Below are 138,881 nucleotides of genomic sequence, written 5' to 3'. Positions count from 1 at the left end.
CTGCCCCACAAGTGCCACCTCCTGCCCCACAAGTGCCACCTCCCGACCCACAAGTGCCAACTCCTGCCGTGCAAGTGCCAGCTCCTGCCCCGAAAGTGCCAGCTCCTGCTCCACATGTGCCACCTCCTGCCCCACAAGTTCCAGCTCCCGCCCCACAAGTGCAACCTCCCACCCCACAAGTACCAAATCCTGCCCCACAACGTCCACCTCCTGCCCCAGAAGTGCCATCTCCTGCCCCACATGTGTCACCTCCTGCCCCACATCATCCACCTCTAAACCCATAAGTGCCACCTCCTGCACAACAAGTGCCATTTCCTGCCCCACAAGTGCCATTTCCCCCCCCACATGTGCCAACTCCTGCCTTACAAGTTTCATCTCCCACCCCACAAGTTCCACCTCGTGCCCCACAAGTGCCAATTCCTGCTTCACAAGTTCCAGCTCATTCTTCACAAATGCCAGCTCATGCCCCACATCATCAACTTCCTGCCCCACAAGTGCCAGCTCATGCCCCACAAGTGCCACCTCTTGCCCCACAGGTGCCACCTCCTACCCCACAAAGACCACCTCCTGCCCCACATCATCCACCTCCTCCCCCAAAAGTGACAATACCTGTTCCACAAGTGCAACCTCCCGCCCCACAACTTCAACATCCCGCCACACAAGTGCCGACTCCTGGCAACGTGTGCCACATCCTGCCCCACAAGTGCCAGCTCCGGCCCCACATGTTCCACCTACCATCCCACAAACTCCACCTCATGCCCCACAAGTGCCAACTCCCAACCCACAAATGCCAAATCCTGCAATGCAACTTCCACCTCCTGCTCCACAAGTGCCACCTCCTGCCCACATCGTCCACCTCCCATCCAACAAGTGCCACCTCCTGCCCCACAAGTGCCAATTCCTGCCCCACAAGTGCCAGCTCATGCTTCACAAGTGCCAGCTCCTGCACTACATCATCCACTTCCTGCTCACAAGTGCCACCTCCTGACCGACAAAGACATCCTCCTGCTCCACAAGTGCCAATTCCTGCCCCACAAGTGCCAGTTCATGCCCCACAAGTGCCACATTTGTCCACACCACTGCCTCCTCCCCCCCAAATAATCCACCTCCTGCCCCACAAGTGTCACTGACTGACCAACTTCCTCCTCCTGACCCACAAGTGCCACCTCCTGACACACAAGTGCCAGCTCCTGCCCGACAAGAGCCACTTCCTGCCCCACAAGTACCTCTTCCCTCCCAACAATTTCCAATTTCCACCAAACAAGTACCACCTCTTTCTGCACAAGTTCCACCTCCTGCCCTAAAAGCTCCATTTCCTGCCCCAGAAGTGCCACCTCCCGCCCCACAAGTGCCACCTCCCGCCCTACAACTGCCAAACCCTGCCCCAAAACTTCCACCTCCTGCCCAACAATTTCCAACTCGTGCCCCACAATTGCCACCTCCTGCCACACAAATGCCACCTTCTGCCTCAAAATGCCACCTCCTGCCCAACAACTCCAACATCCCGCCCCACAAGTGCCACCTCCTGCTCCACAAGTTCCACCTCCTGCCCCAGAAGTTCCACCTTACGCCCCACAAGTGCCATCTCCTGCCCCAAAAGCTCAATTTCCTGCCCCATCAGTGCCACCTCCCGCACCACAAGTGCCACCTCCTGCCCCATAAGTGCAAATTTCTGCCCCACAAGTGCCACTTCCCGCCTTACAAATTCCACCTCCCACCCCACAACTTTCACCTCCTGCCCCAAAAGTGCCAATTCCTGCTTCACAAGTGCCAGCTCATGCTTCACAAATGCCAGCTCATGCCCCACATCATCAACTTCCTGCCCCACAAGTGCCACCTCTAACCCCACAAAGACAGCCTCCTGCCCCACATCATCCACCTCCTGCCCCACAAGTGCCAATTCCTGCCCCACAAGTGCCAGCTCATGCCTCACAAGTGCCACCTCCTACCCCACAAAGACCACCTCCTGCCCCACATCATCCACCTCCTCCCCCACAAGTGACAATACCTGTTAGACAAGTGCAACCTCCAGCCCCACAACTTCAACATCCCGCCACACAAGTGCCGACTCCTGGCAACGTGTGCCACATCCTGCCCCACAAGTGTCAACTCCTGCCCCACATCGTCCACCTCCCATCCAACAAGTGCCACCTCCTGCCCCACAAGTGCCAATTCCTGCCCCACAAGTGCCAGCTCATGCTCCACAAGTGCCAGCTCCTGCCCCTCTTCATCCACCTCCTGCCCCACAAGTGCCACCTCCTGACCCACAACATCAATCTCCAGCCCCACAAGAGCCGCCTCCTGCCCGACAAGTTACACCTGCTACAAGTTCCACAAGTGCCACCTCCCTGCTCACGAGTGCCACATCCCGCCCCACATGTACCACCTCCTGCATCACAACTTCCACCTCCCGCCCCACATGTACCACCTCCTGCATCACAACTTACACCTCCCGCCCCACATGTACCACCTCCTGCATCACAACTTCCACCACCCGCCCCACATGTACCACCTCCTGCATCACAACTTCCATCTCCCGCCCCACATGTACCACCTCCTGCATCACAACTTCCACCTCCCGCCCCACAAATGCCACCTCCTGCCCTACAAGTGCCACCTCAGGCCCCACAAGTGCCCCCTCCCGCTCCACAAGTGCCACGTCCTGCCCCACAAGTGCCATCTCCCGCCCCACAAGGGCCAAATCCTGCCACGCAACATCCACCTCCTGCCCCACATCATCCACCTCCCACCCCACAAGTGCCACCTCCTGTGGCACAAGTGCCAATTCCAGCCCTAAAAGTGCCAGCTCATGCTTCACAATTGCCAGCTCCTGCCCCACATCATCCACCTCCTGCCCCACAAGTGCCACCTCCTATCCCACATGTGCCAACTCCTGCCCCACAAGTGCCATTTCCTGCACCACATTTGCCACCTCCTGCCCCACAAGTGCCACCTCCCAACCCACAAGTTTAACCTCCGGACACACAAGTGCCATCTCCCGCCCCACAAGTACCATCTCCCGCCCCACAAGTGCCAAATCCTGACGTGCAACTTCCACCTCCTGCTCCACAAGTGCCATCTCCTGCCCCACAAGTGCCACCTCCCGCCACACAAGTGCCACCTCCCGCCCCTCTATGGCCACCTCCTGCCCCACAAGTTACACCTCTTGCCCCACAACGTCGACCCCCGCCCCACATGTGCCACCACCTGACCCACAAGTGCCAACTCCTGCCCCACAAGTGCCGGCTCCTGCACCACATTTGTCGCGTCCTGCCCCACAAGTGCCGGCTCCTGCCCCACAAGTGCTACCTCTCGCCCCACAACCTCAACCTCCAGCCACACAAGTGCCACCTCCCGCCCCACTACTTCCACGTCACACCCCAAATCTTCTTACCTTCCACCCCACAAGTGCCACCTCCTGCCCCAAACCTTCAACCTACTGCCCCACAACTGCCACTTCCCACCCAGCAATTGCCACCCCCCGCCCCACAAGTGCCTCCTCCCACCCCACAAGTGCCAACCCTTACCCCACAAGTGCCAACTCCTGCCCCACATCATCCACCAACCGCCCCACAAGTGTCACCTCCTGCCCCACAACTTCCATCTCCCACTCCACAAGTGCCACCTACTGCACAACAAATACCATCTCCTGCCCCATAAGTGCCACCTCCCGCCCCACAACTGCCACCTCCCGCCTTAAAAGTGCCACCTCCCGACCCACAAGTGCCTCCTCCTGTCCCACAGTTGTCACCTCCTGCTCCACAAGTTACACCTCACCCCCCACAAGTTCTACCACCCACCCCACAAGTGCCACCTGCAGCCCCAGAAGTGTCAAATCCTGCTACACAACTTCCACATCCAGCCCCACAAGTGCCACCTCCCGCCCCACAACTTCCACTTCCCACCCAACAACGGCCTCCTCCTGCCCCACAAGTGCCACTTCCTGCCCCACAAGTGCCACCTCCTGCCCCACAAGTGCCACCTCCTGCCCCACAAGTGCCACTTCCTGACCCACAAGTGCCTCCTCCTGCCCCACAAGTGCTACCTACTTCCCCACAAGTGCCACCTCCTGCCGCACAAGTGCCACCTCCTGCTCCACATCATCCACCTCCTGCCTCACAAATGCCTCCTCCTGACCCACAATTGCCACCTGCCGCCCAACAACATCCACCTCACACCCCACAAGTGCCACCTCCCGCCCCAGAAGTGCCACAACCCGCCCCACAAATCCAACTCCTGACAAGTGCCACCTCCCGCCCCACAAGTTCCACCTTCCGCACCACAAGTGCCACCTCCTGCCCCACAAGTGCCTCCTCCTGCCCCACAAGTGCCTCCTCCTGCCCCACAAGTGCCTCCTCCTGCCCCACAAGTGCCTCCTCCTGCCCCACAATTGCCTCCTCCTGCCCCACAAGTGCCACCTTCTGCCACACAAGTTTCACCTCCTGCCCCACAAGTGCCTCCTCCTGCCCCACAAGTGCCTCCTCCTGCCCCACAAGTGCCTCCTCCTGCCCCACAAGTGCTACCTACTTCCCCACAAGTGCCTCCTCCTGCCCCACAAGTGCCTCCTCCTGCCACACAAGTGCCACCTCCTGCCACACAAGTGCCACTTCCTGCCCCACAAGTGCTACCTACTTCCCCACAAGTGCCACCTCCTGCCCCACATCATCCACCTCCTGCCTCACAAATGCCTCCTCCTGACCCACAATTGCCACCTGCCGCCCCACAACTTCCACCTCACGCCCAAAAAGTGCCACCTCCCGCCCCAGAAGTGCCACAACCCGCCCCACAAATCCAACTCCTGACCCACAAGTGCCACCTCCCGCCCCACAAGTTCCACCTCCCGCACCACAAGTGCCACCTCCTGCCCCACAAGTGCCACCTCCCGACCCACATGTACCAACTTCTGCCCCACAAGTGCCAGCTCCTGCCCCACAACAGCCTCCTCCTGCCCCACAAGTGCCACCTCGCATCCCACAAGTGCCACATCCCTCCCCACAAGTTCCACCTCCTGCCTTACAAGTGCCAATTCCTGACCTACAAGTGCCAGCTCATTCCCCTGAAGTGCCAGCTCCTGCCCCACAAGTGCCACATTTGTCCACACCACTGCAACCTTCCCCCCAAATAATCCACCTCCTGCCCCACAAGTGTCACTGACCGCCCAACTTCATCCTCCTGACACACAAGTGCAACCTCCCGCTCCACAACTTCCACCTCCCACTCCACAACTTCCACCTCCTGCCCCAGTAGTGTCACCTCCCGACCCACAAGTGCCACCTCCCGCCCCACAAGAGCCACCTTCCGCCCTACAACTTCCATCACCTGGCTCACAAGTTCCACCTCCTGCCTCAAAAGAGCCACCTCCCGCCCCACAACTTCCACGTAACGCCCCATAAGTTCCACCTCCTGCCCAACAAGTGCCACTTCTCGTCCCACAAGGACCACCTCCTGCCCCACAAGTGCCACCTCCTGCCCCACAAGTGCCACCTCCTGCCCCACAAGTGCCACCTCCTGCCTTACAAGTGCCACCTCCTGCCCAACAAGTGCCACCTCCTGCCCCACAAGTGCCACCACCCTCCTCAAAATGCCAACTCCCGCCCCACAAGTGCCACGTCCAGCCCCACAATTTCCACCTCCTGCCCCAAAAGTGTCAACTCCTGCACCATAAGTTCCATATCCCGCCCCACAAGTGCCACTACCTGCCCCACTAGTGCCATCTCCATTTCCACAGGTGCCACCTCCCGCCCCACAACTTCCACGTAACGCCCCATAAGTTCCACCTCCTGCCCAACAAGTGCCACCTCTCGTCCCACAAGGACCACCTCCTGCCCCACAAGTTCCACCTCTTGCCCCACAAGTGCCAAATACTTCCCCACAACTTCCACCTTCTGCCGCACTAGTGCCAATTCCAATTTCACAAGTGCCACCTCCCACACCACAAGTGCCACCACCTGACCCACAAGTGCCAACTCCTGCCCCACAAGTGCCATTTCTTGCCCCACAAGTGCCACCTCCTGCCCCACAAGAGCCAGTTCCAGCCCCACAAATGCCACCTCCCGCCCCACAACTTCAACATCCCGCCATACAAGTGCCAACTCCTGCCCAACGTGTGCCACATCCTGCCCCACAAGTGCCAAATCCTGCCCCGCAACTTTTACCTCCTGCTCCACAAGTGCCAACTCCTGCCCCACATCATCCACCTCCTGCCCCACAAGTGCCACCTCCAGCGCCACAAGTGCCAACTCCTGCCCCACAAGTGCCACATCCATCCCCACAAGTGCCAGCTCCTGCCCCACAAGTGCCACCTACCACGCCACAAATTCGACCTCCTGCCCCACAACTTCCACCTCCTGCCCCAGAAGTGTCATCTCCTGCCCCACATGTGTCACCTCCTGCCGCACATCATCCACCTCCAAACCCATAAGTGCCACCTCCTGCACAACAAGTGCCAATTCCTGCCCCACAAGTGCCAGCACATGCTTCACAAGCGCCAGCTCCAGCCTAACATCATCCACCTCCTGCCCCACAAGTGCCACCCCCCGCCCCACAAGAGCCACTTCCTTCCCCACAAGTACCCCATCCCACACCACAAGTTCCAATTCCTGCCATACAAGTGCCTCCTCCTTCCCCACAAGTGCCACCTCCTGCTTCACAACTTCCACCTCCCGACCCACAAGTGCCACCTCCTGCCCCACAACTTCCACCTTGCGACCCACAAGTGCGAACTCCCGCCAAACAACTGACACCTCCTGCCTCACAAGTGCCAACTCCTGCCCCACATGTGCCACCTCTCGCCCCACTAGTGCCACCTCCCGACCCACAAGTGCCACCTCCTGCCCCGCCAGTTCCACCTCCTGCCCCACATGTGCCACCTCTCGCCCCACTAGTGCCACCTCCCGCCCCATAAGTGCCAACTCCCTCTCCACAAATTCAGCCTCCCGCCCACAAGTGCCACATCGCTCCCCACAAGTGCCACCTCCCGCCCCACAAGTGCCAACTCCCGCCCCACAAGTGCCAACTCTAGCCCCACAAGTGCCAACTCTAGCCCCACAAGTGCCAACTCCTGCCGCACAACTGCCAATTCCAGCCCCACAAGTGCCAGCTCATGCTTCACAAGTGTCAGCTCCTGCCCCTCATCATCCACCTCCTGCCCCACAAGTGCCACCTCCTGCCCAAAACCTGCCACCTCCCTCCCCACAATGCCACCTCCTGCCATATTAGTGCAGCCTCCTGCCCCACAAGTGCCAACTCCCGCCCCAAAAGTCCCACCTCCTTCCAAACAAGTGCCAACTCCCGCCCCAAAAGTGCCACTTCCGACCCCTCTATCGCCACCTCCTGCCCCAGAAGTTCCACTTCCTGCACCACAAGTTACACCTACAGCCCCACAATTTCCACCTCCTGTTTTACAAGTTCCACTTCCGCCCCACAATTGCCACCTCCTGCCCAAAAAGTGCCAGTTCATGCCCCACAAGTGCAAGGTCCTGTCCTTCAACTTCCACCTCCTGCCCCACAAGTGCCACCTCCTGCCCCACAACGACCACCTCCTGCCCCACATCATCCACCTCCTTCCCCACAAGTTCCAATTCCTGCCCTACAAGTGCCAGCTCATTCCCCTGAATTGCCAGCTCACGCCCCACAAGTGCCACATTTTGCCACACCACTGCCACCTCCCTTCCCAAATAATCCACCTCCTGCCCCACAAGTGTCACTGACCGCCCAACTTCATCCTCCTGACCCACAAGTGCAACCTCCTGCCCCACAAGTGCCAGCTCCTGCCCGACAAGAGCCACTTCCTGCCCCACAAGTACCTCTTCCCTCCCAACAAGTTCCAATTTCCGCCTCACAAGTGCCACCTCCTGCCCCACAAGTGCAACCTCCTGCCCCACAAGTGCCACCTCCTGCCCCACAAGTGCCACCTCCTGCCCCACAAGTGCCACCTCCCGCCCAACAATTGTGGCCACATGACAAACAAGTTCCACTTCCGCCCCACAAGTGCCACCTTTTGCCCAACAAGTGCCATTTCTTACCCCACAGGTTCCAAATCCTACCCCACTGGTGCCATTTCCTGCCCCACAAGTGCCATTTCCCCCCCCACAAGTGCCAACTCCTGCCTTACAAGTTTCACCTCCCACCCCACAAATTCCACCTCCCACCCCACAAGTTCCACCTCCTGCCCCAAAAGTGCCAATTCCTGCTTCACAAGTGCCAGCTCATGCTTCACAAATGCCAGCTCATGCCCCACATCATCAACTTCCTGCCCCACAAGTGCCAGCTCATGCCCCACAAAGACAGCCTCCTGCCCCACATCATCCACCTCCTCCACCAAAAGTGACAATACCTGTTCCACAAGTGCCACCTCCCGCCCCACAACTTCAACATCCCACCACACAAGTGCCAACTCCTGGCAACGTGTGCCACATCCTGCCCCACAAGTGCCAGCTCCTGCCGCACAACTGACAATTCCTGCCCCAAAAGTGCCAGCTCATGCTTCACAATTGCCAGCTCCTGCCCCACATCATCCACCTTCTGCCCCACAAGTGCCACCTCCTGACCGACAAAGACATCCTCCTGCCCCATAAGTGCCAATTTCTGCCCCACAAGTGCCAGCTCATTCCCCTGAAGTGCCACATTTGTCCACACCACTGCCTCCTCCCCCCCAAATAATCCACCTCCTGCCCCACAAGTGTCACTGACTGACCAACTTCCTCCTCCTGACCCACAAGTGCCAGCTCCTGCCCTACAAGAGCCACTTCCTGCCCCACAAGTACCTCTTCCTTCCCAACAAGTTCCAATTTCCACCCCAGAAGTGCCACCTCCTGCCCCAAAAGTGCAACCTCCTGCCCCACATCGTCCACCTCCCACCCAAAAGTGCCACCACCTGCCCCACAAGTGCCAGTTCATGCCCCACAAGTGCCACATTTGTCCACACCACTGCCACCTCCCCCCCCAAATAATCCACCTCCTGCCCCACAAGTGTCACTGACTGACCAACTTCCTCCTCCTGACCCACAAGTGCCAGCTCCTGCCCCACAAGTGCCAGCTCCTGCCCCACAAGAGCCACTTCCTGCCCCACAAGTACCTCTTCCCTCCCAACAAGTTCCAATTTCCGCCCAACAAGTACCACCTCCTTCTGCACAAGTTCCACCTCCTGCCCTAAAAGCTCCATTTCCTGCCCCACAAGTGCCACCTCCCGCCCCACAAGTGCCACCTCCTGCCCTACAACTTCCACCTCCTGGCCCACAAGTGCCTCCTCCCGCCCTACAACTGCCAAACCCTGCCCCAAAACTTCCACCTCCTGCCCAACAATTTCCAACTCGTGCCCCACAATTGCCACCTCCTGCCACACAAATGCCACCTTCTGCCTCAAAATGCCGCCACCTGCCCAACAACTCCAACCTCCCGCCCCACAAGTGCCACCTCCTGCTCCACAAGTTCCACCTCCTGCCCCATAAGTTCCACCGTACGCCCCACAAGTGCCATCTCCTGCCCCAAAAGCTCAATTTCCTGCCCCATCATTGCCACCTCCCGCACCACAAGTGCCACCTCCTGCCCCAGAAGTGCCAATTTCTGCCCCACAAGTGCCACTTCCCGCCTTACAAATGCCACCTCCTGCCCCACAACTTTCACCTCCTGCCCCACAATTGCAACCTCCTGTCTCACAAGTGCAACCTCCCGCCCCACAACTTCCACAACCTGCCCCACAAGTGCCACCTCCCGTCACTCAACTTCCAACTCCCGCCCCACAAGTGCCACCTCCCGCCCTACAACTTCCACATCCCGCCCCACAACTTCCAACTCCTGGCCCACAAGTGCGACCTCCTGCCCCACCATTACCACCTCCTGCCCCACAATTTCCACCTCCTGCCCCACAAGTGCCACAACCTGCTCCACAATTTCAACGTCCTGCCTTACAAGTGCCACATTCTGCCCCACAAGTGTAGGCTCCTGCTCCACAAGTGCCACCTCCCGAACCACAACCTCAACCTCTGGCCCCACAAGTGACACATCCCACCCCACAAGTGCCACCACCCGCTCCACAAGTGCCACCTTCTGTTCCACAACTTCCACCTCCTGCCCCACAAGTTATAACTCCTGCCCCACAAGTGTTGCATTTTGCCCCACAAGTGCCACCTCCCACCTCACAAGTGCCACCTCCCGACCCACAAGTGCCAACTCCTGCCCCGCAACTTCCATCTCCTGCTCCACAAGTGCCACCTCGAACCGCACAATTGCCACCTCCTTCCCCATATCAACCACCTCCCATCCAACAAGTGCCACCTCCTGCCCCACAAGTGCCACCTCCTGCCCTACAACTTCCACCTCCTGGCCCACAAGTGCCACCTCCCGCCCTACAACTGCCAAACCCTGCCCCAAAATTTCCACCTCCTGCCCAACAATTTCCAACTCGTGCTCCACAATTGCCACCTCCTGCCACACAAATGCCACCTTCTGCCTCAAAATGCCACCTCCTGCCCAACAACTCCAACCTTCCGCCCCACAAGTACCACCTCCTGCTCCAAAAGTTCCACCTCCTGCGCCATAAGTTCCACCTTACGCCCCACAAGTGCCATCTCCTACCCAAAAGCTCAAATTCCTGCCCCATCAGTGCCACCTCCCGCACCACAAGTGCCACCTCCTGCCCCAGAAGTGCCAATTTCTGCCCCACAAGTGCCATCTCCCGCCTTACAAATGCCACCTCCTGCTCCACAACTTTCACCTCCTGCCCCACAAGTGCAACCTCCCTGCCCACGAGTGACACAATCTGCCCAAGTGCCACCTCCTGCCTCACAACTTGCACCTCCCGCCCCACAAGTACCACCTCCTGCTCCACAAGTGCCATCTCCTGCCCCAAAAGCTCAATTTCCTGCCCCATCAGTGCCACCTCCCGCACCACAAGTGCCACCTCCTGCCCCACAAGTGACAATACCTGTTAGACAAGTGCAACCTCCAGCCCCACAACTTCAACATTCCGCCACACAAGTGCCGACTCCTGGCATCGTGTGGCACATCCTGCCCCACAAGTGCCACCTCCTGACCCACAACATCAATCTCCAGCCCCACAAGAGCCGCCTCCTGCCCGACAAGTTACACCTGCTACAAGTTCCACAAGTGCCACCTCCCTGCTCACGAGTGCCACATCCCGCCCCACATGTACCACCTCCTGCATCACAACTTCCACCTCCCGCCCCACATGTACCACCTCCTGCATCACAACTTCCACCTCCCGCCCCACATGTACCACCTCCTGCATCACAACTTACACCTCCCGCCCCAAGAATGCCACATCCTGCCCCACAAGTGCCACCTCCCGCCCCACAAGTGCCACCTCCCGCCCCACAAATTCCACCTCCCACGCACAAGTGCCACATCCTGCCTCACAAGTGTCACCTCCCGCCCCACAAGTTCCACCTCCTCCCCACAAGTGCCACCTCCCTGCCCACAATTGCAACCTCCCGCCCCACAAGTTCCACCTCCTCCCCAGAAGTGCCACCTCCCGCCCCACAAGCGCCACCTCCCTCTCCACAAACTCCACCTCCCACGCACAAGTGCCACATCCTGCCCCACAAGTGCCACCTCATGCCTCACAAGTGCCACCCCCCCCCACAAGTGCCACGACCTGACCCACAAGTGCCACCTCCTGCCCCACAAGTTCCACCTCCTGCCCCACAAGCGCCACCTCCCTCTCCACCAACTCCACCTCCCACGCACAAGTGCCACCTCCTGCCTCACAACTGTGAATGTCTGCCACAAGTGCCACCTCCCGCCCCTCTATAGCCATCTCCTGCCCCACAAGTTACACCTCTTGCCCCACAAGATACACCTCTTGCCCCACAACGTCGACCCTTGCCCCACATGTGTCACCACCTGACCAACAAGTGCCAACTCCTGCCCCACAAGTGCCATTTCCTGCACCACATTCGCCGCGTCCTGCCCCACAAGTGCCGGCTCCTGCCCCACAAGTGCTACCTCTCGCCCCACAACCTCAACCTCCAGCCACACAAGTGCCACCTCCCGCCCCACAAGTGCCACCTCCCGCCCCACTACTTCCACGTCACACCCCAAATCTTCTTACCTTCCACCCCACAAGTGCCACCTCCAGCCCCAAACCTTTAACCTACTGCCCCACAACTGCCACTTCCCACCCAGCAATTGCCACCCCCCGCCCCACAAGTGCCTCCTCCCACCCCACAGGTGCCAACCCTTACCCCACAAGTGCTAACTCCTGCCCCACATCATCCACCAACCGCCCCACAAGTGTCACCTCCTGCCCCACAACTTCCATCTCCCACTCCACAAGTGCCACCTACTGCACAACAAATACCATCTCCTGCCCCACAAGTGCCACCTCCCACCCCACAACTTCCACTTCCCGCCCAACAACGGCCTCCTCCAGCCCCACAAGTGCCTCCTCCTGCCCCACAAGTGCCTCCTCCTGCCCCACAAGTGCCTCCTCCTGCCCCACAAGTGCCACTTCCTGCCCCACAACTGCTACCTACTTCCCCACAAGTGCCACCTCCTGCCCCACATCATCCACCTCCTGCCTCACAAATGCCTCCTCCTGACCCACAATTGCCACCTGCCGCCCCACAACTTCCACCTCACGCCCCACAAGTGCCAGCTCCCGACCCACATGTGCCACAACCCGCCCCACAAATCCAACTCCTGACCCACAAGTGCCACCTCCCGACCCACATGTGCCAACTTCTGCCCCACAAGTGCCAGCTCCTGCCCCTCAAGTGTCACCTCTTCCCCACAAGTGCCACCTTCTGCTCCACAAGTGCCACTTCCTGCCGCACAAGTGATACCTCCAGCCCCACAACTGCCACCACCCGCCCCACAACTTCTACCTCCCGCCTCACAAGTGCAACCTCCAGGCCCACAAGTGCCACCTCCAGATCCACAAGAATTAACTCCTGCCCCACAAGTGCCACCTCCTGCCCTTCAAGAGCCACTTCTTGCCCCACAAGTAACATTTCCTGCCCCACAAGTGCCAACCCCTGCCCAACAAGTGCTATGACCCAGCCCAAAAGTGCCAACTCCTGCTCCACAAGTGCCACCTCCCGCCCCTCAAGTGCCACACACTGCCCCACAAGTGCTACTTCCTGCCTTACAAGTGCCACTTCCCGCTGCACAAGTGACACCTCCAGCCCCACAGCTGCCACAACCCGCCCCACAACTTCCACATCCCGCCTCACAACTGCAAGCTCCTGCCCCACAATTGCCACCTCCTACCACACAAGTGCCAACTCCTGCCCCACAAGTGCCACCTCATGTCCCTCAATTTTCACCTTATGCCCCAAAAGTGCCACCTCCCGCCCAACAAGTGCAACATCTCGCCCCACTAGTGCCACGTCCCGGCCCAAAATTGCTACCTCCTGCCCCACATCATCCACCTCCTGTTCCACAAATGTCACCTCCTGACCCACAACTTCCACCTCCTGCCCCACAAGTGCCACCTTCTGCCTCACAAGTGCCACCCCTTGCCCCACAAGTGCCACATCCCACCGCACAATTTCCACCTCTTGTTACACAAGTCCCACCTCCTGCCCAACAACAGCCTCCTCCTGCCCCACAAGTGCCACCTCCTGCCCCACAAGTGCCACCTCCCACCCCACAAGTGCCACGTCCTTCCCAATTGCCACGTCCTGTCCCACAAGTGCCACCTCCTGCCGTACAAGTGCCACCTCCTGCCCCACAATTGCCACTTCTTGCCCCACAATTGCCAATTCTTGCCCCACAACTTCCACCTCCCACCCCATAACTTCCACCTCCCGTCCCACAGCTTCCACATCCTGCCCCACAAGTGCCTGCTCCTGCCCCACAACAGCCTCCTCCTGCCCCACAAGTGCCACCTCGCATCCCACAAGTGCCACATCCCGCCCCACAAGTTCCACCTCCTGCCTTACAAGTGCCAATTCCTGCCCTACAAGTGCCAGCTCATTCCCCTGAAGTGCCAGCTCCTGCCCCACAAGTTCCACATTTTGCCACACCACTGCAACCTCCCCCCCAAATAATCCACCTCCTGCCCCACAAGTGTCACTGACCGCCCAACTTCCTCCTCCTGCCCCACAAGTGCAACCTCCTGCCCCACAAATGCCACATTTCGCCCCACAAGTGCCACCTCCCGCTCCACAACTTCCACCTCCCACTCCCCAACTTCCACCTCCTGCCCTACAAGTGCCACCTCCCGCCCCACAAGAGCCACCTCCCGCATTACAACTTCCATCACCTGGCTCACAAGTTCCACCTCCTGCCTCAAAAGAGCCACCTCCCGCCCCACAACTTCCACGTAACGCCCCATAAGTTCCACCTCCTGCCCAACAAGTGCCACCTCTCGTCCCACAAGGACCACCTCCTGCCCCACAAGTGCCACCTCCTGCCCAACAAGTGCCACCACCCTCCTCAAAATGCCAACTCCTGCCCCACAAGTGCCACGTCCAGCCCCACAACTTCCACCTCCTGCCCCAAAAGTGTCAACTCCTGCCCCATTAGTTCCATATCCCACCCCACAAGTGCCACTACCTGCCCCACTAGTGCCATCTCCATTTCCACAGGTGCCACCTCCCGCCCCACAACTTCTACGTAACGCCCAATAAGTTCCACCTCCTGCCCAACAAGTGCCACCTCTCGTCCCACAAGGACCACCTCCTGCCCCACAAGTTCCACCTCTTGCCCCACAAGTGCCAAATACTTCCCCACAACTTCCACCTTCTGCCGCACTAGTGCCAACTCCAATTCCACAAGTGCCACCTCCCACACCACAAGTGCCACCACCTGACCCACAAGTGCCAACTCCTGCCCCACAGGTGCCATTTCTTGCCCCACAAGTGCCACCTCCTGCCCCACAAGTGCCATTTCCTGCCCTACAACTTCCACCTCCTGCCCCACAAGAGCCAGTTCCAGCCCCACAAATGCCACCTCCCGCCCCACAACTTCAACATCCCGCCACACAAGTGCCAACTCCTGCCCAGCGTGTGCCACATCCTGCCCCACAAGTGCCAAATCCTGCCCCGCAACTTTTACCTCCTGCTCCACAAGTGCCAACTCCTGCCCCACATCATCCACCTCCTGCCCCACAAGTGCCACCTCCAGCCCCACAAGAGCCAACTCCTGCCCCACAAGTGCCAACTCCTGCCCCACAAGTGCCACATCCCTCCCCACAAGTGCCAGCTCCTGCCCCACAAGTGCCACCTACCACGCCACAAATTCGACCTCCTGCCCCACAAGTTCCACCTCCCACCCCACAAGTGCCAAATCCTGCCACGCAACGTTCACATCCTGCTCCACAAGTGCCACCTCCTGCCCCACATCATCCACCTCCCATCCAACAAGTGCCACCACCTGCCCCACAAGTGCCAATTCCTGCCCCACAAGTGCCAGCTCATGCTTCACAAGTGCCAGCTCCTGCCCCTCATCATCCACCTCCTGCCCCACAAGTGCCACCTCCCGCCCAACAATTGTGGCCACATGACAAACAAGTTAAAAATCCCACCCCACAAGTGCCACTACATGCCCAACAGGTGCCACCTCCCACCCCACAACTTCAGCCTCCCGCCACAGAAGTGCCAACTCCTGCCCAACGTGTGATATCTCCTGCACCACAAGTTCCAAGTCTTGCCCCACTAGTGCCACCTACCATCCCACAAGTGCCACCTCCAGCCCCACAAGTGCCATCTCCCACCCCACAAGTACCAAATCCTGCCCCACAACTTCCACCTCCTGCCCCAGAAGTGTCATCTCCTGCCCCACATGTGTCACCTCCTGCCCCACATCATCCACCTCCAAACCCATAAGTGTCACCTCCTGCACAACAAGTGCCAATTCCTGCCCCACAAGTGCCAGCACATGCTTCACAAGCGCCAGCTCCAGCCTAACATCATCCACCTCCTGCCCCACAAGTACCACATCCCGCCCCATAAGAGCCACTTCCTTCCCCACAAGTACCCCATCCCACACCACAAGTTCCAATTCCTGCCATACAAGTGCCTCCTCCTTCCCCACAAGTGCCACCTCCTGCTTCACAACTTCCACCTCCCGACCCACAAGTGCCACCTCCTGCCCCACAACTTCCACCTTGAGACCCACAAGTGCGAACTCCCGCCAAACAACTGACACCTCCTGCCTCACAAGTGCCAACTCCTGCCCAACAAGTGCCACCTCCTGCCCCACAAGTGCCACCTCCTGCCCCACAAGTGCCACCTCCTGCCCCGCCAGTTCCACCTCCTGCCGTGCAAGTGCCAGCTCCTGCCCCACAAGTGCCAGCTCCTGCCCCACAAGTGCCAACTCCCGCCCCACAAGTGCCAACTCCCGCCCCACAAGTGCCAACTCCCGCCCCACAAGTGCCAACTCCCGCCCCACAAGTGCCAACTCATGCTTCACAAGTGCCAGCTCCTGCCCCTCATCATCCACCTCCTGCCCCACATGTGCCACCTCCTGCCCAAAACCTGCCACCTCCCTCCCCACAATGCCACCTCCTGCCATATTAGTGCAGCCTCCTGCCCCACAAGTGCCAACTCCCGCCCCAAAAGTGCCACTTCCGACCCCTCTATCGCCACCTCCTGCACCAGAAGTTCCACTTCCTGCACCACAAGTCACACCTACAGCCCCACAATTTCCACCTCCTGTTTTACAAGTTCCACTTCCGCCCCACAAGTGCCACCTCCTGCCCAACAAGTGCCAGTTCATGCCCCACAAGTGCAAGGTCCTGTCCTTCAACTTCCACCTTCTGCCCCACAAGTGCCACCTCCTGCCCCACAAGTGCCACATCCTGCCCCACATCATCCACCTCCCGCCCCACAATTGCCACCTCCTGCCCCACAAGTGCCACCTCCCGCCCAACAATTGTGGCCACATGACAAACAAGTTCCACTTCCGCCCCACAAGTGCCACCTCCTGCCCAACAAGTGCCATTTCTTACCCCACAGGTTCCAAATCCTACCCCACTGGTGCCATTTCCTGCCCCACAAGTGCCATTTCCCCCCCCACATGTGCCAACTCCTGCCTTACAAGTTTCACCTCCCACCCCACAAATTCCACCTCCCACCCCACAAGTTCCATTTCCTGCCCCAAAAGTGCCAATTCCTGCTTCACAAGTGCCAGCTCATGCTTCACAAATGCCAGCTCATGTCCCACATCATCAACTTCCTGCCCCACAAGTGCCAGCTCATGCCCCGCAGGTGCCACCTCTTGCCCCACAGGTGCCACCTCCTGCCCCACATCATCCACCTCCTCCCCCAAAAGTGACAATACCTTTTCCACAAGTGCCACCTCCCGCCCCACAACTTCAACATCCCGCCACACAAGTGCCGACTCCTGGCAACGTGTGCCACATCCTGCCCCACAAGTGCCAGCTCCTGCCCCACATGTTCCACCTACCACCCCACAAATTCCACCTCATGCCCCACAAGTGCCAACTCCCAACCCACAAATGCCAAATCCTGCAATGCAACTTCCACCTCCTGCTCCACAAGTGCCACCTCCTGCCCCACATCGTCCACCTCCCACCCAACAATTGCCACCACCTGCCCCACAAGTGCCAATTCCTGCCCCACAAGTGCCAGTTCATGCCCCACAAGTGCCACATTTGTCCACACCACTGCCACCTCCCCCCCCAAATAATCCACCTCCTGCCCCACAAGTGTCACTGACTGACCAACTTCCTCCTCCTGACCCACAAGTGCCAGCTCCTGCCCCACAAGTGCCAGCTCCTGCCCCACAAGAGCCACTTCCTGCCCCACAAGTACCTCTTCCCTCCCAACAAGTTCCAATTTCCGCCCAACAAGTACCACCTCCTTCTGCACAAGTTCCACCTCCTGCCCTAAAAGCTCCATTTCCTGCCCCACAAGTGCCACCTCCCGCCCCACAAGTGCCACCTCCTGCCCTACAACTTCCACCTCCTGGCCCACAAGTGCCACCTCCCGCCCTACAACTGCCAAACCCTGCCCCAAAACTTCCACCTCCTGCCCAACAATTTCCAACTCGTGCCCCACAATTGCCACCTCCTGCCACACAAATGCCACCTTCTGCCTCAAAATGCCGCCACCTGCCCAACAACTCCAACCTCCCGCCCCACAAGTGCCACCTCCTGCTCCACAAGTTCCACCTCCTGCCCCATAAGTTCCACCGTACGCCCCACAAGTGCCATCTCCTGCCCCAAAAGCTCAATTTCCTGCCCCATCAGTGCCACCTCCTGCACCACAAGTGCCACCTCCTGCCCCATAAGTGCCATTTTCTGCCCCACAAGTGCCACTTCCCGCCTCACAAATGCCACCTCCTGCCCCACAACTTTCACCTCCTGCCCCACAAGTGCAACCTCCCTGCCCACGAGTGACACAATCTGCCCAAGTGCCACCTCCTGCCTCACAACTTCAACCTCCCGCCCCACAAGTGCCACATCCTGTCTCACAAGTGCAACCTCCCGCCCCACAACTTCCACAACCTGCCCCACAAGTGCCACCTCCCGTCACTCAACTTCCAACTCCCGCCCAACAAGTGCCACCTCCCGCCCTACAACTTCCACCTCCCGCACCACAACTTCCACCTCCTGCCTCACAAGTTCCACATCCCGCCCCACAAGTGCTACATCCCGCCCCACAAGTGCCACCACCCGCCCCACAAGTGCCACCTTCTGTTCCACAACTTCCACCTCCTGCCCCACAAGTTATAACTCCTGCCCCACAAGTGTTGCATTTTGCCCCACAAGTGCCACCTCCCGCCTCACAAGTGCCACCTCCCGACCCACAAGTGCCAACTCCTGCCCCGCAACTTCCATCTCCTGCTCCACAAGTGCCACCTCGAACCGCACAATTGCCACCTCCTTCCCCATATCAACCACCTCCCATCCAACAAGTGCCACCTCCTGCCCCACAAGTGCCAATTCCTGCCCCACAAGTGCCAGCTCATGCTTCACAAGTGCCAGCTCCTGCCCCTCATCATCCACCTCCTGCCCCACAAGTGCCACCTCCTGACCCACAACATCAATCTCCAGCCCCACAAGAGCCGCCTCCTGCCCGACAAGTTACACCTGCTACAAGTTCCACAAGTGCCACCTCCCTGCTCACGAGTGCCTCATCCCGCCCCACATGTACCACCTCCTGCATCACAACTTCCACCTCCCGCCCCACATGTACCACCTCCTGCATCACAACTTCCACCTCCCGCCCCACATGTACCACCTCCTGCATCACAACTTCCACCTCCCGCCCCACATGTACCACCTCCTGCATCACAACTTACACCTCCCGCCCCACATGTACCACCTCCTGCATCACAACTTACACCTCCCGCCCCACATGTACCACCTCCTGCATCACAACTTACACCTCCCGCCCCAGTATTTCCACCTCCTCCCCACAAGTGCCACCTCCTTCCCCACAAGTGCCATCTCCTGCCCCACAAGTGCCAAATCCTGACGCGCAACTTCCACCTCCTGCTCCACAAGTGCCATCTCCTGCCCTACAAGTGCCACCTCCCGCCACACAAGAGCCACCTCCCGCCCCTCTATAGCCACCACCTGCCCCACTAGTTACATTTCTTGCCCCACAAGTTACACCTCTTGCCCCACAATATCGACCCCCGCCCCACATGTGCCACCACCTGACCCACAAGTGCCAACTCCTGCCCCACAAGTGTCATTTCCTGCACCACATTTGCCGCGTCCTGCCCCACAATTGCCGGCTCCTGCCCCACAAGTGCTACCTCTCGCCCCACAACCTCAACCTCCAGCCACACAAGTGCCACCTCCTGCCCCAAACCTTCAACCTACTGCCCCACAACTGCCACTTCCCACCCAGCAATTGCCACCCCCCGCCACACAAGTGCCTCCTCCCACCCCACAAGTGCCAACCCTTACCCCACAAGTGCCAACTCCTGCCCCACATCATCCACCAACCGCCCCACAAGTGCCACCTCCTGCACCACAAGTGCCACCTCCCGACCCACAACTTCCAGCTCCCGCCCCAATAGTGCCAGCTCCCGGCCCACAATTGCCACCTCCTGCCCCACAACTTCCATCTCCCACTCCACAATTGCCACCTACTGCACAACAAATACCATCTTCCGCCCCATAAGTGCCATCTCCTGCCCCACAGGTGCCACCTACTGTTCCACATCATCCACCTCCTTCCCCACATCATCCACCTCCTGTTCCACAAATGTCACCTCCTGACCCACAACTTCCACCTCCTGCCCCACAAGTGCCACCTTCTGCCTCACAACTGCCACCCCTTGCCCCACAAGTGCCACATCCCACCGCACAATTTCCACCTCTTGTTACACAAGTCCCACCTCCCGCCCAACAACAGCCTCCTCCTGCCCCACAACTGCCACCTCCCGCCTTAAAAGTGCCACCTCCCGACCCACAAGTGCCTCCTCCTGTCCCACAGTTGTCACCTCCCGCTCCACAACTTCCACCTCACCCCCCACAAGTTCTACCACCCACCCCACAAGTGCCACCTGCAGCCCCAGAAGTGTCAAATCCTGCCACACAACTTCCACATCCAGCCCCACAAGTGCCACCTCCCACCCCACAACTTCCACTTCCCGCCCAACAACGGCCTCCTCCTGCCCCACATGTGCCTCCTCCTGCCCCACAAGTGCCTCCTCCTGCCCCACAAGTGCCACCTCCTGCCCCACAAGTGCCACCGCCCGCCCCACAAGTGCCACCTCCTGACCCAGAAGTGCCACTACGTGACCCACAATTGCCACCACCCCCCCAACAAGTGCCACCTCCCACCCTACAACTTCCATTTCCTGGCCCACAAGTGCCACCTCCTGCCTCAAAAGAGCCACCTCCCGCCCCACAAGTGCCACAACCCGCCCCACAAATCCAACTCCTGACCCACAAGTTCCACCTCCCGCCCCACAAGTTCCACCTCCCGCACCACAAGTGCCACCTCCCGCACCACAAGTGCCACCTCCCGACCCACATGTGCCAACTTCTGCCCCACAAGTGCCAGCTCCTGCCCCTCAAGTGTCACCTCTTCCCCACAAGTGCCACCTTCTGCTCCACAAGTGCCACTTCCTGCCGCACAAGTGATACCTCCAGCCCCACAACTGCCACCTCCCGCCTCACAAGTGCAACCTCCAGGCCCACAAGTGCCACCTCCAGATCCACAAGAATTAACTCCTGCCCCACAAGTGCCACCTCCTGCCCTTCAAGAGCCACTTCTTGCCCCACAAGTAACATTTCCTGCCCCACAAGTGCCAACCTCTGCCCAACAAGTGCTATGACCCAGCCCAAAAGTGCCAACTCCTGCCCCACTAGTGCCACCTCCCGCCCCACAAGTGCCACCTCCCGCCCCACTACTTCAACCTCCTTCCCCAAAACATCCACCTCCCGCCCCACAGGTGTCATCATCTGCCCCACAACTGCCACATCCCGCCCCACAAGTGCCACCTCCTGCACCACAAGTACCACCTCCCGCCCCTCAAGTGCCACACACTGCCCCACAAGTGCCGCCCCCAGCCCCGCAACTGCCACCCCTTGCCCCACAATTTCCACCTCCCGCCCCACAAGTGCCATCTCCTGCCCCACAGGTGCCACCTACTGTTCCACATCATCCACCTCCTTCCCCACATCATCCACCTCCTGTTCCACAAATGTCACCTCCTGACCCACAACTTCCACATCCTGCCCCACAAGTGCCACCTCCTGCCCCACATAATCCACGTCCTGCTCCAAAATTGCCACCTCCTGCCCCACAAGTGCCACCTCCCACCCCACAAGTGCCACCTCCAGCCCCACCAGTTCCACCGCCCGCCCCACAAGTACCACCTCCTGACCCAGAAGTGCCACTACGTGACCCACAATTGCCACCTCCCGTCTCACAATTGCAACTCTCGCCCAACAAGTGCCACCTCCTGCCCCACAATTGCCACCACCCCCCCAACAAGTGCCACCTCCCGCCCCACAAGTACCACATCCCACCCCACAAGTGCAACCTCCTGCCCCACAAGAGCCAACTCTCGCCCCACAAGTGCCAATTCCTGCCCCACAACATCCACCTCACGCTCCAAAAGTGCCACCTCCTGCCACACAAGTGCTACTTCCTGCCTTACAAGTGCCACTTCCCGCTGCACAAGTGACACCTCCAGCCCCACAGCTGCCACAACCCGCCCCACAACTTCCACATCCCGCCTCACAACTGCAAGCTCCTGCCCCACAATTGCCACCTCCTACCACACAAGTGCCAACTCCTGCCCCACAAGTGCCACCTCATGTCCCTCAATTTTCACCTTATGCCCCAAAAGTGCCACCTCCCGCCCAACAAGTGCAACATCTCGCCCCACTAGTGCCACGTCCCGGCCCAAAATTGCTACCTCCTGCCCCACATCATCCACCTCCTGTTCCACAAATGTCACCTCCTGACCCACAACTTCCACCTCCTGCCCCACAAGTGCCACCTTCTGCCTCACAAGTGCCACCCCTTGCCCCACAAGTGCCACATCCCACCGCACAATTTCCACCTCCACAAGTCCCACCTCCCGCCCAACAACAGCCTCCTCCTGCCCCACAAGTGCCACCTCCTGCCCCACAAGTGCCACCTCGCATCCCACAAGTGCCACCTCCCGACCCACAAGAGCCACCTCCTGGCTCACAAGTTCCACCTCCTGCCTCAAAAGAGCCACCTCCCACCCCAGAACTTCCACGTAACGCCCCATAAGTTCCACCTCCTGCCCAACAAGTGCCACCTCTCGTCCCACAAGGACCACCTCCTGCCCCACAAGTGCCACCTCCTGCCCAACAAGTGCCACCACCCTCCCCAAAATGCCAACTCCCGCCCCACAAGTGCCACGTCCAGCCCCAAAACTTCCACCTCCTGCCCCAAAAGTGTCAACTCCTGCCCCATAAGTTCCATATCCCGCCCCACAAGTGCCACTACCTGCCCCACTAGTGCCATCTCCATTTCCACAGGTGCCACCTCCCGCCCCACAACTTCCACGTAACGCCCCATAAGTTCCACCTCCTGCCCAACAAGTGCCAAATCCTTCCCCACAACTTCCACCATCTGCCGCACTAGTGCCAACTCCAATTCCACAAGTGCCACCTCCTGCCCAACAAGTGCCATTTCCTGCCCTACAACTTCCACCTCCTGCCCCACAAGAGCCAGTTCCAGCCCCACAAACGCCACCTCCCGCCCCACAACTTCAACATCCCGCCACACAAGTGCCAACTCCTGCCCAACGTGTGCCACATCCTGCCCCACAAGTGCCAAATCCTGCCCCGCAACTTTTACCTCCTGCTCCACAAGTGCCAACTCCTGCCCCACATCATCCACCTCCTGCCCCACAAGTGCCACCTCCAGCCCCACAAGTGCTAACTCCTGCCCCACAAGTGCCACATCCCTCCCCACAAGTGCCAGCTCCTGCCCCACAAGTGCCACCTACCACGCCACAAATTCGACCTCCTGCCCCACAAGTTCCACCTCCCACCCCACAAGTGCCAAATCCTGCCACGCAACGTCCACATCCTGCTCCACAAGTGCCACCTCCTGCCCCACATCATCCACCTCCCATCCAACAAGTGCCACCACCTGCCCCACAAGTGCCAATTCCTGCCCCACAAGTGCCAGCTCATGCTTCACAAGTGCCAGCTCCTGCCCCTCATCATCCACCTCCTGCCCCACAAGTGCCACCTCCCGCCCAACAATTGTGGCCACATGACAAACAAGTTAAAAATCCCACCCCACAAGTGCCACTACATGCCCAACAGGTGCCACCTCCCACCCCACAACTTCAGCCTCCCGCCACAGAAGTGCCAACTCCTGCCCAACGTGTGATATCTCCTGCACCACAAGTTCCAAGTCTTGCCCCACAAGTTCCACCTACCATCCCACAAGTGCCACCTCCAGCCCCACAAGTGCCATCTCCCACCCCACAAGTACCAAATCCTGCCCCACAACTTCCACCTCCTGCCCCAGAAGTGCCATCTCCTGTCACACAAGTTCCACCTTCTGCCCCACAAGTGTAACCTCCAGCCCCATAAGTGCCAAATCCTGCCCCACAACATCCACCTGTGCCCTACAAATACCATTTCCGGCTCCACATCATCCAACTCCTGCCCCACAAGTGCCACCTCCTGCCCAACAAGTGCCAACTCCTGCCCCACAAGTGCCACCTCCTGCCCCACAAGTGCCACCTCCTGCCCAACAAGTGCCACCTCCTGCCCAACAAGTGCCAACTCCTGCCCCACAAGTGCCACCTCCCGACCCACAAGTGCCACCTCCTGCCGTGCAAGTGCCAGCTCCTGCCCTGAAAGTGCCAGCTCCTGCTCCACATGTGCCACCTCTCGTCCCACAAGTGCCACCTCCTGCCCAACAAGTGCCACCACCCTCCCCAAAATGCCAACTCCCGCCCCACAAGTGCCACGTCCAGCCCCACAACTTCCACCTCCTGCCCCAAAAGTGTCAACTCCTGCCCCATAAGTTCCATATCCCGCCCCACAAGTGCCACTACCTGCCCCACTAGTGCCATCTCCATTTCCACAGGTGCCACCTCCCGCCCCACAACTTCCACGTAACGCCCCATAAGTTTCACCTCCTGCCCAACAAGTGCCACCTCTTGCCCCACAAGTGCCAAATACTTCCCCACAACTTCGACCTTCTGTCGCACTAGTGCCAACTCCAATTCCACAAGTGCCACCTCCCACACCACAAGTGCCACCACCTGACCCACAAGTGCCATTTTCTTGCCCCACAAGTGCCACCTCCTGCCCAACAAGTGCCATTTCCTGCCCTACAACTTCCACCTCCTGCCCCACAAGAGCCAGTTCCAGCCCCACAAATGCCACCTCCTGCCCCACAACTTCAACATCCCGCCATACAAGTGCCACCTCCTGCCCAACGTGTGCCACATCCTGCCCCACAAGTGCCAAATCCTGCCCCGCAACTTTTACCTCCTGCTCCACAAGTGCCAACTCCTGCCCCACATCATCCACCTCCTGCCCCACAAGTGCCACTACCTGCCCCACTAGTGCCATCTCCATTTCCACAGGTGCCACCTCCCGCCCCACAACTTCCACGTAACGCCCCATAAGTTTCACCTCCTGCCCAACAAGTGCCACCTCTCGTCCCACAAGGACCACCTCCTGCCCCACAAGTTCCACCTCTTGCCCCACAAGTGCCAAATACTTCCCCACAACTTCGACCTTCTGTCGCACTAGTGCCAACTCCAATTCCACAAGTGCCACCTCCCACACCACAAGTGCCACCACCTGACCCACAAGTGCCAACTCCTGCCCCACAAGTGCCATTTCTTGCCCCACAAGTGCCACCTCCAGCCCCACAAGTGCCATTTCCAGCCCTACAACTTCCACCTCCTGCCCCACAAGAGCCAGTTCCAGCCCCACAAATGCCACCTCCTGCCCCACAACTTCAACATCCCGCCATACAAGTGCCACCTCCTGCCCAACGTGTGCCACATCCTGCCCCACAAGTGCCAAATCCTGCCCCGCAACTTTTACCTCCTGCTCCACAAGTGCCAACTCCTGCCCCACATCATCCACCTCCTGCCCCACAAGTGCCACCTCCTGCCCAACAAGTGCCAACTCCTGCCCCACAAGTGCCACCTCCTGCCCCACAAGTGCCACCTCCCGACCCACAAGTGCCACCTCCCGACCCACAAGTGCCACCTCCTGCCGTGCAAGTTCCAGCTCCTTCCCCGAAAGTGCCAGCTCCTGCTCCACATGTGCCACCTCTCGCCCCACAAGTTCCAGCTCCCGCCCCATAAGTGCCACCTCCCTCTCCACAAATTCCACCTCCCACCCACAAGTGCCACATCGCTCCCCACAAGTGCCACCTCCTGCCCCACTAGTGCCACCTTCCGCCCCACAAGTGCCAACTCCAGCCCCACAAGTGCAACCTCCCACCCCACAAGTACCAAATCCTGCCCCACAACTTCCACCTCCTGCCCCAGAAGTGCCATCTCCTGCCCCACATGTGTCACCTCCTGCCGCACATCATCCACCTCCAAACCCATAAGTGCCACCTCCTGCACAACAAGTGCCAATTCCTGCCCCACAAGCGCCAGCTCCAGCCTAACATCATCCACCTCCTGCCCCACAAGTACCACATCCCGCCCCACAAGAGCCACTTCCTTCCCCACAAGTACCCCATTCCACACCACAAGTTCCAATTCCTGCCATACAAGTGCCTCCTCCTTCCCCACAAGTGCCACCTCCTGCTTCACAACTTCCACCTCCCGACCCACAAGTGCCACCTCCTGCCCCACAACTTCCACCTTGCGACCCACAAGTGCGAACTCCCGCCAAACAACTGACACCTCCTGCCTCACAAGTGCCAACTCCTGCCCCACATGTGCCACCTCTCGCCCCACTAGTGCCACCTCCCGCCCCATAAGTGCCACCTTCCTCTCCACAAATTCAGCCTCCCGCCCACAAGTGCCACATCGCTCCCCACAAGTGCCACCTCCCGCCCCACAAGTGCGACCTCCTGCCATATTAGTGCAGCCTCCTGCCCCACAAGTGCCAACTCTCGCCCCACAAGTGCCACCTCCTTCCAAACAAGTGTTACCTCCCGCCCAAAAAGTGCCACTTCCTGCCTTTCTACCGCCACCTCCTGCCCCAGATGTTCCACTTCCTGCACCACAAGTTACACCTACAGCCCCACAATTTCCACCTCCTGTTTTACAAGTTCCACTTCCGCCCCACAAGTGCCAACTCCTGCCCAAAAAGTGCCAGTTCATGCCCCACAAGTGCAAGGTCCTGTCCTTCAACTTCCACCCCCTGCCCCACAAGTGCCACCTCCTGCCCCACAACGACCACCTCCTGCCCCACATCATCCACCTCCTGCCCCACAAGTTCCAATTCCTGCCCTACAAGTGCCAGCTCATTCCCCTGAAGTGCCAGCTCCTGCCCCACAATTGCCACATTTTGCCACACCACTGCCACCTCCCTTCCCAAATAATCCACCTCCTGCCCCACAAGTGTCACTGACCGCCCAACTTCCTCCTCCTGACCCACAAGTGCAACCTCCTGCCCCACAAGTGCCAGCTCCTGCCCCACAAGAGCCACTTCCTGCCCCACAAGTACCTCTTCCCTCCCAACAAGTTCCAATTTCCGCCCAACAAGTACCACCTCCTTCTGCACAAGTTCCACCTCCTGCCCTAAAAGCTCCATTTCCTGCCCCAGAAGTGCCACCTCCCGCCCCACAAGTGCCACCTCCTGCCCTACAACTTCCACCTCCTGGCCCACAAGTGCCACCTCCCGCCCTACAACTGCCAAACCCTGCCCCAAAACTTCCACCTCCTGCCCAACAATTTCCAACTCGTGCCCCACAATTGCCACCTCCTGCCACACAAATGCCACCTTCTGCCTCAAAATGCCACCTCCTGCCCAACAACTCCAACCTCCCGCCCCACAAGTACCACCTCCTGCTCCACAAGTTCCACCTCCTGCCCCATAAGTTCCACCTTACGCCCCACAAGTGCCATCTCCTGCCCCAAAAGCTCAATTTCCTGCCCCATCAGTGCCACCTCCTGCCCCAGAAGTACCAATTTCTGCCCCACAAGTGCCACTTCCCGCCTTACAAATGCCACCTCCTGCCCCACAACTTTCACCTCCTGCCCCACAAGTGCAACCTCCCTGCCCACGAGTGACACAATCTGCCCAAGTGCCACCTCCTGCCTCACAACTTCCATCTCCCGCCCCACAAGTGCCACCTCCTGTCTCACAAGTGCAACCTCCCGCCCCACAACTTCCACAACCTGCCCCACAAGTGCCACCTCCCGTCACTCAACTTCCAACTCCCACCCCACAAGTGCCACCTCCCGCCCTACAACTTCCACCTCCCGCACCACAACTTCCACCTCCTGCCTCACAAGTTCCACATCCCGCCCCACATGTACCACCTCCTGCATCACAACTTCCACCTCCCGCCCCACATGTACCACCTCCTGCATCACAACTTCCACCTCCCGCCCCACAAATGCCACCTCCTGCCCTACAAGTGCCATCTCAGGCCCCACAAGTGCCCCCTCCCGCTCCACAAGTGCCACGTCCTGCCCCACAAGTGCCATCTCCCGCCCCACAAGGGCCAAATCCTGCCACGCAACATCCACCTCCTGCCCCACATCATCCACCTCCCACCCCACAAGTGCCACCTCCTGTGGCACAAGTGCCAATTCCAGCCCTAAAAGTGCCAGCTCATGCTTCACAATTGCCAGCTCCTGCCCCACATCATCCACCTCCTGCCCCACAAGTGCCACGTCCTATCCCACATGTGCCAACTCCTGCCCCACAAGTGCCATTTCCTGCACCACATTTGCCACCTCCTGCCCCACAAGTGCCACCTCCCAACCCACAAGTTTAACCTCCGGACACACAAGTGCCATCTCCCGCCCCACAAGTGCCATCTCCCGCCCCACAAGTGCCATCTCCCGCCCCACAAGTGCCAAATCCTGACGTGCAACTTCCACCTCCTGCTCCACAAGTGCCATCTCCTGCCCCACAAGTTCCACCTCCCGCCCCTCTATAGCCACCTCCTGCCCCACAAGTTACACCTCTTGCCCCACAACGTCGACCCCCGCCCCACATGTGCCACCACCTGACCCACAAGTGCCAACTCCTGCACCGCAAGTGCCACCTCCCGCCCCACAAGTGCCACCTCCCGCCCCACAAGTGCCACCTCCCGCCCCACTACTTCCACGTCACACCCCAAATCTTCTTACCTTCCACCCCACAAGTGCCACCTCCTGCCCCAAACCTTCAACCTACTGCCCCACAACTGCCACTTCCCACCCAGCAATTGCCACCCCCCGCCCCACAAGTGCCTCCTCCCACCCCACAAGTGCCAACCCTTACCCCACAAGTGCTAACTCCTGCCCCACATCATCCACCAACCGCCCCATAAGTGCCACCTCCTGCCCCACAACCGCTACCTCCTGCCTCATATCATTCACCTCCCGCCCCACAATTTCCACCTCCTGCTCAACTAGTGCCACGTGCTGCCCCACAAGTTCCATTTCCCGCCCCACAAGTGCCACCTCCCGCCCCACAAGTGCCGCCTCCAGCCACACAAGTGCTAAATCGTGCCGCACAACTTCCACCTCCCGCCCCACAACTGCCACCTCCCGCCTTAAAAGTGCCACCTCCCGACCCACAAGTGCCTCCTCCTGTCCCACAGTTGTCACCTCCCGCTCCACAAGTTACACCTCACCCCCAACAAGTTCTACCACCCACCCCACAAGTGCCTCCTGCAGCCCCAGAAGTGTCAAATCCTGCCACACAACTTCCACATCCAGCCCCACAAGTGCCATGTCCCGCCCCACAACTTCCACTTCCCGCCCGACAACAGCCTCCTCCTACCCCACAAGTGCCTCCTCCTGCCCCACAAGTGCCTCCTCCTGCCCCACTAGTGCCACCTCCTGCCACACAAGTGCCACTTCCTGCCCCACAAGTGCTACCTACTTCCCCACAAGTGCCACCTCCTGCCCCACATCATCCACCTCCTGCCTCACAAATGCCTCCTCCTGACCCACAATTGCCACCTGCCGCCCCACAACTTCCACCTCACGCCCCACAAGTGCCACCTCCCGCCCCAGAAGTGCCACAACCCGCCCCACAAATCCAACTCCTGACCCACAAGTGCCACCTCCTGCCCCACAAGTGCCACCTCCCGACCCACATGTACCAACTTCTGCCCCACAAGTGCCAGCTCCTGCCCCTCAAGTGTCACCTCCTCCCCACAAGTGCCACTTCCTGCCGCACAAGTGATACCTCCAGCCCCACAACTGCCACCACCCGCCCCACAACTTCCACCTCCCGCCTCACAAGTGCAACTTCCAGGCCCACAAGTGCCACCTCCAGATCCACAAGAATTAACTCCTGCCCCACAAGTGCCACCTCCTGCCCTTCAAGAGCCACTTCTTGCCCCTCAAGTAACATTTCCTGCCCCACAAGTGCCAACTCCTGCCCCACTAGTGCCACCTCCCGCCCCACAAGAGCCACCACCCTCCCCACAACTTCAACCTCCTTCCCCAAAACATCCACCTCCCGCCCCACAGGTGTCATCATCTGTCCCACAACTGCCACATCCCGCCCCACAAGTGCCACTTCTTGCCCCACAAGTGCCACATCCCACCGCACAATTTCCACCTCTTGTTACACAAGTCCCACCTCCCGCCCAACAACAGCCTCCTCCTGCCCCACAAGTGCCACCTCGCATCCCACAAGTGCCACCTCCCACCCCACAAGTGCCACATCCCCCCCCACAAGTTCCACCTCCTGCCTTACAAGTGCCAATTCCTGCCCTACAAGTGCCAGCTCATTCCCCTGAAGTGCCAGCTCCTGCCCCACAAGTTCCACATTTTGCCACACCGCTGCCACCTCCCCGCCAAAATAATCCACCTCCTGCCCCACAAGTGTCACTGACCGACCAACTTCCTCCTCCTGACCCACAAGTGCAACCTCCTGCCCTACAAGTGCCAGCTCCTGCCCGACAAGAGCCACTTCCTGCCCCACAAGTACCTCTTCCCTCCCAACAAGTTCCAATTTCCGCCCCACAAGTGCCACCTCCTGCCCCACAAGTGCAACCTCCTGCCCCACAAATGCCACCTTTCGCCCCACAAGTGCCACCTCCCGCTCCACAACATCCACCTCCCACTCCACAACTTCCACCTCCTGCCCCAGTAGTGCCACCTCCCGACCCACAAGTGCCACCTCCCGCCCCACAAGAGCCACCTCCTGGCTCAAAAGAGCCACCTCCCGCCCCACAACTTCCACGTAACGCCCCATAAGTTCCACCTCCTGCCCCACAAGTGCCACCTCCTGCCCAACAAGTGCCACCTCCTGCCCAACAAGTGCCACCTCCTGCCCAACAAGTGCCACCACCCTCCCCACAAGAGCCACGTCCAGCCCCACAACTTCCACCTCCTGCCCCAAAAGTGTCAACTCCTGCCCCATAAGTTCCATATCCTGCCCCACAAGTGCCACTACCTGCCCCACTAGTGCCATCTCCATTTCCACAGGTGCCACCTCCCGCCCCACAACTTCCACGTAACGCCCCATAAGTTCCACCTCCTGCCCAACAATTGCCACCTCTCGTCCCACAAGGACCACCTCCTGCCCCACAAGTTCCCCCTCCTGCCCCACAAGTGCCAAATACTTCCCCACAACTTCCACCTTCTGTCGCACTAGTGCCAACTCCAATTCCACAAGTGCCACCTCCCACACCACAAGTGCCACCACCTGACCCACAAGTGCCAACTCCTGCCCCACAAGTGCCATTTCTTGCCCCACAAGTGCCACCTCCTGCCCCACAAGTGCCATTTCCTGCCCTACAACTTCCACCTCCTGCCCCACAAGAGCCAGTTCCAGCCCCACAAAGGCCACCTCCCGCCCCACAACTTCAACAACCCGCCATACAAGTGCCAACTCCTGCCCAACGTGTGCCACATCCTGCCCCACAAGTTCCAAATCCTGCCCGACAAGTGCAACCTCCTGCCCCACAAGTGCCAACTCCCACCACACAAGTGCCAAATCCTGCCACGCAATGTCCACCTCCTGCTCCACAATTGCCACCTCGAACCGCACAATTGCCACCTCCTTCCCCATATCAACCACCTCCCATCCAACAAGTGCCACCTCCTGCCGCACAAGTGCCACATCATAACATTATGTGCAGTGTGGATCATTAGAAGCTTCATACTCCAGTTCCATGGAATAACAACGTTCCAAATACTCATCTCTCAGAAGAAAACTACATATCCCAGAGGACTTCGCGGCCAAAGTTAGTCATGGGAGGAGGACATATGTATAATCTCCTCCCAGGCTGGAGCTCTCTTTTTTGGGCTGGGGACCCTACAGGGCAGCTGCCCCCTGTCATTCACAAAGGTAAATCTAGGTAACCTGTGACAGATTTTGGTGGAGATGGCGGGCATAAGCTGCTGCTTTTTAGCTTTTAGAACAAATCTCTCTTTGCTCTCAGAGAGCTTCGTTAGGGATGTGATATCTTTTCATAGCTGCTCACTGAGAACGTGACCTTGAAAGTCCAGGCAAACTGTCAAAATTCAGGGGTAGCTGTAAACTCTGAGCATTGTTATCTTGCTTTTGTAAAGAAAACAAAGGGATTTCTTTCTCTCCCAGAGCACAGCTAGCTAGCTCTGACTTTTACAGTGCCTGCCAGCTACTGCCAGCTATGAGTCTGCTCTTTATTTTAGGAGCACTGCATAGGGGATTCAAAGCCATCATGTTCTTTGAAACTTACTGGCCCTTCTTAATTTATTGATTTCTTGTTATAGAATATATGCATTATACAACCAAGTAAGGGCCTGGTACTTCTACGCAATGTGGTATGATGTGAATTTTGACACTTGCATCCCAGATGAAATAGTTAATTTTACAATGACTAATTTCACAATTGCTAATTTCACAGCAGCTAGTTTTACAAACACCACGATGTTCAATCCGGTTTCCAGGCTGCCTTATCAGATTGCCGCACAGTTTTTGAAAACCGAGTTAGTGTTCATCCTTGTGTTCATACTCATGTTCATGTTATCAGTATCAATATATATGAATGTACTCCTCTCCATTCGTTCTATGCGGAAGTCCCCTCCAAAACCAGAAAATGCTGACTGGCAGGGAATATGGAAAGGTTTAGGAAAAATCTTAGAAGCGTGGGGACCCGCAGTGTCATGGGATTTCACTCTTGAACACCTGAGGGACCCTGAGAAATTGAGTATTTGAGTCAGAGATCTAAGGAGGTAAACCACACTTGGGGTTTGGCTTATGCTTACCGTGCTCTATATACTACTACCCTGGAGAGGGAGAGTTTCCGATCTGAGGTTCAAGCCTCAAAAAAAAAAAAAATCCCCAAGTCAACTCTGATCAGTCACAGGAGGCACCAGTAACAATATCAGTTGCCCCTGTGGAAGGAAGAAATGGAAACAGGTGTCCTTGTGTCTAGGATGAGAAGAAGGAGAAGCAGAGGAGGAGGCAGCAGAAGATCCAGGTAGGGGGTCTGGATTGGCACTGAGAAATGCAAAAAAAACAAACAAAAAAAAACAAAAAAAAAAAACTAAGAGGCATGAAGAAGAGAGTGATGAGGAGGAAATCTCTATTACCATTCATCAATCTCTGAAGATGGATGAATTCCAAGGCTCAAGAAAGGAGTTTACATGGCATCAAAATGAAGGTCTCTTGCCTGATTGATTTGCTGCTGGGACAACGGGGCCAACAGCCTGTCTCTAGCTGGTAATGAATCTCACCAACTAGGAAGCATTGCCAGAGACCCAGCTATCGACAGAGAGATTAGCAGATGTTTGGATGGAGCTGGCACCCTCTGGACTGTTAACAGCCGTGAGGGAAATGTAACCCTTCAAGGATGCTTTGAAGCCTCAGACTATTAAGTGGGATACCATCGAAAAAGGTATCCAGTACCTGAGGGAAATGACCGTGGTGGAAATGTTGTATGACCCTGATCCACAAGACCGTGATCCTGAGAGAGTGAGGACCAAGCCTAGCATGTGGCAGAAACTCACAAGTACAGCACCAGAAAGATATGCACACACACTGGCAACGACATTTGGAAGATCTGAGGAACAAGAGAGAAGACCCCGAGTTTTTGAACTGATTATGACACTTCAAAACTATGAAGAGCAGCTCCCCCCAGTACGCACCGCAGTTTCTGCCATCTCACGAGTAGAAGACTGATAGATGAAATGCACAAGAAACTATTTCCATCGACTAATTGTGATGGTCGAGTAGTAGTATCAGAAACGACTGATGAAGGTCAGTCTCCATACGGGTCACCAGGTCTAGTGAAGGACCTGATCAAAATATTCCAATCCTACTCTTCACCTGTATCATGAAAAGTTTCAGCTATTAGACACACGTGCTTTCCAGCTCAAGCAAGGAACAACAGTAAGATTGCACAGCGTGTTTCCATGTGGTGCTACCTACGGGACCACAGAGAAGACATGAGGAAGTGGCACGACCAGCCTACTCCTGTACTGCGAGCACGGGTGAGAGAACTACAAAACAGACCAACCACCAGTGGAGTTGATCCATTCATCACAGGTAACCCATAGAGGGGCCCTGCCCTCAGTCTTGGCGGGGAGAGGGATAATAAGAGTTTATTGGACTGTGTGGATTAAATGGTCTGGCCCAACAGAACCACAGAACCACTGCTGGATACCGGTGCAAAGTGCACTCTAATGCCCTCGAATCACAAAGGGACAGAATCAATCAAACAGAATCAATGGAGTGACTGGGGGCTCTCAAGAATTGACTGTGTTGGAGGCCGAAATAAGCCTCACTGGTAAAGACTGGCAAAAACATCCTATTGTGACTGGCCCAGTGGCTCCGTGTGTCCACAAGTGCCACCTCCCGCCCCACAAGTGCCAAATCCTGCCCTTCAACTTCCACCTCCTGCTCCACAAGTGCCACCTCCTGCCCCACAATGACCACCTCCTGCCCCACATCATCCACCCCCTGCGCCACAAGTGCCAATTCCTGCCCTACAAGTGCCAGCTCATTCCCCTGAAGTGCCAGCTCCTACCCCACAAGTGTCACTGACCGCCCAACTTCCTCCTCCTGACACATAAGTGCAACCTCCTGCCCCACAAGTGCCACCTCCCGCCCTACAACTTCCACCTCCCGCTCCACAACTTCCACCTCCTGCCCCACAAGTGCCACCTCCCGCCCTACAACTTCCATCTCCTGCCCCACAAGTGCCACCACCCTCCCCAAAATGCCAACTCCCGCCCCACAAGTGCCACGTCCAGCCCCACAACTTCCACCTCCTGCCCCAAAAGTGTCAACTCCTGCCCCATAAGTTCCATATCCCACCCCACAAGTGCCACTACCTGCCCCACTAGTGCCATCTCCATTTCCACAAGTGCCACCTCCTGCCTAAAAACTTCCAACTCCCACCACAACAATTTCCACCTCCTGTCTTACAAGTTCCACTTCCGCCCCACAAGTGCCACCTCCAGCCCCATAAGTGCCTAATCATGCCCCACAACATCCACCTGTGCCCTACAAATTTCCGGCTCCACATCATCCAACTCCAGCCCCACAAGCGCCACCTCCTGCACAAAAAGATCCACCTCAAGCCCCACAGGTGCCACCTCCCGCCCCACAACTTCCACCTCCCGCCCCACAATTGTCACCTCCTGCCCCATAAGTGCCACCTCCCGCCCAACAATTGTGGCCACATGACAAACAAGTTCCACTTCCGCCCCACAAGTGCCACCTCCTGCCCAACAAGTGCCATTTCTTACCCCACAGGTTCCAAATCCTACCCCACTGGTGCCATTTCCTGTCCCACAAGTGCCATTTCCCCCCCCACATGTGCCAACTCCTGCCTTACAAGTTTCACCTCCCACCCCACAAATTCCACCTCCCACCCCACAAGTTCCACCTCCTGCCCCAAAAGTGCCGATTCCTGCTTCACAAGTGCCAGCTCATGCTTCACAAATGCCAGCTCATGCCCCACATCATCAACTTCCTGCCCCACAAGTGCCACCTCTAACCCCACAAAGACAGCCTCCTGCCCCACATCATCCACCTCCTGCCCCACAAGTGCCAATTCCTGCCCCACAACTGCCAGCTCATGCCCCACAAGTGCCACCTCTTGCCCCACAAGCGCCACCTCCCACCCAACAAGTGCCACCACCTGCCCAACAAGTGCCACCACCTGCCCCACATCTGCCAGCTCATGCTTCACAAGTGCCAGCTCCAGCACTACGTCATCCACTTCCTGCTCACAAGTGCCACCTCCTGACCGACAAAGACATCCTCCTGCCCCATAAGTGCCAATTTCTGCCCCACAAGTGCCAGCTCATTCCCCTGAAGTGCCACATTTGTCCACACCACTGCCTCCTCCCCCCCAAATAATCCACCTCCTGCCCCACAAGTGTCACTGACTGACCAACTTCCTCCTCCTGACCCACAAGTGCAACCTCCTGCCCCCCAAGTGCCAGCTCCTGCCCCACAAGAGCCACTTCCTGCCCCACAAGTACCTCTTCCCTCCCAACAAGTTCCAATTTCCGCCCAACAAGTACCACCTCCTTCTGCACAAGTTCCACCTCCTGCCCTAAAAGCTCCATTTCCTGCCCCAGAAGTGCCACCTCCCGCCCCACAAGTGCCACCTCCTGCCCTACAACTTCCACCTCCTGGCCCACAAGTGCCACCTCCCGCCCTACAACTGCCAAACCCTGCCCCAAAACTTCCACCTCCTGCCCAACAATTTCCAACTCGTGCCCCACAATTGCCACCTCCTGCCACACAAATGCCACCTTCTGCCTCAAAATGCCACCTCCTGCCCAACAACTCCAACCTCCCGCCCCACAAGTACCACCTCCTGCTCCACAAGTTCCACCTCCTGCCCCATAAGTTCCACCTTACGCCCCACAAGTGCCATCTCCTGCCCCAAAAGCTCAATTTCCTGCCCAATGTATTCCTATGGGTACCTATGGGTTTCAATGTGGTCCCTATGTGCCTCTATGGGGTCTCTTATGGGTCTCAGCGAGGTCCCTATGTGTCTCTATGGGTCTCACTGTCCCCCACTGAAATCCATGGGGTCCCTCTGTGTCCCAATGTCCCCCTATTGGTCCCAGTGTCAGCCTATGGGTCACAATGTGTCCCTATGTGTCCCAGTGTCCCTCCTATGTGTTGCTAAGTGTCTCCATGGGGTCTCTTATGAGTATCTCTGGGCCAAAATATCTACCTATTGGTATCCATAGGTTACATTACGTCCCTATGTGCCTCTATGGGGTCTCTTAAGGGTTACAGCGAAGTCCCTATGTGTCTCTATGGGTCTCACTGTCCCCCACTATGTTCCATGGGGTCCCTATGTGTCCCAATATACCCCTATGGGTCCCAGTGTCTCCCTATGGGTCACTATTTGTTCCTAAGTGCCGAATGTCCCCCCTATGTGTCCCAATGGCCCACTTTGGGGTTTCTATGGGGACTCTTATTGGTATCTCTGGGCCCAAATGTCTTCCTATGGGTATCTATGGGTTTCAATGAGGTCCCTATGTGCCTCTATGGGGTCTCTTATGGGTATCAGTGGAGCCCCTATGTGTCTCTACGGGTCTCACTGTTCCCCACTGTAATCCATGGGGTCACTCTGTGTCCCAATGTCCACACTATGGGTTGCTATGTACCTCTATGGGGTCTCTATGTGGTCTCTTATGGGTATTTCTGGGCCCAAATGTCTTCCTATGGGTATCTATGGGTTTCAATGTGGTCCCTATGTGCCTCTATGGGTCTCACTGTCCCCCACCTTAATCCATGGGGTCTCTATGTGTCCCAATGTCCCCCTATGGGTCCCAGTGTCTCCCTATGGGTCACTTTGTGTCCCTATGTGTCCCAATGTCCCCCCTATGGGTTGCTATGTGCCTCTTTGGGTTCTCTATGGGGCTCTATGGGGTGCCTATGGAGCTCTATGGAGTACTATGGGGCGTTCTGAGGTTTCTATGGGGTGTCTATGGAACGCTATGGTGTGTCTATGTGGCAAAATGAGTTTCTATGGGTGGTTATGGGAGATCTATGGGGCACAATGGGTTACCTATGGGGCTCTATGGGATGTCTATGGTGATCTATGGCGCGGCTATATGTCCTTATGTGGTGTCTATGTGGCACTATGTTGTGCTATGGGGTGCTGTGAGGCACTATGGGGTGCTATGGGGCTCTATGGAGCAGTATAGGGTGTCTATGGGTCCCTATGGGGTGCAATGGGGCGCTGTGGGGCACAAGGGAGTGTCTATGAGGCTCCATGGGCTGCTATGGGGCACTGTGGAGTAGCTATGGGATGATTTGGGGTCTCTTTGTGCCCCTATGGGGCGCTATGGGTCACTATGTGGTGTCTATGGGGCACTATGGGGTGGCTATGCGGTGCTGTAGGGTGGCTATGGGTTGCTTTGCGGTATCCTTAGGTTGCTATGGGGCACTATGGGTGACTATGGGGTGCTATGGTTTGCTATGGGGCTCTATGCGGCAGAATGGGGTCTCTATGGGGCGCTATGAGGTCCCTATGGGGCTCTATGCGGAGTCTATGTGGTGTCTTTGGGGATCTATGGGTTGTCTGTGGGGCTCTATGGGGTCTGCATGGGGTCTGTATGTGGTTCAGTGGGTCTCTATGGGTCTCTATGGGGTGTCTACAGGCACTATGGGGCGATATGGGGTGTCTATGTGGTTCAATTGGGCTCTATGTTGTGGCTGTAGGGCCTTATGTGGTGTCTATGGGGCACTGTGGGCTGCTATGGGGTGCTGTGGGGAACTATGGGGTGTCTATGGGGCTCTATGGAGCAGTATGCTGTGTCTATGGGTCCCTATGGGGTGCAATGGGGTGCTGTGGGGCACAATGGAGTGTCTATGAGGCTCCATGGGCTGCTATGGGGCACTATGGAGTAGCTATGGGGTGCTATGGGGTCTCTTTGGGCCCCTATGGGTCACTATGGGGTGCCTATGGGGCTCTATGGGGTATCTTTGTGTTCCTATGGGGCGCTATGGGTGACTATGGGGTCGCTATGGGTTTCTTTGAGGCACTATGGGTCTCAATGGGGTCTCTATGGGTCTCAATTTATCCTTATGGCTCCCAATGACTGTCTATGGGTCTCTATGTGTCCCTATGGGTCCCAGTGTCTCTCTATGTGTCCCTATGGGTCCCAGTGGCTCTCTATGTCCCCCTGTCTAGGTGGTAACTATACAGATGGTAACAAAGATGGTAACAAATGTACAGAGGTTCTAAGCGAGAGAGAAACTCACCAGTGGTGATGCCTTCGCTGAGGAAGCTGGGGCGGTCTTCACTGCAGAGCGATGTCCAAGAGATGCTGCCTCACAGAATCACAGAATTCTCAAGGTTGGAAAAGGGCTGCCAGCTTTTGTAGGAGAATAGCATGGGAGACAGTTGTGAAGGCTTTGCTGAAGTCCAAGTAGAGCACATCAACAGCCTTTCTTTCTTTCCTTCATCCATCAGATGGGTCACAGGATCGTAGAAGGAGATCAGATTGGTCAAGCAGGAGCTGCCCTTCACGAACCCATGCTGGCTAGGTCTGATCTCCTGCTCATCCCACACCTGCCGCATCTGTCATCTCCCTCAAGACAATTCATTCCATTCCCTTCCCTGGCACCGAGGTCAGGCTAACAGGCCTGGAGTTGCCCGGATCCTCCTGACAACCTTGCTTGGAAATGGGAGTCACGTTGGCAAGCCTCCAGTCTTCTGGGACCTCACCCGGTAACAGGGAGCTCGGAAAGATAATGGAAAGCGGCTCGAGTGAGGGTCAGCCCTTAAATGAGGTCTCAGAGGAGGTGGAGTCGAGCTCCAGCCCTCCCGGGAGCACAGCTCCATTACTCTCACCTGTGCTCCCGCAGCTGACCCCACACTTGCCTCAGCTGATTAATCAGAGGTTCAGGCTGTGATTACCAATCTCCCATACAGCCCCTATGGGTCCCAATGTTTCCCTATGGGTCTCTAGCTGTCCCTATAGGTCTCTATGGGGTTATTATGCCTCTAAATGGGTCCCTATGTGTCTCTATGTCTCTCTATGGGGTCCCTATGTGTCCCAATGTCCCCCTATGGATCTCTATGTATCCATATGGGTCCCAGTGACTCCCTTTGGGTCACTAATGAGTCACTATGTGTCCCAACGTCTCCCCTATGGGTTGCTATGTGTCTCTGTGGGGTCTCTTATGGGTATCTCTGGACCCAAATGTATTCCTATGGGTACCAATGGGTTTCAATGTGGTCCCTATGTGCCTCTATGGGGTCTCTTATGGGTCTCAGCAGTGTCCCTATGTGTCTCTATGGGTCTCACTGTCCCCCACTGTAATCCATGGGATCCCTATGTGTCCCAATGTCCCCCTATGGGTCCCAGTGTCTCCCTATGGGTCACTATGTGTCCCTATGTGTCCCAATATCCCCCCTATAGGTAGCTATGTGCCTCTATGGGGTCTCTTATTTGTATCTATGTGCTTAAATGTCCTCCTATGGGTATCTATGGGTTTCAATGTGGTCCCTATGTGCCTCTATGGGGTCTCTTATGGGTCTCAGCAGAGTCTCTATGTGTCTCTACGGGTATCACTGTCCCCCACTGTAATCCATGGTGTCCCTATGTGTCCCAATGTCACCCTATGGGTCCCAGTGTCTCCCTATGGGTCACTATGTGTCCATATGTGTCCCAATGTCCCCCCTATGGGTTGCTATGTGCCTCTATGGGTTCTCTATGGGGCTCTATGGGGTGCCTATGGAGCTCTATGGGGTTCTATGGGGCGTTCTGAGGTTTCTATGGGGTGTCTATGGAACGCTATGGTGTGTCTATGTGGCAAAATGAGTTTCTATGGGTGGCTATGGGAGCTCTATGGGGCACAATGGGTTGCCTACGGGGCTCTATGGGATGTCTATGGGGCTCTGTGGTGCGGCTATATGTCCTTATGTGGTGTCTATGTGGCACTATGTTGTGCTATGGGGTGCTGTGAGGCACTATGGGGTGCTATGGGGCTCTATGGAGCAGTATAGGGTGTCTATGGGTCCCTATGGGGTGCAATGGGGTGCTGTGGGGCACAAGGGAGTGTCTATGAGGCTCCATGGGCTGCTCTGGGGCACTGTGGAGTAGCTATGGGATGATTTGGGGTCTCTTTGTGCCCCTATGGGGCGCTATGGGTCACTATGTGGTGTCTATGGGGCTCTATGGGGTGGCTATGCGGTGATGTAGGGTGGCTATGGGGTGCTTTGGGGTATCCTTGTGTTCCTATGGGGCGCTATGGGTGACTATGGGGTGCTATGGTTTGCTATGGGGCTCTATGCGGAAGAATGGGGTCTCTATGGGGCGCTATGAGGTCCCTATGGGGCTCTATGAGGAGTCTATGGGGTGTCTTTGGGGATCTATGTGTTGTCTGTGGGGCTCTATGGGGTCTGCATGGGGTCTGTATGGGGTTCAGTGGGTCTCTATGGGGCTCTATGGGGTGTCTACAGGCACTATGGGGCGATATGGGGTGTCTATGTGGTTCAATTGGGCTCTATGGTGTGGCTGTAGGGCCTTATGTGGTGTCTATGGGGCACTGTGGGCTGCTATGGGGTGCTGTGGGGAACTATGGGGTGTCTATGGGGCTCTATGGAGCAGTATGCTGTGTCTATGGGTCCTTATGGGGTGCAAAGGGGTGCTGTGGGGCACAATGGAGTTTCTATGAGGCTCCATGGGCTGCTATGGGGCAATATGGAGTAGCTATGGGGTGCTATGGGGTCTCTTTGGGCCCCTATGGGTCACTATGTGGTGTCTATGGGGCTCTATGGGGTGGCTATGCGGTGCTGTAGGGTGTAGAAACAAGATGCAGCCAGGCTAAATCTGATGTTAGTTCTGGGATGGGGTGCTTTCTGACGTGTCTTTACTATCATATACTGAACAAAATGAATAATAGTGATTAGCTAGAGATCTCTGTGCAGGTAACAGGATCTTGTTTGGATCAAAGAGTCATGGTGGGTTGGCTTCCATGGCTGTAGAACAAGAGGGATACAGATTCTTTCAGATACACTGGCAAGGAAGATGAGCAGTGGATGTCACCATCTATTGGAAAGTGCACTGAGCTCTGACAGTGATGGCAGAGAAGACAGCTGAGAGCTAATGGAAATGGATTAAAGAGGAGGGTGTCAGTGTCTGTTTCAGCCTTCCTGATCGGGAAGAAAAAATGCCCTCTGCAGATAGACACAAGCCTCATGGTTTCAGGCTCTTAATCCCATATGGGATGTCATTCACTCCAATACATGCTAGAAAGAAAATGCAGCAGGACATAAGCCATCCAGAAGATTCCTGCAAAGCACAGGTGACAGCTGTCTGACTTAAACCATAGAGGAACCAGAGAGGAGAGGTGCTTTTCTGGATCTCCTACTCATCAGCAAGAAGGAACTTGTAGAGAATGTGAACATCAGGGAGACCCTGGACTGCAGAGACTGTGAAATTGTGGAGCTGAAGCTCCTGAAAGGAGGGCAGAAGACGTGCTCATGGCCTTGGGCTTCAGAACAGCAGGCCTTGGCTTCTTCAAGTGTCTGCAAGGTGTGGCCCTGCAAAGAACTGGAGATCACTGAGGTGATGCTGAGGGATTCAACAATATGCTGAATACCCAAGGATCACCTCCTCCAAGAAAAAGTAGTCCTTCCCATGGAAGAAAAAGACAGGCAAAACATCACAAGTCCTGCATGAATGGAAAAAATCGACCTGATCAACCCAAAACACAGAAAGAAAGCATGCAACCAGAGGAAAATGGAAGAGCTACATTGGCAGCAATATGGAGGCTTTGTTCGAGTACATGTGCAGAGATGAGTTTAGGAAAGCTAGAGCTCAGCCTCAATTAAACCTTCCCAGGCATATCAAAAGCAACAAGAAGAGCCTCTAGAAATGTAGAAAGGAAAATGCTATGGAAAATGTGGGGCCTTTCTGAATGAAGCAGGGTACCTGGTGAAGCAGGTTATGGAAAAGGGTGTGATACTTAGTTCCTCCCTGAACTCTTTTATTAGCTAGACTGGGCTTCCTGGAATCGTAGGTGCCTGAGAGTGGTGGGTGATTTAGATGAAAGGCAGATGTACTCTTGGTGAAAGAGGAAGTGATTGAGGAATGCTTAAGCAAAGAAGATATACAGGATCCTGAATCATAGAAAGGCTTGGAGTGGAAGGACTTTAAAGCCCATTCAGTTCCAGCCCCACTCAGTAAGACAAGATGCTCAGTGACCCATCTGAGCTTGTCTTGAGCATTCCCAGGGATGGGACATGCACAGATGCCCTGCGCTACCTGTTCCTGTGCCTCACCATGTGATGTTAGGAGCATTAGGAATTCCCTCCTAACATCTAATGTAAAACTCTTTTATAGTTTTAAACCAACCTCTCTTGTTCTGTCTTTATCAGACTGTGTACAAAGACAGTCTACATCTTTTTTACATGAACAAGAGACCAAGGGCAGAAGATGGAGGGCAGACATTGCATAGAATGTGGCCTTCAGATTTCAATTCCCCAAAACAGGAAAGATGTCAGCAAGCCAGAGCAGGTTTGGGAAGGTACTTTTGAGGTGCTGGAGCACTACACCTGTGAGGAGCGGCTGAGGGAACGTGGCTTATCATAAAATAATAGAACCCTTTTGAGTAGGAAAGGATTCCTAAAGGTCATCTAGTCCAACTCTCATGCAGTGTACGGGGACATGTACAGCTAGACCAGGTTACTCAGAGTCCCATCCAGCCCGAATTGAATGTCTCCAGGAATGGGGTTTTGTCAGCAGTTTATGGGATGGTTTGGCCTGGATCCATGACTTGTGGTGTGGAGGGACACGCAGATCTGCACCTTGCAAAGGAATAAGGGATAAAGGATAGAGAGATGGGCCCCAAAACAAAACAGCGGCAATGATCTGAGGAGAAACAAACTAATTTACTAAATAAGATACTGGAATGCAGGATAATACACTATAATAGAATATAATACAATCTAATTAGAATTGAAGTTAATAAATCAAATATAATGAGAGTCCGAAGAAAACTGAGGGCCTTACACTAATGCTGAGGTGAGATGTGCAGTCAGGGGTTGGTGGCAGTGTGGGTGCTGGGAGCGGGGTCCTCCTTTTGCTTTGAGCAGAGACAAGGGCCCAGCTCCTTTCCTGTGGTCGGCTATCATGCTCTCTGTCCTGCAGGTGAGCAACTGGATTAGCTACTTCCACTTGCAGGGACTTAGGAGGGGGCTGCCAATCTGCAGTACCTGTAGTTTCACACCCCTTCCTATCTGTCTTCCTCAGAGATTCCTGGGAGCCCCTCAGGCTGCTGCTTTCTTGCTGGGGCCTGCCCATCTGCTTCAGCAGCTCTTTGAGCAGGGCACACCTGCAGTCATGACAGCCCCCTCCTCCCTCAAGACCCAGGGGGACCTCCAGGTTATGGAGCTCCCTGCAGCCAGTAATTTAGACTGCCACCACACCCCTTGGGCTGTCCACCTGGGTGTTTGCATGAGCCCAGAGAGGTTGTGTCCCCTTGGTCTGGGTTGCTGCCTCAGCCTGGCTGCTGTGACAGGTGCCCACCATGAGAATTATAAGAGGTAGCAGCACCCTGGAGCTCTCAAAGGAGGAGAGAGGAGGGGAGAGAGAAGAAGAGGAGGAGTGGAGAGGATCTATCTTCTTAGATAGCCAAGAATTGCACCTTCTTCTGTCTTCACTCTATCCCTCTACCTCAGAACTCTAATACATCCTCTCCTGCCCTCACCTCAGTCACGGCTCTTCCCTGCAGCACAGTCACTGCATGCTCTTTCAGGCCTTCCTCCAGCCTGTTGCACAATCCTGCTCAGCACACACTGCTCAGAGTTACTCAACTGGGTTGAATGTTAATGGCTGGATGAAAAGGAGAGAAGAGCAAAAGACAAAAAAAAAAAAAAAAAAAGCAATGCAAAGCAAAGAAATGAAAGAATAAGAAAAGAGCAAAGCAAAGGAAAACAGATAAAAATAGAAGAGAAAATATTATGAAGGAAAAGAAAGCAACACAGAGAGAGGAAAAGGAAAGAGGAAAGCTTGGCATAGCATAGGAAAGTAAAGCAATAACAGAGCAAAGAAAAGCAAAGCACTGAAGGAAAAATGAAAACATGAAGGATTCAAGGAAATATCTTTTACCACTTCATCCGGAAAACAAAACTGAAAAGCAAGTGAAAAAGTCAATTGGGAAGGATCCATTGTGATGTGATATGGAACCTCCATCAATGGAAAGAAACCCTTGGCAGCAACAGCCTTGGAGGACTCAAAGGCAGCAGATGCAGAGCTTGGTTCCCATCCCAGAAGGTCTGCACCATGCAGGAGGTGCTAAGGAATAGGTCGGTCCCTGGCTGCCACAGCAGCTCAGCAGAAGGAGAAAAGTCTTGGTGAAAAGGCAAAATGGACTACTTTGGGGGATTTCACAGAATCACAGAATCACAGAATGACCAGGGTTGGAAGGGACCTCAAGGATCATGAAGCACCAACCCCCCTGCCTAGCAGGGCCACCAAACATACACATTTACTAGATCAGGTTGCCCAGGGCCCTGTCCAACCTGGTCTTGAACACCTCCAAGGACGGGGCATCCACAACCTCCCTGGGCATCCTGTTCCAGGACCTAACTGCTCTCCTAGTAAAGAACTTCCCCCTAACATCCAACCTAAATTTCCCTCTTTTAACTTAAAACCATTTCCCCTAGTCCTGCTATTGTCAGCCCTTTCAAAGAGTTTACTCCCCTCCTGGGAGTAAGTTCCCTTCAGATACTGAAAGGCTGCAATGAGGTCACTCCGTAACCTTCTCTTCTCCAGGCTGAGCAAGCCCAGCTCCCTCAGCCTGTCCTCATAGTGGAGGTGCTCCAGCCCCCTGATCATCTTCCTGTCCCTCCTCTGGACCCTTTCCAAAATCTCTCTGTCTTTTTTGTACTGAGGGTTCCACACCTGGACACAGTACAAAAGATGGGGCCTCACAAGAGCCGAGTAGAGAAAGACAATCACCTCCCTATCCCTGCTGACCACCCCTCTCCTGATGGAGCCCAGGATCCCATTTGCTTTCCGAGCTGCCAGAGCGCACTGCTGGCTCATGTTGAGTTTTTCGTCCATCAGGACCCCCAGGTCCTTCTCTGCCGAGCTGCTCTCAAGGACAACTCCTCCCAGCCTGTACAGGTGCCTGGGGTTCTTCCGGCCCAAGTGCAAAACCTTGCACTTTGCCGTGTTGAACCTCATTAGGTTCACCCGAGCCCAGCTTTCCAGCCTGTCAAGGTCCCTCTGAATGGCATCCGTTCCCTCCACCGTATCAACTGCACCACTCAGCTTGGTGTCGTCAGCAAACTTGCTGAGGGTGCACTCCATTCCCTCATCAATGTCATTAATAAAGATGTTAAAGAGCACCGGTCCCAAGACAGACCCTTGAGGGACACCACTCGTTACCGGCCTCCACCTGGACATAGAGCCATTGACCACCACCCTCTGTCTGCGGCCTTTCAACCAATTGCTTATCCATCGAGTTGTCCACCCATCAAATCCACTTCCCTCCAATTTGGAGATGAGGATGTGGTGGGGGACCATGTCAAAGGCCTTGCTCAGGTCCAGGTAAATGACATCGGTCGCCTTCCCTTCGTCCACCAACGCCGTCACTCTATCATAGAAGGCCACAAGATTAGTTAAGCATGACCTTCCCCAAATTTCCCCTGATTTCTTCAATTTCAGATCCTCATAGAGAAAACTAAAAGACAACACAACGTGTAGGAATAATGACTAATGGGAAATGCAGTAACAATTCAAGGGGGAAAAAAATCAAATATCATTTGAGCAAATATCAAAAAAGAGAGGGCATACTGCCTCAGTAACATGCTATTGCTCTGCCGTAGCTTCGGACTCATGGGGTTTGAACAGAAGGAACCTGCTCAGCAGCCTTTGCCCTCACAGCTAACATGAAATGCCACTGTCAGAGGCTCTCCCTGGTGTGCTGTACCATGCTGTAGGCTGCCATGCACAAGGACACAGCTCTGTTGTAAAAGCTCTGTTATCTAGCATCCTGATGCAGAAGACATCTAAATGCTAATAAGATGGAAGTGCTGCTGTATGTAGGCAGCTGCAGTGACACTTCTGTATACCTGGCAAGAAAGGGAGTGCTAAGAACTTCTTCAAGTATGTGAAAATTGAGAGTTCTGCACCTTGAACCTGGATTCCTGTGCTCTCAGCAGCATCCAGAATCATGTGGGGAAACATCTGGGTTCACATATCCTCAGAGGTGCAAGCACGGGGCAGCTGAGGCCGAGACTGATGGATACACCAGCTGTCCTCTATGCTGTATGCCCCTCCCTTTGTCTCTCAGCACTTTTATTTTGTTTTTTGTTTGTTTGTCTGTTTTGCTTGATGGGCACTACAGATTTCACAGATTTCTGCTTTAAAAACACTTCTCAGTGGTGGTGGAGCAAGTAGAACTACATAAAATCATATCCACAGAGCACTGTTCTTTGGTCAGGTGAATTGGGAGTACCCATACTGAGGAGCATTTTATCGTGAGTGATTTGAGCCTGAGTTCACACTGAAATTTTGTTTACCTGTTGGCATAGTGCAGAAAGACTCCTTCAGAGTCCACACCAGAGTCTCCTGATCCTTACTGCACCCTCAGTTTGCACCAACAAGAGCTCAGGTAAGGGACTTGCAAAGGTCTCCATGAAAATGAGGTAGGTTTTTCTTCAGAGAATTACACTCTTGCATTTTACCATTTTTCCTTCCATTAATAGGTCATTGTGTCCAGAGACAGCAAAGGTCCAACAGCAGCTCCATCACCGAGTTCTCCCTCCTGATACTTGCAGACATGCAAGATCTGCAGCTCCTACACTTCCAGCTCTTCCTGAGTATCTGCCAGGCTTCCCTCCTGGGCTACAGCCTCTTCTTCACAGCCATAGATTGCAGCCACCGCCTGCACACCCCCATGGACCTTTCCTCGACCTGGGCTGCATCTCCTCCACATTCTGCAAAGCCATGGCCAGTGCTCTTGGGACACCAGGAACATTTCTTATGTTTCTGATGCAGGATGTGTTGCCCAGGTCATTTACAGTTTCTTCTTGGTTACTGTCATGTCATATGAACACTGTGGCCACCTGCAAGCCTCCACACTGTGGGACTTTCCTGGGCAGCAGAGCTTGTGGCAATAAGCACAAACTCCTGCCTTACGGGAGTTTGGGCTATTATGACTGATGTTTGTGTAGCATTTGGGTGCTCTCTTTTTATTCTTTTCTCCTCTGTGCAGATCTTCAGGGATGTGCCAGAGATGCCCTCTGAGTATGGAGGGCACAAAGCCTCCCTCACCAGGCCATGGTCTCCCTCATCATCAGCACTGCTGTGTTTGCCTACCTTAAGCCCCCCACCATCTCCATTCCATCTCTGTACCTGCTGTTGGTAGTTCTGTACTTGGTGGTGCCTCCAGCAATAAAACCCGTCATCAACAGCATGAGGAACCAGAAGCTCGAATGTGCTCTTCAGAATGTGTTTTTATAGATGTTTCTTAATAGAGATAAATTTATCCTCTCTCCACAAATGATTTTGTGCTTATCCCCTGGCAGACCTCATCCTTAATTCATCATCTTTACTACAATCTTTACTGTCTATCTTTATTGCCACTAGCATTTACTATGTTATTAGAGAAATCTTTGCATTCCTCCTGCTTCTATGGAGGAATGAAACAGCTCTGCTAACTCCTGATACTATGACAAACTTCAGGACAGTGCTCTTAGTATCTGTTTTATTAAATTAAATCTCCACAATGTGCTGACTGAAGATTTGGTTCTCTTTTCAGAGCTGGTGCCAAGTACAAGACTGAGCTTTTGTTCCACAGAAAGGTTGCTGCTCCACATATTTGGAAGAGAAAAAGGTCATCACAGTACTGTGTGCTGTGAGACACTGAAGGTAGGATTTAGAAGTAACCCGTTGTTGTCTGATAATGTCAGAGATGGTGAATGGCCACTGAGGTACGTCCTCATGGCAGTACCACATGTGGCAGAACAGAGGACATCCTCCAGAGAGGGACTATGAAGTTGTCTGGAGCTTTGAGGAGTTATCCACGGGCATCATCTGCCAAGGGTGGGCAGTGACTGGGGGCCCACAAAGTGGAAGATCAGTCCAGGTGGTTTCACTCAAAGGATAGTGCTATATTAAGATATCTACAGGGAAAGAAGAACACTTATTTCTCTGGGATTCAGTGGAACGGAGAGAGATTATCATCATAGTCGCATAGTCTCGTGCGGGTTGGAAGGGACCTTAGAGATCATCGAGTCCAACCCCCAGGATTTGAGGCTCTTATGTAGCAGAGTGGCACTTCTACCACTTGCACCACATAGGGATTCGAACCTGGGCCCTGGTGTTGCAAAGCGGCACTTCTACCACTGCACCACCGGGGCACACAGATTACTGACATTTACAGGGAAAGAGACCTCTGGCTGCAACTAAAAAGATACCTGGAAACTTGCAGTTGCTGTTACTGCGTTCCAACTTTTTCTGCACTCTCACCATCTCCACCACAGGCTTAACTGTGCTGTCCTACACCAGCCCCAGTTTCCTTTCAAGCTGTAGACACACATCTTGCTTATCCACCTTGCTCTCACCTTCACCAATACCTTCACCTTCACGATACCATTACCAATGTCTTTTCAACCTCACCGTTTGTTCCTTGAATCCTGATTCCACAGGCTGATCACAGACTCCTTCTGGGTGACCACTGATAGCACAACACTGCCCTTTGAGTGACATTTCTTTCTTCCCATGCCCAGCCTTAAAGCCATGAGTCCTGGACTGACCTGCCAGCTACTGCTGGAAAAACTGTTCTCACAGTCCCTTTCCCAGCCGTGTTCATACTGCTGCTCTATGAGATCCTGAGACAGAGCCGACTTTGTCACTGCATTCCCACCCATTTCCTCCTTGTGGCCTCTGAGCAGATGTGTTGCCTCACATTCCTTTTTCAACACTCAGTGAGTACTCTGGAATTTCAAGATCATTACCCAGCCCCAAGAAAACAAACAGCATAGTGGATGGCTAGGAGAGACCATGATATTGAGGAGATCAGAGTATGGAAATCACAGAATAATAGAATGGCTTGGATTACAAGGGACTCAAAGGCCACCCCCTGTGCTGTGGGCAGGGTTGCCAACCACTAGTTCGGACTGCCCAGGAGCCCATCAAGCCTGGCCTCGAATGCCTCTTGTGATGGGGCATCCACAACTTCTCTGGACAGCCTGTTCCAGTGTGTCACCACCCTCCAAGTGAAGAATTTCTTCCTAACATCTAACCTAAACCTATCCTCTCTCAGTTTAAATCCATTCCCCCTTATCCTATCACTATCTACTTGCATAAAAATTTGGTCCCTATCTGGCCTGTAAACTGCTTTCAAGGAGTGGAAGATCACAATGATATCTCTGCAGAGCCTTCTCCAAGCTAAACAATCCAACAATCTTTCATTGTAGGATAGGTGCTCTAACCATCTGATCATCTTCGTGGCCCTCCCCTGCACCCACTCCAACAGCTCCACATCCTTCATGTACTGGGGAACCCAGGCTTTGACACAGGATGTGGCCTCACAAGGGCAAAGTAGAGGGGGACTATCACCTCCCTCTCCCTGCTGGCCACCCCTCTTCCAATGGAATCCAGGATACTACTGGCTTTCCAGGTTGCAAGAACACACTGCTGGTTCATATCTAGCTTTTCATCCACCAAGATCCCCAAGTCTTTCTTGGCAGGGCTGCCTTCAAGGAGTTCATCTCCCAGTTTGTAATACCTAGGATTGTCCCAACCCAAGTGTAACACCTTGCACTTGGCCTTGTTAAAATTTTATCAGGTTTATGGGCCCACTTTTTGAGCCTGTCCTGATCCCTCTGGATGGCTTCCTTTACCTCCCTTCTGATCTATCAGCTGCACCACTCAGTTTGGTGTCACCAGCAAACCTGCTGAGGGTACGCTATGTCACTGATAAAGATGTTGGAGAATAGAACAATAGACCCCTGGGGGATGCCACTCATGATTGGCCTCCACAAGGACATGGAGATATAGACCACCATCCTCTGGCTATGACCACCTAACCAATTATTTATCCTCTGAGCAGTCCACCCTTCAAATCCATGTCTCACCAATTTAGATATCGGGATATGATTCAGGACCATGTCAAAAGCCTTGCACAAGTCCAGGAAAATGTCATCAGTTGCCCTTCCTTGTTCCGCTGTCACCACATCATAAAAGGCCACCAGATTGGTGAGGCACAGTCTGCACTTGGTAAATAAAGGATTAAAGGGCTTTGGAGGTGAAATGCTCAGGTCAGGCATTTCAGGATTAGAGGTGGTCTTTCAACGTTAGGAGAAGGCATATTTTTAGGGGTGGGTTTCATGAGCTGTCTTGGGTATCTGGTTAAGGTAACAAACTTGCTTTGTGGGTTGGTTTTGTTGAGGGCTGGGCCATAGGCTAGAGCTGAGGCTAGCATTTCAGTTGTCAGGATGAGGGTGAGCAATAGCTCTGTCACTCTTGCAGTAAATAAGTTTTTCTTCGTTTTGTATGGAACTTATTGTGTTGCAGTTTGTGTCCATTGCCCCTTGTTCTGCTGCTGTACACCACTAAAAAGAGCCTGGTCACATCTATTTCAGTTCCACAGTTCAGATACTTATAAACAGTGATGAGATCCCCTCTCAGCCTTCTCCTCTCCAAGCTGAACAGTACCAGGTCTCCCAACCTTTCCTCATATGGGAGATGTTCCAGACTCATTCCTCTCTGTAAACCTTTGCTGGACTTTCTCCAGCAGACCCATGTCTTTTCTGAACAGAGAAGCCTGAAATTGTAGTAAACCAGATGTAGCCTCACCAGGGCAGAGTAGAGGGGAAGGATCACCTCCCTCAAGCCTGCTGGCTATGATGCCTTGACTGACTCTGTTGAATTCCTTCTCTAAGCAGGGGAGATCCCTCACTGATGCTGGCTGGGTGTCTTGTCTAAAAACGGGACAAGGAAAGGCCAACTCAATAAATTTCAGTTACGGGCAAAATGACATTCCTGGAAAGAAGTGTGTGTGCCCAGCTGAGGGAGAGCACACCAGGGATTGCCTCAGTCTATTTCACAGCAGTTGCCCTGGAGCCCTAGGAGACATGGCCTGCAGCTGGCTCAGACAAAGGAGAGAAAGCAGAGGGAAAATGACATGCTGAGCAGACTGTGTGTTTACTGGAGGAGCAGCGCTCTCAGACCTTCATGCAGTAAGCTTCTGGCTGCATGGCAATGTGCAATAATAACCTGGAGGGATCTCCTGAATGTGAAACTTCTCATACCATATCAGACTGGATGCACTCTGTTTATTGCAGGGGACTGACTGCTGTTGAGGGCTTCCTTGCCCTCAGTGCAAGAGGACAGGGCATGTGACCTATCTTTCCCAGGGAATATTTGTACAAGTTTATTAGGCAGAAATAGGAAGAGGTTCATATAAACACAGTTAAGGAGTTGACTAAAAAATTCATTAGACTTTTGAGAGTTAGGCAAGTTTCTAACTCCCTGAATTACATATAGCAACCAGGTATTTGGGAGGTAGCAGAATGAACAAAGAGTAAATCTGTGAGGAATTCTAGAGAGCAGTGGGAAGGGCACTCGTCCAGATCATTGGCTGAAAAGATATGCTTAGTCATGTTCACTGATGGAGATCAAATATACAGGAGGGTAGAGCACAGGTGGAGGCTGGGAAGGGATTGCAGGGTACCGGTGTCAGTGTCTCTGTACTTTTTTGTCCTCCAAACCTAGTTCTGAAAAATGCTATAATTTGAAAGAGAAAACAATACACACACAAAATAAGAAAGAAATTAGATCCCAAAGTATTTAAGAAGCTGATAAGGGTATTGAAATGTTTTCTTTGACTTAGATCACTGTCATCATTTCTTTGTTCCTGCTTTTAAAAAACATCAATTTCTGTCTTGAATAAAGTTTGGTACCCCTAAAAGTTTCCCTGGCCAGAACTGTCCTCAGCCTTGCAAAGGGTGAGTCACAGTGAAGTGCTGACCTCTCTTCACTGACCTAGATCTTGTTTTAGATGGTGACGTGCAGCACAGAAAGCTTAATGCCTTGTAAACATCCCTTTGCATCAGCAATAGGCCCTCAGGACATAGGATCATGAGGTAACCCAGGAACTTGGCAGGTCTGCAGTCCAATCTGTCATAAATAAGGCCAGACCACATTCTTCAAGTCTTGATCCTGCTGATTTTGAAGACCTCCAAGGGTGAAAACTGCAGAGCATTGATGGGTGACCCATCCCAATTCTTAGCTCATGTTATTTCTTCATAAGAACTAACAAGATAAATATTTTACTAATAGTTCTTTTCGGGAGAGTTTTTACTTCATCAGGGGTCTCTGATAGTCTTTGCATGCTCAGCAGATAGGTGAAGTAATTTATAGTCAAAGAGATTAGGTAGATGGAGTAATTTGTGGGTACAAAGACTGAAGCTCTTGTCTGTCCAGCCATATGGAATACCTCTGAGCCTTGAGTTAAAGACAAATTAGACATCCCACACTTAAACAGTGTGACAAGGATATCAATAGGCTCATAATGTTGAAAGACTACTTATTTTTATTGCTGGACAGACAAGACCTGCATGATAGAAAACTTACAGAGGAGAAATTAAACAATTATCAATATACATGTTTAGATAGCAACGATTTGTGTTTAGCAGGTATCCATATGTTAGGTTAAATGTCGGGAAGATTTGTGAATCTGAAGTACTCAGCCAAAGTGCTGAAGTACTCAGCCAAATGAGGGGACAAAGTGATAAGCGGGCATCAAAGGGCATAAAAGATGTAATGCTGTTTCCTGTGTGTGCTCCTGCTTGTGGGATGCCCACAATTGCAATTGAGAATAAAATCTGCTTTTATTAGAGATACCATCCTGATAAATTATTTGGATATTTCCAACACTTCTGTGTAGGCTGCATCATTCTCTTTTATCTCCCAGCATGCATCATGGTGAAAGGCCTGACTCTGTACTCTCCATCACCTCTTCATAGGTTCTGGCAGGCTGCAATTAGATCCCTTTCAGCTTTCCCTTCTCCAGGCTGGACAAGTCCATCTCCCTCTGCCTCTTCTCAGGAGAGATGAAGAGCTCCAGCCCTGACTATCTTGAGTGATCCTCCTCACACCCACTCTGTCTTGCTGACATCATTCCTGTGCTGGGCATATGAAATCTGGAGGGAGCATTCTAGAAAATGCCTTCCTTTCATCTTCTGGCTATGGTCTTCACTCATGGTTTGAGACAAGGATGTGGAGATCTCCATAATTACTATCACAAGTAAGACAGACACAGTCTGGGGAAGATTCATGTAATTACTGCCGATTAATAACCATGCAGAGCAATGGGGCACACTGCTGGCCTCGCTGGCAGCCTCCTTCCTAGCTTACTGCCCACCAAGACCTTCTCCACAGGGCAGCTCCCAGCTTGGCAGCCCCAGCCTATGCCAAGGTCAGAGATAGAGCCTTGCTGGAGAAAACATTCGCATTTGTCCTCATGGCCTTTCATGAAATGCCTGTCGGTGCATTCTGTCATCTTCCTTAAACCCTCTTCCCAAGCAGTGAGCCCTGGAATCCTTTTCAGTAAAGACTCAGGCAACAAAAACATCTAGTGCTTCAGCTCCATCTGTACCTGCTGTCATTAAACCAGACTCTCCATTCAGCGTCAGCACAGCGTGTCTTTAATTCAGCCCTGGTCTCCACTGCAGCAACCGAAGCTGTTCTTTTTGCTCTTGATTTTCTTGCAAAGACCAGCTGCAGGTAAGATTTGCCTTTGCTAACACCATGCATCCACCACAAAGGCAACTGAAATAAATTTAATTTTTGGAGCCTGTCCTTGCTGACACCTCCTGGCAACTGTTTTGTGAGTCTGTCAGAGCCCTGCCCCTGCAATAGCCCTACTGCTGCCCACATTGCACCACAGCCATGCACATGGCAGCACGTATTCAGTGGCAGGAAATATTCTCCTGTGACAAGACTGATGTGACATCCATAGTGTTGATACCCCATTATCTTTACTGATAATCTGGAAAGGGGGATTGAGTGCTCCCTCCCTAAGTTTACAGATGAAACCAAGTTGGGAGGAAGTGTTGATCTGCTTGAAGGTAGAAAGGCCCTACAGAGAGATCTGGACAGGCTAGATCAGTGGACTGAGACTCGCTGTATGACCTTTATCAAGATCAAGTATTGGGTTCTGCACTGCAGTCACAACAATTCCATGCATCGCTACAGGCCTGGAGCAGAGGAATGCTGCAGGGAGGAAAAGGATCTAGAAATGTTAATTGACAGCTGACTGAACATGAGCCAGCACTGTGCCCAGGTGGCCAAGAAGGCCAGTGGCATCCTGGCTTGTATCAGATAACAGCGTAGACAGCAGGACCAAGGAGATGATGGTCCTCCTGTACTCAGCACCAGCACAGCCACACCATGAGTGTGGCAGCTGAATTTTGGGCCCCTCACTACAAGAAAGACATTGAGGCCCTGGATCCTGTCCAGAGAACAGCAACAAAGCTGTAAAGTGTCTGGAACACGAATTTTGCAGGGAATGGATGAGGGAACTGGGGTAGGCGCGGGGGGATGGCGAAGATGCCTTTCCGGCCGCGCTCCGATGTCTTTTGACCCCGCGGAGCCGCCGTGGTCGGTGGCAGTGCGCATGCCCGAGGCCTTCTGGCCTCTGTCCGATACTTTTTGGTCCTGCGGAGTCGCCGTCGTCGGTTGCGGTGCGCGTGCGCGGAGTCGTCATGGAGTCGGAGGGTCCGTCCGAGCCGGGCTTCGTGGGGATCCGCTTCTGCCAGGAGTGGTGAGGGAGGCGGCGCGGTGGGAGCGGGGCCGGGACCCATCCCGAGCCCTGCCACGGCCCGGCCCGGCGCTGATTTTGCGTCTCTTTAGCAACAACATGCTGTACCCCAAGGAGGACAAGGAGAGCCGTGTGCTGCTTTACGCGGTGAGCCCCCGCGGCTCGGGCACTTCCCACGGGCACAGCGCGTTCCCGAGCCGCGTTCCTCAGAGCTGGGCCCGGGCTGTGACCCTTCCCGCTCCCATCTCTGCCCACAGTGCCGCAACTGCGATTACCAGCAGGAGGCCGACAGCAGCTGCATCTACGTCAACAAGATCACGCACGAAGTGGAGTGAGTGCGGCCCCCCGTGGGACCCCCCGACAGCCCTTCCTCGGGATTCCTACCCCCAGAGCCGCCCACCTCCACCCGTGCCGCCCCTCCTCCATCCAGCGGGCCCTCCCCCCAGATAAGACAGCCCCTAATGTCTTCCCCTACCCCGATTCTCCCACCTCGGCATATTGGCCGTCCCTCTTCTGGCAGTGGAAGCTGGTGAATGAGGCGGTGGAGGGGGAAGCTGCGATTTCAAAAAGACTGGTGCTAGTTGTTAGGAGGTAATTAGTGAGGAAAGTGCTTGGCAGGTGGCTCAGTAATGAGAGGTAATAAGGCAGGCTGGCTGGAGGGAAGTTAACAAAGTGGATCGATTCATAGGTAATAAGAATGACAACAGAATGGTTGGGTTAATAACAGTGAGGTGTAAATGAGGAGTGATTAATAGGCAATGAGGGAAGCTGACTGGAGGGCAACTAATGGGGACAATTAATAGGAGGTATATATTCATAGGCAGTTAATAAGAATCATAAAGGGACTGTTGGAATTGTTAATAAGATTGACTGAGGAATAAATAGAGAATAATTGATAAGGAGAAGGCAGTAGGATGGAACAAGTCAAGAGCAGTTAATAAGGATACAATTAATAAGGGAGATGACAGAGTCATTAACTAGCTTGGGGCTTGTTAGAAGGGTTGATTAACAATCTGGGTGTCTTCTCACAGTGAACTCACGCAGATCATTGCTGATGTCTCCCAGGACCCTACGCTGCCACGCACTGAGGACCACCCCTGCCAGAAGTGAGGACTTGGGGAGCCCTGTGTGGACCAGAACCCCCTGCAGGGATGTGAGGGGCTCCTTTGGGGCCAAGGGGTGTCCCCAGCCCTGCTGCTTTCCCTCTGGGCTCCAACCCTACCAGTGTCGAGGGCATGGTATCCCTGCCATGTTCCTGCTGCAGGGCTCTGCTATATCCTGTACATCACCTGTACCCCTGACAGCTCCATTACTTCCCTGTGGGATTATTTAACATCCCCTTTTGTGGTTCCTGTGCTCTATACGTGCTCCAAGTCCTTGCTGTGTCACTGCTTTTCTTTCTCTCCCCCAGGTGTGGGCACAAGGAGGCTGTTTTTTTCCAGTCGCACAGTGCAAGAGCTGAGGTGAGGCACCACCCCAAAATCCCACAGCCTGATCTCTGCTGCTGCCACCCCTTCATGTCCCCCTCCTGTGACTATCACCTCCTTCTACTCTGCAGGATGCCATGAGGCTCTACTATGTCTGCACAGCCCCTCATTGTGGCCACCGCTGGACTGAGTGATAGCTATGTCTCCGAGTCTGGCTGTTAGCACCAAACTGCTGTTGACTCCTGTACAACCTCTTCCACCTGCCAAATTCCTTCTCTGTATCTGCCAGGATGGCATTTTCACACAAAAAATGGTTGACTTTTGGCAGTGGGTCATGTTGATGGATCTGTGGGATAGCATTGGATGGGAGGCAGCTCTGTGGGGCACTGGGCAGTGGGGAGGCTTTGGGATGTGAATGTCTTTCATGTGGCTGGGTCCCTGCAGAAATATTGCACCCATCACTTCCAGTTATGGAGTCTCGGATCCCCTGTGGTGTCCCCACGTGGCATCCCTTGTACCCCCAGTGTCCCAGTGGACCCTGAATTGCAGCCCTAGGATCTCCGAATGGCATCCCAGAGGAGCTTCAGGTGCCCTCAACCAAGCTCTTGTCACCTCACTGGGCCCCAGATTCAGTTCCCAGATGTGTCCTGAGCTTCATGTTTCCCACTGTGGGTCCCATGCTGCAGTCCTGGTGCCTTAAATGGCCCCACAGGTGCCATAACTGTCTTCTGAGTACTCCAACCCCTAGTGTACCACATTATACAGTCGGCATTCCTAGACTGCCTCTTTGGGTGCCAAATCTCCTTTGCTCTATCTCAAATTACAGCATCAAAACATAAATTTCCCCAAGAGGTATCAAATCTCCTTCACTGAATAGCCCATTTGGATCCCAAATTGGCCCCTGGGTACTGCAGATATCTCCAGAGGGCCTCACGTTGCAGCCTGGTGCAGCTGCAGCTGGTGAATGGTGCCAGCACAGGCCCCAGGCCTGTGCACTGGCATCTGGAAGCCTGTGGATGGTATAAGTCTTGGTCCCAGTAATGCTGTTTTGGGCCAAACCCAACAAGCCCAAAGCCAGTGGCTTTGAAACAGACTTTAAAGAATCTTTAGAATTGGCAGAGATGGCAATTGCAATGGTGGGCTTCCTGCAATCAGGAGAGCATACAGAAAACAATGTTACATCGTTTATGCCCTATTGCTCTACGCTTATCTCTTTCTCCCCTGATTCCCCATTGACTAAGTACTTAAGGCTCACAATCTTCCCAATACTCAACTAAACATATGGATACTGGATAAACATAAATTTTTGCTAGCTAAGCATGTATTAGTTAACTTCTCACATTTGCTCATTCAACACTCAGTCATTGTTTCTGGACATCTGCTTGTCCCTGCATAAAGACAAGTTTGGAAGGAGGATAGGGAGGAGTATCTTGATGCCTGCCTGTTGCATCCCAACCTGCCCAAAGAGCAAAGTAATCCAGCCTTGTGCTGAGGCCCTGGCTTCTTTGATGTCTGTTAAGTCTGTTTTACTTTTGCTGAGCGTCTCTTATCCAAACAGAATAACCCTACATTATGCTTTCTAGTCCATAATACTATACCTATACCATTTGGAACATTTAAAAACTATTGCAGTTTTGCAAGCAAGAATCAATCATATACTTCAACAACTAAATTTCTAAAATATGCTAGTAAAATATATGGTATTTCTACTTTTTCACGTCAGCTATTTCTAAGGACAAGTTACAAAATACAAATACATTGTGCTTTACTTCAGATCAATTCCCCCTTTTCAATATCTAATGCAGAAACAACATTCCATTCCTACAATACCAGACAGTGAACAGGGAGCACCACACTGCAATTATGTGGTTCTTTGAGGATGTGATATATACAAAGGTGTTACTCTGAGATACAACAAGGAGCAACCACCTGACACCACTACAGCAGCGCTGGGAAGTAGCATCTGAGGGGTTCCTCCTGCAAGAGCACTGGCATGCAATTGGTGGTGACGGGGTCTCATTCTGAGTGTGACTTTTGCTTCCAGAGGATGTGCTGCAGTTCCAGTGTTTGTGTAGGTAGCACAAGGATGAGCTGATCCTGTCCCCATTCAGGTAAGCACATTGACCTCCACCTTGCAGCTTGAACCTGTGCTCAAGAGGGAGGAGAATGGGAAAGGTGCCCTGATGCGCTGAGAAAAGCTGGGAGTGCCTCTAATGGGGAAGGGCAGAATGACTTGGTGCAGCACCCAGCCTGAGCCCAGCAGCCCATAGAAAACCACAGCTGCAGGCCCAGGAGACGATCCCAGTTATAAACACAGCCTGTGGGAAATCTTGTCCAGGACAGATGGACAGACAGGCTGACCAGTTGGTGAAGGCTGTGCCATTGCTCCATGACCACTGGGCACCCTTCCTTGTGTGGCCCAACCCAAGTTTAGGATCATGCTAGATATGATGTTATCTGAAAAAAGGTGCGTGTGTGGAATGCTAGCTACCCATTGCTTTCATCCCCAGAACAGAGCTCCAGATGGCAGAATAACTAAGGCACAGCAAAGGCTTACCACCCTTGCTGATGAATTGACAGAAACTTCAGGAAGATACTTCTATCAATGGATGGTTGGAATTCTGGTTTGGTAAATGGAAAGGGCTGGCTGTAACCATACTTGCTTCTTTGATTATAGTAGCAAGAACGTTGATGGCCATCAGTTTCATAGTTTCATAGTTTCGTGCGGGTTGGAAGGGACCTTATAGATCATCGAGTCCAGCCCCCGGAATTCGAGCCTCTGTGTAGCAGAGCGGCACTTCTACCACTTGCGCCACAGGGGGGATTCGAACTCCGGGCCCCAGTGTTGCAAGGCGGCGTCTTTAACCACTGCGCCACCGGGGCACACATAGTTGCTGTGCTATCCCCTGTGTGAGGGAACTGGTACAGTGACTGATCAAGACAGCACTGCTGAAGTAAATGCCAACTGAGCCACTACCGTATTCGGGTATAATGATGATATTACAGGAAATGGGGAATTCAGAAAGTCAAGAAGGGGAATATGTCTATAAAATCATACTTAGAAAAGAATTGCAGAAATCAACAATGTATAAAAAGGGGGGGAACTGTAGGAGTGGGGTGCTGTTTCTGCATTAGAACTAACAAGAGAAATATTTTACTAATAGTTATTTTCAGAAGAGCCTTTTCACTTCATCAGGGGTCTCTGATAGTCTTTGCATGCTCAGCAGATAGGTGCGGAACCACGGGAGGAAGAGATCAGCATTGGGTAACGGCATCAAAGACGTAACGCTGTCCTCTGCACGCACTCCGGCTGGCGGGCCCCACGCCCTCCAATCCCCTCCTCCGTCCGCACTCTGCTTCCGCTCCAGGCCGGATGTGGTGTCATCATCACGCGCCGGGGCGGCACCGGGGCCCATCTTGCTTAATATCTTTATTGATGACCTGGATCAGGGCATTGAGTGCACCCGCAGTAAGTTTGCAGATGACACCAAGCTGGGAGGTGGTGTGGGCCTGCCTGAGGGTAGGGAGGCACTTCAGAGGGATCTGGATTAGCTGGATCGCTGGGCTGAGGTGAATAGGGTGAGGTTCAACAAGGCCAAGTGCCGGGTCCTGCATTTTGGTCACAGTAACCCCATGTAGCGCTATAGGCTTGGGGCAAAGTGCCTGGATGACTGAGAAGATGAAAGGGACCTGGGGGTGTTTTTTGATGCTCGGTTGAACACGATCCAACAGTGTGCCCAGGTGGCCAAGGAGGCCAACGGCATCCTGGCCTATGTTCGAAATAGCGTGGCCAGCAAGAGCAAGGAGGTGATCATCCCCTGTACTCAGCATTGGTGAGGCTGCACCTCGAGTGCTGTGTTCAGTTTTGGGCCCCTCACTACAAGAAAGACATTGAGACCCTGGAATGTGCCCAGAGAAGGGCAACAAAGCTGGTGAGAGGTCTGGAGCACAAGTCTTATGAGGAGCAGCTGAGGAAGATGGAATTGTCCAGTCTGGAGAAAAGGAGGCTCAGGGGAGACCTCACTGTATTCTACAACTTCCTGAAGGGAGGTTGTGATGAGGTTGGGTTTTGCCTTCTCCCAGGTGTCTCACTCCAAGTTATAGGAGGGAGGCAAGGTTCATTGATATATGTATACCCAGCGTGTGATTAAGAAACAACGGTTCAAATGTTGGTCTGACTAGTTTATTATAAGTCCTAGCCGTTTAGGGAGATGGGGAAGGGAAGATGGGCGATGGGAAATATAAGCAAGGAGTATCTGTAGAGAGCAAAAGAGATAGCCACCACCGTGGGTCCAGCCAAGGTATGTAGTAGGTCCGTTGATCTCAGGAACTCGTCTGATCACTGTGGGGGATGGGAGGAGACCATGAAGCTCCACAGCAAGCTGGTCGAGAGGTTCTTCTGAAGAGGTTTTCCCCTCAGAGAATTCTGTGTCAAAAGTGTCTTTGGGAGTTTGTCTCCAAAGTCTCTAGTTTAATGGGGGCCTTTTATCCCCCATTTCTCTGTTCTTTTTTCTTCTTTTCGCTCCTGGCCCAACAGATAAACGAGCAGGAAGTGGTGCCTTCTTTGATATCCACAATTATTATCACCTTTTGCAGTGGTCAGCTCCTTCAAACAGCACCCCTGAAAAAGCCTGCTTGTCTTGCTTCTGCTTATCTTTACAATCAAAAGCAGAGAAACCCTCCAGGAGAGATTGTGAGGATCTCCCTGGACTCCAGAACAGGTCAAAAGCAGACTGAAGATGCAGGGAGCAAGGAAATGTGTCAGGAGAAAAGGCAGAACCCAAGTGCTGAGAATGAAAAAATCCTTGAAAGGAATTCCAGCCTTGTAAGCCACCACTGTGTATACTCGGTGAAGAGACTGTACAAGTGTTCAGATTGTACAAAAAGCTTCAAATGGAAATCCCATCTCACCTGCCATCAGCGCATTCACTCAGAGGAGAGACCCTTTAAGTCCCCTGATTGTCCAAAGAACTTCAAAACCAATTCCCACCTCATGGGCCACCAGCGCATACACAAAGGAGAGAGACCCATTAAGTACTGAGTGTGGGAAGGGCTTCAAATATAGTTCTGTACTGCAGCACCATCAGCGCTTTCAGTACATGACAGCATTTTACAGAGTGGTTCAGCCTGGTTCCATGACTGATGCAGCAGGAGGACCCACGAACCCACACGCCAGAAAAGGGAAAATGGGGAAAGGAAAAAGGGCAAAGGGGAAAAGGGGAAGAAGAAAAAGGGGTAAAGGGAAAAGGGTAGGGAGACAGGCCTAACATCAAAACAGTGGCAACAGTCTGAGAAGGAAAGCAAAGTTACTAAAAAAATATATCAGAATGCGAGGTAACACAATATAATACAATGTAATTGGAATTGAAGTTAATAAATAAAAATGAGAGAGTGTTTAAAAGCTGAAGGTCTTACTCTAATTCTGAAGGCCAGCACACATGCTGCCAGGATGAGCAGAAAGGGAAAAACAATATAAACTGTATAAAACAGTATAAACAGTATAAAACTGAATACAGGCTGCAGTTGGAAGCCAGTCAGCAGATAGTTCACTGGATTTTCTAGGTAGATCTCATAAGCCCATATATGATCCTGAGCAGACCTTATAATTAGTTCTAGTTAATCATGAGTCCCTTCCCTTTGCACTCATTTGTCAGTGGCAAAAACAAAAAGGGGGAAAAATGGCCCTAGGTTTGGGAAGTGCCACTGACGACAGGATTGGATTTCAAGCAAGGAAGCAGTTTCCTAGTTCTCCAGGTTTCTTTCCAGGGTTTTCAGGTTTTGGCCCTGCGGCAGGTATCGTGGTTGCCCCCAACGCTCCAGCAGAGCACCTTCTGGCTGTTTTGGAATGGGTTTTCCCACAGATTCAGCCTCGTAGTATTGTGCAAACCCAAATGGAGACATCAGGAGAGTTGATATGCAAAGGCATGACCAGAATAGTGGATGTTAGTGGCAGGGAGCCCAACTCCATTAGTATACCGATAGCATAGGAGGACTTTGAGTGGTGCCTTCGAAATTCTACCCCTTTGCAGATGAGCTTATTAGGCTGTACAGGACAAGTGAACTTGCGGCAGGTGAAGGGTACACTGTGGCAGGTTTCCTCACGACTCACGTGGGTGGCCAGGCTGAAGGTCAGGGAGAAACTAGTAAAAGGGAGCACAGTATTCATGGGTGCAGGCAGATGGTCTCATAGGGGCACTTGCCCTTGGCAAGAAGGGGGTTGCTGGTATCATAGTATCATCATAGTATCATCATAGTCTTGTGCGGGTTGGAAGGGACCTTAGAGATCATCGAGTCCAGCCCCCGGCATTCGAGCCTCTGTGTAGCAAAGCGGCACTTCTACCACTTGCGCCACAGGGGGGATTCGAACTCCGGGCCCCAGTGTTGCAAGGCGGCATCCTTAACCACTGCGCCACCGGGGCACACACCACAAATGTGGTGTTTGCACATGATTAGGGGGCAGCTGGGGACTCACTGCAGTTACAGGAATTGGCTGCTGTTCATTGGACATTGCTGACTTGGCTTGAATACCCGGTCAACACAGTCACAGATTTGCTATATGTAGCCGGGGTTGTGCAATGAATTGAAAGCGCCTTCCTTAATCAGGAGAAAAGCACGTGGCTTCAAGAGTTATTTTGCGCTTCTCACTCAGCAATTAACTGTCATACAGTGGAGTGTTTCATGATCCATATCCGAAGTCACCAATGGAATAGAGGGTTAGGTGAAGGAAATGCATGAGCTGATGCATTGGTCAGTGCTGTAGTACAGCCCCCTGTTAAAAGGCGTGACATTCCCACGAGATGTTTCACCAGAATGATCGAGCGCTTTGGCGGCAATTCATCCTCACACAGGCAGAGGTTGTGGGGATAATTAAGGCATGTGGTCAATGTAGTCATCACGATCCCAGGATTGGTATCAGGATAAAACCACAGGGGCTAAAGGCTTTAGAAGTATGGCAGACAGATGTCACACCTGTACCATCTTTTGGTTGCCTGAAGTATGTGCATGTCTCTATAGACACATATTCAGGGCTTCTGTGGGCCATTGCTCTTTCTGGAGAAAGAGGGCTGCACGTGTGCAAACATCTCACAGCATGCTTTGCTGTAATGGGGGTGCCACAACAAATAAAGACCGATAACAGTCCTGGGTACACTCCAGTTCCTTTTATCATGGGGGGTGGAGCATGTTACAGGGATACCCCACTCTCCACCTGGGAAAGCTATCATAGAAGAGCCCATCAACTCCTGTAGGGGCAGATAGAGAAATATCTGGAAATACAGGACTCACGGGAGAAACTCATTATTATTATTATTATTATTATTATTATTATCATCATCATCATCATCACCACTCAATTTCCTGAGTATTCAGGACAACAGCGCAGATTCTGGTATCGTTATTATTCATGGGACAGGGTTATGCCTGTGTTTCCATCAATCATGGGCCACAGTGGGTCCCAGCGTGATGGACAAAAGCACATCCCTGGCACCATGCTGGTCCTGTTGGGCCTCCTGATAGGAGTGTCAGCGATTCATAGGATTGACCCTTGGGCCAATCTCTGGGTAATTTGGGCTGATGTGAATAATATGCTGGAATTCTGTTCAGCCATGGCATCAGCCACTGATCTGTTCTGGACATGTTTAATTGGCATACTTTTTCTTAATTCAGATGTGCTTCTAATACGTGGAAGTAGAGTTTGGCAGGGAATTTCGGCTAATGTGGAAGGAGGTCCTTGCTATTTAGGGAAGTTAACCAGTGATCACAGTGAATCAATTTATAAGTCAGTTAGTTACCTTAAGAAGTGCATGAGGAAAATTAAAGGAATATTAGTCCTATAGACCAGTGGTTGACTTCAGTGTTTATAGACATTCCGGCTTGAATCAGAGGCATAATCAAGGAGAGTTTGCATATGCTGTTGATTCTGTTATTGATAATTGTTGTTTGTTGTATTGTGATCAATATTGTGGGTTGCTCAAAAAGAAAAAGGGGGACCTGTGGAGATGTTTTTTGATGGAATGGGGCCACATGATTTGATGCAGCTGGAGCTGAGCAACACAGTATACCAAGAGGCTACTTGAACTGACCCATATGGGAGTTAATGAGGAAGTCTGGCAACAGCCAGTCTGAACTGGATGCCTAGGGGAGTAATCAGGTCTCAGCTGTGTTTGATTAGCACAGTAAGAATGTACACCTTGTTGTAGGGAATGTGGGTTTTTTATTTTCTTTTATTTTGCATAATAAAGCTGGAAGATGGTTATCGCTATATTAGTGCCAGTCCATTATTCTGTCCACCTAGTTGTAGGCACTTTGAGAGCATCTCCCCATCCATTCACCCTGACTGTCATTGCTGTCTCCCCGCACCACCACCACCACCACTGCTCACCTTTCTTACTGTGCAGGAAGAGGAAGAGACCAAGCACCAGGCAGATGAGCCCCAGCACAATGCCCCCGACACCCATCAGCAGCTTGCTCCTGCCCTCATCCACCAGGGGCTCTGCAGGGACAGGAAGGGGGACTCAGGTTATGAAGGTCAAGCTCCCCCCACATCTGGACAGGGGCTGGGGACTTACCCCAGAGCTGGGTGATGGGCAGCCACAGGCTGGCGTGCTCCACCTGGCACACATAGCTGTCCCCATGTCTTGGGCTGGTCTCCAGCACCACCAGCACCTGGTAGGTCCAGTCCCCATTCTGGATCACATCTGTGGACACCACACTCTCTGTCTCCTCCTGCCCGTTCTGGAACCACTTCACCTCAATCTCAGGCGGGTAGAAGCCTGTCACATAGCAAGCCAGCCGGTCGGTTTGGGGAAGGGAGCCCGACTGCAGTGCAGAGATCCTCACTTTGGGCTCTGCCGGGGGAGAGAGAGGAGAGTGTTGGGGACAGGCTGTGAGAGCACTGCATGTGCTCAACAGTGCTGCACCTATAACAAGCTCTGGGGACGCATGAACTCGCCTCTCTTCTTCAACATCAAAGGGGCCACTATCTCGTAGTTGTAGTTGCAGAGCATTTCCACCGCAGCCCTGTTCTTCTCCAGCACGTCCTGCTGGCTGTTGAAGAATTTAGCAGAAGACTCTCCCAGGACTGCATCGGCCACAAAGAGACCAACATCGCTGTCAAAGTGCACGTACTGCTGCCGGTTGTAGACGTGCCTGACCAGAAACCTCAGCCGTTCGGTGCCATTGAGGAAGTGGCACTCAATTGTTACACTCCACTGGAAAAATGCTGCGGGGAGAGGGCACTGTCAGGGAGCCCAGATGCCCCTCGAAAGACCCAAAAGCCCCGTCCCATCCTCTCTCCGTCCCGGCCCCCCCACGCTCACCACAGCAGCGGTGCCGTTGGCGCCGGCGTCCTGAGCGCCGGAGCTCCGAGCGCTGCGCACGGGGCTGACACCGGGAGGGACCACCCCGCAGCATCCCCACACCGTGACTCACCCGAGGGCCGCGTGCTAGCGGCCAGCCGTGCTCCCAGCGCCACCAGTGCCACCAGCACGGCCCCAGCCACCAGGACTCGGCCGCTCCCCATGGCTGCGGTCGGAGGATGAAGGGCGCCGGCAGCCCGCGCCGCTGCTCTGAAGCAGTGAGTGCCTGGGCCGGGCGGCATCAGCCGTTTCCAGGCAGATCTCCATTGAGGGTACTTCGATCAGCCCTGGCACGACAGCGCTATCCTGTGTTGGCATCCGTGTGTCTGTCTTCTCCGAGGAATGCTCAGTGCTGCTGCTCTGCCTGGGAACAGCCGTGTCACTCGCAGGGCTCCACCCACTGGCTGAGCCCCACGGATGGCCCCACGGTCCCTCCATGGCATTGCCGTGGTCATCCAGTGGTCACCCCGTGGTTTCATCATACTCACGCCACAGTCACTTCTTCATCATCCCATTCTCACACTATGTTCTCCTCATATCTCTCCTGTCATCTCCACATGGTCACCTGAAAGAAATGCCACTGTCTGCCCATTGTCTTCTCAGTGTCACCCACTATTTGCTCCAGTGCCCTCTTGCTCACACCACTCTCCCCTGACTGATCCACAGTTCCCACAGTCCATTCATAGTGAACTCATGATCATCCAGTGCTCTCACCATGCTCATCTTTTTTGCCACCCCATGTCTGCTCCAGCACTCAAGGGCAGCTGCCCATTAAGGAGATGTGGAGGGCAGCATTGGGATGCAGACAGCATTTCATTTCATTTCATTTCATTTCATTTCATTTCATTTCATTTCATTTCATTTCATTTCATTATTTCATTCAATTTCTCCACCCCCTTCTGTACTTCATGGTGGCCAAGTATAAGAGGGAGCCCTGTGAGGCAGCGCTCTCACTATAGACCAGTGATACCACCCAGCCCTGCTGCTCACTGCTCCCCATCATTTTTCTGTGGGACACTCAGTTGCTTCCTGTACCACTCCCCAGGCTCTTCCCATCCTTTCCAGTCTGTGGTCACTCTATGGTCATACATGTATCATTGCATGGTTAATTCATGGCCACACAGTATTCTGCCCATGGTCTCTTCATGGTCACCCCATAGTTCACAGTATCACAGTCTCGTGCAGGTTGGAAGGGACCTTGGAGATCATCGAGTCCAGCCCCCGGGATTCGAGCCTCTGTGCTGCAGAGCGACGCTTCTACCACTTGCACCACAGGGGGATTCAAACACCCGGGCCCCAGTGTTGCAACGCAGCATTCCTACCACTGCACCACCGGTTCCTTCATTGTAACTTCATGGTCACCCAACAGTCGCACTGGTGTCACTTGGGAGTATCCCAAGATACTCCCATAATCACCTCTTTGTCACCCCATTCTTACCCCATTTTCCCTCATCTTGAGATCCCACTGTAAACACTTCACATTCTCCCATGGTCCCTTTTGGTCATCAGCAGTTGCCCTCATGGACCTCCCAGACCTCCTAGCACCGGTGCACAGGGCCACAAACACTGCAGTGAAACAGGTCAGCAGTGGGGCCAGGCTGTCTCCAAGCACCTTTCCTCTGACCAAGCACCCCAAGGACAGGTCCCACAGAAGGGGATGTGTGGGTCAGGATGGGGATGTGGGGCTATGAGGGCACATGGGATGCTGCCCTCTCATTGCAGCAGGCTCCTCTGGCTATGGGCACCATTCATCTGCGTGACCTTGACACTGAGAACGGTGCCTGTGATGATGCCAACCATGGCCATGGCCAGGCCCAAGGTACACACCAGAGTGTCAGTGCTTTTGGAGGTGAGCAGGAGCAGCTGGGTCTTTGAAGTGCAATAAGGGATCACAAGGTGACCACTGAGTTATAACATGGGGGGAGATGGGGTTTGATTGACTGACAAAGAGGAGATTATGGGATGGGTAGTTGTGGAGAGACCCTTAAGTCCCCCAGTCTTCCCTTCACAGTGACCTCACTAGTGTGGGCAAAGCCAAAAGCGACAGGATTCTTCATCTCTGACACTGTGGTGGTGAGCACTCACATGAGGGCCAGATGCAGTGCCCATACAGGGAAATGCCCGGACATGGCTGCATACACCCAGACATGCCTGCACATAACTTCAGTAAAGACAAGGATGGACTGGCCACTCAAACTTTCCTCCAAGAATGGGGTGTTAAACATATTACAGGCACTGCTCAGTCTCCCACTGGACAAACTATCATTGAGCACACTCATCAAACATTGAAATCCATTCTTACTAAACAAAAAAGGGGGAATATGGGAGGCACACCACAACAAAAATTATGTAAGGCTTTGCTTGTGCTGAATTTTTTGAATTGTGATCGTGCATATACAGCTAATGTGGATTGTCATTTTGAGGCTTCCCTAATGCTAAAGGAACAGCCTATGGTTAATGCTTGGAATATGGCCACAGGACTTTGGGACAGTCCCCTACCACTGATAACTTGGGGTCGTGGATATGCTCGTATTTCCACAGGGACTGGCCCTACGTGGTTTCCAGCATGATATGTTTGGTCTCATTTGAAGGCAGAAAATAGCATCCAGCCTTTATAATAACTGTGATTGTGTGCCTCTTACTTAGTGGTACTGCTTTGTAATTTGTTGTGTTATAGATAATATTAGTAATGGTTTGACATAGTGTGTGATTTTCTGTGTTACCAATGTAGTCTCAAGAATTAGAGTTTTAGGCATTATCCAGGTTGTTGTGAGCTTCTTCTATTTTAGTAATAGATCAAATGTGTATTAAACAGGACTTGATGTAATCAGTGCTAGAATCTATGGGAATAGCTTTTTTAATGTATTAGTACTGCTTGGTTATGATGTTATCAGCCTATTAATTAGCTTTTCTTAATTTGCAAAGACAAAACCTGGAAAGGAATCCCAGGCAAAGGGATGACCCTGTATCATAGAATGAATACCTCTCTTACATCCAACTAATTGGGATTTTTAAAATATGACTATGCATCACTTGAGACAAAAGTGCATGCAAATAGAACTAAATTTGATAGTTTATTTCATTTTCCAAGCGGGTGTTCCACTTGGGCTCTGTATCACGCACTGGCCACACGGATATGGTGCACAACTGGAAGAAATCCTTCAGACCCTGAATGCAGGAGAGAATCTGTGGTGAGTGAGAGAGGAAAGGTGCCCTTTGAAGCAGGGGACACCCTGTTGGCACTACCTGTCGCATCCACCACCAACACGGTTTGCTGTTTCTCAAGGGTCAGTAAGTAATAATGCCCCTAGTGATACTCTAGTACATTTGTTCCTCTAAAACTGGTTCTATTTGATGTGCTACCTCATAAAATTGTGTGATCATTAATCAATTATTAGCTCAAAAGCATGGTTATGAGCATCCTAAAAGCATTTGCTGCACAAATTTTAGTGGTCATTAAAAATCAATATATCAGAGTATATGAAAGTTGAAGACTTTTCCTAACTAGTTACAGAATAACACAATGGGACCCTCAGGGATTTATTTCCAGGTTGCAGAAACTTAGGTTGCAGAGCAAACATGTCTGTTCTTTTTAGTAGTCTTAACAGTAATGTTGTTATGCTGTGTTTGACTTGTCTCTTTTTTCACTTTTAGAGCATTGTTAATCGAGGTCTTGATTGAGTTATAGTGGTTATGTTATTAATATAAGTAGTGTTGTTATTCTATAGGTACTAGCTTGGTAATTAATAAAAAGGGGGGAAATGTGGTAATACAAGAAGAATTTTACAGAGCAGCAGCCATGGATCAAGATAAGGACTTCACAGAGCAGCAGCTGCGGAGTAGGATAAACAGTATGAGAAACAAGGACACCTCTAGGATAAGAATGAATGGCTCAAGACTTTGAAGGGGGGTTTTAGGGTTGTTATTGCAGTAGCTTTCCTCCAATTAGGGTGTGTGATTTTTTGGACGCCCTCGTCTGTCTGCTATAAAAGTATGGCTTTTCGTGCAATAAATGGACGCAGCTATATTTAACCAGATTGGTGTGTGGCTGTTTGTCCCAGCACGCTGACCTTTTGCCTTCAGGTCCGACAACACTAAATGTATAGCAGAGGCAATTTCACCTACTCAGACTGTATTAAGTGACAAATCCTTTCTACTGGGAAATCCTCTGAGGTGCCAGTCATGCTGTAGCATACAAGCAGCTCATCTGAGCTTTTTAATGATTTATTAATGGAGTCAATTTGGTAGTTTTAGCACTGGTTATCAGAAAGGCACAGTTAGCAGTGTTGATGGTGCAGTATAACATCATAACACATCCTTGCATTGTACAGCATGTTAGACTAGGTCTTCCTTGACTAGACCTAAGTCTTGTTTTAACAAGCAGATGACTGCACTGAAAGGAGATTCGTCCTCTGCCCAATACAGACGTTATCATAGGATGCCCTTAAGGTTCTTGATCCCATTTAATGCAATGTCATGTCACTATCTTCCTTCAGGTAATGCCATTAATCAGCATGATGTGATTTGTCACTTCTGTTGATGACACGCAGCTCTGTGACTTTCCAAAGCCTAGCGTTGCATACACTGTTACGCTACTTCAAACACAGTGAATTATAATGAAAAACTGCTTCCACTCGAAGTCAGGTCAAAGAGATGGTCTGTTAACAGGTCAAGGCAATTCAGAACAAACTGCTCTTCTCCAAGCTAAATGACTGACTGAGACAGCACTAACAAAGCAAATGCCAATAGGGCCATCACCATACTTGGACAAAATGATGGTACTAGAAGAACTGGAGAATGAAGAGAGTGAGGAAGATATGTACATAGGATTGTACCTTAGAAAAGAATTGCAGAAATCAACAGAGTATAAAGAAGAAAAGGGGGGAATTATGACAGCTGTGCCATGGGGAAGATTCCAAAATGGCACCTGTGCTGCTGGGAGTGGCATTCTGCATAGGATGGAGGGGGCTGGAGGACAGGCCCAACACATCCCTTGTCAAACTGGTACCATTTGCATGCTGTTGCACAGCCATCCCAGCTGTGTCTCCTGACCTTCCTGCCAAACCTCCACTTCAAAGTGGGAACAAGCTGCAAAACCATCAAGGATTGGCCCCATTGTCTCTGCATACCACCAAGCAAGGACCTGCAATGCCCAGGCAAGACAATGTGCCTGGCAGTGCAAAGCCAGCCCATATGTGGGCAGATGGCAAAGAGCCTGTGGCACTGTGCACCGACAGCCCTTGCCTGCCCAGGGCTGCGTGTGGAGGGCGTTCCCCACTGCAGCCCTGCCCGACAGTCAGTAGGGGTGTGCGCCCATGATGGCAGTAATGAACAAACTGCTGCTTCACAAAGATCTTGGCCTGATTAGAAATCTTTGAGTAGTGCTGTTACAGCAGACAGAATGTGATAAGTGCAAGTAGTCTCCTACACTTCACATCCTTGCTACTTCATTCTGGGTGTTGTCGCTGAGCAGCATCTAACACAAATTCTGCCCTGGTCAGCTGGCTGCCTGAGCTTGAGCCCTGATGGCAACACCGTGACGTGAGGTTAGTATTGCTGTTTTCTCCTCGTCAGAATACTCTGCCTTTTGAAGGAAGCAGCTTCTTGGTTATTTTGTTTTGTTGTTGAATTTTATTGAATTAATTTACAATATCTATATTCCATATAGTTATAGATGTTTTGAATATGATCATTTGTGGTGCTGAGAATTTTTGTAGAAAAGCTATACTCAGTTCAGAAGGTGTAATAAGGATGTTAAAGAAAGAAGCCCCTGTTGTGTTGACCAGTGATGATGCTCCCACCCCCTGACCAATGGTGGAGAGGGGCATGAAGAGAGAGGTGGTGCTGGGGGGATCTTGGGGCTGCTGGGCCTGTCATACTTCTCATCGGATGATGCCCTCAAACTGACACCCTGCGGGGGCTGCTCCATCCTTCTGAAGGATGGTGAAGGGAAGTGGGAGGTTGGTGACAGTTCCTGGGGGAGGCAGGGGGCTGCTGGGCCAGTTGGCTTCCCCCAGGCAATGGTCGTCTGTCTGTTGGATGATGTTCCCAGGTCTATACTCTGCTGGGGTCACTTCCATCCCCTGATGGATGGTGGAGGGGAGGGTGAGGGCAGAGATGGTGCTGGGGGCTGACGGGCCTCTCAAGCTTCCCTGAGGCAGTGGCTGCCCGCGGGTGACGCTCTGAGGGAGCCACTGTCAACCCCTGAAGGATGGTGGTGGGGGACAGGAGGGTGGTGTTGATGCCATGGTGCTGCTGTTTGGGTGCCAGCCGATGACTGCAAGCTTCCAAACCAGCTGGGTCCCTCCTGTCCCCTGAAAGAGGTGTTGATGCCCAGGGTGGATAGGGGCTGCTGGGCCTGATGTACTTCCCGGGGGCCATGGAGCCTGGGCTGGTGGGCTACGGGGGCTGCAGTGGGGGCAGCCGAGCCCTACATCCATCAGGCCTGGCAGGGGCTGCTCTGGTGGTGCTCTGTGGCTGGTGGGCAGATCGTCACTGCACAGGCACCGGTTGTTCGTGCCCCGTCTTTTCTATCTGGCGCCTCGAGGCAAGCATCCTGTTTGTCCAAGCATGAGCAAGACACAGGAATACAGCATCTTCAGCAAGGCGCCTACAGAGAGAGAAACGTGCTGAGGGCACAGGAGAACCCCCTGCTCTCCTTCCTCACAGTGCATGATAGAGCCACCCTCAGCTCCCGGCCTGTCTCAGGCCCAGCAGTAAGAACATGCAGCAGGAATGGCGAGGCCAGTTAAATGTCTGACAGCATCAATCTCAGACAGTGTTAGGCAACAACTAACTGGCTTCTCTATGCTGCTTTAACTAGAAATGCCTCCTGGCTCACAGGAGCCCTATAGTAAAGAGGGGGGCAGGGTGGGGGTGGGGGTGAACAAGAACTCACTGGTTTATCTGCCTGCGTTGCCGGATAAGACGATAGCACGAAAACATTGCCATCAGCGTGGTAACGAAGATAGCTACACTGAATCCCAGGCAGTACTTCTCGATAAAATTATCTACTGCGGCATTTGCATGTTCCTCACCATCCGCACCTGGAAAAACAATGTGGATCTGTTTCACCAGCTGCTGCTTTGAGTGACATGGACAAGAACAACCACAGGAAGGATCCCGCTCCGGGCTGCTGTTGTGCCTGGTGGCTCAGGGGAAGCACAGCAAGCTCTGGAATGCGGGGACTGTGCACAGGAGGTACTATGGAGGGTCCTGTTTCCTCTCCTTATCTGCTGAATGTGGTTCTGGTGGCCTAGTTCCCAAAAGGACAAAGTTCCTAAGTCCCTGGGAACTGGCTGCAGTGGGAGGGGAGCAACCTCTAACCATGAAGCCACTATGAGCGGCCCTTACCTGGAGTGACAGTTGCTGTCTGCATGGCCTCTTTTACTCTCAGGGGGACAGTCAGTGTGCGAACTCTGCCGTTCTGAAATGCAAGCCAGCGCATAGGTGCTCCACCTGTCTCTTTAGAAAGGAGGTAAGAGAGTGGGACTGTAAGTAACTGTTTCTCATCAGGAAGATGGTACAGTTTCTCCACATGTATTTCTAGAAATTCAGCTTCACAAGTCTTTCAGGGAACAGATGGAAATACACCTACCACGTGCTTTGTCCTTCATTATTTTCACTAGCAGAGGGGGCAGTGTCTGCAGATGTTTTCCTGTTTCCAGGGCCTCTTTTTGTTTCTCAGGACCTAAACAGAAAGCATTAAGATAACTTTCAGACAAACAAGGTATTAAACTGAATGGTCTTTTCAGTGAAGCCAGGAACGACAACAGCCACCCCTGGGATGCCTGTGGGGGTCCAGCACAACTAAGGATTTAGCACGGCCTTCCCTGGAGGCACTTCTGCAACCAAAGAATGAGAACTTTTCACCACACACCGCAACTTACATAAACGCATAACGGCATCACTGAATGGGACCAGGGCATTGTGCGAGGGCAGGGCACACACACACAGGTGTGCATTCTCACTCACACCTGCAGACATGCCTGGCTGACATTAGGACTGTGAGCTGGCATCTCTCAAAGGAACTAAAATCTCATGACGTACCCATTCGAATCGCTGGGACTTCTGTCCTGGAGCTCAGCTGGGAAACTGGATGCCATTCAACTCCATGAGGAGCTGTCAACAAACACAGACAGAGCAGCTCCTGTCAGACACCTGTTTAGACTGGAATGACAGCACTGCTCCACAGCACTCTCCTCTCCCTGCCACACAGAAGCATCTGGCAAACAGTTGTTGGGTGCCTGCAGTGGCACCGTGACAGTCCAAAAAGAAACCGTGTGTAGAACTGCCTGGAGAATGGAAGGGGGTAGAAGAGGAAGGGCAAGATCTAAAGGCCCTTTCCTTTGGGATTGCCCTGAGGCTCACAGGCTGGATTGTGCTGAGGCTTTGGCAAGGCACTGCTTATAGGCACAGCATCGATGAAAAACATCTCCTGGTGTTGATGCCTGGGGGCAGCTGGGCCTGCCACTCATGTGCCAGGGTGCTGCTGTTTGGGTGCCATGGTATGCTGTGATTTCTCTCTTCCTTAGGGACCTGCAGTGACTGGAAGGGGCTCAGGTGATGACATGGCACCCAGACCTGGGTCAAAAGCTGCAAAGCTGCAGAGAGGCCAGGTGGGCAGTTGGCTGGCACTCAGCAGCTTTCCAGATACTCTCTCCAGGCCATGTAAAACAATCTTCAGAGAAGGCATAGAAGAACATTTGGCCCCTCAAGGTTTTCTTAGTGGGGAGATCTCTGATGTACGGAGACAAAGTCAATGGGATGCTGGGAGCATGCAGCACCCAAGAAACAGTGACTACCCAAGCTTCTCATGGAGAAGAAATCACCAGGCAGTGAAAAGATGAACCCCTCCTGAACTTCCACGGCCAAATTTGAGCAAAGATCATGAGATGAAGACTGGTGACTTACCTCTGGCATCCACCCCAGGCTCAGGGACACGACTTTGCTCTGGAAATGCACCAAAGGGGCCTGCAGGCACAAGAGTGATCAGACACAGGTGAGGAGAGCTTCCACTGCGCACTGGGGTCTGCTTTGTTTTTTTTCCTGCAGTGACCTGTGAGGACTGGCTGCAGGTCAGGGAATGACATGGCCCAAACAGCAAAGGTATAGGAGCAAAGATTGGCAAGGGCCGCCTTCCCACTGAAATGTTACAATTCTCCAAGTAAAAAAGTACTAATGACTGATCTGTGTACGACCTTCAAAGCACAAAGAGACTTGAAAGACCTTTGGAGGTCCTTACGTACCCAAATAAGCTATTACAGCACTAATTTTTCGACTTCCAAGGAAACAGACACAACTTACCTTGGAGTTTCCCCTGAGGCACAAAAGCAGTCTCCTTCCAGTCGTCTGGAGGAATACCAATATCATCATCTAGAATAAAGAACAGAAGAGGGATGTTCCCATTGCATGCTCTGATCTTCCTCTCCCTTAGTGACAGGGAAGGGGCCAGGTAACGGGATGGGAGACTCAGGCCTTGATTGCCAAAGCTATGGAGGGGCCAGGGTGACCTGGAGCCTGGCACTCAGCAGCTTTACAAATGCTGCCTCCTGGCCACGTGCAGCACCCCTCCGGGACCGCGTGGAAGAGCATACAAAGAAAAGGTGCCTGAACCCATCTGGGCTACAGCTGGGGGTCTCTGTTGGGAACCGGGATTTTTCTATGGGGAGCATCAGGCAGCTGGAGCATAAATGCTCATGCTTTTCCCAGCACACATCTTCCGAGTTCTCCCCTAGGACACCCCCAGGATGAAGAGCATGCTCCAGAAAGCATTTTAGGCTCCAACAGAAGGCAGCATCTACTCACTGATGATATTAATGAGAGCACAGCAAACCCCTGGTATTTGGAGGAAGAAAAAAATGCAGAGCTGTATTCATCTAATATGTTCCATATTTGTTTCTGTTAATCACGAATCTTTGCTCTGTGGTAAAGAAAAAAAAAACTCCACTCACCATTAAGAAAAGGGAGAAAAGCAGGCAGGAGACCCAAAGAACCTGAACCCAGGGAGAAGCAGATATTATGCTGAATTCAAGCCTAACCTGTCAGGAGAACTGGAATCGAAAGGAGAGATGAAACTCTGGGGAATGCAACACAGGACACAGAGTGTGACAAAAGAACATTGCTTAAGCTGCAATCTGAGCTCTGCCCGGCTTCCTCAAAACCAGAAGAGAACGGTCTTCTGCAGGTACTCCCTCCTCTCCATCCCAGTGAGTATTTGGCACAACTGCCAATGCCAATACGTTCCTTCTGCAAATGTCACCGTTTCTGTGAAACCTTTCCAGATGACTCGTGACTAAAGCAATTTCTACTCCCTCATTCCTCAAAACCTTCCCACACAAAAGCCTTCACAGATCAGATGGTAAGAAAGAGGGAATTCTACGGCCACAGCAATAAAGCGCGCAGAAAGCCCATCTGTTGCAGACAGAGGAGTGAGCCGTGCTTAACCAACACTGCTTCAGCGCACGCTTACAGTAAGGCACACCTACCTTGCGCTGGCCACGCACGAAGCTCGTGACGCAGCTCCAGGCGGCTCTCCTGGGGCCCAGCTTCATTTCACGGCCACTCACGCTCTGCTGCTGGACATTCTGCAACGGAAAAGCCACCGGATGCAAATCCCATCCCTCGCAGATGGCATCAGACCTCCGCTCTCATGGCAGTCACCACCGCCCTGCCCTGGGCAGCGCTTCCACTGCCCTTGCTCCTGCCACAAGACACCAACGTCTGCTTCTGACGCGGCTCCACCATGGGATCCTGTATGCAATAGAGAAACACACGGAGGCTGCCAGCCACTGCAACACGCGCGCTGTGAAACCCCTGGCACTGCTGAGTCCCAAGAGCAGAGGAGAGAAGCGTTTGCCTGCCATGGACGGGCTGCGGCGGGATTGAATCCTGCCTTCGAATCGGGACACCCCCAGGGAGAGCCTCCCTGCGGACCCAAAGACTTACGGCAGCGCCAACACAGCAGGCAGAAACGAGATGTGCTCCTGACTGCCCGCACTGTTCAAAGCTCCCTCCCTCTCCCTCCCTCCACCCTATGAAGGCAGCCCTTCAAAGCTACCAACACAACCACGCCAAACCGCAGCCCGGACTTGTCCCGCTCACTGCAATCCAGACCCACTCCATCCGTACAAACCTTCATCCACGCCGTTTCTTAACCGGGCCTCGGCACCACCCGGATCTTACAGCCAGTGAGCAGCCGGCAAACGAACGGCCGTCTTCCTCTTTGAAGAGTGAGCAAAGCCCCAAAATGGAGGCAAGGTAACACTTTGCTATAGAAAGGGAAAGGGGAACTTCACAGAAACCAAGACAAAGGGTAACTGCAGATAGTTTACATTTAAAAGTGCAGGGATAGGGGGAATTACAGACACTTAGTCAAAATAAAACCAGAGAAGAGGGCAATAAAGATAAGAAGAAATTGTCCAGAGGCCTCTCACAAGAAGGATTAGATACCCCCGGGCAAGATGATGCTGACATGGGAGAACGATAACAGCAGATAACACCAAGAAGAAAACAGAAGAATTTCACCCCAAAACAACGGCAAGGGTTGCGGGGAATGGGGTCAGGGGAATGAGGGAATGGGGTCATAGGGAATGTAATGAATATGTAATCAAACTGAGGAGGAGACTATTGATTATGTATTAGCTTGACCTATATCTGTAACACACTTTTCTCCTTACGGTGTGCAAGTTTGGTGGAGCTCTCCCGCTTGCACCCGGCGCTGCACAACGCTGGAATAAACATACCTGCTTTATAACCCATCTTTGGATTATAGAGTTTGATTCCGCAAGTCAGTTTGGCACCCCAGATGGGACCCTCTCTGTTCGGCTGCAGGACCAGCTGAGAAGGGGGACGCCTTTGGCGCACCCTGAGATTTCTCGGAAGGACTCCCCTCCCTCATCTGATCACTGCAGGAGGAGACAAGAACCATCTATCGGCGGATAAGGTATGTGAAACTGGGAAACGGGGGACCCATAAGTCGTGAGGAGACGTCCTACGCAGGGCACAGTGGAGTCGACGTGCTCCCCCCAGGGATGTGAGCTCACAGATTTGGTTAGGTTGCCGGCTGGGTTAGGAGGACTCCCTAGGGAGTGCCTACAAAGGGGCCAGTAAGTCGTACGCATGGTAAAAGAGCTATTGCTCACATTCAGGTGATTGCTAATTGGGCAGAGCTTTTCTGCTCTCTTGTACAGGGTGATTTGGGTAATCCTGGGATAATTGGTATCGTACAGCACTGTCTATATAGGTGACCTAAGTCAACAACTAGCACCGGTGTTCTTAACATCTTTGGTTAAGCTTAACAAATGATATATGAAAATGTAATTTTGTTTGAATTTGTTTGTCATGTGAGCGTGGTGTGAGTGAGATGCAGCACAGCTGCGGGGCGAGTGCGGAGTCCTGACCCACGGTTCCCAGGAAAGGACGAAGCGAAAGTTGTCTCCAATACTTGTTTGTCTTTGTTTTAATACGTGTTTATTTTGTATTATTAATTACCGGTTGTTGTAAAGTATGTGGTCATAAGTCATAACAATGCTGTTGTGTCAGAAGTGGTTTTACTTATAAAAGAATACGGTGGTCTATATTAAGTTATGATGGGAAAATCACAGAGCAAAGAGGTCCCTGCGCGCTCACCCCTGGGGTGTATACTGGCACATTGGCGAGATATCGCTGGGGAACCAGGAGGAACCCTGAGCCGAAAAAAATCCTGATTAAATATTGTAATCAGTGGTGGTTGATGTATAAGCTAGAGGATAGGGACAATGAACATATAGAGGGATGGCCGTGTGGAATGAGTATCAACCCATTTATGTGATACTGTGTTCTGCCTGCGAAGAGGTGTAAGGGAGGTGGGTCAGTCAGTGCTGGCTCTGTGGCGAGAGGTTTATAACTGAACGATATGGATTGCTAAGGGAAAGTTATACGGTAGTAAGGGTGTTTATGGAAACTGAAGAACTGTGTTGTTTGATTTGTGGGTTTTGAGGGAATGGGACACACTGTTTTGCTGGTATAAGAAAGTGTAGTTGTTAATGGCATACGGAAGTATAGTTGAGGGTACGTGGAAGTGTAACTGAGGGTACAAATAGTGGAATAGGGTACAGAGGAAAAAGGGTTAAAGAGAAAGTGAGTTTATCTGTGCTGGCATGAGAACAACCCCCCCGCACCGTTCCCCTGCAATCAGAACTCTCAGAGTGGGAGAGGGAGCCAGGGTCAGAGACTGCTGCTGTAAACAGCAAAGGGGAAGGTGGAGAGGACAGAGCACTGGAAGTGAGAATAGCCTTCATGTGCAGAGATCTGGGAAATCTGAAATCTGGGCAGCACTGGATGGCTCTGGAGAGGAGGTGAAATGTAGTGATTAGAGTTTGGAAAGTGAGAAAGTTTGGGAAGGACACAGGTTGAGGAAGGCAAAAATAAAAACAGGGATGTCAGGTCTGAAGAGAGGTGTACAATAAGAAGAAAACAAACAAACAACAACAACAACAAAAAACAAAACAAACACCTGATTGGGAATCAGAGATGTTCAGGAAATTGAGAATAATAACAGCTGTTACTGCTGTGGTGCTAGAGTAGGGCCATAGGACCCAGGGATCCCCCACGAGGAAGGGGGGGAGGGAGGCTTGAGGAGCCCAGGGAGGGCTCTGCCCCGCTGGAATGAAAGCAGTGTACAAACTGCAATGGGACACTGGTAGAGAAATCCGACCAAGCTGAGTGAGAAGGAATTGTCTCTGATTGCAGAGCTGAACAATGAGAACTTGGGAAGTTTACCCTAGCAGATACACCGATGAAACTGCAGCTAGGGAAGCAGGATAAAGTAGTTCATTTTCTGATGGATATGGGAGCTTCTTACTACCCACAGATGGTTTTGTAACAGTAGTAGGTGCTACTGCCCAACAAGAAAAGGCTTACTTTTGGAATTAATTAAATATAAGCTAAGAAAACAAGTAGGAATACAGGAATCCTTGTACCTGTACCTTACCCTGGCAAGAAAATTAATAAAACTGGAGCTAAGGGTCAAACAATATTGGCTGATTAAGATTTGTAAGTCTGACTATTAACACAAACTGGGAAAAACAATGTTATACCCCCAGGAGCCACAGCAAACTCAAATAAGACACACGTAGGGGTGTGGGCATCAGGGCCAAAAATTAAGCCCTAATACAAGTTAAAAGCAAGAGCTCACCCAGTCAGGGTAAAGTGGTGCCCTTTGAGGATATGTGACTGTAGAAGGATAAAAGAAATAATAGATAATTTTTTTGAGTTTGAATTACTAATTGAATGGGAATCCAAATACAAAACTCCAATTTTGACAATTTGCTAAATTTTCGGATAGCAAGTGCTTTAGTTTGGTAGAAGACATGAGGGCAAGTAATGGAATCGTTGAATGGATACACTCAGTGATGGAAAATCCATGCACTTTATCAACCAAGTTAAGGAATGAATAGGTGGAGTTTACCTTCTGGATTTGAGGGATGTCTCTTCTGCCTGGTTTGGCCAAAGGAAGCCTAAGGTTATTTGCCTTTGAATAGGAAAGCCCTAATAGAGGGAGAAGAGACTCAGTTAACCTGGACAGTGTTACCCAGGGTTGTGAGAACAGCTTAATGATTTTTGAGAACCGGTCAACTCGTGAGCCTGAGACCTGGGATCCTCCATCCTAGGGTGGAACTTCACTGGAGCATGTGGATGCCACAGTGACAAAAGGACTGTGTATAATAGACTGAGAGTTTGCTGAGTCTCTTGGTTTACAGAAAGCACAAATAACTCAGAAATTACAGCTGGACTTAGAACCTTAAGGACTGCCAAGAAAGAAGCCATCTGCTAAGCCCCTGAGCTGCAAACTGTCAAGGAACTCCATACGTTCCCAGGAATGACAGGAGGGTGCTGACCATGGATGGCCAGGGTGCCTGAGGGCAGTGGCTGCACTAGTGCTCAATATTCAAGAAGCCCATAAATCTACACTGGGCCAAAGGATACCAGTTTTAATATCTCATACAGTGTTTACCGTATTGGTGACAGAAAGGGGGACACTGGTTCATTGGTTCTCACCCCAAAGACTCCTGAAATACCAGGCCATCCTGGTAAAGCAGGGTGATGTAGAAATAATTGTGACTAATATTGTCAACCCAGTATCTTTCCTTAGTGGAACTCCCGGAGAACCAGTATTACATGACTGCTTTGAAACAACTGAAGCTGCACATTCCAGCCGGTCAGTCGAACTTGAAGGACAAACCCTTAGAAGATGCAGAAGACACCTGGTTTACCAGCAGCCGCAGTTTTATGAGACAAGGAGACTGTAAGGCAGGACATGCAGTAACTGCTACTGACCAGGTAATCGAAGCACAACCACCAGCTGTGGGGACTTCCCCTCAGAAGACTGAAATAACTACCTTGACAAGAGCTTTCATCATATGGACAAATATGTGTTTGGGTGCCACACGCTCATAGTACCATCTGAAAAGAGCAAGGATTGCTCACACACAAGGAAAACAGCCTGATGTAAATCTATCAATGGCTATTATATGTTGTAAAGGACATCAGAAATGTAACACTGTACAGGAAACAGAAAATCAGATGATAGATCAGGTGGCAGAACAGGCAGTTGAAGAGGGCTTCAATTCCAGACGGTAAACTTAAAATCTCTGAAGCCAAGTCAAAACCTGTAAAATATTCTAAAGAGAACAGGAGTCCAATTAATGATTTAGAAAGGAAGAGAGCAAGCTGACAGATGGGTGCATGCCCAAATGGACACACAGTTATGCCCTTTAGTATTTTATGGAAATTGGTTATAAGGGAAGATAAGAGAATATATTGGGCAAACCAACACTACAAAGTACAGTACCAGTACCAGGAACAGAGCACAAGTGCGCATCACGGGAAAGGGCCTTCCAGGGAAACAGTGGCAAATTGATTTCACAGAACTCCCAAGAAAAGGGGGGGTATCGCTGTATGAAAATTTCTGTAACCTTAGAAACAATTCAGGATGCTGCTGCAGATGCCTGATGGACAATACAAGAGGAGGTATCCTGTTTATCCAAAGTTGCATTGCAACATGGAGTAGGCAGGGATAACACCGATTGGGGAATAGTTTTCTCTGGACCATGGGATAAACTTACTAGTTGCCAAATTTAGGATGACTAAAACAGTTTTTCTTAGTCTGCATCACCTTGCTACTCTTGGTGTATTTTACTTGTGTTGTTATAAGATGCTTTTTGTGTCTGTGCCAGGATACCAGAAGAGAATATGGGGTTTGGAAGAGACATGAGCTGAGACAAAAGGTAGAGAGTGGAGCCTATTTTGAGACCCATTAAGAATCTAGCAGGTAAAAGCCTGCTAGAAGAAATTGTCCGGAGACCTCTGACAAGAAGAAGGATTAGATACCCCCGGGCAAGATGATGCTGACATGGGAGAACGATACCAGCAGATAACACCAAGAAGAAAACAGAAGAAGAATTTCACCCCAAAACAACGGCAAGGGTCGCGGGGAATGGGGTCCTAGGGAATGTAATGAATATGTAATCAAACTGAGGAGGAGACTATTGATTACGTATTAGCTTAACCTATATCTGTAACACACTTTTCTCCTTACGGTGTGCAAGTTTGGTGGAGCTCTCCCGCTTGCACCCGGCGCTGCGCAACGCTGGAATAAACATACCTGCTTTAGAACCCATCTTTGGGTTATAGAGTTTGATTCCGCAAGTCATCTTCCTGCCGCACAGCCCAGCACGGCCGGAGCCGCACCACACGATCCGGGCCGGGGCCGGCTCAGGCTCTGCCTCCAGGCTTTTGGGGCCGGCCGGGTGACTCCGCAGCACAGCGAGACCGTGGAGCCGCCCGGGAGCCGCCTCTGGGTGCCGGCAGCGCCGCGAGCTCCTCCCCCGACAGCCCCTCCGTGCCCCCGCCCCGAGGCCCGACCCCGTTCGCAGCACAGAGCCCGCTCCTCCCGGCCCCGCTCATGGCCGCCATGCCGCCATGGCCCGGAAGTGCTCTCCGCCGCCTGCAGGAAGCACTTCCTGTCACTGGCACTGGCACTGTCACGTGGCTCAGGCCGGGCTGGGGCCTGTTGGGGGGGGGCGGCTGCCGGAAAAGGACCCAAAATTCACGTCTCATTTCGTGTCTTTCCTCTCGCTTTCCTTCCTTTACCTTCCCCTCCCCTTCCTTCCTTCCTCGCCCTCGTCCCCTTCCCTTCACCACCTCCCTGTGTCCATTCCAGTGCCTGGCCACCCTTTCTGAGCAGTAATACCTCGTAGTGTCCAGCCTGAATCTCCCCTGTCGCAGCTTGAAGCCATTCCCTCTGGTCCTATCATTAATGACACGAGAGAAGAGGCCGAGCCCCAGCTCACTACAGCCTCCCTTCAGGAAGTTAGAGAGAGCAATGAGGTCTCCCCTGAGCCTCCTCTTCTCCAGGCTGAACAATCCCAGCTCCCTCAGCCGCTCCTCATACGGCCTGTGCTCCAGACCCCTCACCAGCTTTGTTGCCCTCCTCTGAACGCGTTCCAGGGCCTCGATGTCTTTCTTGCACTGAGGGGCCCAAAACTGAACACAGCACTCGAGCTGCGGCCTCATCAGTGCTGACAACAGGGGGACAATCACCTCTCTGCTCCTGCTGGCAACACTGTTTCCCATGCAGGCCAGGATGCCCTCGGCCTTCTTATTATACAGCAAAGGAATCCCCTGAAAAGGAAACCACAATATCTGGCAACATGAAACAAAGTTCTGATTCGTAAAAGACTGGCAGCAAGGCCTGAATCTCTTGTGTCATCTGCTCTTGATGTATCACATTAGCACTAGGTGGAATGCAGAAGCTTCCTGAGACGTGATAATCAAAACCTAGTCCAATGCCTTTAAAAAAGCCTTTAAGAGATTACTCCTCCTTGTCTGTTTAAAATAAACTTAGGTAATACAAAAGGTTGGAAAATTTTTGGACAACTCCCCAGGGCCGGGCTTTGGAAGGCCGTATTGACGAGAGTCAATCAAGCTCCGGCTGCAGGCGTATATGTGTGTGCCAGTTCTTTAACACAGTAGAAATCACAACTTGCTGCATGATCAAAATTCTACATGTGCTACTCCTGAACCCCAATGACTTCCAACGGTGTTAAATTACCCCTTGATCTCAAAGCAGAACAAAACAACAAAATGCCACACCAATAGTGAATACATAAAAACAAACAACTCCTTGGGCCTCAAGGGGAGGCTGATGCACAGGCCACGGCTGCCAGCGTGCAGCTGGGCTTCCCAGGGCAAACAGCAACACACGGTGCATCCATCAGAAGCTGAAAGAGCCCTCAGGGAAGAGAGGCCAACTCAAGGGGCTGAGCACGGGACACCCTTCTTCCTGCCGGGCTGCTTCCCCTCCTCTGGTTTCTTTCTGTCAGTCCTCAGAGAGCAAGGAGATGCTCACAGCCTGTCACCAGCACTTACGGGTTGGCTGAAAGGCCACAGGTTGGGAAGACCAACAAGGAAACGGGGGAAAACCTGCACTGCACCATGTCAAGGGAGAGACGTGAAGCCGACCGCTTCATCGCCCTGCGATTGCCAGCCCGAGCGAGGGACGTTCTGACCAGCTACTGAAAGAGGCAGCACCAGGTTTAGAAAGTTCGCTTCAATTTTATTGCGTACAAGAAGATTTGGCTTCTATTTATTGCCCCGCCCACACCCCAAAATGAAACCCCAGTGCCCAGGATTGCCGCTTAGCAATCAGTCACTCAGCCTCCAGTCAGACCCAAGGAGAAGCCAAACCCCGGGGCTACGTCACCTCCTCCCTCTCCAGTCCCAGCCAGCCCTATTTCAACCTAACCCTACACCAGGCCTGGACCTCAAGAGACACACCCTGAAGGAACGCAGCGTCTCCAGCTCTTGCCATACACCAAGTCCTGCCTATGTGAAGCCCTCATTGCTTCTAACGCAGCACAAGTCCTTCCTGTCCAGTTCACTTCCATCATCTCCACCGTCCATGACAGGGAAAGCACGGCTGTGCCAGTAAACTGGGCTGTTGAGTCAGCAGCTCTTGGTGCCACCTCCGAGGAAGCGTTGCAGGTGGTTCTGCTGTCCTTTGTAGCTTCTTGCTCAAGCCCTCATCGTTGCTTTCTGCTTTCCTTCTCGGCTTTCTTCCTCAGCTGAGTAGCGCTTGCCTTGCCTCGGCAAGCTTGCTGCAAGAGGGAAAAAAGAGGCACTATTTCACTCACGCACGCTGCCAGCACAGTCTGACTTAGAGAGCTGCTCGCAAGATATCCCTGGGCTACAAACCCAAGAACAAGGAAGGACACAAAAGTCACATCTGCACTGTCTGTTACCGCATGCCAAGGAAGAGTCCTCACACTCGAGCACTGCCCCACTTGCAGCTGAGGGGAGGAGGAGCTGGAAAGGACAGGTGGACAGAAAAGAAGGGAAAAGCTGAAGAGGCGAGAATCAACTTCTCCCCGAGGCAGATCACACCTTTGTGGCCACTCTTTTAGGAATGCTCACCATTCCTAATCCTAGCGTTAGCAAGATGAAAATTCACCACCTACCTTTTCACGCTCCTCGCGTACGCACTGAGGGCCGTGCCGTGGCTGTGCTGCACAACACCAGCGACTGAAAGAAAGCACGCAGAGAGCGGATCTGTTGCAGACAGTGCCAGGAGCTGTGCTTGAACAACGCTTTCGGTAAGGCACTCCTACCTTGCAATGGCCACACTTTGGGAGCTCTGGGACACAGCCACGTGTTGCTCTCCTGAGTCCCAGCTCCATTTCTCAGCCCACTCACGCTCTGCTCCTCCATGTTCTGCAAAGGAAAAGTCCCAAGAGGGAAATTCAGTTCATCGCAGATGTCATCAAACTGTCAGGGCAGTCGCACTCATTGCTCGGGGTGAGCAACCAGCTGCATGCTTACCCAAGGAGCAGCGGTTACTTTTACTTGAGTGTAACAGCCAATGCCTGACTGCAAGTACGAACACTAACCTATGCCTAACTCTAAAATAACAACAGAAACCTATACCTAACTCTAAAATAACAACAAAAACCTATACCTAACTCTAAAATAACAACAAAAACCTATACCTAACCCTAAAGAACAAACAGGAACCTATGCCTAACTCTAAAAAACGAACAGGAACCTATCCCTAACACTAAAACTAAACTGAACACTAACACTAACACTAACTTAACACTACCATCAACAAAAAAGAACATAACAAACACCTAACCTAACAGGGGGAAGATGGAACTGGGGACCCACAGAACCAGAGGAGCAACAAGGTGGAGGAGCAGAAGATGTTAAATAACGCCACCCAGCTAATGCTGGGGGCAGGGGCCGCGCAGCAGGAAAGGAGCCGAGTGCCTGGACCAGCGATGGTGAAGCTGTGACCATGCCAACGCGGGGCCTGGCACGGTGGTGTGGTGCCAGGCCAGCTATGCCGCGGGCGGATCCACGTCCATGGGCTCCTCTGGAGGGGGATCCACCTCCATCGGTTCCTCCGGAGGGGGATCCACCTCCATCGGTTCCTCCGGAGGGGGATCCACCTCCATCGGTTCCTCCGGAGGGGGATCCACCTCCATCGGTTCCTCCGGAGGGGGATCCACCTCCATAGGCTCCACATGGGTGGTGGTCACAGGGCTGGTCCAGGCATGATGGATAATGGCTCTCTTACCCCTCCTCTGCCTGATGGTCATGGCGGGCCCCCTCCTCCTTCTGACTCCTAGGGCCCCCAGCTCCATCCTCCCACCAGAAACTTCAACCCTCGCCCTCTTTGCAGCAGGCATGGCTGTTAACTGCCACAACTGTCAGAGGCATGCGGCAACGGTGACCATGGTGACATGGAGAGGGTTCTAAAATGGCGGCCGCACTGCTGGCACTGGAGTTCCACATAGGATGAGGAGGGGGCTGGAGGGCAGGGCATGGTACGGGAGCTACAAGGTGCTCCCTGTGCCCAGCGGGCAGCCCTTCTCTCTGGCCAGCAAGAGGGCACAGACGAGCCGGCCCCAAGTAAAGGGCCCTCGGCCTCCTTCACCCTCCTTCACCCTCCCCCTTCTTCCACAAGGGAATCTTTTTGGGCTGCCATACTGTTGTGGTTTTGTATTTTTTTCTATTGGTATTTCACATCATAACATCATCTGGAGATCATAGATTGATCAGTCAATCATATTGATCTAGATAAGTCCGTGACACAGACGCAGCACGCAGCAGCTCCTGATGGGGCTCCTGAGCTGAGCACCAACAACGGCAGGCTCCAAAGGGGACCTGACTACGCCTGCCTCCTGGGACACACAAGCTCTGCTTTCCATAGTCGCACCCAGCGCCTCTCCTTGTGCGGCACCTCGGCGGATTCAACCCTTACCTACAATTAAGACCTCTGACTGAATTGGAATTCCAGTCACTCTGATTACACCCCACATCCCTGCTGCAGGCCCTCCCACATGCCCACGTGCTGCACCCAGCCACACCGGCTGCCACAGCCCCGCAGCCAGGCGGGGGTTGGTGCTTCATGATCCTTGAGGTCCCTTCCAACCCGGGTCATTCTGTGATTCTGTGATCGGGTTGAAGGGGCTGGCACTGCCGTGAAGGTGAGCGAGAGAAGTTGGCAAAGGAAGGGTGAGTGGCGGGATCCGAGGAGGGCGTTTTGTGTTTGTGTGCGTGTCTGTTGTTTGCCTGATGTGTTTGTGTGCGTTGTTGTTTCAGGTGTCTGAGTGAGGACTCCCTGTGGGAACTGGCAGCAAGCAAAGGAATGGATCGACGGGCCTGGGCGCCGTGTTGGACTGCGGCTGTGGAGCCAACGAAGGTGTGTCCAGTGTCCTTCCTTACATCATTGACTATGTATGAGGTGTACCTATATCTGTGTAACCATTTTACAAGTCAGGGTGCAGGTTTTTGGTGGGGTCCTGACAGTTCCTCAGCTAGAACCCTCTTACCCCTTTGAGACAGGCCGCTTCCGTCTGTAGCTGTCATGCCAGGAGCCAAATAAATTGCCCCATGGTGAAAAACACCAAGACTCCTATGTCTGCACCGACTCTTTAACCATTTGTTTAAGAGGTGGGTTTTTAGGTCCAACTCAGTATCCCTCCCTGCCACTGAAAGTACAGATGCAATAACCACCCGCACACCTGTTCCTTCGATTACCCGCCCCAGTCCCCTGAAATCATCTTTGATAGCCTTCAGGCTTTTTTTACTAACTTCTTCACTGCCAGCCTGAACTATCAGCAGGGGATAGTAGACAGAAGGGCAGATCAGACTGGGAAGTCTCCCAGCAACGTCCCTGACCCGTGCCCAGGGGAGGGAGCACACCTCCCTGCGGGTAGGGTCGGGCCAGCATATAGGGCCTTCCATTCCTCGCCAGTAGGGTTGTGCGCCCATGATGGCAGTAATGAACAAACTGCTGCATCACAAAGATCTTGGCCTGATTAGAAATCTTTGAGTAATGCTGTTACAGCAGACAGAATGTGCTAAGCGCAAGTAGTCTCCTGCACTTCACATCCTTGCTACTTTGTTCTGGGTGTTGTCACTGAGCAGCGTCTAACACAAATTCTGCCCCGGTCAGCTGGCTGCCTGAGCTTGAGCCCTGATGGCAACACTGTGTGCTTACCCAGGAGCAGCGGTTACTTTTACTTGAGTGTAGCAGCCAATGCCTGACTGTAAGTACGAACACTAACCTACGCCTAACTCTAAAATAACAACAGAAACCTATACCTAACCCTAAAGAACAAACAGGAACCTATGCCTAACTCTAAAGAACAAACAGGAACCTATCCCTAACGCTAAAACTAAACTGAACACTAACACTAACCTAACACAACCATCAAAACAAAGAACAGAGCAAACACCTAACTACAACAGGGGGAAGAAGGAACTGGGGGCCCACAGAACCGGAGGAGCAACGAGGTGGAGGAGAAGAAGATGTTAAATAATGCCACCCAGCTCATGCTGGGGGCAGGGGCCACGCAGCAGGAAAGGAGCCGAGTGCCTGGACCAGCGATGGTGAAGCTGTGACCATGCCAACGCGGGGCCTGGCACGGTGGTGTGGTGCCAGGCCAGCTATGCCGCGGGCGGATCCACATCCATGGGCTCCTCTGGAGGGGGATCCACCTCCATCGGTTCCTCCGGAGGGGGATCCACCTCCATCGGCTCCACATGGGTGGTGGTCACAGGGCTGGTCCAGGCATGATGGAAACGGGCTCCTTTCCCCCTCCTCCATTTGATGGTTATGGCGGGCACCCTCCTCCTCTTCGGTTCTGGGGCCCCCAGCTCCTTCTCCCACTTAAATCCTCACTACATTCCTCTCGCCCTCGCTTCGTGCTGGACATGGCTGCTACCTGCCCAGCACTCTCAGAGGTGAGTGAGTCGGGTGGAGCCGCAGCAACCAAGGTGACAGCTGTGACATGGGGAAGATTCCAAAATGGCACCTGTGCTGCTGGGAGTGGTGTTCCGCATAGGATGAGGAGGGGGCTGGAGGGCAGGGCACGGCACGGGAGCTACAAGGCACTCCCTGTGTCCAGCGGGCAGCCCTTCTCTCCGGCCAGCAAGAGGGCACAGAGAGCTGGCCCCGAGAAAAGGGCCCTCGGCCTCCTTCACCCTCCCCCTCCTTTCATAAGGGAATCCCCACTTTGGGCTGGGCACCCACATGGAATCATTGAAACTACAACCTACTACTTTGCTTCTACAGCAAGACTATTGTACTGAAATACTACTGTACTTAAAAGCACCTGCAATCACACTACACTCGTTTTTAATATTAAACTCTCAAACTTTCATAGCAAATAATAACATCCGCTCACAAAGAAAATGTGGAGAGGCCACAAAAGAGAAATACCACTCATGAAAACATTTGTATTTAGACATTCAAACTAACAACGTACTTTGTCTTTACCTAACCGTACCATTCTGTGCTAGAAATACGATGTTTTGCTGTAGAGTATAACTTGGAGAACCCAAAAGCAGCTAAAACCTGCTCCACTCAGTAATTTGACCATCCGCTGATATTTGGTTCTTTGCTCCCTTGCTTTCTAGTTGCTCACTCTTTAGACACACGCAAATCACATTGTCAAGGACTACAAAAACACTGTTAGCCAAAAAATTTATGCTGGCAGAATCTTAACGTTAGAAACGTGTAAATTGGTTGCAAAGAAGAAAGTGAAGACCAACACAGTAACCAAATACTAACTGATACATAAGGCTTCTCTCACACATCCTGAAAACAGAACCGCCAGCCTTAATGAACTTTGCTCTTCAGACACTGACTGAAATGCAAGTATTACCTTGTCATGGTTTAATAATTTTGTAATTTTGCTATCAGTATTCCACATCATAACATCATATAAAGCATGAATAGTTTTACTGAATCTGCAACTTACAGAAGAAGACTACATCTCCCAGAGAACAACACGAGGTCACGGGACCTGGACACTATATTAACTCTGTCGCAGGCTAGACTGACGTCTTTCGAGTTCTGGCGTTCAGGGGAGTGTGTGGGAGCCTTCACCGTTTCGCCTAGATTTACAGTAGGCCTCTCGGTTTCGGGACTCATTCTCTCTCCTATTTTGCTTGATTCGTTAGCTCAATTTTCAATTATATTGTATTATACTGTGTTATCCTGTATTTCGATATAGTAATTTAGTAAATAAGTGTGCCTCCTTAGATTGTTGCTGCTGTTTTCTTTTCCTAATTAACTTTTTTTCCTTTCGGCCTAGGGCCCCTGCTGGGCCCACAGTCCCTGTCACGGACGCAGGTGGATTTTTAGTTTAAACCGTGACATACCTGTAGCAGCCTGGATCTGGCAATAGTCAAAGAATCCTTTACGTCCAGCTCCTTAGCATCAAAAGACCACAGATACTGCTGGGGCAGAATTTCATTGAAGCCTTCAAAAGAAGCTTGTGTCTGTTCCTCAGTGCCTCGGGAAAGTCTCCATTCTGCTACCAGCCTGGAAAAGACACAGAAGGATCATTTAAAACAGGCTACGCTAACCCAAGTTCATCTTTGTTAGTTTGTTTTGAAATGAACCGTAAGCTGTGTTAAGAAAAATGATGGAAAGTGCTGGGGATAGAGCACTGTGTAACTGTATTCTAATTGTATTCCCAACCTTCACCCTGCGCAAACAATTTTAAGTTAAAACCCTATGTTTCCAACCACTCAACTGCAGAAAGCATTTTAGGCTCCAGCAGAAGGCAGCATCTACTCACTGATGATATTAATGAGAGCACAGGAGTCCCTTGCTGTTCGGAGGAAGAAAAAAATGCAGAGCTGTGTTCATCTAATATGTTCCATATTTGTTTCTGTCAATCACGAAACTTTGCTCTGTGGTAGAAACTCCACTCTCCATTAAGAAAAGGGAGAAAAGCAGGCAGGAGACCCAAAGAACCTGAACCCAGGGAGAAGCAGATATTATGCTGAATTCAAGCCTAACCTGTCAGGAGAACTGGAATCGAAAGGAGAGAACGCAACACAGGACACAGAGTGTGACAAAAGAACATTGCTTAAGCTGCAATCTGAGCTCTGCCCGGCTTCCTCAAAACCAGAAGAGAACGGTCTTCTGCAGGTACTCCCTCCTCTCCATCCCAGTGAGTATTTGGCACAACTGCCAATGCCAATACGTTCCTTCTGCAAATGTCACCGTTTCTGTGAAACCTTTCCAGATGACTCGTGACTAAAGCAATTTCTACTCCCTCATTCCTCAAAACTTTCCCACACAAAAGCCTTCACAGATCAGATGGTAAGAAAGAGGGAATTCTACGGCCACAGCAATAAAGCGCGCAGAAAGCCCATCTGTTGCAGACAGAGGAGTGAGCCGTGCTTAACCAACACTGCTTCAGCGCACGCTTACAGTAAGGCACACCTACCTTGCGCTGGCCACGCACGAAGCTCGTGACGCAGCTCCAGGCGGCTCTCCTGGGGCCCAGCTTCATTTCACGGCCACTCACGCTCTGCTGCTGGACATTCTGCAACGGAAAAGCCACCGGATGCAAATCCCATCCCTCGCAGATGGCATCAGACCTCCGCTCTCATGGCAGTCACCACCGCCCTGCCCTGGGCAGCGCTTCCACTGCCCTTGCTCCTGCCACAAGACACCAACGTCTGCTTCTGACGCGGCTCCACCATGGGATCCTGTATGCAATAGAGAAACACACGGAGGCTGCCAGCCACTGCAACACGCGCGCTGTGAAACCCCTGGCACTGCTGAGTCCCAAGAGCAGAGGAGAGAAGCGTTTGCCTGCCATGGACGGGCTGCGGCGGGATTGAATCCTGCCTTCGAATCGGGACACCCCCAGGGAGAGCCTCCCTGGGGACCCAAAGACTGAAATGGAGGCAAGGTAACACTCTGCTATAGAAAGGGAAAGGGGAACTTCACAGAATCCGAGACAAAGGGTAACTGCAGATAGTTTACATTTAAAAGTGCAGGGATAGGGGGAATTACAGACACTTAGTCAAAATAAAACCAGAGAAGAGGGCAATAAAGATAAGAAGAAATTGTCCGGAGACCTCTGACAAGAAGAAGGATTAGATACCCCCGGGCAAGATGATGCTGACATGGGAGAACGATACCAGCAGATAACACCAAGAAGAAAACAGAAGAAGAATTTCACCCCAAAACAACGGCAAGGGTCGCGGGGAACGGGGTCCTAGGGAATGTAATGAATATGTAATCAAACTGAGGAGGAGACTATTGATTACGTATTAGCTTAACCTATATCTGTAACACACTTTTCTCCTTACGGTGTGCAAGTTTGGTGGAGCTCTCCCGCTTGCACCCGGCGCTGCGCAACGCTGGAATAAACATACCTGCTTTAGAACCCATCTTTGGGTTATAGAGTTTGATTCCGCAAGTCATCTTCCTGCCGCACAGCCCAGCACGGCCGGAGCCGCACCACACGATCCGGGCCGGGGCCGGCTCAGGCTCTGCCTCCAGGCTTTTGGGGCCGGCCGGGTGACTCCGCAGCACAGCGAGACCGTGGAGCCGCCCGGGAGCCGCCTCTGGGTGCCGGCAGCGCCGCGAGCTCCTCCCCCGACAGCCCCTCCGTGCCCCCGCACCGAGGCCCGACCCCGTTCGCAGCACAGAGCCCGCTCCTCCCGGCCCCGCTCATGGCCGCCATGCCGCCATGGCCCGGAAGTGCTCTCCGCCGCCTGCAGGAAGCACTTCCTGTCACTGGCACTGGCACTGTCACGTGGCTCAGGCCGGGCTGGGGCCTGTTGGGGGGGGGCGGCTGCCGGAAAAGGACCCAAAATTCACGTCTCATTTCGTGTCTTTCCTCTCGCTTTCCTTCCTTTACCTTCCCCTTCCCTTCCTTCCTTCCTCGCCCTCGTCCCCTTCCCTTCACCACCTCCCTGTGTCCATTCCAGTGCCTGGCCACCCTTTCTGAGCAGTAATACCTCGTAGTGTCCAGCCTGAATCTCCCCTGTCGCAGCTTGAAGCCATTCCCTCTGGTCCTATCATTAATGACACGAGAGAAGAGGCCGAGCCCCAGCTCACTACAGCCTCCCTTCAGGAAGTTAGAGAGAGCAATGAGGTCTCCCCTGAGCCTCCTCTTCTCCAGGCTGAACAATCCCAGCTCCCTCAGCCGCTCCTCATACGGCCTGTGCTCCAGACCCCTCACCAGCTTTGTTGCCCTCCTCTGAACGCGTTCCAGGGCCTCGATGTCTTTCTTGCACTGAGGGGCCCAAAACTGAACACAGCACTCGAGCTGCGGCCTCATCAGTGCTGACAACAGGGGGACAATCACCTCTCTGCGCCTGCTGGCAACACTGTTTCCCATGCAGGCCAGGATGCCCTCGGCCTTCTTATTATACAGCAAAGGAATCCCCTGAAAAGGAAACCACAATATCTGGCAACATGAAACAAAGTTCTGATCCGTAAAAGACTGGCAGCAAGGCCTGAATCTCTTGTGTCATCTGCTCTTGATGTATCACATTAGCACTAGGTGGAATGCAGAAGCTTCCTGAGACGTGATAATCAAAACCTAGTCCAATGCCTTTAAAAAAGCCTTTAAGAGATTACTCCTCCTTGTCTGTTTAAAATAAACTTAGGTAATACAAAAGGTTGGAAAATTTTTGGACAACTCCCCAGGGCCGGGCTTTGGAAGGCCGTATTGACGAGAGTCAATCAAGCTCCGGCTGCAGGCGTATATGTGTGTGCCAGTTCTTTAACACAGTAGAAATCACAACTTGCTGCATGATCAAAATTCTACATGTGCTACTCCTGAACCCCAATGACTTCCAACGGTGTTAAATTACCCCTTGATCTCAAAGCAGAACAAAACAACAAAATGCCACACCAATAGTGAATACATAAAAACAAACAACTCCTTGGGCCTCAAGGGGAGGCTGATGCACAGGCCACGGCTGCCAGCGTGCAGCTGGGCTTCCCAGGGCAAACAGCAACACACGGTGCATCCATCAGAAGCTGAAAGAGCCCTCAGGGAAGAGAGGCCAACTCAAGGGGCTGAGCACGGGACACCCTTCTTCTTGCCGGGCTGCTTCCCCTCCTCTGGTTTCTTTCTGTCAGTCCTCAGAGAGCAAGGAGATGCTCACAGCCTGTCACCAGCACTTACGGGTTGGCTGAAAGGCCACAGGTTGGGAAGACCAACAAGGAAACGGGGGAAAACCTGCACTGCACCATGTCAAGGGAGAGACGTGAAGCCGACCGCTTCATCGCCCTGCGATTGCCAGCCCGAGCGAGGGACGTTCTGACCAGCTACTGAAAGAGGCAGCACCAGGTTTAGAAAGTTCGCTTCAATTTTATTGCGTACAAGAAGATTTGGCTTCTATTTATTGCCCCGCCCACACCCCAAAATGAAACCCCAGTGCCCAGGATTGCCGCTTAGCAATCAGTCACTCAGCCTCCAGTCAGACCCAAGGAGAAGCCAAACCCCGGGGCTACGTCACCTCCTCCCTCTCCAGTCCCAGCCAGCCCTATTTCAACCTAACCCTACACCAGGCCTGGACCTCAAGAGACACACCCTGAAGGAACGCAGCGTCTCCAGCTCTTGCCATACACCAAGTCCTGCCTATGTGAAGCCCTCATTGCTTCTAATGCAGCACAAGTCCTTCCTGTCCAGTTCACTTCCATCATCTCCACCGTCCATGACAGGGAAAGCACGGCTGTGCCAGTAAACTGGGCTGTTGAGTCAGCAGCTCTTGGTGCCACCTCCGAGGAAGCGTTGCAGGTGGTTCTGCTGTCCTTTGTAGCTTCTTGCTCAAGCCCTCATCGTTGCTTTCTGCTTTCCTTCTCGGCTTTCTTCCTCAGCTGAGTAGCGCTTGCCTTGCCTCGGCAAGCTTGCTGCAAGAGGGAAAAAAGAGGCACTATTTCACTCACGCACGCTGCCAGCACAGTCTGACTTAGAGAGCTGCTCGCAAGATATCCCTGGGCTACAAACCCAAGAACAAGGAAGGACACAAAAGTCACATCTGCATTGTCTGTTACCGCATGCCAAGGAAGAGTCCTCACACTCGAGCACTGCCCCACTTGCAGCTGAGGGGAGGAGGAGCTGGAAAGGACAGGTGGACAGAAAAGAAGGGAAAAGCTGAAGAGGCGAGAATCAACTTCTCCCCGAGGCAGATCACACCTTTGTGGCCACTCTTTTAGGAATGCTCACCATTCCTAATCCTAGCGTTAGCAAGATGAAAATTCACCACCTACCTTTTCACGCTCCTCGCGTACGCACTGAGGGCCGTGCCGTGGCTGTGCTGCACAACACCAGCGACTGAAAGAAAGCACGCAGAGAGCGGATCTGTTGCAGACAGTGCCAGGAGCTGTGCTTGAACAACGCTTACGGTAAGGCACGCCTACCTTGCAATGGCCACACTTTGGGAGCTCTGGGACACAGCCACGTGTTGCTCTCCTGAGTCCCAGCTCCATTTCTCAGCCCACTCACGCTCTGCTCCTCCATGTTCTGCAAAGGAAAAGTCCCAAGAGGGAAATTCAGTTCATCGCAGATGTCATCAAACTGTCAGGGCAGTCGCACTCATTGCTCGGGGTGAGCAACCAGCTGCATGCTTACCCAAGGAGCAGCGGTTACTTTTACTTGAGTGTAACAGCCAATGCCTGACTGCAAGTACGAACACTAACCTATGCCTAACTCTAAAATAACAACAGAAACCTATACCTAACTCTAAAATAACAACAAAAACCTATACCTAACTCTAAAATAACAACAAAAACCTATACCTAACCCTAAAGAACAAACAGGAACCTATGCCTAACTCTAAAAAACGAACAGGAACCTATCCCTAACACTAAAACTAAACTGAACACTAACACTAACACTAACTTAACACTACCATCAACAAAAAAGAACATAACAAACACCTAACCTAACAGGGGGAAGATGGAACTGGGGGCCCACAGAACCAGAGGAGCAACAAGGTGGAGGAGCAGAAGATGTTAAATAATGCCACCCAGCTAATGCTGGGGGCAGGGGCCGCGCAGCAGGAAAGGAGCCGAGTGCCTGGACCAGCGATGGTGAAGCTGTGACCATGCCAACGCGGGGCCTGGCACGGTGGTGTGGTGCCAGGCCAGCTATGCCGCGGGCGGATCCACGTCCATGGGCTCCTCTGGAGGGGGATCCACCTCCATCGGTTCCTCCGGAGGGGGATCCACCTCCATCGGTTCCTCCGGAGGGGGATCCACCTCCATCGGTTCCTCCGGAGGGGGATCCACCTCCATAGGCTCCACATGGGTGGTGGTCACAGGGCTGGTCCAGGCATGATGGATAATGGCTCTCTTACCCCTCCTCTGCCTGATGGTCATGGCGGGCCCCCTCCTCCTTCTGACTCCTAGGGCCCCCAGCTCCATCCTCCCACCAGAAACTTCAACCCTCGCCCTCTTTGCAGCAGGCATGGCTGTTAACTGCCACAACTGTCAGAGGCATGCGGCAACGGTGACCATGGTGACATGGAGAGGGTTCTAAAATGGCGGCCGCACTGCTGGCACTGGAGTTCCACATAGGATGAGGAGGGGGCTGGAGGGCAGGGCATGGTACGGGAGCTACAAGGTGCTCCCTGTGCCCAGCGGGCAGCCCTTCTCTCTGGCCAGCAAGAGGGCACAGACGAGCCGGCCCCAAGTAAAGGGCCCTCGGCCTCCTTCACCCTCCTTCACCCTCCTTCACCCTCCCCCTTCTTCCACAAGGGAATCTTTTTGGGCTGCCATACTGTTGTGGTTTTGTATTTTTTTCTATTGGTATTTCACATCATAACATCATCTGGAGATCATAGATTGATCAGTCAATCATATTGATCTAGATAAGTCCGTGACACAGACGCAGCACGCAGCAGCTCCTGATGGGGCTCCTGAGCTGAGCACCAACAACGGCAGGCTCCAAAGGGGACCTGACTACGCCTGCCTCCTGGGACACACAAGCTCTGCTTTCCATAGTCGCACCCAGCGCCTCTCCTTGTGCGGCACCTCGGCGGATTCAACCCTTACCTACAATTAAGACCTCTGACTGAATTGGAATTCCAGTCACTCTGATTACACCCCACATCCCTGCTGCAGGCCCTCCCACATGCCCACGTGCTGCACCCAGCCACACCGGCTGCCACAGCCCCGCAGCCAGGCGGGGGTTGGTGCTTCATGATCCTTGACGTCCCTTCCAACCCGGGTCATTCTGTGATTCTGTGATCGGGTTGAAGGGGCTGGCACTGCCCTGAAGGTGAGCGAGAGAAGTTGGCAAAGGAAGGGTGAGTGGCGGGATCCGAGGAGGGCGTTTTGTGTTTGTGTGCGTGTCTGTTGTTTGCCTGATGTGTTTGTGTGCGTTGTTGTTTCAGGTGTCTGAGTGAGGACTCCCTGTGGGAACTGGCAGCAAGCAAAGGAATGGATCGACGGGCCTGGCCGCCGTGTTGGACTGCGGCTGTGGAGCCAACGAAGGTGTGTCCAGTGTCCTTCCTTACATCATTGACTATGTATGAGGTGTACCTATATCTGTGTAACCATTTTACAAGTCAGGGTGCAGGTTTTTGGTGGGGTCCTGACAGTTCCTCAGCTAGAACCCTCTTACCCCTTTGAGACAGGCCGCTTCCGTCTGTAGCTGTCATGCCAGGAGCCAAATAAATTGCCCCATGGTGAAAAACACCAAGACTCCTATGTCTGCACCGACTCTTTAACCATTTGTTTAAGAGGTGGGTTTTTAGGTCCAACTCAGTATCCCTCCCTGCCACTGAAAGTACAGATGCAATAACCACCCGCACACCTGTTCCTTCGATTACCCGCCCCAGTCCCCTGAAATCATCTTTGATAGCCTTCAGGCTTTTTTTACTAACTTCTTCACTGCCAGCCTGAACTATCAGCAGGGGATAGTAGACAGAAGGGCAGATCAGACTGGGAAGTCTCCCAGCAATGTCCCTGACCCGTGCCCAGGGGAGGGAGCACACCTCCCTGCGGGTAGGGTCGGGCCAGCATATAGGGCCTTCCATTCCTCGCCAGTAGGGTTGTGCGCCCATGATGGCAGTAATGAACAAACTGCTGCATCACAAAGATCTTGGCCTGATTAGAAATCTTTGAGTAATGCTGTTACAGCAGACAGAATGTGCTAAGCGCAAGTAGTCTCCTGCACTTCACATCCTTGCTACTTTGTTCTGGGTGTTGTCACTGAGCAGCGTCTAACACAAATTCTGCCCCGGTCAGCTGGCTGCCTGAGCTTGAGCCCTGATGGCAACACTGTGTGCTTACCCAGGAGCAGCGGTTACTTTTACTTGAGTGTAGCAGCCAATGCCTGACTGTAAGTACGAACACTAACCTATGCCTAACTCTAAAATAACAACAGAAACCTATACCTAACCCTAAAGAACAAACAGGAACCTATGCCTAACTCTAAAGAACAAACAGGAACCTATCCCTAACGCTAAAACTAAACTGAACACTAACACTAACCTAACACAACCATCAAAACAAAGAACAGAGCAAACACCTAACTACAACAGGGGGAAGAAGGAACTGGGGGCCCACAGAACCGGAGGAGCAACGAGGTGGAGGAGAAGAAGATGTTAAATAATGCCACCCAGCTCATGCTGGGGGCAGGGGCCACGCAGCAGGAAAGGAGCCGAGTGCCTGGACCAGCGATGGTGAAGCTGTGACCATGCCAACGGTCATGACCATGACCATGGTGGTGTGGTGCCAGGCCAGCTATGCCGCGGGCGGATCCACGTCCATGGGCTCCTCTGGAGGGGGATCCACCTCCATCGGTTCCTCCGGAGGGGGATCCACCTCCATCGGCTCCACATGGGTGGTGGTCACAGGGCTGGTCCAGGCATGATGGAAACGGGCTCCTTTCCCCCTCCTCCATTTGATGGTTATGGCGGGCACCCTCCTCCTCTTCGGTTCTGGGGCCCCCAGCTCCTTCTCCCACTTAAATCCTCACTACATTTATCTCGCCCTCGCTTCGTGCTGGACATGGCTGCTACCTGCCCAGCACTCTCAGAGGTGAGTGAGTCGGGTGGAGCCGCAGCAACCAAGGTGACAGCTGTGACATGGGGAAGATTCCAAAATGGCACCTGTGCTGCTGGGAGTGGTGTTCCGCATAGGATGAGGAGGGGGCTGGAGGGCAGGGCACGGCACGGGAGCTACAAGGCACTCCCTGTGTCCAGCGGGCAGCCCTTCTCTCCGGCCAGCAAGAGGGCACAGAGAGCTGGCCCCGAGAAAAGGGCCCTCGGCCTCCTTCACCCTCCCCCTCCTTTCATAAGGGAATCCCCACTTTGGGCTGGGCACCCACATGGAATCATTGAAACTACAACCTACTACTTTGCTTCTACAGCAAGACTATTGTACTGAAATACTACTGTACTTAAAAGCACCTGCAATCACACTACACTCGTTTTTAATATTAAACTCTCAAACTTTCATAGCAAATAATAACATCCGCTCACAAAGAAAATGTGGAGAGGCCACAAAAGAGAAATACCACTCATGAAAACATTTGTATTTAGACATTCAAACTAACAACGTACTTTGTCTTTACCTAACCGTACCATTCTGTGCTAGAAATACGATGTTTTGCTGTAGAGTATAACTTGGAGAACCCAAAAGCAGCTAAAACCTGCTCCACTCAGTAATTTGACCATCCGCTGATATTTGGTTCTTTGCTCCCTTGCTTTCTAGTTGCTCACTCTTTAGACACACGCAAATCACATTGTCAAGGACTACAAAAACACTGTTAGCCAAAAAATTTATGCTGGCAGAATCTTAACGTTAGAAACGTGTAAATTGGTTGCAAAGAAGAAAGTGAAGACCAACACAGTAACCAAATACTAACTGATACATAAGGCTTCTCTCACACATCCTGAAAACAGAACCGCCAGCCTTAATGAACTTTGCTCTTCAGACACTGACTGAAATGCAAGTATTACCTTGTCATGGTTTAATAATTTTGTAATTTTGCTATCAGTATTCCACATCATAACATCATATAAAGCATGAATAGTTTTACTGAATCTGCAACTTACAGAAGAAGACTACATCTCCCAGAGAACAACACGAGGTCACGGGACCTGGACACTATATTAACTCTGTCGCAGGCTAGACTGACGTCTTTCGAGTTCTGGCGTTCAGGGGAGTGTGTGGGAGCCTTCACCGTTTCGCCTAGATTTACAGTAGGCCTCTCGGTTTCGGGACTCATTCTCTCTCCTATTTTGCTTGATTCGTTAGCTCAATTTTCAATTATATTGTATTATACTGTGTTATCCTGTATTTCGATATAGTAATTTAGTAAATAAGTGTGCCTCCTTAGATTGTTGCTGCTGTTTTCTTTTCCTAATTAACTTTTTTTCCTTTCGGCCTAGGGCCCCTGCTGGGCCCACAGTCCCTGTCACGGACGCAGGTGGATTTTTAGTTTAAACCGTGACATACCTGTAGCAGCCTGGATCTGGCAATAGTCAAAGAATCCTTTACGTCCAGCTCCTTAGCATCAAAAGACCACAGATACTGCTGGGGCAGAATTTCATTGAAGCCTTCAAAAGAAGCTTGTGTCTGTTCCTCAGTGCCTCGGGAAAGTCTCCATTCTGCTACCAGCCTGGAAAAGACACAGAAGGATCATTTAAAACAGGCTACGCTAACCCAAGTTCATCTTTGTTAGTTTGTTTTGAAATGAACCGTAAGCTGTGTTAAGAAAAATGATGGAAAGTGCTGGGGATAGAGCACTGTGTAACTGTATTCTAATTGTATTCCCAACCTTCACCCTGCGCAAACAATTTTAAGTTAAAACCCTATGTTTCCAACCACTCAACTGCAGAAAGCATTTTAGGCTCCAGCAGAAGGCAGCATCTACTCACTGATGATATTAATGAGAGCACAGGAGTCCCTTGCTGTTCGGAGGAAGAAAAAAATGCAGAGCTGTGTTCATCTAATATGTTCCATATTTGTTTCTGTCAATCACGAAACTTTGCTCTGTGGTAGAAACTCCACTCTCCATTAAGAAAAGGGAGAAAAGCAGGCAGGAGACCCAAAGAACCTGAACCCAGGGAGAAGCAGATATTATGCTGAATTCAAGCCTAACCTGTCAGGAGAACTGGAATCGAAAGGAGAGAACGCAACACAGGACACAGAGTGTGACAAAAGAACATTGCTTAAGCTGCAATCTGAGCTCTGCCCGGCTTCCTCAAAACCAGAAGAGAACGGTCTTCTGCAGGTACTCCCTCCTCTCCATCCCAGTGAGTATTTGGCACAACTGCCAATGCCAATACGTTCCTTCTGCAAATGTCACCGTTTCTGTGAAACCTTTCCAGATGACTCGTGACTAAAGCAATTTCTACTCCCTCATTCCTCAAAACCTTCCCACACAAAAGCCTTCACAGATCAGATGGTAAGAAAGAGGGAATTCTACGGCCACAGCAATAAAGCGCGCAGAAAGCCCATCTGTTGCAGACAGAGGAGTGAGCCGTGCTTAACCAACACTGCTTCAGCGCACGCTTACAGTAAGGCACACCTACCTTGCGCTGGCCACGCACGAAGCTCGTGACGCAGCTCCAGGCGGCTCTCCTGGGGCCCAGCTTCATTTCACGGCCACTCACGCTCTGCTGCTGGACATTCTGCAACGGAAAAGCCACCGGATGCAAATCCCATCCCTCGCAGATGGCATCAGACCTCCGCTCTCATGGCAGTCACCACCGCCCTGCCCTGGGCAGCGCTTCCACTGCCCTTGCTCCTGCCACAAGACACCAACGTCTGCTTCTAACGCGGCTCCACCATGGGATCCTGTATGCAATAGAAAAACACACGGAGGCTGCCAGCCACTGCAACACGCGCGCTGTGAAACCCCTGGCACTGCTGAGTCCCAAGAGCAGAGGAGAGAAGCGTTTGCCTGCCATGGACGGGCTGCGGCGGGATTGAATCCTGCCTTCGAATCGGGACACCCCCAGGGAGAGCCTCCCTGGGGACCCAAAGACTGAAATGGAGGCAAGGTAACACTTTGCTATAGAAAGGGAAAGGGGAACTTCACAGAATCCGAGACAAAGGGTAACTGCAGATAGTTTACATTTAAAAGTGCAGGGATAGGGGGAATTACAGACACTTAGTCAAAATAAAACCAGAGAAGAGGGCAATAAAGATAAGAAGAAATTGTCCGGAGACCTCTGACAAGAAGAAGGATTAGATACCCCCGGGCAAGATGATGCTGACATGGGAGAACGATACCAGCAGATAACACCAAGAAGAAAACAGAAGAAGAATTTCACCCCAAAACAACGGCAAGGGTCGCGGGGAACGGGGTCCTAGGGAATGTAATGAATATGTAATCAAACTGAGGAGGAGACTATTGATTACGTATTAGCTTAACCTATATCTGTAACACACTTTTCTCCTTACGGTGTGCAAGTTTGGTGGAGCTCTCCCGCTTGCACCCGGCGCTGCGCAACGCTGGAATAAACATACCTGCTTTAGAACCCATCTTTGGGTTATAGAGTTTGATTCCGCAAGTCATCTTCCTGCCGCACAGCCCAGCACGGCCGGAGCCGCACCACACGATCCGGGCCGGGGCCGGCTCAGGCTCTGCCTCCAGGCTTTTGGGGCCGGCCGGGTGACTCCGCAGCACAGCGAGACCGTGGAGCCGCCCGGGAGCCGCCTCTGGGTGCCGGCAGCGCCGCGAGCTCCTCCCCCGACAGCCCCTCCGTGCCCCCGCCCCGAGGCCCGACCCCGTTCGCAGCACAGAGCCCGCTCCTCCCGGCCCCGCTCATGGCCGCCATGCCGCCATGGCCCGGAAGTGCTCTCCGCCGCCTGCAGGAAGCACTTCCTGTCACTGGCACTGGCACTGGCACTGTCACGTGGCTCAGGCCGGGCTGGGGCCTGTTGGGGGGGGGCGGCTGCCGGAAAAGGACCCAAAATTCACGTCTCATTTCGTGTCTTTCCTCTCGCTTTCCTTCCTTTACCTTCCCCTTCCCTTCCTTCCTTCCTCGCCCTCGTCCCCTTCCCTTCACCACCTCCCTGTGTCCATTCCAGTGCCTGGCCACCCTTTCTGAGCAGTAATACCTCGTAGTGTCCAGCCTGAATCTCCCCTGTCGCAGCTTGAAGCCATTCCCTCTGGTCCTATCATTAATGACACGAGAGAAGAGGCCGAGCCCCAGCTCACTACAGCCTCCCTTCAGGAAGTTAGAGAGAGCAATGAGGTCTCCCCTGAGCCTCCTCTTCTCCAGGCTGAACAATCCCAGCTCCCTCAGCCGCTCCTCATACGGCCTGTGCTCCAGACCCCTCACCAGCTTTGTTGCCCTCCTCTGAACGCGTTCCAGGGCCTCCATGTCTTTCTTGCACTGAGGGGCCCAAAACTGAACACAGCACTCGAGCTGCGGCCTCATCAGTGCTGACAACAGGGGGACAATCACCTCTCTGCTCCTGCTGGCAACACTGTTTCCCATGCAGGCCAGGATGCCCTCGGCCTTCTTATTATACAGCAAAGGAATCCCCTGAAAAGGAAACCACAATATCTGGCAACATGAAACAAAGTTCTGATCCGTAAAAGACTGGCAGCAAGGCCTGAATCTCTTGTGTCATCTGCTCTTGATGTATCACATTAGCACTAGGTGGAATGCAGAAGCTTCCTGAGACGTGATAATCAAAACCTAGTCCAATGCCTTTAAAAAAGCCTTTAAGAGATTACTCCTCCTTGTCTGTTTAAAATAAACTTAGGTAATACAAAAGGTTGGAAAATTTTTGGACAACTCCCCAGGGCCGGGCTTTGGAAGGCCGTATTGACGAGAGTCAATCAAGCTCCGGCTGCAGGCGTATATGTGTGTGCCAGTTCTTTAACACAGTAGAAATCACAACTTGCTGCATGATCAAAATTCTACATGTGCTACTCCTGAACCCCAATGACTTCCAACGGTGTTAAATTACCCCTTGATCTCAAAGCAGAACAAAACAACAAAATGCCACACCAATAGTGAATACATAAAAACAAACAACTCCTTGGGCCTCAAGGGGAGGCTGATGCACAGGCCACGGCTGCCAGCGTGCAGCTGGGCTTCCCAGGGCAAACAGCAACACACGGTGCATCCATCAGAAGCTGAAAGAGCCCTCAGGGAAGAGAGGCCAACTCAAGGGGCTGAGCACGGGACACCCTTCTTCCTGCCGGGCTGCTTCCCCTCCTCTGGTTTCTTTCTGTCAGTCCTCAGAGAGCAAGGAGATGCTCACAGCCTGTCACCAGCACTTACGGGTTGGCTGAAAGGCCACAGGTTGGGAAGACCAACAAGGAAACGGGGGAAAACCTGCACTGCACCATGTCAAGGGAGAGACGTGAAGCCGACCGCTTCATCGCCCTGCGATTGCCAGCCCGAGCGAGGGACGTTCTGACCAGCTACTGAAAGAGGCAGCACCAGGTTTAGAAAGTTCGCTTCAATTTTATTGCGTACAAGAAGATTTGGCTTCTATTTATTGCCCCGCCCACACCCCAAAATGAAACCCCAGTGCCCAGGATTGCCGCTTAGCAATCAGTCACTCAGCCTCCAGTCAGACCCAAGGAGAAGCCAAACCCCGGGGCTACGTCACCTCCTCCCTCTCCAGTCCCAGCCAGCCCTATTTCAACCTAACCCTACACCAGGCCTGGACCTCAAGAGACACACCCTGAAGGAACGCAGCGTCTCCAGCTCTTGCCATACACCAAGTCCTGCCTATGTGAAGCCCTCATTGCTTCTAACGCAGCACAAGTCCTTCCTGTCCAGTTCACTTCCATCATCTCCACCGTCCATGACAGGGAAAGCACGGCTGTGCCAGTAAACTGGGCTGTTGAGTCAGCAGCTCTTGGTGCCACCTCCGAGGAAGCGTTGCAGGTGGTTCTGCTGTCCTTTGTAGCTTCTTGCTCAAGCCCTCATCGTTGCTTTCTGCTTTCCTTCTCGGCTTTCTTCCTCAGCTGAGTAGCGCTTGCCTTGCCTCGGCAAGCTTGCTGCAAGAGGGAAAAAAGAGGCACTATTTCACTCACGCACGCTGCCAGCACAGTCTGACTTAGAGAGCTGCTCGCAAGATATCCCTGGGCTACGAACCCAAGAACAAGGAAGGACACAAAAGTCACATCTGCACTGTCTGTTACCGCATGCCAAGGAAGAGTCCTCACACTCGAGCACTGCCCCACTTGCAGCTGAGGGGAGGAGGAGCTGGAAAGGACAGGTGGACAGAAAAGAAGGGAAAAGCTGAAGAGGCGAGAATCAACTTCTCCCCGAGGCAGATCACACCTTTGTGGCCACTCTTTTAGGAATGCTCACCATTCCTAATCCTAGCGTTAGCAAGATGAAAATTCACCACCTACCTTTTCACGCTCCTCGCGTACGCACTGAGGGCCGTGCCGTGGCTGTGCTGCACAACACCAGCGACTGAAAGAAAGCACGCAGAGAGCGGATCTGTTGCAGACAGTGCCAGGAGCTGTGCTTGAACAACGCTTACGGTAAGGCACGCCTACCTTGCAATGGCCACACTTTGGGAGCTCTGGGACACAGCCACGTGTTGCTCTCCTGAGTCCCAGCTCCATTTCTCAGCCCACTCACGCTCTGCTCCTCCATGTTCTGCAAAGGAAAAGTCCCAAGAGGGAAATTCAGTTCATCGCAGATGTCATCAAACTGTCAGGGCAGTCGCACTCATTGCTCGGGGTGAGCAACCAGCTGCATGCTTACCCAAGGAGCAGCGGTTACTTTTACTTGAGTGTAACAGCCAATGCCTGACTGCAAGTACGAACACTAACCTATGCCTAACTCTAAAATAACAACAGAAACCTATACCTAACTCTAAAATAACAACAAAAACCTATACCTAACTCTAAAATAACAACAAAAACCTATACCTAACCCTAAAGAACAAACAGGAACCTATGCCTAACTCTAAAAAACGAACAGGAACCTATCCCTAACACTAAAACTAAACTGAACACTAACACTAACACTAACTTAACACTACCATCAACAAAAAAGAACATAACAAACACCTAACCTAACAGGGGGAAGATGGAACTGGGGGCCCACAGAACCAGAGGAGCAACAAGGTGGAGAAGAAGAAGATGTTAAATAATGCCACCCAGCTAATGCTGGGGGCAGGGGCCGCGCAGCAGGAAAGGAGCCGAGTGCCTGGACCAGCGATGGTGAAGCTGTGACCATGCCAACGCGGGGCCTGGCACGGTGGTGTGGTGCCAGGCCAGCTATGCCGCGGGCGGATCCACGTCCATGGGCTCCTCTGGAGGGGGATCCACCTCCATCGGTTCCTCCGGAGGGGGATCCACCTCCATCGGTTCCTCCGGAGGGGGATCCACCTCCATCGGTTCCTCCGGAGGGGGATCCACCTCCATAGGCTCCACATGGGTGGTGGTCACAGGGCTGGTCCAGGCATGATGGATAATGGCTCTCTTACCCCTCCTCTGCCTGATGGTCATGGCGGGCCCCCTCCTCCTTCTGACTCCTAGGGCCCCCAGCTCCATCCTCCCACCAGAAACTTCAACCCTCGCCCTCTTTGCAGCAGGCATGGCTGTTAACTGCCACAACTGTCAGAGGCATGCGGCAACGGTGACCATGGTGACATGGAGAGGGTTCTAAAATGGCGGCCGCACTGCTGGCACTGGAGTTCCACATAGGATGAGGAGGGGGCTGGAGGGCAGGGCATGGTACGGGAGCTACAAGGTGCTCCCTGTGCCCAGCGGGCAGCCCTTCTCTCTGGCCAGCAAGAGGGCACAGACGAGCCGGCCCCAAGTAAAGGGCCCTCGGCCTCCTTCACCCTCCTTCACCCTCCCCCTTCTTCCACAAGGGAATCTTTTTGGGCTGCCATACTGTTGTGGTTTTGTATTTTTTTCTATTGGTATTTCACATCATAACATCATCTGGAGATCATAGATTGATCAGTCAATCATATTGATCTAGATAAGTCCGTGACACAGACGCAGCACGCAGCAGCTCCTGATGGGGCTCCTGAGCTGAGCACCAACAACGGCAGGCTCCAAAGGGGACCTGACTACGCCTGCCTACTGGGACACACAAGCTCTGCTTTCCATAGTCGCACCCAGCGCCTCTCCTTGTGCGGCACCTCGGCGGATTCAACCCTTACCTACAATTAAGACCTCTGACTGAATTGGAATTCCAGTCACTCTGATTACACCCCACATCCCTGCTGCAGGCCCTCCCACATGCCCACGTGCTGCACCCAGCCACACCGGCTGCCACAGCCCCGCAGCCAGGCGGGGGGTTGGTGCTTCATGATCCTTGAGGTCCCTTCCAACCCAGGTCATTCTGTGATTCTGTGATCAGGTTGAAGGGGCTGGCACTGCCCTGAAGGTGAGCGAGAGAAGTTGGCAAAGGAAGGGTGAGTGGCGGGATCCCAGGAGGGCGTTTTGTGTTTGTGTGCGTGTCTGTTGTTTGCCTGATGTGTTTGTGTGCGTTGTTGTTTCAGGTGTCTGAGTGAGGACTCCCTGTGGGAACTGGCAGCAAGCAAAGGAATGGATCGACGGGCCTGGCCGCCGTGTTGGACTGCGGCTGTGGAGCCAACGAAGGTGTGTCCAGTGTCCTTCCTTACATCATTGACTATGTATGAGGTGTACCTATATCTGTGTAACCATTTTACAAGTCAGGGTGCAGGTTTTTGGTGGGGTCCTGACAGTTCCTCAGCTAGAACCCTCTTACCCCTTTGAGACAGGCCGCTTCCGTCTGTAGCTGTCATGCCAGGAGCCAAATAAATTGCCCCATGGTGAAAAACACCAAGACTCCTATGTCTGCACCGACTCTTTAACCATTTGTTTAAGAGGTGGGTTTTTAGGTCCAACTCAGTATCCCTCCCTGCCACTGAAAGTACAGATGCAATAACCACCCGCACACCTGTTCCTTCGATTACCCGCCCCAGTCCCCTGAAATCATCTTTGATAGCCTTCAGGCTTTTTTTACTAACTTCTTCACTGCCAGCCTGAACTATCAGCAGGGGATAGTAGACAGAAGGGCAGATCAGACTGGGAAGTCTCCCAGCAATGTCCCTGACCCGTGCCCAGGGGAGGGAGCACACCTCCCTGCGGGTAGGGTCGGGCCAGCATATAGGGCCTTCCATTCCTCGCCAGTAGGGTTGTGCGCCCATGATGGCAGTAATGAACAAACTGCTGCATCACAAAGATCTTGGCCTGATTAGAAATCTTTGAGTAATGCTGTTACAGCAGACAGAATGTGCTAAGCACAAGTAGTCTCCTGCACTTCACATCCTTGCTACTTTGTTCTGGGTGTTGTCACTGAGCAGCGTCTAACACAAATTCTGCCCCGGTCAGCTGGCTGCCTGAGCTTGAGCCCTGATGGCAACACTGTGTGCTTACCCAGGAGCAGCGGTTACTTTTACTTGAGTGTAGCAGCCAATGCCTGACTGTAAGTACGAACACTAACCTATGCCTAACTCTAAAATAACAACAGAAACCTATACCTAACCCTAAAGAACAAACAGGAACCTATGCCTAACTCTAAAGAACAAACAGGAACCTATCCCTAACGCTAAAACTAAACTGAACACTAACACTAACCTAACACAACCATCAAAACAAAGAACAGAGCAAACACCTAACTACAACAGGGGGAAGAAGGAACTGGGGGCCCACAGAACCGGAGGAGCAACGAGGTGGAGAAGAAGAAGATGTTAAATAATGCCACCCAGCTCATGCTGGGGGCAGGGGCCACGCAGCAGGAAAGGAGCCGAGTGCCTGGACCAGCGATGGTGAAGCTGTGACCATGCCAACGGTCATGACCATGACCACGGTGGTGTGGTGCCAGGCCAGCTATGCCGCGGGCGGATCCACGTCCATGGGCTCCTCTGGAGGGGGATCCACCTCCATCGGTTCCTCCGGAGGGGGATCCACCTCCATCGGCTCCACATGGGTGGTGGTCACAGGGCTGGTCCAGGCATGATGGAAACGGGCTCCTTTCCCCCTCCTCCATTTGATGGTTATGGCGGGCACCCTCCTCCTCTTCGGTTCTGGGGCCCCCAGCTCCTTCTCCCACTTAAATCCTCACTACATTCCTCTCGCCCTCGCTTCGTGCTGGACATGGCTGCTACCTGCCCAGCACTCTCAGAGGTGAGTGAGTCGGGTGGAGCCGCAGCAACCAAGGTGACAGCTGTGACATGGGGAAGATTCCAAAATGGCACCTGTGCTGCTGGGAGTGGTGTTCCGCATAGGATGAGGAGGGGGCTGGAGGGCAGGGCACGGCACGGGAGCTACAAGGCACTCCCTGTGTCCAGCGGGCAGCCCTTCTCTCCGGCCAGCAAGAGGGCACAGAGAGCTGGCCCCGAGAAAAGGGCCCTCGGCCTCCTTCACCCTCCCCCTCCTTTCATAAGGGAATCCCCACTTTGGGCTGGGCACCCACATGGAATCATTGAAACTACAACCTACTACTTTGCTTCTACAGCAAGACTATTGTACTGAAATACTACTGTACTTAAAAGCACCTGCAATCACACTACACTCGTTTTTAATATTAAACTCTCAAACTTTCATAGCAAATAATAACATCCGCTCACAAAGAAAATGTGGAGAGGCCACAAAAGAGAAATACCACTCATGAAAACATTTGTATTTAGACATTCAAACTAACAACGTACTTTGTCTTTACCTAACCGTACCATTCTGTGCTAGAAATACGATGTTTTGCTGTAGAGTATAACTTGGAGAACCCAAAAGCAGCTAAAACCTGCTCCACTCAGTAATTTGACCATCCGCTGATATTTGGTTCTTTGCTCCCTTGCTTTCTAGTTGCTCACTCTTTAGACACACGCAAATCACATTGTCAAGGACTACAAAAACACTGTTAGCCAAAAAATTTATGCTGGCAGAATCTTAACGTTAGAAACGTGTAAATTGGTTGCAAAGAAGAAAGTGAAGACCAACACAGTAACCAAATACTAACTGATACATAAGGCTTCTCTCACACATCCTGAAAACAGAACCGCCAGCCTTAATGAACTTTGCTCTTCAGACACTGACTGAAATGCAAGTATTACCTTGTCATGGTTTAATAATTTTGTAATTTTGCTATCAGTATTCCACATCATAACATCATATAAAGCATGAATAGTTTTACTGAATCTGCAACTTACAGAAGAAGACTACATCTCCCAGAGAACAACACGAGGTCACGGGACCTGGACACTATATTAACTCTGTCGCAGGCTAGACTGACGTCTTTCGAGTTCTGGCGTTCAGGGGAGTGTGTGGGAGCCTTCACCGTTTCGCCTAGATTTACAGTAGGCCTCTCGGTTTCGGGACTCATTCTCTCTCCTATTTTGCTTGATTCGTTAGCTCAATTTTCAATTATATTGTATTATACTGTGTTATCCTGTATTTCGATATAGTAATTTAGTAAATAAGTGTGCCTCCTTAGATTGTTGCTGCTGTTTTCTTTTCCTAATTAACTTTTTTTCCTTTCGGCCTAGGGCCCCTGCTGGGCCCACAGTCCCTGTCACGGACGCAGGTGGATTTTTAGTTTAAACCGTGACATACCTGTAGCAGCCTGGATCTGGCAATAGTCAAAGAATCCTTTACGTCCAGCTCCTTAGCATCAAAAGACCACAGATACTGCTGGGGCAGAATTTCATTGAAGCCTTCAAAAGAAGCTTGTGTCTGTTCCTCAGTGCCTCGGGAAAGTCTCCATTCTGCTACCAGCCTGGAAAAGACACAGAAGGATCATTTAAAACAGGCTACGCTAACCCAAGTTCATCTTTGTTAGTTTGTTTTGAAATGAACCGTAAGCTGTGTTAAGAAAAATGATGGAAAGTGCTGGGGATAGAGCACTGTGTAACTGTATTCTAATTGTATTCCCAACCTTCACCCTGCGCAAACAATTTTAAGTTAAAACCCTATGTTTCCAACCACTCAACTGCAGAAAGCATTTTAGGCTCCAGCAGAAGGCAGCATCTACTCACTGATGATATTAATGAGAGCACAGGAGTCCCTTGCTGTTCGGAGGAAGAAAAAAATGCAGAGCTGTGTTCATCTAATATGTTCCATATTTGTTTCTGTCAATCACGAAACTTTGCTCTGTGGTAGAAACTCCACTCTCCATTAAGAAAAGGGAGAAAAGCAGGCAGGAGACCCAAAGAACCTGAACCCAGGGAGAAGCAGATATTATGCTGAATTCAAGCCTAACCTGTCAGGAGAACTGGAATCGAAAGGAGAGAACGCAACACAGGACACAGAGTGTGACAAAAGAACATTGCTTAAGCTGCAATCTGAGCTCTGCCCGGCTTCCTCAAAACCAGAAGAGAACGGTCTTCTGCAGGTACTCCCTCCTCTCCATCCCAGTGAGTATTTGGCACAACTGCCAATGCCAATACGTTCCTTCTGCAAATGTCACCGTTTCTGTGAAACCTTTCCAGATGACTCGTGACTAAAGCAATTTCTACTCCCTCATTCCTCAAAACTTTCCCACACAAAAGCCTTCACAGATCAGATGGTAAGAAAGAGGGAATTCTACGGCCACAGCAATAAAGCGCGCAAAAAGCCCATCTGTTGCAGACAGAGGAGTGAGCCGTGCTTAACCAACACAGCTTCAGCGCACGCTTACAGTAAGGCACACCTACCTTGCGCTGGCCACGCACGAAGCTCGTGACGCAGCTCCAGGCGGCTCTCCTGGGGCCCAGCTTCATTTCACGGCCACTCACGCTCTGCTGCTGGACATTCTGCAACGGAAAAGCCACCGGATGCAAATCCCATCCCTCGCAGATGGCATCAGACCTCCGCTCTCATGGCAGTCACCACCGCCCTGCCCTGGGCAGCGCTTCCACTGCCCTTGCTCCTGCCACAAGACACCAACGTCTGCTTCTAACGCGGCTCCACCATGGGATCCTGTATGCAATAGAAAAACACACGGAGGCTGCCAGCCACTGCAACACGCGCGCTGTGAAACCCCTGGCACTGCTGAGTCCCAAGAGCAGAGGAGAGAAGCGTTTGCCTGCCATGGACGGGCTGCGGCGGGATTGAATCCTGCCTTCGAATCGGGACACCCCCAGGGAGAGCCTCCCTGGGGACCCAAAGACTGAAATGGAGGCAAGGTAACACTTTGCTATAGAAAGGGAAAGGGGAACTTCACAGAATCCGAGACAAAGGGTAACTGCAGATAGTTTACATTTAAAAGTGCAGGGATAGGGGGAATTACAGACACTTAGTCAAAATAAAACCAGAGAAGAGGGCAATAAAGATAAGAAGAAATTGTCCGGAGACCTCTGACAAGAAGAAGGATTAGATACCCCCGGGCAAGATGATGCTGACATGGGAGAACGATACCAGCAGATAACACCAAGAAGAAAACAGAAGAAGAATTTCACCCCAAAACAACGGCAAGGGTCGCGGGGAATGGGGTCCTAGGGAATGTAATGAATATGTAATCAAACTGAGGAGGAGACTATTGATTACGTATTAGCTTAACCTATATCTGTAACACACTTTTCTCCTTACGGTGTGCAAGTTTGGTGGAGCTCTCCCGCTTGCACCCGGCGCTGCGCAACGCTGGAATAAACATACCTGCTTTAGAACCCATCTTTGGGTTATAGAGTTTGATTCCGCAAGTCATCTTCCTGCCGCACAGCCCAGCACGGCCGGAGCCGCACCACACGATCCGGGCCGGGGCCGGCTCAGGCTCTGCCTCCAGGCTTTTGGGGCCGGCCGGGTGACTCCGCAGCACAGCGAGACCGTGGAGCCGCCCGGGAGCCGCCTCTGGGTGCCGGCAGCGCCGCGAGCTCCTCCCCCGACAGCCCCTCCGTGCCCCCGCACCGAGGCCCGACCCCGTTCGCAGCACAGAGCCCGCTCCTCCCGGCCCCGCTCATGGCCGCCATGCCGCCATGGCCCGGAAGTGCTCTCCGCCGCCTGCAGGAAGCACTTCCTGTCACTGGCACTGGCACTGGCACTGTCACGTGGCTCAGGCCGGGCTGGGGCCTGTTGGGGGGGGGCGGCTGCCGGAAAAGGACCCAAAATTCACGTCTCATTTCGTGTCTTTCCTCTCGCTTTCCTTCCTTTACCTTCCCCTTCCCTTCCTTCCTTCCTCGCCCTCGTCCCCTTCCCTTCACCACCTCCCTGTGTCCATTCCAGTGCCTGGCCACCCTTTCTGAGCAGTAATACCTCGTAGTGTCCAACCTGAATCTCCCCTGTCGCAGCTTGAAGCCATTCCCTCTGGTCCTATCATTAATGACACGAGAGAAGAGGCCGAGCCCCAGCTCACTACAGCCTCCCTTCAGGAAGTTAGAGAGAGCAATGAGGTCTCCCCTGAGCCTCCTCTTCTCCAGGCTGAACAATCCCAGCTCCCTCAGCCGCTCCTCATACGGCCTGTGCTCCAGACCCCTCACCAGCTTTGTTGCCCTCCTCTGAACGCGTTCCAGGGCCTCGATGTCTTTCTTGCACTGAGGGGCCCAAAACTGAACACAGCACTCGAGCTGCGGCCTCATCAGTGCTGACAACAGGGGGACAATCACCTCTCTGCTCCTGCTGGCAACACTGTTTCCCATGCAGGCCAGGATGCCCTCGGCCTTCTTATTATACAGCAAAGGAATCCCCTGAAAAGGAAACCACAATATCTGGCAACATGAAACAAAGTTCTGATTCGTAAAAGACTGGCAGCAAGGCCTGAATCTCTTGTGTCATCTGCTCTTGATGTATCACATTAGCACTAGGTGGAATGCAGAAGCTTCCTGAGACGTGATAATCAAAACCTAGTCCAATGCCTTTAAAAAAGCCTTTAAGAGATTACTCCTCCTTGTCTGTTTAAAATAAACTTAGGTAATACAAAAGGTTGGAAAATTTTTGGACAACTCCCCAGGGCCGGGCTTTGGAAGGCCGTATTGACGAGAGTCAATCAAGCTCCGGCTGCAGGCGTATATGTGTGTGCCAGTTCTTTAACACAGTAGAAATCACAACTTGCTGCATGATCAAAATTCTACATGTGCTACTCCTGAACCCCAATGACTTCCAACGGTGTTAAATTACCCCTTGATCTCTAAGCAGAACAAAACAACAAAATGCCACACCAATAGTGAATACATAAAAACAAACAACTCCTTGGGCCTCAAGGGGAGGCTGATGCACAGGCCACGGCTGCCAGCGTGCAGCTGGGCTTCCCAGGGCAAACAGCAACACACGGTGCATCCATCAGAAGCTGAAAGAGCCCTCAGGGAAGAGAGGCCAACTCAAGGGGCTGAGCACGGGACACCCTTCTTCCTGCCGGGCTGCTTCCCCTCCTCTGGTTTCTTTCTGTCAGTCCTCAGAGAGCAAGGAGATGCTCACAGCCTGTCACCAGCACTTACGGGTTGGCTGAAAGGCCACAGGTTGGGAAGACCAACAAGGAAACGGGGGAAAACCTGCACTGCACCATGTCAAGGGAGAGACGTGAAGCCGACCGCTTCATCGCCCTGCGATTGCCAGCCCGAGCGAGGGACGTTCTGACCAGCTACTGAAAGAGGCAGCACCAGGTTTAGAAAGTTCGCTTCAATTTTATTGCGTACAAGAAGATTTGGCTTCTATTTATTGCCCCGCCCACACCCCAAAATGAAACCCCAGTGCCCAGGATTGCCGCTTAGCAATCAGTCACTCAGCCTCCAGTCAGACCCAAGGAGAAGCCAAACCCCGGGGCTACGTCACCTCCTCCCTCTCCAGTCCCAGCCAGCCCTATTTCAACCTAACCCTACACCAGGCCTGGACCTCAAGAGACACACCCTGAAGGAACGCAGCGTCTCCAGCTCTTGCCATACACCAAGTCCTGCCTATGTGAAGCCCTCATTGCTTCTAACGCAGCACAAGTCCTTCCTGTCCAGTTCACTTCCATCATCTCCACCGTCCATGACAGGGAAAGCACGGCTGTGCCAGTAAACTGGGCTGTTGAGTCAGCAGCTCTTGGTGCCACCTCCGAGGAAGCGTTGCAGGTGGTTCTGCTGTCCTTTGTAGCTTCTTGCTCAAGCCCTCATCGTTGCTTTCTGCTTTCCTTCTCGGCTTTCTTCCTCAGCTGAGTAGCGCTTGCCTTGCCTCGGCAAGCTTGCTGCAAGAGGGAAAAAAGAGGCACTATTTCACTCACGCACGCTGCCAGCACAGTCTGACTTAGAGAGCTGCTCGCAAGATATCCCTGGGCTACGAACCCAAGAACAAGGAAGGACACAAAAGTCACATCTGCACTGTCTGTTACCGCATGCCAAGGAAGAGTCCTCACACTCGAGCACTGCCCCACTTGCAGCTGAGGGGAGGAGGAGCTGGAAAGGACAGGTGGACAGAAAAGAAGGGAAAAGCTGAAGAGGCGAGAATCAACTTCTCCCCGAGGCAGATCACACCTTTGTGGCCACTCTTTTAGGAATGCTCACCATTCCTAATCCTAGCGTTAGCAAGATGAAAATTCACCACCTACCTTTTCACGCTCCTCGCGTACGCACTGAGGGCCGTGCCGTGGCTGTGCTGCACAACACCAGCGACTGAAAGAAAGCACGCAGAGAGCGGATCTGTTGCAGACAGTGCCAGGAGCTGTGCTTGAACAACGCTTACGGTACGGCACTCCTACCTTGCAATGGCCACACTTTGGGAGCTCTGGGACACAGCCACGTGTTGCTCTCCTGAGTCCCAGCTCCATTTCTCAGCCCACTCACGCTCTGCTCCTCCATGTTCTGCAAAGGAAAAGTCCCAAGAGGGAAATTCAGTTCATCGCAGATGTCATCAAACTGTCAGGGCAGTCGCACTCATTGCTCGGGGTGAGCAACCAGCTGCATGCTTACCCAAGGAGCAGCGGTTACTTTTACTTGAGTGTAACAGCCAATGCCTGACTGCAAGTACGAACACTAACCTATGCCTAACTCTAAAATAACAACAGAAACCTATACCTAACTCTAAAATAACAACAAAAACCTATACCTAACTCTAAAATAACAACAAAAACCTATACCTAACCCTAAAGAACAAACAGGAACCTATGCCTAACTCTAAAAAACGAACAGGAACCTATCCCTAACACTAAAACTAAACTGAACACTAACACTAACACTAACTTAACACTACCATCAACAAAAAAGAACATAACAAACACCTAACCTAACAGGGGGAAGATGGAACTGGGGGCCCACAGAACCAGAGGAGCAACAAGGTGGAGGAGCAGAAGATGTTAAATAATGCCACCCAGCTAATGCTGGGGGCAGGGGCCGCGCAGCAGGAAAGGAGCCGAGTGCCTGGACCAGCGATGGTGAAGCTGTGACCATGCCAACGCGGGGCCTGGCACGGTGGTGTGGTGCCAGGCCAGCTATGCCGCGGGCGGATCCACGTCCATGGGCTCCTCTGGAGGGGGATCCACCTCCATCGGTTCCTCCGGAGGGGGATCCACCTCCATCGGTTCCTCCGGAGGGGGATCCACCTCCATCGGTTCCTCCGGAGGGGGATCCACCTCCATAGGCTCCACATGGGTGGTGGTCACAGGGCTGGTCCAGGCATGATGGATAATGGCTCTCTTACCCCTCCTCTGCCTGATGGTCATGGCGGGCCCCCTCCTCCTTCTGACTCCTAGGGCCCCCAGCTCCATCCTCCCACCAGAAACTTCAACCCTCGCCCTCTTTGCAGCAGGCATGGCTGTTAACTGCCACAACTGTCAGAGGCATGCGGCAACGGTGACCATGGTGACATGGAGAGGGTTCTAAAATGGCGGCCGCACTGCTGGCACTGGAGTTCCACATAGGATGAGGAGGGGGCTGGAGGGCAGGGCATGGTACGGGAGCTACAAGGTGCTCCCTGTGCCCAGCGGGCAGCCCTTCTCTCTGGCCAGCAAGAGGGCACAGACGAGCCGGCCCCAAGTAAAGGGCCCTCGGCCTCCTTCACCCTCCTTCACCCTCCCCCTTCTTCCACAAGGGAATCTTTTTGGGCTGCCATACTGTTGTGGTTTTGTATTTTTTTCTATTGGTATTTCACATCATAACATCATCTGGAGATCATAGATTGATCAGTCAATCATATTGATCTAGATAAGTCCGTGACACAGACGCAGCACGCAGCAGCTCCTGATGGGGCTCCTGAGCTGAGCACCAACAACGGCAGGCTCCAAAGGGGACCTGACTACGCCTGCCTCCTGGGACACACAAGCTCTGCTTTCCATAGTCGCACCCAGCGCCTCTCCTTGTGCGGCACCTCGGCGGATTCAACCCTTACCTACAATTAAGACCTCTGACTGAATTGGAATTCCAGTCACTCTGATTACACCCCACATCCCTGCTGCAGGCCCTCCCACATGCCCACGTGCTGCACCCAGCCACACCGGCTGCCACAGCCCCGCAGCCAGGCGGGGGTTGGTGCTTCATGATCCTTGAGGTCCCTTCCAACCCGGGTCATTCTGTGATTCTGTGATCGGGTTGAAGGGGCTGGCACTGCCGTGAAGGTGAGCGAGAGAAGTTGGCAAAGGAAGGGTGAGTGGCGGGATCCGAGGAGGGCGTTTTGTGTTTGTGTGCGTGTCTGTTGTTTGCCTGATGTGTTTGTGTGCGTTGTTGTTTCAGGTGTCTGAGTGAGGACTCCCTGTGGGAACTGGCAGCAAGCAAAGGAATGGATCGACGGGCCTGGGCGCCGTGTTGGACTGCGGCTGTGGAGCCAACGAAGGTGTGTCCAGTGTCCTTCCTTACATCATTGACTATGTATGAGGTGTACCTATATCTGTGTAACCATTTTACAAGTCAGGGTGCAGGTTTTTGGTGGGGTCCTGACAGTTCCTCAGCTAGAACCCTCTTACCCCTTTGAGACAGGCCGCTTCCGTCTGTAGCTGTCATGCCAGGAGCCAAATAAATTGCCCCATGGTGAAAAACACCAAGACTCCTATGTCTGCACCGACTCTTTAACCATTTGTTTAAGAGGTGGGTTTTTAGGTCCAACTCAGTATCCCTCCCTGCCACTGAAAGTACAGATGCAATAACCACCCGCACACCTGTTCCTTCGATTACCCGCCCCAGTCCCCTGAAATCATCTTTGATAGCCTTCAGGCTTTTTTTACTAACTTCTTCACTGCCAGCCTGAACTATCAGCAGGGGATAGTAGACAGAAGGGCAGATCAGACTGGGAAGTCTCCCAGCAACGTCCCTGACCCGTGCCCAGGGGAGGGAGCACACCTCCCTGCGGGTAGGGTCGGGCCAGCATATAGGGCCTTCCATTCCTCGCCAGTAGGGTTGTGCGCCCATGATGGCAGTAATGAACAAACTGCTGCATCACAAAGATCTTGGCCTGATTAGAAATCTTTGAGTAATGCTGTTACAGCAGACAGAATGTGCTAAGCGCAAGTAGTCTCCTGCACTTCACATCCTTGCTACTTTGTTCTGGGTGTTGTCACTGAGCAGCGTCTAACACAAATTCTGCCCCGGTCAGCTGGCTGCCTGAGCTTGAGCCCTGATGGCAACACTGTGTGCTTACCCAGGAGCAGCGGTTACTTTTACTTGAGTGTAGCAGCCAATGCCTGACTGTAAGTACGAACACTAACCTACGCCTAACTCTAAAATAACAACAGAAACCTATACCTAACCCTAAAGAACAAACAGGAACCTATGCCTAACTCTAAAGAACAAACAGGAACCTATCCCTAACGCTAAAACTAAACTGAACACTAACACTAACCTAACACAACCATCAAAACAAAGAACAGAGCAAACACCTAACTACAACAGGGGGAAGAAGGAACTGGGGGCCCACAGAACCGGAGGAGCAACGAGGTGGAGGAGAAGAAGATGTTAAATAATGCCACCCAGCTCATGCTGGGGGCAGGGGCCACGCAGCAGGAAAGGAGCCGAGTGCCTGGACCAGCGATGGTGAAGCTGTGACCATGCCAACGCGGGGCCTGGCACGGTGGTGTGGTGCCAGGCCAGCTATGCCGCGGGCGGATCCACATCCATGGGCTCCTCTGGAGGGGGATCCACCTCCATCGGTTCCTCCGGAGGGGGATCCACCTCCATCGGCTCCACATGGGTGGTGGTCACAGGGCTGGTCCAGGCATGATGGAAACGGGCTCCTTTCCCCCTCCTCCATTTGATGGTTATGGCGGGCACCCTCCTCCTCTTCGGTTCTGGGGCCCCCAGCTCCTTCTCCCACTTAAATCCTCACTACATTCCTCTCGCCCTCGCTTCGTGCTGGACATGGCTGCTACCTGCCCAGCACTCTCAGAGGTGAGTGAGTCGGGTGGAGCCGCAGCAACCAAGGTGACAGCTGTGACATGGGGAAGATTCCAAAATGGCACCTGTGCTGCTGGGAGTGGTGTTCCGCATAGGATGAGGAGGGGGCTGGAGGGCAGGGCACGGCACGGGAGCTACAAGGCACTCCCTGTGTCCAGCGGGCAGCCCTTCTCTCCGGCCAGCAAGAGGGCACAGAGAGCTGGCCCCGAGAAAAGGGCCCTCGGCCTCCTTCACCCTCCCCCTCCTTTCATAAGGGAATCCCCACTTTGGGCTGGGCACCCACATGGAATCATTGAAACTACAACCTACTACTTTGCTTCTACAGCAAGACTATTGTACTGAAATACTACTGTACTTAAAAGCACCTGCAATCACACTACACTCGTTTTTAATATTAAACTCTCAAACTTTCATAGCAAATAATAACATCCGCTCACAAAGAAAATGTGGAGAGGCCACAAAAGAGAAATACCACTCATGAAAACATTTGTATTTAGACATTCAAACTAACAACGTACTTTGTCTTTACCTAACCGTACCATTCTGTGCTAGAAATACGATGTTTTGCTGTAGAGTATAACTTGGAGAACCCAAAAGCAGCTAAAACCTGCTCCACTCAGTAATTTGACCATCCGCTGATATTTGGTTCTTTGCTCCCTTGCTTTCTAGTTGCTCACTCTTTAGACACACGCAAATCACATTGTCAAGGACTACAAAAACACTGTTAGCCAAAAAATTTATGCTGGCAGAATCTTAACGTTAGAAACGTGTAAATTGGTTGCAAAGAAGAAAGTGAAGACCAACACAGTAACCAAATACTAACTGATACATAAGGCTTCTCTCACACATCCTGAAAACAGAACCGCCAGCCTTAATGAACTTTGCTCTTCAGACACTGACTGAAATGCAAGTATTACCTTGTCATGGTTTAATAATTTTGTAATTTTGCTATCAGTATTCCACATCATAACATCATATAAAGCATGAATAGTTTTACTGAATCTGCAACTTACAGAAGAAGACTACATCTCCCAGAGAACAACACGAGGTCACGGGACCTGGACACTATATTAACTCTGTCGCAGGCTAGACTGACGTCTTTCGAGTTCTGGCGTTCAGGGGAGTGTGTGGGAGCCTTCACCGTTTCGCCTAGATTTACAGTAGGCCTCTCGGTTTCGGGACTCATTCTCTCTCCTATTTTGCTTGATTCGTTAGCTCAATTTTCAATTATATTGTATTATACTGTGTTATCCTGTATTTCGATATAGTAATTTAGTAAATAAGTGTGCCTCCTTAGATTGTTGCTGCTGTTTTCTTTTCCTAATTAACTTTTTTTCCTTTCGGCCTAGGGCCCCTGCTGGGCCCACAGTCCCTGTCACGGACGCAGGTGGATTTTTAGTTTAAACCGTGACATACCTGTAGCAGCCTGGATCTGGCAATAGTCAAAGAATCCTTTACGTCCAGCTCCTTAGCATCAAAAGACCACAGATACTGCTGGGGCAGAATTTCATTGAAGCCTTCAAAAGAAGCTTGTGTCTGTTCCTCAGTGCCTCGGGAAAGTCTCCATTCTGCTACCAGCCTGGAAAAGACACAGAAGGATCATTTAAAACAGGCTACGCTAACCCAAGTTCATCTTTGTTAGTTTGTTTTGAAATGAACCGTAAGCTGTGTTAAGAAAAATGATGGAAAGTGCTGGGGATAGAGCACTGTGTAACTGTATTCTAATTGTATTCCCAACCTTCACCCTGCGCAAACAATTTTAAGTTAAAACCCTATGTTTCCAACCACTCAACTGCAGAAAGCATTTTAGGCTCCAGCAGAAGGCAGCATCTACTCACTGATGATATTAATGAGAGCACAGGAGTCCCTTGCTGTTCGGAGGAAGAAAAAAATGCAGAGCTGTGTTCATCTAATATGTTCCATATTTGTTTCTGTCAATCACGAAACTTTGCTCTGTGGTAGAAACTCCACTCTCCATTAAGAAAAGGGAGAAAAGCAGGCAGGAGACCCAAAGAACCTGAACCCAGGGAGAAGCAGATATTATGCTGAATTCAAGCCTAACCTGTCAGGAGAACTGGAATCGAAAGGAGAGAACGCAACACAGGACACAGAGTGTGACAAAAGAACATTGCTTAAGCTGCAATCTGAGCTCTGCCCGGCTTCCTCAAAACCAGAAGAGAACGGTCTTCTGCAGGTACTCCCTCCTCTCCATCCCAGTGAGTATTTGGCACAACTGCCAATGCCAATACGTTCCTTCTGCAAATGTCACCGTTTCTGTGAAACCTTTCCAGATGACTCGTGACTAAAGCAATTTCTACTCCCTCATTCCTCAAAACCTTCCCACACAAAAGCCTTCACAGATCAGATGGTAAGAAAGAGGGAATTCTACGGCCACAGCAATAAAGCGCGCAGAAAGCCCATCTGTTGCAGACAGAGGAGTGAGCCGTGCTTAACCAACACTGCTTCAGCGCACGCTTACAGTAAGGCACACCTACCTTGCGCTGGCCACGCACGAAGCTCGTGACGCAGCTCCAGGCGGCTCTCCTGGGGCCCAGCTTCATTTCACGGCCACTCACGCTCTGCTGCTGGACATTCTGCAACGGAAAAGCCACCGGATGCAAATCCCATCCCTCGCAGATGGCATCAGACCTCCGCTCTCATGGCAGTCACCACCGCCCTGCCCTGGGCAGCGCTTCCACTGCCCTTGCTCCTGCCACAAGACACCAACGTCTGCTTCTAACGCGGCTCCACCATGGGATCCTGTATGCAACAGAGAAACACACGGAGGCTGCCAGCCACTGCAACACGCGCGCTGTGAAACCCCTGGCACTGCTGAGTCCCAAGAGCAGAGGAGAGAAGCGTTTGCCTGCCATGGACGGGCTGCGGCGGGATTGAATCCTGCCTTCGAATCGGGACACCCCCAGGGAGAGCCTCCCTGGGGACCCAAAGACTGAAATGGAGGCAAGGTAACACTCTGCTATAGAAAGGGAAAGGGGAACTTCACAGAATCCGAGACAAAGGGTAACTGCAGATAGTTTACATTTAAAAGTGCAGGGATAGGGGGAATTACAGACACTTAGTCAAAATAAAACCAGAGAAGAGGGCAATAAAGATAAGAAGAAATTGTCCGGAGACCTCTGACAAGAAGAAGGATTAGATACCCCCGGGCAAGATGATGCTGACATGGGAGAACGATACCAGCAGATAACACCAAGAAGAAAACAGAAGAAGAATTTCACCCCAAAACAACGGCAAGGGTCGCGGGGAATGGGGTCCTAGGGAATGTAATGAATATGTAATCAAACTGAGGAGGAGACTATTGATTACGTATTAGCTTAACCTATATCTGTAACACACTTTTCTCCTTACGGTGTGCAAGTTTGGTGGAGCTCTCCCGCTTGCACCCGGCGCTGCGCAACGCTGGAATAAACATACCTGCTTTAGAACCCATCTTTGGGTTATAGAGTTTGATTCCGCAAGTCATCTTCCTGCCGCACAGCCCAGCACGGCCGGAGCCGCACCACACGATCCGGGCCGGGGCCGGCTCAGGCTCTGCCTCCAGGCTTTTGGGGCCGGCCGGGTGACTCCGCAGCACAGCGAGACCGTGGAGCCGCCCGGGAGCCGCCTCTGGGTGCCGGCAGCGCCGCGAGCTCCTCCCCCGACAGCCCCTCCGTGCCCCCGCCCCGAGGCCCGACCCCGTTCGCAGCACAGAGCCCGCTCCTCCCGGCCCCGCTCATGGCCGCCATGCCGCCATGGCCCGGAAGTGCTCTCCGCCGCCTGCAGGAAGCACTTCCTGTCACTGGCACTGGCACTGGCACTGTCACGTGGCTCAGGCCGGGCTGGGGCCTGTTGGGGGGGGGCGGCTGCCGGAAAAGGACCCAAAATTCACGTCTCATTTCGTGTCTTTCCTCTCGCTTTCCTTCCTTTACCTTCCCCTTCCCTTCCTTCCTTCCTCGCCCTCGTCCCCTTCCCTTCACCACCTCCCTGTGTCCATTCCAGTGCCTGGCCACCCTTTCTGAGCAGTAATACCTCGTAGTGTCCAGCCTGAATCTCCCCTGTCGCAGCTTGAAGCCATTCCCTCTGGTCCTATCATTAATGACACGAGAGAAGAGGCCGAGCCCCAGCTCACTACAGCCTCCCTTCAGGAAGTTAGAGAGAGCAATGAGGTCTCCCCTGAGCCTCCTCTTCTCCAGGCTGAACAATCCCAGCTCCCTCAGCCGCTCCTCATACGGCCTGTGCTCCAGACCCCTCACCAGCTTTGTTGCCCTCCTCTGAACGCGTTCCAGGGCCTCGATGTCTTTCTTGCACTGAGGGGCCCAAAACTGAACACAGCACTCGAGCTGCGGCCTCATCAGTGCTGACAACAGGGGGACAATCACCTCTCTGCTCCTGCTGGCAACACTGTTTCCCATGCAGGCCAGGATGCCCTCGGCCTTCTTATTATACAGCAAAGGAATCCCCTGAAAAGGAAACCACAATATCTGGCAACATGAAACAAAGTTCTGATTCGTAAAAGACTGGCAGCAAGGCCTGAATCTCTTGTGTCATCTGCTCTTGATGTATCACATTAGCACTAGGTGGAATGCAGAAGCTTCCTGAGACGTGATAATCAAAACCTAGTCCAATGCCTTTAAAAAAGCCTTTAAGAGATTACTCCTCCTTGTCTGTTTAAAATAAACTTAGGTAATACAAAAGGTTGGAAAATTTTTGGACAACTCCCCAGGGCCGGGCTTTGGAAGGCCGTATTGACGAGAGTCAATCAAGCTCCGGCTGCAGGCGTATATGTGTGTGCCAGTTCTTTAACACAGTAGAAATCACAACTTGCTGCATGATCAAAATTCTACATGTGCTACTCCTGAACCCCAATGACTTCCAACGGTGTTAAATTACCCCTTGATCTCAAAGCAGAACAAAACAACAAAATGCCACACCAATAGTGAATACATAAAAACAAACAACTCCTTGGGCCTCAAGGGGAGGCTGATGCACAGGCCACGGCTGCCAGCGTGCAGCTGGGCTTCCCAGGGCAAACAGCAACACACGGTGCATCCATCAGAAGCTGAAAGAGCCCTCAGGGAAGAGAGGCCAACTCAAGGGGCTGAGCACGGGACACCCTTCTTCCTGCCGGGCTGCTTCCCCTCCTCTGGTTTCTTTCTGTCAGTCCTCAGAGAGCAAGGAGATGCTCACAGCCTGTCACCAGCACTTACGGGTTGGCTGAAAGGCCACAGGTTGGGAAGACCAACAAGGAAACGGGGGAAAACCTGCACTGCACCATGTCAAGGGAGAGACGTGAAGCCGACCGCTTCATCGCCCTGCGATTGCCAGCCCGAGCGAGGGACGTTCTGACCAGCTACTGAAAGAGGCAGCACCAGGTTTAGAAAGTTCGCTTCAATTTTATTGCGTACAAGAAGATTTGGCTTCTATTTATTGCCCCGCCCACACCCCAAAATGAAACCCCAGTGCCCAGGATTGCCGCTTAGCAATCAGTCACTCAGCCTCCAGTCAGACCCAAGGAGAAGCCAAACCCCGGGGCTACGTCACCTCCTCCCTCTCCAGTCCCAGCCAGCCCTATTTCAACCTAACCCTACACCAGGCCTGGACCTCAAGAGACACACCCTGAAGGAACGCAGCGTCTCCAGCTCTTGCCATACACCAAGTCCTGCCTATGTGAAGCCCTCATTGCTTCTAACGCAGCACAAGTCCTTCCTGTCCAGTTCACTTCCATCATCTCCACCGTCCATGACAGGGAAAGCACGGCTGTGCCAGTAAACTGGGCTGTTGAGTCAGCAGCTCTTGGTGCCACCTCCGAGGAAGCGTTGCAGGTGGTTCTGCTGTCCTTTGTAGCTTCTTGCTCAAGCCCTCATCGTTGCTTTCTGCTTTCCTTCTCGGCTTTCTTCCTCAGCTGAGTAGCGCTTGCCTTGCCTCGGCAAGCTTGCTGCAAGAGGGAAAAAAGAGGCACTATTTCACTCACGCACGCTGCCAGCACAGTCTGACTTAGAGAGCTGCTCGCAAGATATCCCTGGGCTACGAACCCAAGAACAAGGAAGGACACAAAAGTCACATCTGCATTGTCTGTTACCGCATGCCAAGGAAGAGTCCTCACACTCGAGCACTGCCCCACTTGCAGCTGAGGGGAGGAGGAGCTGGAAAGGACAGGTGGACAGAAAAGAAGGGAAAAGCTGAAGAGGCGAGAATCAACTTCTCCCCGAGGCAGATCACACCTTTGTGGCCACTCTTTTAGGAATGCTCACCATTCCTAATCCTAGCGTTAGCAAGATGAAAATTCACCACCTACCTTTTCACGCTCCTCGCGTACGCACTGAGGGCCGTGCCGTGGCTGTGCTGCACAACACCAGCGACTGAAAGAAAGCACGCAGAGAGCGGATCTGTTGCAGACAGTGCCAGGAGCTGTGCTTGAACAACGCTTACGGTAAGGCACGCCTACCTTGCAATGGCCACACTTTGGGAGCTCTGGGACACAGCCACGTGTTGCTCTCCTGAGTCCCAGCTCCATTTCTCAGCCCACTCACGCTCTGCTCCTCCATGTTCTGCAAAGGAAAAGTCCCAAGAGGGAAATTCAGTTCATCGCAGATGTCATCAAACTGTCAGGGCAGTCGCACTCATTGCTCGGGGTGAGCAACCAGCTGCATGCTTACCCAAGGAGCAGCGGTTACTTTTACTTGAGTGTAACAGCCAATGCCTGACTGCAAGTACGAACACTAACCTATGCCTAACTCTAAAATAACAACAGAAACCTATACCTAACTCTAAAATAACAACAAAAACCTATACCTAACTCTAAAATAACAACAAAAACCTATACCTAACCCTAAAGAACAAACAGGAACCTATGCCTAACTCTAAAAAACGAACAGGAACCTATCCCTAACACTAAAACTAAACTGAACACTAACACTAACACTAACTTAACACTACCATCAACAAAAAAGAACATAACAAACACCTAACCTAACAGGGGGAAGATGGAACTGGGGGCCCACAGAACCAGAGGAGCAACAAGGTGGAGGAGCAGAAGATGTTAAATAATGCCACCCAGCTAATGCTGGGGGCAGGGGCCGCGCAGCAGGAAAGGAGCCGAGTGCCTGGACCAGCGATGGTGAAGCTGTGACCATGCCAACGCGGGGCCTGGCACGGTGGTGTGGTGCCAGGCCAGCTATGCCGCGGGCGGATCCACATCCATGGGCTCCTCCGGAGGGGGATCCACCTCCATCGGTTCCTCCGGAGGGGGATCCACCTCCATCGGTTCCTCCGGAGGGGGATCCACCTCCATCGGTTCCTCCGGAGGGGGATCCACCTCCATAGGCTCCACATGGGTGGTGGTCACAGGGCTGGTCCAGGCATGATGGATAATGGCTCTCTTACCCCTCCTCTGCCTGATGGTCATGGCGGGCCCCCTCCTCCTTCTGACTCCTAGGGCCCCCAGCTCCATCCTCCCACCAGAAACTTCAACCCTCGCCCTCTTTGCAGCAGGCATGGCTGTTAACTGCCACAACTGTCAGAGGCATGCGGCAACGGTGACCATGGTGACATGGAGAGGGTTCTAAAATGGCGGCCGCACTGCTGGCACTGGAGTTCCACATAGGATGAGGAGGGGGCTGGAGGGCAGGGCATGGTACGGGAGCTACAAGGTGCTCCCTGTGCCCAGCGGGCAGCCCTTCTCTCTGGCCAGCAAGAGGGCACAGACGAGCCGGCCCCAAGTAAAGGGCCCTCGGCCTCCTTCACCCTCCTTCACCCTCCCCCTTCTTCCACAAGGGAATCTTTTTGGGCTGCCATACTGTTGTGGTTTTGTATTTTTTTCTATTGGTATTTCACATCATAACATCATCTGGAGATCATAGATTGATCAGTCAATCATATTGATCTAGATAAGTCCGTGACACAGACGCAGCACGCAGCAGCTCCTGATGGGGCTCCTGAGCTGAGCACCAACAACGGCAGGCTCCAAAGGGGACCTGACTACGCCTGCCTCCTGGGACACACAAGCTCTGCTTTCCATAGTCGCACCCAGCGCCTCTCCTTGTGCGGCACCTCGGCGGATTCAACCCTTACCTACAATTAAGACCTCTGACTGAATTGGAATTCCAGTCACTCTGATTACACCCCACATCCCTGCTGCAGGCCCTCCCACATGCCCACGTGCTGCACCCAGCCACACCGGCTGCCACAGCCCCGCAGCCAGGCGGGGGTTGGTGCTTCATGATCCTTGAGGTCCCTTCCAACCCGGGTCATTCTGTGATTCTGTGATCGGGTTGAAGGGGCTGGCACTGCCCTGAAGGTGAGCGAGAGAAGTTGGCAAAGGAAGGGTGAGTGGCGGGATCCGAGGAGGGCGTTTTGTGTTTGTGTGCGTGTCTGTTGTTTGCCTGATGTGTTTGTGTGCGTTGTTGTTTCAGGTGTCTGAGTGAGGACTCCCTGTGGGAACTGGCAGCAAGCAAAGGAATGGATCGACGGGCCTGGCCGCCGTGTTGGACTGCGGCTGTGGAGCCAACGAAGGTGTGTCCAGTGTCCTTCCTTACATCATTGACTATGTATGAGGTGTACCTATATCTGTGTAACCATTTTACAAGTCAGGGTGCAGGTTTTTGGTGGGGTCCTGACAGTTCCTCAGCTAGAACCCTCTTACCCCTTTGAGACAGGCCGCTTCCGTCTGTAGCTGTCATGCCAGGAGCCAAATAAATTGCCCCATGGTGAAAAACACCAAGACTCCTATGTCTGCACCGACTCTTTAACCATTTGTTTAAGAGGTGGGTTTTTAGGTCCAACTCAGTATCCCTCCCTGCCACTGAAAGTACAGATGCAATAACCACCCGCACACCTGTTCCTTCGATTACCCGCCCCAGTCCCCTGAAATCATCTTTGATAGCCTTCAGGCTTTTTTTACTAACTTCTTCACTGCCAGCCTGAACTATCAGCAGGGGATAGTAGACAGAAGGGCAGATCAGACTGGGAAGTCTCCCAGCAATGTCCCTGACCCGTGCCCAGGGGAGGGAGCACACCTCCCTGCGGGTAGGGTCGGGCCAGCATATAGGGCCTTCCATTCCTCGCCAGTAGGGTTGTGCGCCCATGATGGCAGTAATGAACAAACTGCTGCATCACAAAGATCTTGGCCTGATTAGAAATCTTTGAGTAATGCTGTTACAGCAGACAGAATGTGCTAAGCGCAAGTAGTCTCCTGCACTTCACATCCTTGCTACTTTGTTCTGGGTGTTGTCACTGAGCAGCGTCTAACACAAATTCTGCCCCGGTCAGCTGGCTGCCTGAGCTTGAGCCCTGATGGCAACACTGTGTGCTTACCCAGGAGCAGCGGTTACTTTTACTTGAGTGTAGCAGCCAATGCCTGACTGTAAGTACGAACACTAACCTATGCCTAACTCTAAAATAACAACAGAAACCTATACCTAACCCTAAAGAACAAACAGGAACCTATGCCTAACTCTAAAGAACAAACAGGAACCTATCCCTAACGCTAAAACTAAACTGAACACTAACACTAACCTAACACAACCATCAAAACAAAGAACAGAGCAAACACCTAACTACAACAGGGGGAAGAAGGAACTGGGGGCCCACAGAACCGGAGGAGCAACGAGGTGGAGGAGAAGAAGATGTTAAATAATGCCACCCAGCTCATGCTGGGGGCAGGGGCCACGCAGCAGGAAAGGAGCCGAGTGCCTGGACCAGCGATGGTGAAGCTGTGACCATGCCAACGGTCATGACCATGACCACGGTGGTGTGGTGCCAGGCCAGCTATGCCGCGGGCGGATCCACGTCCATGGGCTCCTCTGGAGGGGGATCCACCTCCATCGGTTCCTCCGGAGGGGGATCCACCTCCATCGGCTCCACATGGGTGGTGGTCACAGGGCTGGTCCAGGCATGATGGAAACGGGCTCCTTTCCCCCTCCTCCATTTGATGGTTATGGCGGGCACCCTCCTCCTCTTCGGTTCTGGGGCCCCCAGCTCCTTCTCCCACTTAAATCCTCACCACATTCCTCTCGCCCTCGCTTCGTGCTGGACATGGCTGCTACCTGCCCAGCACTCTCAGAGGTGAGTGAGTCGGGTGGAGCCGCAGCAACCAAGGTGACAGCTGTGACATGGGGAAGATTCCAAAATGGCACCTGTGCTGCTGGGAGTGGTGTTCCGCATAGGATGAGGAGGGGGCTGGAGGGCAGGGCACGGCACGGGAGCTACAAGGCACTCCCTGTGTCCAGCGGGCAGCCCTTCTCTCCGGCCAGCAAGAGGGCACAGAGAGCTGGCCCCGAGAAAAGGGCCCTCGGCCTCCTTCACCCTCCCCCTCCTTTCATAAGGGAATCCCCACTTTGGGCTGGGCACCCACATGGAATCATTGAAACTACAACCTACTACTTTGCTTCTACAGCAAGACTATTGTACTGAAATACTACTGTACTTAAAAGCACCTGCAATCACACTACACTCGTTTTTAATATTAAACTCTCAAACTTTCATAGCAAATAATAACATCCGCTCACAAAGAAAATGTGGAGAGGCCACAAAAGAGAAATACCACTCATGAAAACATTTGTATTTAGACATTCAAACTAACAACGTACTTTGTCTTTACCTAACCGTACCATTCTGTGCTAGAAATACGATGTTTTGCTGTAGAGTATAACTTGGAGAACCCAAAAGCAGCTAAAACCTGCTCCACTCAGTAATTTGACCATCCGCTGATATTTGGTTCTTTGCTCCCTTGCTTTCTAGTTGCTCACTCTTTAGACACACGCAAATCACATTGTCAAGGACTACAAAAACACTGTTAGCCAAAAAATTTATGCTGGCAGAATCTTAACGTTAGAAACGTGTAAATTGGTTGCAAAGAAGAAAGTGAAGACCAACACAGTAACCAAATACTAACTGATACATAAGGCTTCTCTCACACATCCTGAAAACAGAACCGCCAGCCTTAATGAACTTTGCTCTTCAGACACTGACTGAAATGCAAGTATTACCTTGTCATGGTTTAATAATTTTGTAATTTTGCTATCAGTATTCCACATCATAACATCATATAAAGCATGAATAGTTTTACTGAATCTGCAACTTACAGAAGAAGACTACATCTCCCAGAGAACAACACGAGGTCACGGGACCTGGACACTATATTAACTCTGTCGCAGGCTAGACTGACGTCTTTCGAGTTCTGGCGTTCAGGGGAGTGTGTGGGAGCCTTCACCGTTTCGCCTAGATTTACAGTAGGCCTCTCGGTTTCGGGACTCATTCTCTCTCCTATTTTGCTTGATTCGTTAGCTCAATTTTCAATTATATTGTATTATACTGTGTTATCCTGTATTTCGATATAGTAATTTAGTAAATAAGTGTGCCTCCTTAGATTGTTGCTGCTGTTTTCTTTTCCTAATTAACTTTTTTTCCTTTCGGCCTAGGGCCCCTGCTGGGCCCACAGTCCCTGTCACGGACGCAGGTGGATTTTTAGTTTAAACCGTGACATACCTGTAGCAGCCTGGATCTGGCAATAGTCAAAGAATCCTTTACGTCCAGCTCCTTAGCATCAAAAGACCACAGATACTGCTGGGGCAGAATTTCATTGAAGCCTTCAAAAGAAGCTTGTGTCTGTTCCTCAGTGCCTCGGGAAAGTCTCCATTCTGCTACCAGCCTGGAAAAGACACAGAAGGATCATTTAAAACAGGCTACGCTAACCCAAGTTCATCTTTGTTAGTTTGTTTTGAAATGAACCGTAAGCTGTGTTAAGAAAAATGATGGAAAGTGCTGGGGATAGAGCACTGTGTAACTGTATTCTAATTGTATTCCCAACCTTCACCCTGCGCAAACAATTTTAAGTTAAAACCCTATGTTTCCAACCACTCAACTGCAGAAAGCATTTTAGGCTCCAGCAGAAGGCAGCATCTACTCACTGATGATATTAATGAGAGCACAGGAGTCCCTTGCTGTTCGGAGGAAGAAAAAAATGCAGAGCTGTGTTCATCTAATATGTTCCATATTTGTTTCTGTCAATCACGAAACTTTGCTCTGTGGTAGAAACTCCACTCTCCATTAAGAAAAGGGAGAAAAGCAGGCAGGAGACCCAAAGAACCTGAACCCAGGGAGAAGCAGATATTATGCTGAATTCAAGCCTAACCTGTCAGGAGAACTGGAATCGAAAGGAGAGAACGCAACACAGGACACAGAGTGTGACAAAAGAACATTGCTTAAGCTGCAATCTGAGCTCTGCCCGGCTTCCTCAAAACCAGAAGAGAACGGTCTTCTGCAGGTACTCCCTCCTCTCCATCCCAGTGAGTATTTGGCACAACTGCCAATGCCAATACGTTCCTTCTGCAAATGTCACCGTTTCTGTGAAACCTTTCCAGATGACTCGTGACTAAAGCAATTTCTACTCCCTCATTCCTCAAAACCTTCCCACACAAAAGCCTTCACAGATCAGATGGTAAGAAAGAGGGAATTCTACGGCCACAGCAATAAAGCGCGCAGAAAGCCCATCTGTTGCAGACAGAGGAGTGAGCCGTGCTTAACCAACACTGCTTCAGCGCACGCTTACAGTAAGGCACACCTACCTTGCGCTGGCCACGCACGAAGCTCGTGACGCAGCTCCAGGCGGCTCTCCTGGGGCCCAGCTTCATTTCACGGCCACTCACGCTCTGCTGCTGGACATTCTGCAACGGAAAAGCCACCGGATGCAAATCCCATCCCTCGCAGATGGCATCAGACCTCCGCTCTCATGGCAGTCACCACCGCCCTGCCCTGGGCAGCGCTTCCACTGCCCTTGCTCCTGCCACAAGACACCAACGTCTGCTTCTGACGCGGCTCCACCATGGGATCCTGTATGCAATAGAGAAACACACGGAGGCTGCCAGCCACTGCAACACGCGCGCTGTGAAACCCCTGGCACTGCTGAGTCCCAAGAGCAGAGGAGAGAAGCGTTTGCCTGCCATGGACGGGCTGCGGCGGGATTGAATCCTGCCTTCGAATCGGGACACCCCCAGGGAGAGCCTCCCTGGGGACCCAAAGACTGAAATGGAGGCAAGGTAACACTTTGCTATAGAAAGGGAAAGGGGAACTTCACAGAATCCGAGACAAAGGGTAACTGCAGATAGTTTACATTTAAAAGTGCAGGGATAGGGGGAATTACAGACACTTAGTCAAAATAAAACCAGAGAAGAGGGCAATAAAGATAAGAAGAAATTGTCCGGAGACCTCTGACAAGAAGAAGGATTAGATACCCCCGGGCAAGATGATGCTGACATGGGAGAACGATACCAGCAGATAACACCAAGAAGAAAACAGAAGAAGAATTTCACCCCAAAACAACGGCAAGGGTCGCGGGGAATGGGGTCCTAGGGAATGTAATGAATATGTAATCAAACTGAGGAGGAGACTATTGATTACGTATTAGCTTAACCTATATCTGTAACACACTTTTCTCCTTACGGTGTGCAAGTTTGGTGGAGCTCTCCCGCTTGCACCCGGCGCTGCGCAACGCTGGAATAAACATACCTGCTTTAGAACCCATCTTTGGGTTATAGAGTTTGATTCCACAAGTCATCTTCCTGCCGCACAGCCCAGCACGGCCGGAGCCGCACCACACGATCCGGGCCGGGGCCGGCTCAGGCTCTGCCTCCAGGCTTTTGGGGCCGGCCGGGTGACTCCGCAGCACAGCGAGACCGTGGAGCCGCCCGGGAGCCGCCTCTGGGTGCCGGCAGCGCCGCGAGCTCCTCCCCCGACAGCCCCTCCGTGCCCCCGCACCGAGGCCCGACCCCGTTCGCAGCACAGAGCCCGCTCCTCCCGGCCCCGCTCATGGCCGCCATGCCGCCATGGCCCGGAAGTGCTCTCCGCCGCCTGCAGGAAGCACTTCCTGTCACTGGCACTGGCACTGTCACGTGGCTCAGGCCGGGCTGGGGCCTGTTGGGGGGGGGCGGCTGCCGGAAAAGGACCCAAAATTCACGTCTCATTTCGTGTCTTTCCTCTCGCTTTCCTTCCTTTACCTTCCCCTTCCCTTCCTTCCTTCCTCGCCCTCGTCCCCTTCCCTTCACCACCTCCCTGTGTCCATTCCAGTGCCTGGCCACCCTTTCTGAGCAGTAATACCTCGTAGTGTCCAGCCTGAATCTCCCCTGTCGCAGCTTGAAGCCATTCCCTCTGGTCCTATCATTAATGACACGAGAGAAGAGGCCGAGCCCCAGCTCACTACAGCCTCCCTTCAGGAAGTTAGAGAGAGCAATGAGGTCTCCCCTGAGCCTCCTCTTCTCCAGGCTGAACAATCCCAGCTCCCTCAGCCGCTCCTCATACGGCCTGTGCTCCAGACCCCTCACCAGCTTTGTTGCCCTCCTCTGAACGCGTTCCAGGGCCTCGATGTCTTTCTTGCACTGAGGGGCCCAAAACTGAACACAGCACTCGAGCTGCGGCCTCATCAGTGCTGACAACAGGGGGACAATCACCTCTCTGCTCCTGCTGGCAACACTGTTTCCCATGCAGGCCAGGATGCCCTCGGCCTTCTTATTATACAGCAAAGGAATCCCCTGAAAAGGAAACCACAGTATCTGGCAACATGAAACAAAGTTCTGATTCGTAAAAGACTGGCAGCAAGGCCTGAATCTCTTGTGTCATCTGCTCTTGATGTATCACATTAGCACTAGGTGGAATGCAGAAGCTTCCTGAGACGTGATAATCAAAACCTAGTCCAATGCCTTTAAAAAAGCCTTTAAGAGATTACTCCTCCTTGTCTGTTTAAAATAAACTTAGGTAATACAAAAGGTTGGAAAATTTTTGGACAACTCCCCAGGGCCGGGCTTTGGAAGGCCGTATTGACGAGAGTCAATCAAGCTCCGGCTGCAGGCGTATATGTGTGTGCCAGTTCTTTAACACAGTAGAAATCACAACTTGCTGCATGATCAAAATTCTACATGTGCTACTCCTGAACCCCAATGACTTCCAACGGTGTTAAATTACCCCTTGATCTCAAAGCAGAACAAAACAACAAAATGCCACACCAATAGTGAATACATAAAAACAAACAACTCCTTGGGCCTCAAGGGGAGGCTGATGCACAGGCCACGGCTGCCAGCGTGCAGCTGGGCTTCCCAGGGCAAACAGCAACACACGGTGCATCCATCAGAAGCTGAAAGAGCCCTCAGGGAAGAGAGGCCAACTCAAGGGGCTGAGCACGGGACACCCTTCTTCCTGCCGGGCTGCTTCCCCTCCTCTGGTTTCTTTCTGTCAGTCCTCAGAGAGCAAGGAGATGCTCACAGCCTGTCACCAGCACTTACGGGTTGGCTGAAAGGCCACAGGTTGGGAAGACCAACAAGGAAACGGGGGAAAACCTGCACTGCACCATGTCAAGGGAGAGACGTGAAGCCGACCGCTTCATCGCCCTGCGATTGCCAGCCCGAGCGAGGGACGTTCTGACCAGCTACTGAAAGAGGCAGCACCAGGTTTAGAAAGTTCGCTTCAATTTTATTGCGTACAAGAAGATTTGGCTTCTATTTATTGCCCCGCCCACACCCCAAAATGAAACCCCAGTGCCCAGGATTGCCGCTTAGCAATCAGTCACTCAGCCTCCAGTCAGACCCAAGGAGAAGCCAAACCCCGGGGCTACGTCACCTCCTCCCTCTCCAGTCCCAGCCAGCCCTATTTCAACCTAACCCTACACCAGGCCTGGACCTCAAGAGACACACCCTGAAGGAACGCAGCGTCTCCAGCTCTTGCCATACACCAAGTCCTGCCTATGTGAAGCCCTCATTGCTTCTAACGCAGCACAAGTCCTTCCTGTCCAGTTCACTTCCATCATCTCCACCGTCCATGACAGGGAAAGCACGGCTGTGCCAGTAAACTGGGCTGTTGAGTCAGCAGCTCTTGGTGCCACCTCCGAGGAAGCGTTGCAGGTGGTTCTGCTGTCCTTTGTAGCTTCTTGCTCAAGCCCTCATCGTTGCTTTCTGCTTTCCTTCTCGGCTTTCTTCCTCAGCTGAGTAGCGCTTGCCTTGCCTCGGCAAGCTTGCTGCAAGAGGGAAAAAAGAGGCACTATTTCACTCACGCACGCTGCCAGCACAGTCTGACTTAGAGAGCTGCTCGCAAGATATCCCTGGGCTACGAACCCAAGAACAAGGAAGGACACAAAAGTCACATCTGCATTGTCTGTTACCGCATGCCAAGGAAGAGTCCTCACACTCGAGCACTGCCCCACTTGCAGCTGAGGGGAGGAGGAGCTGGAAAGGACAGGTGGACAGAAAAGAAGGGAAAAGCTGAAGAGGCGAGAATCAACTTCTCCCCGAGGCAGATCACACCTTTGTGGCCACTCTTTTAGGAATGCTCACCATTCCTAATCCTAGCGTTAGCAAGATGAAAATTCACCACCTACCTTTTCACGCTCCTCGCGTACGCACTGAGGGCCGTGCCGTGGCTGTGCTGCACAACACCAGCGACTGAAAGAAAGCACGCAGAGAGCGGATCTGTTGCAGACAGTGCCAGGAGCTGTGCTTGAACAACACTTTCGGTAAGGCACTCCTACCTTGCAATGGCCACACTTTGGGAGCTCTGGGACACAGCCACGTGTTGCTCTCCTGAGTCCCAGCTCCATTTCTCAGCCCACTCACGCTCTGCTCCTCCATGTTCTGCAAAGGAAAAGTCCCAAGAGGGAAATTCAGTTCATCGCAGATGTCATCAAACTGTCAGGGCAGTCGCACTCATTGCTCGGGGTGAGCAACCAGCTGCATGCTTACCCAAGGAGCAGCGGTTACTTTTACTTGAGTGTAACAGCCAATGCCTGACTGCAAGTACGAACACTAACCTATGCCTAACTCTAAAATAACAACAGAAACCTATACCTAACTCTAAAATAACAACAAAAACCTATACCTAACTCTAAAATAACAACAAAAACCTATACCTAACCCTAAAGAACAAACAGGAACCTATGCCTAACTCTAAAAAACGAACAGGAACCTATCCCTAACACTAAAACTAAACTGAACACTAACACTAACACTAACTTAACACTACCATCAACAAAAAAGAACATAACAAACACCTAACCTAACAGGGGGAAGATGGAACTGGGGGCCCACAGAACCAGAGGAGCAACAAGGTGGAGGAGCAGAAGATGTTAAATAATGCCACCCAGCTAATGCTGGGGGCAGGGGCCGCGCAGCAGGAAAGGAGCCGAGTGCCTGGACCAGCGATGGTGAAGCTGTGACCATGCCAACGCGGGGCCTGGCACGGTGGTGTGGTGCCAGGCCAGCTATGCCGCGGGCGGATCCACGTCCATGGGCTCCTCTGGAGGGGGATCCACCTCCATCGGTTCCTCCGGAGGGGGATCCACCTCCATCGGTTCCTCCGGAGGGGGATCCACCTCCATCGGTTCCTCCGGAGGGGGATCCACCTCCATAGGCTCCACATGGGTGGTGGTCACAGGGCTGGTCCAGGCATGATGGATAATGGCTCTCTTACCCCTCCTCTGCCTGATGGTCATGGCGGGCCCCCTCCTCCTTCTGACTCCTAGGGCCCCCAGCTCCATCCTCCCACCAGAAACTTCAACCCTCGCCCTCTTTGCAGCAGGCATGGCTGTTAACTGCCACAACTGTCAGAGGCATGCGGCAACGGTGACCATGGTGACATGGAGAGGGTTCTAAAATGGCGGCCGCACTGCTGGCACTGGAGTTCCACATAGGATGAGGAGGGGGCTGGAGGGCAGGGCATGGTACGGGAGCTACAAGGTGCTCCCTGTGCCCAGCGGGCAGCCCTTCTCTCTGGCCAGCAAGAGGGCACAGACGAGCCGGCCCCAAGTAAAGGGCCCTCGGCCTCCTTCACCCTCCTTCACCCTCCCCCTTCTTCCACAAGGGAATCTTTTTGGGCTGCCATACTGTTGTGGTTTTGTATTTTTTTCTATTGGTATTTCACATCATAACATCATCTGGAGATCATAGATTGATCAGTCAATCATATTGATCTAGATAAGTCCGTGACACAGACGCAGCACGCAGCAGCTCCTGATGGGGCTCCTGAGCTGAGCACCAACAACGGCAGGCTCCAAAGGGGACCTGACTACGCCTGCCTCCTGGGACACACAAGCTCTGCTTTCCATAGTCGCACCCAGCGCCTCTCCTTGTGCGGCACCTCGGCGGATTCAACCCTTACCTACAATTAAGACCTCTGACTGAATTGGAATTCCAGTCACTCTGATTACACCCCACATCCCTGCTGCAGGCCCTCCCACATGCCCACGTGCTGCACCCAGCCACACCGGCTGCCACAGCCCCGCAGCCAGGCGGGGGTTGGTGCTTCATGATCCTTGACGTCCCTTCCAACCCGGGTCATTCTGTGATTCTGTGATCGGGTTGAAGGGGCTGGCACTGCCCTGAAGGTGAGCGAGAGAAGTTGGCAAAGGAAGGGTGAGTGGCGGGATCCGAGGAGGGCGTTTTGTGTTTGTGTGCGTGTCTGTTGTTTGCCTGATGTGTTTGTGTGCGTTGTTGTTTCAGGTGTCTGAGTGAGGACTCCCTGTGGGAACTGGCAGCAAGCAAAGGAATGGATCGACGGGCCTGGCCGCCGTGTTGGACTGCGGCTGTGGAGCCAACGAAGGTGTGTCCAGTGTCCTTCCTTACATCATTGACTATGTATGAGGTGTACCTATATCTGTGTAACCATTTTACAAGTCAGGGTGCAGGTTTTTGGTGGGGTCCTGACAGTTCCTCAGCTAGAACCCTCTTACCCCTTTGAGACAGGCCGCTTCCGTCTGTAGCTGTCATGCCAGGAGCCAAATAAATTGCCCCATGGTGAAAAACACCAAGACTCCTATGTCTGCACCGACTCTTTAACCATTTGTTTAAGAGGTGGGTTTTTAGGTCCAACTCAGTATCCCTCCCTGCCACTGAAAGTACAGATGCAATAACCACCCGCACACCTGTTCCTTCGATTACCCGCCCCAGTCCCCTGAAATCATCTTTGATAGCCTTCAGGCTTTTTTTACTAACTTCTTCACTGCCAGCCTGAACTATCAGCAGGGGATAGTAGACAGAAGGGCAGATCAGACTGGGAAGTCTCCCAGCAATGTCCCTGACCCGTGCCCAGGGGAGGGAGCACACCTCCCTGCGGGTAGGGTCGGGCCAGCATATAGGGCCTTCCATTCCTCGCCAGTAGGGTTGTGCGCCCATGATGGCAGTAATGAACAAACTGCTGCATCACAAAGATCTTGGCCTGATTAGAAATCTTTGAGTAATGCTGTTACAGCAGACAGAATGTGCTAAGCGCAAGTAGTCTCCTGCACTTCACATCCTTGCTACTTTGTTCTGGGTGTTGTCACTGAGCAGCGTCTAACACAAATTCTGCCCCGGTCAGCTGGCTGCCTGAGC

General features: G+C 52.6%; 7 protein-coding genes and 5 long non-coding RNA genes across 40 annotated transcripts; 3 read left to right on the top strand and 9 right to left on the bottom strand.

Moving 5' to 3' along the window:
- Positions 1–55,177: 55,177 nt before the first annotated feature.
- Positions 55,178–57,006, top strand: LOC146755175 (DNA-directed RNA polymerase II subunit RPB9). 3 transcript variants are annotated; one of them, XM_085526323.1, is made up of 6 exons: positions 55,178–55,255; positions 55,345–55,399; positions 55,510–55,583; positions 56,318–56,358; positions 56,664–56,715; positions 56,811–57,006. In XM_085526323.1, exons 1-6 carry the CDS (start codon positions 55,197–55,199, stop codon positions 56,818–56,820), a joined length of 291 nt encoding a protein of 96 aa, XP_085382449.1. In that variant the 5' UTR covers positions 55,178–55,196; the 3' UTR covers positions 56,821–57,006. The 3 variants fall into 3 exon arrangements, with proteins under 3 accessions (XP_085382449.1, XP_085382447.1, XP_085382448.1); XM_085526321.1 differs by having other exon boundaries at positions 56,284–56,358; XM_085526322.1 differs by lacking the exon at positions 56,318–56,358.
- A 3,840-nt stretch (positions 57,007–60,846) lies between these two features.
- Positions 60,847–82,259, bottom strand: LOC146755173 (class II histocompatibility antigen, B-L beta chain-like). Of its 14 annotated transcripts, XR_014938375.1 has the most exons (9): positions 77,170–77,733; positions 76,523–76,621; positions 75,342–75,410; positions 74,949–75,008; positions 74,085–74,156; positions 73,633–73,725; positions 73,389–73,499; positions 72,934–73,081; positions 71,647–72,645 (listed from the first exon to the last, which is right to left on the bottom strand). XR_014938375.1 is itself a non-coding variant. In XM_085526315.1 (8 exons), the coding sequence occupies exons 4-8, from the start codon at positions 74,086–74,088 to the stop codon at positions 72,528–72,530; spliced, it is 474 nt and encodes a 157-aa protein (XP_085382441.1). In that variant the 5' UTR covers positions 74,089–74,156; positions 74,949–75,008; positions 75,342–75,410; positions 75,843–75,978; the 3' UTR covers positions 71,647–72,527. The 14 variants fall into 14 exon arrangements, 10 of the variants coding, with proteins under 10 accessions (XP_085382435.1, XP_085382437.1, XP_085382439.1 ...); XR_014938374.1 differs by lacking the exons at positions 71,647–72,645; positions 74,085–74,156 and adding an exon at positions 69,091–69,203 and having other exon boundaries at positions 77,170–82,259; XR_014938373.1 differs by lacking the exon at positions 74,085–74,156 and having other exon boundaries at positions 77,170–82,259.
- LOC146755174 (uncharacterized) lies at positions 70,100–76,030 on the top strand. The gene is made up of 2 exons (XR_014938378.1): positions 70,100–71,581; positions 73,790–76,030. It is a non-coding gene; the product is annotated as an uncharacterized LOC146755174 (long non-coding RNA).
- On the bottom strand, positions 77,624–84,556 carry LOC146755171 (uncharacterized). The gene is made up of 3 exons (XM_085526318.1): positions 84,447–84,556; positions 82,681–83,699; positions 77,624–77,941 (listed from the first exon to the last, which is right to left on the bottom strand). The coding sequence occupies exon 2, from the start codon at positions 83,649–83,651 to the stop codon at positions 82,791–82,793; it is 861 nt and encodes a 286-aa protein (XP_085382444.1). The 5' UTR covers positions 83,652–83,699; positions 84,447–84,556; the 3' UTR covers positions 77,624–77,941; positions 82,681–82,790.
- Positions 77,848–82,695, top strand: LOC146755172 (uncharacterized). The gene is made up of 2 exons (XR_014938377.1): positions 77,848–77,979; positions 82,253–82,695. It is a non-coding gene; the product is annotated as an uncharacterized LOC146755172 (long non-coding RNA).
- A 56-nt stretch (positions 84,557–84,612) lies between the features above and the next one.
- LOC146755170 (uncharacterized) lies at positions 84,613–93,102 on the bottom strand. Of its 3 annotated transcripts, XM_085526320.1 has the most exons (7): positions 92,769–93,102; positions 91,829–91,927; positions 90,750–90,912; positions 85,685–85,787; positions 85,535–85,598; positions 85,272–85,382; positions 84,613–85,174 (listed from the first exon to the last, which is right to left on the bottom strand). In XM_085526320.1, exons 4-7 carry the CDS (start codon positions 85,782–85,784, stop codon positions 85,138–85,140), a joined length of 312 nt encoding a protein of 103 aa, XP_085382446.1. In that variant the 5' UTR covers positions 85,785–85,787; positions 90,750–90,912; positions 91,829–91,927; positions 92,769–93,102; the 3' UTR covers positions 84,613–85,137. The 3 variants fall into 3 exon arrangements, 2 of the variants coding, with proteins under 2 accessions (XP_085382446.1, XP_085382445.1); XR_014938376.1 differs by lacking the exon at positions 85,272–85,382; XM_085526319.1 differs by having other exon boundaries at positions 84,613–85,382.
- A 1,598-nt stretch (positions 93,103–94,700) lies between these two features.
- Positions 94,701–104,722, bottom strand: LOC146755169 (uncharacterized). 3 transcript variants are annotated; one of them, XM_085526304.1, is made up of 6 exons: positions 104,613–104,722; positions 102,841–103,865; positions 101,901–102,165; positions 100,822–100,984; positions 95,623–95,875; positions 94,701–95,262 (listed from the first exon to the last, which is right to left on the bottom strand). In XM_085526304.1, exon 2 carries the CDS (start codon positions 103,815–103,817, stop codon positions 102,951–102,953), a length of 867 nt encoding a protein of 288 aa, XP_085382430.1. In that variant the 5' UTR covers positions 103,818–103,865; positions 104,613–104,722; the 3' UTR covers positions 94,701–95,262; positions 95,623–95,875; positions 100,822–100,984; positions 101,901–102,165; positions 102,841–102,950. The 3 variants fall into 3 exon arrangements, with proteins under 3 accessions (XP_085382430.1, XP_085382429.1, XP_085382431.1); XM_085526303.1 differs by lacking the exon at positions 104,613–104,722 and having other exon boundaries at positions 102,841–103,969; XM_085526305.1 differs by lacking the exons at positions 94,701–95,262; positions 95,623–95,875; positions 104,613–104,722 and having other exon boundaries at positions 100,916–100,984; positions 101,901–101,999; positions 102,841–103,969.
- Positions 104,723–104,778: 56 nt separating this feature from the next.
- Positions 104,779–113,233, bottom strand: LOC146755168 (uncharacterized). Of its 2 annotated transcripts, none has more exons than XR_014938367.1 (5): positions 112,910–113,233; positions 111,970–112,234; positions 110,891–111,053; positions 105,701–105,953; positions 104,779–105,340 (listed from the first exon to the last, which is right to left on the bottom strand). It is a non-coding gene; the product is annotated as an uncharacterized LOC146755168 (long non-coding RNA). The 2 variants fall into 2 exon arrangements; XR_014938366.1 differs by having other exon boundaries at positions 111,970–112,068.
- A 1,614-nt stretch (positions 113,234–114,847) lies between these two features.
- LOC146755167 (uncharacterized) lies at positions 114,848–124,855 on the bottom strand. 7 transcript variants are annotated; one of them, XR_014938361.1, is made up of 7 exons: positions 124,746–124,855; positions 122,974–123,998; positions 122,034–122,132; positions 120,955–121,117; positions 115,920–116,022; positions 115,770–115,833; positions 114,848–115,409 (listed from the first exon to the last, which is right to left on the bottom strand). XR_014938361.1 is itself a non-coding variant. In XM_085526306.1 (7 exons), exons 4-7 carry the CDS (start codon positions 116,017–116,019, stop codon positions 115,373–115,375), a joined length of 312 nt encoding a protein of 103 aa, XP_085382432.1. In that variant the 5' UTR covers positions 116,020–116,022; positions 120,955–121,117; positions 122,034–122,298; positions 122,974–123,307; the 3' UTR covers positions 114,848–115,372. The 7 variants fall into 7 exon arrangements, 2 of the variants coding, with proteins under 2 accessions (XP_085382432.1, XP_085382433.1); XR_014938364.1 differs by lacking the exon at positions 124,746–124,855 and adding an exon at positions 115,507–115,617 and having other exon boundaries at positions 122,034–122,298; positions 122,974–124,236; XR_014938365.1 differs by lacking the exon at positions 124,746–124,855 and adding an exon at positions 115,507–115,617 and having other exon boundaries at positions 122,974–124,236.
- A 56-nt stretch (positions 124,856–124,911) lies between these two features.
- LOC146755166 (uncharacterized) lies at positions 124,912–133,394 on the bottom strand. Of its 2 annotated transcripts, none has more exons than XR_014938370.1 (5): positions 133,042–133,394; positions 132,102–132,366; positions 131,023–131,185; positions 125,834–126,086; positions 124,912–125,473 (listed from the first exon to the last, which is right to left on the bottom strand). It is a non-coding gene; the product is annotated as an uncharacterized LOC146755166 (long non-coding RNA). The 2 variants fall into 2 exon arrangements; XR_014938369.1 differs by having other exon boundaries at positions 132,102–132,200; positions 133,042–133,385.
- Positions 133,395–133,452: 58 nt separating this feature from the next.
- On the bottom strand, positions 133,453–134,917 carry LOC146755165 (uncharacterized). The gene is made up of 2 exons (XR_014938358.1): positions 134,808–134,917; positions 133,453–134,060 (listed from the first exon to the last, which is right to left on the bottom strand). It is a non-coding gene; the product is annotated as an uncharacterized LOC146755165 (long non-coding RNA).
- A 56-nt stretch (positions 134,918–134,973) lies between these two features.
- On the bottom strand, positions 134,974–137,049 carry LOC146755164 (uncharacterized). Of its 2 annotated transcripts, XM_085526302.1 has the most exons (3): positions 136,046–137,047; positions 135,896–135,959; positions 134,974–135,743 (listed from the first exon to the last, which is right to left on the bottom strand). In XM_085526302.1, the coding sequence occupies exons 1-3, from the start codon at positions 136,143–136,145 to the stop codon at positions 135,461–135,463; spliced, it is 447 nt and encodes a 148-aa protein (XP_085382428.1). In that variant the 5' UTR covers positions 136,146–137,047; the 3' UTR covers positions 134,974–135,460. The 2 variants fall into 2 exon arrangements, 1 of the variants encoding a protein (XP_085382428.1); XR_014938357.1 differs by having other exon boundaries at positions 134,974–135,535; positions 135,896–137,049.
- Between the last annotated feature and the right edge of the window lie 1,832 nt (positions 137,050–138,881).

The sequence above is a fragment of the Coturnix japonica genome, chromosome 35 (assembly GCF_054131305.1).
Source record: "Coturnix japonica strain WE chromosome 35, WE-NBRP24, whole genome shotgun sequence".
Taxonomy (NCBI): Eukaryota; Metazoa; Chordata; class Aves; order Galliformes; family Phasianidae; genus Coturnix; species Coturnix japonica.
This window is presented reverse-complemented; position numbering and strand designations above follow the sequence as displayed.

Excerpts from the sequence above, each read along its gene's own strand:
- LOC146755175 (XM_085526321.1), top strand. The coding sequence starts at position 55,197 with ATGGAGTCGGAGGGTCCGTCCGAGCCGGGCTTCGTGGGGATCCGCTTC. Across the intron at positions 56,359-56,663 it reads GAGGACCACCCCTGCCAGAA|GTGTGGGCACAAGGAGGCTG; the intron begins GTGAGGACTTGG and ends TCTCTCCCCCAG. Across the intron at positions 56,716-56,810 it reads CGCACAGTGCAAGAGCTGAG|GATGCCATGAGGCTCTACTA; the intron begins GTGAGGCACCAC and ends TCTACTCTGCAG.
- LOC146755173 (XM_085526309.1), bottom strand. The coding sequence starts at position 66,277 with ATGCCGCCCGGCCCAGGCACTCACTGCTTCAGAGCAGCGGCGCGGGCT. Across the intron at positions 65,526-65,629 it reads TTTGATGTTGAAGAAGAGAG|AGCCCAAAGTGAGGATCTCT; the intron begins GCGAGTTCATGC and ends CTCCCCCGGCAG. Across the intron at positions 65,171-65,246 it reads GCCCATCACCCAGCTCTGGG|AGCCCCTGGTGGATGAGGGC; the intron begins GTAAGTCCCCAG and ends CTGTCCCTGCAG.
- LOC146755171 (XM_085526318.1), bottom strand. The coding sequence starts at position 83,651 with ATGGGAAACAGTGTTGCCAGCAGGAGCAGAGAGGTGATTGTCCCCCTG.
- LOC146755170 (XM_085526319.1), bottom strand. The coding sequence starts at position 85,784 with ATGGAGGAGCAGAGCGTGAGTGGGCTGAGAAATGGAGCTGGGACTCAG. Across the intron at positions 85,599-85,684 it reads CAAAGTGTGGCCATTGCAAG|TCGCTGGTGTTGTGCAGCAC; the intron begins GTAGGAGTGCCT and ends GCTTTCTTTCAG. Across the intron at positions 85,383-85,534 it reads TACGCGAGGAGCGTGAAAAG|CTCCTCCTCCCCTCAGCTGC; the intron begins GTAGGTGGTGAA and ends TGTCCTTTCCAG.
- LOC146755169 (XM_085526304.1), bottom strand. The coding sequence starts at position 103,817 with ATGGGAAACAGTGTTGCCAGCAGGAGCAGAGAGGTGATTGTCCCCCTG.
- LOC146755167 (XM_085526306.1), bottom strand. The coding sequence starts at position 116,019 with ATGGAGGAGCAGAGCGTGAGTGGGCTGAGAAATGGAGCTGGGACTCAG. Across the intron at positions 115,618-115,769 it reads TACGCGAGGAGCGTGAAAAG|CTCCTCCTCCCCTCAGCTGC; the intron begins GTAGGTGGTGAA and ends TGTCCTTTCCAG. Across the intron at positions 115,410-115,506 it reads GTGTCCTTCCTTGTTCTTGG|CAAGCTTGCCGAGGCAAGGC; the intron begins GTTCGTAGCCCA and ends TCCCTCTTGCAG.
- LOC146755164 (XM_085526302.1), bottom strand. The coding sequence starts at position 136,145 with ATGGAGGAGCAGAGCGTGAGTGGGCTGAGAAATGGAGCTGGGACTCAG. Across the intron at positions 135,960-136,045 it reads CAAAGTGTGGCCATTGCAAG|TCGCTGGTGTTGTGCAGCAC; the intron begins GTAGGAGTGCCT and ends GCTTTCTTTCAG. Across the intron at positions 135,744-135,895 it reads TACGCGAGGAGCGTGAAAAG|CTCCTCCTCCCCTCAGCTGC; the intron begins GTAGGTGGTGAA and ends TGTCCTTTCCAG.